Here is a 144,179-nt window from a genome sequence, read left to right on the forward strand (position 1 = left end):
CCTAGGTTTGATGTGGAGGTTTTAAAAGGGCCCCGCGGGGCAAAAAAAAATAATAAAAATAATAATCGAACGGCTGAATGGATTTGCACGAAACTTGGCAAAATATTAGGGACTGGTAGCCCGATGTGCCTTTGCTAGGTCTCAATATATGTGCTCCAGTGGATTTTGAGAAATTAACGTTCAAAAAAAGATATATATCTGTAACAGCGCTCCGCTTCGCGTAACGGAGGTTTGCGAAGCTGATTGGTCATTCTGTCACTGGGCTATAGTTGGGCTACATCTGGCTGATATTTGGGCTACATTTGTTTTTTTGTGTGTCTGGCGGCCATCTTTGGGCTTCATTGGGCTACATTCGGCTAATTAGCAAATAGCTCATCGCAAACTAGGAATGGTAAAGAATCGCTATTTATTCCTTAAAGTTCGCTATTTAGGAAATGCAAATAACTTTTATGATACATATGGCGGTTCATCTCTAACAAGATAAGAAGCATAGGGATAGATTTATGATGACTGGCGCATCACCAGGGATGTGTTAGTCATTCTGTGCCGCTGTTCCGTCACCTATGGTGTGCTGCATTTACAATGCGGCGCATCATGGGGCAAAAACAGCACAGATGCGTGATGTATCTGTGCCGTAAAGGTGGCGCATTGCTGGAGTTGTATCGCAAGTGTGATGAAGCTCCAGCAAGGGTCGGGGGTGCCCCTGTCGCAGGGTTTCTGTTCTCACACAGAACTGTGGACAGAGGATTGGAACCTCGGCGAATTAGGGTGTCCCAAAACTCACGTTAGTAATCAAAAACTATTTAGCAAGCTAGGTACAGTGTCACATTGGATATAACAAACTCTCAATGTTTAGACAATCCAGAATATGAACTTATAGTACCTCAGGATACGTGGAACTCATGAACAGTCGGTCGTTATATATTTCTTAGAAACCAGAACATGGAGTTAAGAAGAACACATGTGTATTTGAAATGTTTATTTACTAATGCCGTCTTCTCAGGCGTAGTACCTTAGATAATAAAAGTACACATATTATCAGTAGCAAAATTACCAGCATAGTTACTAGTACATAAAAAGTGAATGGTGATAGTATGTTAACATGCTGTAAATGAATAAGAGTTAGCAACACTTATAAGCAGCCGCGGGCCGTGGAGGGAGTTACGGTGAGGCAGGGAGGCGGGGAGGGGGAGAAGCAGGGTGGAGAATACAAGTACACATATTATCAGTAGCAAAATTACCAGCATAGTTACTAGTACATAAAAAGCGAATGGTGACAGTATGTTAACATGCTGTAAATGAATAAGAGTTAGCAACACTTATAAGCAGCCGCGGGCCGTGGAGGGAGTTACGGTGGGGCAGGGAGGCGGGGAGGGGGAGGGGCAAGGTAGAGAGGGCTCCACCCTGCTTCTCCCCCTCCCCGCCTCCCTGCCCCATCGTAACTCCCTCCACGGCCCGCGGCTGCTTATATCTCACCCTCCCTAATACACATATTATATTATTTGCTAAGAAGGTCTCTTTGTGTTGGTTTAGGGCGTGTCCATACTTTAGTGTCTTAGATTTGAAGGAATCACATCAGCATACACCAGCTCTCTCTTCATGTGAACCGCATCAACTGTTGTGTATGTGTGTTCGGCAAAGCAATATAAAACCCGCCTCATGCCCAGAATTGGCAGAAGTTGCACTTATGTTATGAGTATGAAGTCGTGGAGATCAGACCTCATAACAATTCTGTATCGTGTTGTTCTTGAAACTTTAGCACTCGCTGTACAGATATAGTTTAACAAGTAAAGCAGATAGTAGACCAATAACATATTATTCTCATGTAAACCACGATGAACTACTAGGTGGAAAGCTAAAGCAACAACTAAGTGTCGTGTGCAGAAGTTGCAAAAAAGGAAAAATGGCGTTTAAACCGGTAATGAGCCCATGCTAACTTAACACGGTGTAAAGATATCCAGGACCTAGATGACACCTCCTCATGATCCGGAAACGAACTGAATAAGATAATAGAAGTGCCATCTCATGAGAGCAGATTGCAAGTTTATATGTGGACGGTCCGCAAGGTAAAGCATTAAAAACTAGGAAAATTCAATGCTAAAGAAAAATAAAACAGCCAAGTACTTTATCGAGTCTTAAGCCAATAGGCAAGGTAAATAATAAAAACTTGACAAATAAGTCAATGAATTGTCAATGAAATGCTAGTACTCAGCATATCAAACATGAAAAAGGTCTATGACATAACTGTGTATGCAAAATAAGCTGCAACAGCCTCCAATAGGAAGTCACCGTCTTCATCCGAAAACAGTTCAGCCATCCAATTTAAAAGCGGAAAAGAACATACGTGCTCTCCCAGCACCGGATCCTCTATCACCATCAGAGGACAGCTCGGTGGGTTTTCAAGAAAGCTGTGTTCCAAGAAAGACTGTGCTGCCGCCAGTAAATTCCAGGGACCAAGTAGTCCATGCATCAATGCCACAGCCATAATCCTTTCGCCAGGACAAATCAACTCGTGAGTAATGATAGGAGTCATCAGCTGATTAAAGTCGACGTCAGGAGAAACCGGTCCGCAGAGACACAAATCAATGGCCCAATCGAAATCACAGGTCAGGCAGTGAAATACAGGCTGGACACAGGTGAAGTAGGAGAACCGAAAAGATAATCCATATGCCGTGCTTAATATCGCCAACGGCATTGTGCCATAATATTCTAGCATGCGATTGCGGAACAGTGTCAGCAGCTGCAGGGTCGGAGGTTGCATAGGAGGGACATCCATATTTAAAAATGTAAAAAAGCACAAGAGCGTCCGCTGGTAATGCAAGTAAAAATGCAATCCACGAACCAGAGTGGAGAAAATGGAACGAAAGGGAGCAGGGATGACTCCAAAGATTTTCTCAAATGAAGTCACGAGACCACTGGTAACAACTTTAAAAAAGTGTGCCAGGGATTTTGTGGAGGATGCGTTAAAGATAGTCGGAAACATGTTGCTGAAATTGAAAGGCAAACCTGTGTACGGGTGTTCGCTATGTGAAGTACGAAAGTTTCACGGGCCGAACTCAAGGCCACCTCTCTCTGAGACAAAAGAGCTCTTATTCTTGTCATGCCGTTGAAACGTGTCCCAAGGTTGTTATTTGTGGCCAGATTGAAAACTCCCTATGTTCATGTGTGGGAGGAAATAGAACATTTCTGCAGCAAATAACCCGTTCACTTACTGTTACGATAAAAGGAATACTTTTTAATTAACTCAGAACAATCTTCATTATTGAGCATCAAATAACTACCATTTTCCAACAACTTGAACGTGGAGATGATAGCAGGAACTGGCGTGCCTTGCAACACGCAAGCCATATTTGGTCGGTGTTTGTTGCATGAATCGTGTAACTGTATGTGCCTACACATTAGTGAATGATCTGGCGTCTCAGTGCATTCCTCTCCATTCAGATAAACTTCTTGATCATCTTTGAAACATCTGTATGTGTATGGAAGCGACCAGACCTCATGAACAAAAGCACTACCTAAAGGTTCATAAAGACCTATTGGTATATATTTCATACAATTTGAAAACTTATATAAAGCAAAAGGCAGCGTTATTAAACCGTGGATAAGGCATGTTGCCAAAAAACCCGCAATCCTCTGCTGATGATGTCACTGAGCATGTCATGAATGATGTAATATGTGACATCATCAGTAGTGGATTATGGGTAATAGTATCTCTAGTTTACTCCCCTATAGCTGTCTTTCTTTTAACATAAGTGTGTGTTTCCTTCCCTTATACTTACTGTTTTTGGTTCGCTTCCAGTTCGCGTACCAGCGAGCGAACTAGGAAGCGAACTAAGAGAAATAGAGGTTGGCACAGTTCCAAATATTGTACCAATTTTTTAATAACGGGGAGGTAGTTCTGAAAAGAACTTTTTTTTTTATTTTTCTGAACATTTTTTTACTGTTTTTGAATTTTTCGGAACAGTTTTATATTTTTTTGGGTTTTTCTTGGAGGGGGCAATGAAAACGATTCATTGTAAAGGGCTCAACAGGAGCAACAAAACAAAAAAAAGAAGTATTTATTATTTTGGGCGTTTCGGACAAACTTGCATATGATAGTCAATAGCTCTGTTGATCAGAGTGATGCTTCTTTCTCCGTAGGAAATGAATCCATCGCAAAATACGCAGGTGTGTTTTACTTCACCAAATCTCATTTGTATATTTGGCACCATCTCCCTGCCCTCTGGTCCCGTTACTTCCGGTACAACAGATCTTCTGGCCATAATAGGGAGATTATCTAGGTCGTTCCGAAACTGTGCAGCACTGTAGTTGTTAGGATGCCACCTAGTCATATGGCGATGCATTGTGTAGTTTCCGAAACTGTATTTTTTGTCGGTCCCTCTGGACAGTCTATCTTGACATATAAGGCAAGTTACGTATCTTGCATTTACTTTTTTCTGACCTTTGGGAATTTTAAAAAATTGCCAAATGAAGTTTTCTTTCCGGTGAGACGTCTTGGGCTGCTCAGGCAAAAACTGCCTCTCTTCGTGCTCGTCCTCCTGTTCCTCTTCTTCTTCTTCTTGTTGAATTACAACTTGAGCAGGTGGTCCACTCTTCCTTGGATGTGGTGGAGGTGGTGGGGAAGCACCAGCTGAAGCTACTAAAGAAGCCATTGCTCAGTGATCACAAAGGGTCTTTCTCTCACAATGATGAAAGTCAGAGTGAGGAAAGAAGGAGGGATTTTCATCATTTGGGAAAAACAAGAGTTCTCAACCAATCAAAAGTGTTCATTTTAGATTATATGACCTAGTCTTACATCATTAGGAAACCAAAAGTGAAATGAACCAATGAAAAGTGTTATTACCAAGTCACATGACTTGCTGTGTTTACGTTAAGCGCTTTGCAGGGCCTCCCGGTTTGCTTCCAGAAACCTGCGCTTTGGCACTCGCTTCGCGTACCAGTTTGCTAACGTAGCACGTCATATGACGTATCAAGCGACAACGTGGAACGTCATGCGGACGGGAGGCGTCACGATGTTGTTTTCTAACGCGGCACTTGCGGTAAAGAAACGTTTACCGGCTCGCGGTCTATTTCGCGGCATCAAGGTCAGCTAACGGGAAGCTTCCCGATTCGCGAAGCGGGAACGAAGAAAAAAAAATATTTAAAAAAAAAATTATTCATAAACATATAAAATATATTTTTGGATTTAAAGAAGAATACATTTTACAGCTACAGATATTAGCTGTTAAAAAACCAATGAAATTCACAGAAAAAACCATAGGTTATAGACCATATATAGTTAGGAATTAGCATTTACAAAACCTTGAAAATTCACTGAAAAAACCATAGGTTATAGACCATATATAGTTAGGAAATAGCATTTAGAAAACCTTATTTTACTCACACAAAACCATTGAAATTCCATATATAGTTAGTTGCACTAACTATATATCGCGCACCTGCAATCCACTGCTGATGATGTCACATATTACATCATTCATGACATGGTCAGTGACATCACTGATGACATCACTGATGACATCTCAAATGACATCACTGATGACATCACTGATGACAACATCCAGTGACTGTATGCTTCTGTAAAGTTAAAATATGTCTTACATATTGAAGAATGAGTGGATGTATAAGTGTCTGGATGAAGGATTTAGTAGGTGCATGACTGACTGTATAAGTGAGTGATTAAATGTGTCTCACTGAGTGCATGGGTTAGTGACTAAACTGTTTTAAATTGTGCATCATTGTGTCTGTTGTTTTGTAATCTGATGCATGTGTTGATCATTAGCTATATGACTAACTATATGGGTTATTGATTAGTTGCCCAAGTATTTGTATGGGAGACTGAGTGTGTGTGTGGGTGTCTGGGAGGTGTATGACTCTGTGCATAGATGTGTGAGCAGTTGATTCACTAGATGTATGGGTTCAAAAGTGCATGTGGAAACATCTGTATGGGCGGTTGACTGTGTGCATGAGTGTATTGGTGAGTGAATGGATATCTCAGTGCTACATGTCAAAGTAAGTACATATGTAAAACACAGTACATGTGATAGTTGACATATATAAATAACTGTGCATAAGAGCCAGTGAATGTGTGAGTGGCTGTATGGATTATTGTGAACTTGTATCAGGGATTGTATAACAGAGTAAATATGTGTTATTATATGTTCCAATAAGTAAGGTGTGTATAACTATATAGTTGAGGAAATCGAGGTGTGATTGATTCTTTGCAAGACTGACTAGGTGTGTGAGTAACTCCATGGATGAGTGACAGTCTGTGAGTGTCTGTTTACACTGAGTGTATCTAAGGTTATATTAGAGTCTGAAGAGGTTCATTGTATCATCACATGAATGATGTCATCAGTGATGTGATCAGTAATGTCAAATGAGATGTCATCAGTGATGTCATCAGTGATGTCATTTGAGATGTCATCAGTGATGTCATCAGTGATGTCACTGACCATGTCATGAATGATGTAATATGTGACATCATCAGCAGTGGATTGCAGGTGCGCGATATATAGTTAGTGCAACTAACTATATATGGAATTTCAATGGTTTTGTGTGAGTAAAATAAGGTTTTCTAAATGCTATTTCCTAACTATATATGGTCTATAACCTATGGTTTTTTCAGTGAATTTTCAAGGTTTTGTAAATGCTAATTCCTAACTATATATGGTCTATAACCTATGGTTTTTTCTGTGAATATATATATATATATATATATATATATATATATATACACACACACTTTATTTTTGGGGTAGCCACTCACCAAGACCCACAACCTCGACACCAAGCAGGTCCAACAGGTCCTGCTCCCGGTCCAAAATGTCGGTCCAGCGGTGGGACAGCTGATGGTGGGTACGCCGGATACCGGAGCAGCGGAAGACTGCACGGTGCACCTTCGCCCACCGCCGGAGACGCTCTTCAATGCGCTGGTAGCCGGAGCCGGGCCTGCCGCCTGCTGCCAAAGTCAAGGGGAGGTGGCGCTGGATAAAAAAGACCAGGGCAGCCACCTCCTCCTCCCCAAAAAGTTGGCGGGGCGTCACTCCTGCGGGGCGCATTCTGCCGCAAGGCAGCCGGGTTTTTTTCGGCACAGCCGCCTTGCCCTTTGAGCCGCCGATGCTGCTGGCACCCTTCACCATGGTTCTGGGTGGAGGGGAGAAGAAAAGTTGAAGACAAAAAGGTAGGGGAAGGAAGAAGCAAGGTAAAAGAAGGAAGTAATATAAAACAAGAGAAAAGTTGCAAAAAAGTTGTAAAAGTAAAAATAAAATGAAAAATATAAACCTAGGCACAGAGAGAGATAGGTAATAAGTAAAGAAAGTTTGAAAAAGTGAGTGAAAAGACCAGGATGGAAGAGATAGGAGTTAGATGCTAAAGTAGGCCCAAAACCATAGCCAGAGTGTGAAATCCAAGATGGCTCCGCCCGTCGCGACCGCCGGGGTAAGTTCGCGCGATATTTGACGCGATCACGCACTTTGGCAGTGCGAACGAGAAGATGAGTTCCCGAACATGTCTAACATAACGCGAACACGTTACTTGTGACCCGGAACAGGAAATAAGGGAACGCAAGCGGGCGGGACAAACCTCTTGAGTAACTTAGCGCGCTAGCTATCTCGAGCATGCAGGCAGCGCCCCGAACACGCGCACCGCGCTCCCGAAGACGAAAAACGGCGCGCGAACGGGTCTAGCAAGCAACTACGCATGTCCGCGGAGCTACGCGTAGCTCGCGGAGTGCAACTGCGTCTTCGCGTAGCTTCGCGGAGTGCGGCTACGCGAACTACGCCCAGGGTTAATCATTAGCTATAGCAGCATCTCGGCAGGGCCACTCTTTGGGCCCTATTGATTATATATTCACGTCCCTTTGGAATTTTGGCCTCTTTCAGAATTTGAGGTGGCAAAATATGAGGGCAGTGACCACTGGGCAACCACAGCAGTTCTTGATTTGTGTGAGCCAGTAACCCCTGAGAGAGATGTCCTATCCGCGCAGGTTCACACACGTTTAGACACTATGCATCTTCAACAATTAGCAACTCTTCAGTTAGAGGAGATGGTTCCTATCCTCCCTACTCATGCTGAGGATGTTATTGTGTGGTATAATAATATTTTACAACAAGTTTTGGGCTGTATTTTAGTGAAAATAAGTGGAAAGGGTGGACAGACAAAATCCCGCACAAAGGGTGTCCTGGGCTGGTTTGATCAGGACTGCCAAAAGCTGAAATGACTGGTGAGACAGAAAGCAAGGAGTGCTAGGTGTCGTTTCATTCCTTTAGCCACCCAAGAGCTGGTTAAACTTAAACGCCAATATAAATCCCTCGTGCAGTCGAAAAAGGTCGCTATTTATCATAGGAAGTGAGAGGAGATGCAGGAGATTATACTATTAAATGATCAGCAAAAATTCTGGACAAAGGTCAAAGAGTTTAATGGCCAAAGTAGGGGGTTTCTGACCTGTATCATACCAGAAGCACAGTGGGCCACTCATCTGACGGAGTTATACAGGGGACCTTTAGGTTTAGATGGCCCTCAGTACATCTATGGGCAAACCCTCCCACCCAACTGGTTCTCAGTGAAGGAAGTTAAGGCAGTTATTGAGAGAATAAAACTCTCTCGTGCCGCCGGTCCTGACAATGTCCCGGCGGTAAAAATTAAAACAAACAGTGTTTGTTGGGCTAAAATTTACTCTACCCTGTTCAGTTGGGTTGCAGGGTTTGGCCTTTAACCCTTTACCTGGAAGGGGTCTATTGTGAAACCCATTTTTTTAAAAAGGAGTGGTACAGACCCAATGCATTACAGGCTTATAAGCCTTTTGGACGTTTCATTAAAGATATTCTTCAAGATTATTTTAGCCAAACTTCAAGAATGGGCCATTGAAACTAAGAGAATTCCTTTAGAACAGGGGGGCTTTCGGGGGGTCATTCAACCATAGACCACTGCTTTGCTTTGTGGGCTATTACTCAAAAGGCAGTGGAGGAAATTCAAAGACTGTGCAGTACTTTTGTAGATTTCCGGACAGCCTTTGATTCTGTTGACAGGGATAATTTATGGAGAAAATTTGCCGCTTGTAAATGACCACTACAGTTCCTTGGGGCTCTTCAATCCCTGCACTCTGGCAATTGGGCTCAGGTGGAGTTAGACAAGACAGGAAGAATCTCTATCGACAATGGCCTGCGTCAGGGATGCGTTTTAGCACCCCTACTTTTTAGTCTATTTTTGGCCGACCTCCCAAAAGCTATTTCCCAATCAAAGTCTTTTTCGCCTAAAATTGGGGATCAGCATATTTCTTTTCTGCTCTATGCAGATGATTTGGTATTATTGGACTACACTCCAATTGGTCTGCAGAGGAAACTCAACGAATTGGCCTCTTATAGTAAGCAGAACAAGCTTCGTATTCCTCTGGAAAAGACGAAAATTATGATTTTGGGGAAAAAAGTGCAGAGTTTTTCCTGGTATCTGAATTCTCATGTGGTGGAACAAGTGGATCAGTATAAATACCTGGGTTTAACTTTTAGGAAAAAATTGAATTGGGGTGCACATTGGAATTCCACTAGGCAGAAGGCTCTTCTGCAGGCAAGCTGTTTATCTGGATTTAATTGTAGATTTGGGGGCATATCCCATATCCCATTATTAAAGGCCTATGAAGGGAAGATTCCACCAATAGGCCTGTATGGAGGAGAGATATTCTCTCATGATCCAAACTATGAATCGGACAGACAGGACGGGGCAGTACTTAAAAGACTTCTATCACTCTCACAAGGTACCGTGGTCCAGGCTATAAGGAGAGAGTTTAGTCTAGTATCTTGGAACATCGTGGCCGCCACCTAGGCTCTAGGATACTTTAACACCCTGCTGAAGAATGATGAGGTGGCTAAAGTATCCAGATTGTGCTGGGAAGAGAGCCAAAGCAGCAAAAGGTTGTGGGCAAAGGCCGTTAGAGCCTAAATGACTGCAATAAAAAATTACCATTTAAATAGTGGTTTAGTCACTACTTGGCCCACCTTTCCAGGCAAAAAAAAATTAGAGAATCTGCTGCTATGGTGTCACAAAAATGTGATTTATTATATCTCAAGAAGAAATCATCTATTAGGTTCTTGCTAGCTTTATTTGGCCAGGATCATGTTTTGCCTTACTTCACAGTTACCAGATCCAGGTTTGAGAAAATACATCTTAAGGGTTCGGGTGGGATGTAATCCAATTCATTAATCCCACCCATATAAGACAGGGGTGCAAAATAATAGTGGTCTTTGTCCCTGCCCTTTGAAAGTCAAATGCACTATTATGCATATTCTTATGGACTGCGCTTTTTATCTTGCAAATCGGATCAGGTTTTTAAGACCTCTGTTTTTTAAATATGATGCTCTTCATAGGAAAAAGGCGGTGGAGTTACTGTCTGAGATCCAATACTTAGATGTGGCAGTTGGGATTGCTCCGTTCCTACGATCTGTTAAACAGAATTTTCAAAAATGAAATGTAATGGGGATGGGGTGGTGAGGAGGGGGGTTCATTTAAAGGTTTTAAATAATATGTACTTTTTAGAATGTTTTATGGACAATTGTTTGAATAAACTTTTTTTTTTAACCTGAGCCTGAAATATCTGCACGTACTACTGCTGCAGGAGCCCCCAAGACCACACAGGAGCATTCTGAGAGGTGCCTAGAACATTACCCATCACTAGCTTTGAGGTGCATCAGAATCTGCAAACTGCCTAGAAGTTCCATGTGCCCATAACCAAATAAAGATAAGACACATGTCAAGAAGCAACAACCACGATGGGTGGAGCCAGCTGGGTAACTTCCATTGTGGCAGCCAAGAGAATTACTCTTAGCTACCTCCTTCCAGGCCACTTACAATCTCAGAAACCAGCGATGGAGCCTACGTTTACAATCATGTTGTAGCATGTGGCGGGCCTCAGGTGAACTTTGACAAGCAAGTCTGCACAGAAGCAACATTCTCAGTCTACAGGAGATGTGGGCACTCACCCCAACAGTGCTACATAGCTTGTACGAGCGTTTTAAGCCAGCAAAATGCACCAACTTATTGGGCCCACCATCAGGAAGTCTCTCAATCTCTGTTAAGCACACGGCCAACATTTATATCAACCAAAATTCTCTTGCCTTACAAGCTGCAATAGTCTCAGGGATATCAACATGTCACAAAAATTCCTCTGCTCCTGATAATTTGCTGTTCAACGGAAAACAACGGTTCCTGTGGACAATCAACAATTGATACTTCATATATATTAGCACAATTACAATGATTGAAGGCTGGGCCCTATGTGAGTATCCTTCTTCCTTTTCACTCCCACACAGTGCACAACCCATCATCTGAAGCCATCCCCAGGTATGATTACTGACTGAAAATATATCTTTTTTGTTTGATGCTTTTCGCTTATTTACTCAAATGTAACCTCCTTACTGACACTATGGTTATCATTTTTTAAGTTCCCCTTCATTGCTAGGTCCTGATGAGACCCCATATTGATAAGTGGGTTGAAACGTCATCAACTATTTGAAGCAAACCATTTTTCGGCCACTACTATTGCATTAGTAGGCTGCGAGCATATATTATGTATTGATTTAATGGTCGTTTTTGTACAATTTGATGAAAGCTCGTTTTTATGTCACAGAAAGTCACAATCTTGAAAGATAGGTTCCACAATCCCTCGGGACACCATGCACTGGGTTTAAAGCAATGTGATTACATCATATAAACAATGCATTTTCATAAAAAAATTGTATTATATGCCTTTTCTCTTTCAGACATCCCTTTGCCTTTGATTATTGAGATTGGGCTACTATATATTAAGTATCAATTTATGATTGTCAATCAATCAATCAATCAGGAAATTTATAGAGGGCACTACTTGAGTAGTCTCCTAAAGGTTAGTAGGGCATGGGTCCGCCGTAGGAGGATGGGGAGGGTGTTCCAGGTCTTGGTGGCAAAGTAGGAGAACGATCTGTGCCGGAGGTCGCTCTTCTGATGCGGGGGACAGTAGCTAGGGCACGGTCTGCGGAGCAGAGCTGGCGGGTCAGGGTGTAGAAGGTGAGTCGTCTGTTGAGGTATGATGGTCCGGTGTCGTGGAGTGCCTTGTGTGCGTGGGTGAGGAGCTTGAAAGTAATCCACTTGTTGACGGGCAGCCAGTGCAGGTCTCTTAGGTGGAGTGTGATGTGGCTGTGTTGAGAGATGTCGAGGATCATGCAGGCCAAGTGTTCTGTATGCATTGCAGTTGTTTCAGCAGTGGGGCTGGGGCTCTCGCATAGAGGGCGTTTCCGTAGTCCAGCCTGCTGCTGACGAGGGCCTGGGTGACCGTTCTTCTTGTATCGGTGGGGATCCACTTGTAGATCTTGTGGAGGGTTTTGAAGCAGGCGGATGAGATGGCGTTGACTTGCTTGGTCATGGAGAGTGTTGAGTCAAGGATGAACCCCAGGTTGCGTGCGTGGTCAGTGGGTGTTGGTGCTGCTCCCAGGGAGGTATGCCACCAAGAGTCGTCCCAGGCTGAGGGGGTGGAGCCGAGGATGAGGACCTCCGTCTTGTCCGAGTTCAACTTCAGACGGCTGTTCTTCATCCATTCGGTGACGGTTTTCATTCCTTTGTGGAGGTTGGTTTTGGCGGTGAGTGGGTCCTTGGTGAGGGAAAGGATTAGTTGTGTGTCGTCGGAGTAGGAGATGATGTTGAGGCCGTGTAGTCTGGCGACGTGGGAGAGAGGGGTCATGTAGATGTTGAACAATGTCGGGCTGAGGGATGATCCTTCGGGTACGCCGCAGATGATCTTGGAGGCTTTGGATTCGTTGTTTTCCGTTAGACTGTAAAGTACTCTGGTTCCATGAGAGTAGGGTATACTCACCTGATAAATTGCTATCATAATGCACCCATCAATCAATCAATCAAAGACATTTATAGAGCGCACTACTCACCCGTAGGGTCTCAAGGCGCTAGGGGGGGGGGTGCCGTTACTGCTCGAACAGCCAGGTCCTGAGCTTCTTCCTGAAGGAGAGGTGGTCTTGGGTCAGTCGCAGGTCGGTCGGGAGGGAGTTCCAGGTCTTGGCGGCCAGGTAGGAGAAGGACCTTCCTCCTGTTGTCGCTCTTCGGATGCGGGGGACGGCGGCGAGGGCGTGGCTGGTTGATCGGAGGTGGCGCTTGGGAGCGTAGAAGTTGATTCGGTTGTTGAGGTAGCTCGGGCCTTGATCGTGTAGGGCTTTGTGTGCGTGGGTGAGGAGACGGAAGGTGATTCTTTTGTTGACGGGGAGCCAGTGCAGGTCTCTCAGATGTCCGGAGATGTGGCTGTTTCGTGGGATGTCGAGGATGAGTCTGGCTGAGGCGTTCTGGATCCGCTGGAGTCTCTTCTGGAGCTTGGCGGTGGTTCCGGCGTAGAGGGCGTTGCCGTAGTCCAGTCGGCTGGTGACGAGGGCCTGGGTGACAGTCTTCCTGGTCTCGGTGGGGATCCACCAGAAGATCTTCCGTAGCATGCGCAGGATGTTGAAGCATGACGAGGAGACGGCGTTGACTTGTCTGGTCATGGAGAGGGAGGAGTCCAGGATGAAGCCCAGGTTGCGTGCGTGGTCCGTCGGTTTGGGTGCGGTGCCCAGGGCGGGGGGCCACCAGGAGTCGTCCCAGGCGGAGGGCGAGGAGCCCAGGATGAGGACCTCCGTCTTGTCTGAGTTCAGTTTCAGGCGGCTGGTCGTCATCCACTCGGCTACATCTTTCATCGCTTCGTGCAGGTTGGCTCTGGCGGCGGCGGGGTCGTTGGTCAGGGAGAGGATCAGCTGGGTGTCGTCGGCGTAAGAGATTATGGTGAGGTTGTGTTGGCGTGCGATGGCCGCGAGGGGGCTCATGTAGACGTTGAAGAGGGTGGGACTCAGCGAGGATCCTTGAGGGACGCCGCAGATGACTTCGGTGGCCTCTGACTTGTACGGTGGTAGGCGGACTCTCTGTGTTCTTCCGTCGAGGAAGGAGGTGATCCATTCCAGTGCCTTCTCCTGGATTCCGACGTTGCCGAGGCGCTGCACTAGGGTGCGGTGGCAGACAGTGTCGAATGCCGCGGAGAGGTCCAGGAGGATGAGGGCCGCTGTTTCTCCATTGTCCATCAGGGCTCGGATGTCAGAGCACTAAAATTGTCCTGAACTGATGGCTTTTATGACTGCTTAGGGCCCTGCTTCAGGACTTCCCCTCACACAAAGTTGAGCTTGCAGGGGACTTCAATATCAGGAATGTAGGGAGTTCTAGCAAGTATGCCTATAACACCAAAGAACAGGCAAAATGGAATGACCTCCTGAGTACCTACAAACTAATCTCTGCTGAACAAGCTTACGAGGCTCAAGCCCCCAACCACCAGTTTCCTTTCACCTTTAAAAGAATTTCAACAATTGACTACATCTTCCTGTCAGAATCCTTAGCTAGTTCTCTTATCAACTTAAAGATCACCAAGGGCCGAAAGTGATCACAGCCCCCTGACCCTAACTGTCAATTTAAGAGCTTTGATGGTGGCCAATTGGCAGGCTGAGCGGTCTTCTACATATGCCAAATCAACAAAGCTAGCCAGGAGACTCAAATGGAGGGTGACAGACACCTCAATGGTGGTTAAGTGGCTCGACAAGGTGGCTCTGTATACCACCCCAAGGAACATGCACCACAAGTGAAACAGACTGACCAAGGAGTTAATGAACTCCATACTAGCAACTAGACTTGGGCAAAGCCTTGGTGCCTTGAAGAGGAGCTGTCTGGCACCGCCATGGCTAGGCCATTGGAACCCCCACATCCTGCAATATGCAGATGACATCGAAGTAATAGACCACACCAAAGTTGGCATACAATGAGCACTGGCATACAGTTAGCATTGAGCAGGCTCTACACATACAGTGAAGAAAACTATTTTACAGTCAATCAAGGCAAGACTAAAGTCCTCATTTACGGCTGCCAAAAGATCAAGACATTTCTAAAATGGAGCATGAGGGTCATAACTTCTAAAATAACAATGAAATACAACTACTTGGTGGTTTGGTTTACAGAGACCTCCAAACCCACAGCCCACATAGACTCCTTGAAAAAGAAAGCTGCAGCCCTCATATACAGTCTTACCCGCTGTAACAAGAAATTAAAAAGTGCTTTTTCCACACCAATTCTCAAGGTCACGAAGGCTGCTCTCCTCCCAGCACTACACTATGGGACACAGGCTTTTCACAGGGCCTGTGCCCTCAGTTCAGAGTATGCACAGGGTTCAAGCTGCAAGGTAAAAGTATTCCATTTGCCCAGACATCTTTGCGGGTCCAGACTCCACCAGGAATTTGGCCTATCAAGTCAAATGCTAATCTGCGAGTCTGACACTTTGAAGTATTACATATATACACTGAAAACGCCTGACACCTCACTCAAGGCCTGCCTGAGTGATACGATCCAGAGCCCATGGAACTCATGGCACCAGGAAATACAAAAAAGCAAGTATATCCTTCTAAATAGAAGCACCAGCCTTAAAACGTGATACCATTTCCTATTTGACTTAGACAGCTACAACTAACTTCATTTTATCAAGATTCCCATCCCTTAAAGGTTCTGCTTCCTCAAGCATTCTGCTCTTGCTGAACACTACTTATTGGGCAGGGAATCCTCAACCATACCTTTCAGAGGCCTCCTCATTATGCTTCTCCTGATCAAATGTAGAGACCTATCCAGGTATGGTAAATACATTAAAGAGCTCCAAGCTCAATTTTGGCACTGAACCTCTGATCCTCTACCTGCTACCTTTGCTCAAAAGCCTATAATGGACTACTGCACCCAATAACACTAAAATGAGAAATCAGCATGGCAAGTTGCTCACAGTTCACCAATTGGATGTGGCAATTTTTGACTGTCATTCTCAACCAAAATCTATTAAAGGTCAACTCCCTGCAGAAATCAGAATAGGACCTAGGCTTCCTTACTGCATGAGGCCCTTTTCGACTACCAGGCAGAGAGAAACATGAAGCAGGATTTCCGAATGGCAAGTTGTGAACTGTATAAAGCACATTGGGGGACACGGTTAAGACTCATGGGTATTATAAGTCTGCTATCCTTAATTGCTGCTCTCATAAGTTAGCCCTAGTTGAAGTCACTTAGATCCATTCTGGTAATCTTCTCTGTAAACTATCTTATTATCCTGTACTACGCACTTCAACCACTCAGCATCTGAATTTTACCCTCTTACCCTTTACCCCATCACAGTTTTTAGCAACTCAAAAGGTTTTGAAAGGTTTTACTAAACCCAATATCACCCATTGCTTGTCATGGCAGGAACTCTGAGTTTTAGAAACAGTTTTAATGGCAGAGTAAATATGCATAGTAAATATGCATAGTTGTTTTTGGATGGGCATTGTTACTTAGACTGTTCTGCAAACAAACTGCTATAGTTTTTATTAACTAAACAATACAATTTACATTGGCATTGATGTCTCCCGTAGAATAACATTGGAGTTACATTATTACATTTATTAAGCTGTAATTTCCAAATGAGGACAGGGAACCAGTTCATGTTTGATATCTTTAGAAGTTTCAGAAAAATATTAACTTATGATGAAGTCGGATCTTAAATTACAATTGCTAAAATGCCACTTTTAGAAAGCTGATTCAGAAAAGGGGGTGGTTCAGAAAAGGGGGGTGGTGATGAACAGAGTGCCTGAATTAAGCAGACCACTCTTACCCAGTCCAAAGATCAGGGCTTGATCCATCACCGTTTTTTAGCTCACTGCACCATCCCAGCTCAGTACTTGACTATATGCAAATTAGTCTGTTCCTGTCCCAGTGCATGATGGGAACAGGGCAAACCAAACTACCAAGCCAATTCTTATACTGGGAAGGAAACAAGCTACCGGGGACCGGTTTCTGGCATTTCAGCCTCGTCGGCCCGGCTTGCTTGAATCCTGATGGTGCAATGAGCAAGGGACTCACATCTGAGTATACCCTTCCACGCTTATGGTGGACAAAATGATTCAGAAAAGGGGGTGGTGATGAACAGAGTGCCTGAATTAAGCAGACCACTCTTACCCAGTCCAAAGATCAGGGCTTGATCCATCACCGTTTTTTAGCTCACTGCACCATCCCAGCTCAGAACTTGGCTATATGCAAATTAGTCTGTTCCTGTCCCAGTGCATGATGGGAACAGGGCAAACCAAACTACCAAGCCAATTCTTATACTGGGAAGGAAACAAGCTACCGGGGACCGGTTTCTGGCATTTCAGCCTCGTCGGCCCGGCTTGCTTGAATCCTGATGGTGCAATAAGCAAGGGACTCACATCTGAGTATACCCTTCCACGCTTATGGTGGACAAAATGATTCAGAAAAGGGGGTGGTGATGAACAGAGTGCCTGAATTAAGCAGACCACTCTTACCCAGTCCAAAGATCAGGGCTTGATCCATCACCGTTTTTTAGCTCACTGCACCATCCCAGCTCAGAACTTGGCTATATGCAAATTAGTCTGTTCCTGTCCCAGTGCATGATGGGAACAGGGCAAACCAAACTACCAAGCCAATTCTTATACTGGGAAGGAAACAAGCTACCGGGGACCGGTTTCTGGCATTTCAGCCTCGTCGGCCCGGCTTGCTTGAATCCTGATGGTGCAATGAGCAAGGGACTCACATCTGAGTATACCCTTCCACGCTTATGGTGGACAAAATGATTCAGAAAAGGGGGTGGTGAGGGGGGGTGGTGATGAACAGAGTGCCAGAGTTCCTTTCCAGTGAAGAATTGGCTTGGTAGTTTGGTCTGCCCTGTTCCCATGATGCACTGGGCCAGGGACAGACTAATTTGCATATAGCCAGGTTCTGAACTGGGATGGTGCAGTGAGCTAAAAAACGGTGAAGGATCAAGCCCTGATCTGTTGACTGGGTAGGAGTGTTCTGATTAACTCAGATACTCTGTCCATCACCACCCCCTTTTTGTAAATATTTTGGCCACCATGAGTGTGGAAGGGTATGCTCAGACATGAGTCCCTTGCTCATTGCACCATCAGGATTCAAGCAAGCCGGGCCGAAGACGGCTGTAATGCCAGAAACCGGTCCCCGGAAGCTTGTTTCCTTTCCAGTGAAGAATTGGCTTGGTAGTTTGGTCTGCCCTGTTCCCATGATGCACTGGGCCAGGGACAGACTAATTTGCATATAGCCAGGTTCTGAACTGGGATGGTGCAGTGAGCTAAAAAACGGTGATGGATCAAGCCCTGATCTGTTGACTGGGTAGGAGTGTTCTCATTAACTCAGATACTCTGTCCATCACCACCCCCTTTTTGTAAATATTTTGGCCACCATGAGTGTGGAAGGGTATGCTCAGACATGAGTCCCTTGCTCATTGCACCATCAGGATTCAAGCAAGCCGGGCCGAAGACGGCTGTAATGCCAGAAACCGGTCCCCGGAAGCTTGTTTCCTTTCCAGTGAAGAATTGGCTTGGTAGTTTGGTCTGCCCTGTTCCCATGATGCACTGGGCCAGGGACAGACTAATTTGCATATAGCCAGGTTCTGAACTGGGATGGTGCAGTGAGCTAAAAAACGGTGATGGATCAAGCCCTGATCTGTTGACTGGGTAGGAGTGTTCTGATTAACTCAGATACTCTGCCCATCACCAACCCCTTTTTGTAAATATTTTGGCCACCATGAGTGTGGAAGGGTATGCTCAGACATGAGTCCCTTGCTCATTGCACCATCAGGATTCAAGCAAGCCGGGCCGAAGACGGCTGTAATGCCAGAAACCGGTCCCCGGAAGCTTGTTTCCTTTCCAGTGAAGAATTGGCTTGGTAGTTTGGTCTGCCCTGTTCCCATGATGCACTGGGCCAGCGACAGACTAATTTGCATATAGCCAGGTTCTGAACTGGGATGGTGCAGTGAGCTAAAAAACGGTGATGGATCAAGCCCTGATCTGTTGACTGGGTAGGAGTGTTCTGATTAACTCAGATACTCTGTCCATCACCACCCCCTTTTTGTAAATATTTTGGCCACCATGAGTGTGGAAGGGTATGCTCAGACATGAGTCCCTTGCTCATTGCACCATCAGGATTCAAGCAAGCCGGTCCGAAGACGGCTGTAATGCCAGAAACCGGGCCCCGGAAGCTTGTTTCCTTTCCAGTGAAGAATTGGCTTGGTAGTTTGGTCTGCCCTGTTCCCATGATGCACTGGGCCAGGGACTGACTAATTTGCATATAGCCAGGTTCTGAACTGGGATGGTGCAGTGAGCTAAAAAACGGTGATGGATCAAGCCCTGATCTGTTGACTGGGTAGGAGTGTTCTGATTAACTCAGATACTCTGTCCATCACCACCCCCTTTTTGTAAATATTTTGGCCACCATGAGTGTGGAAGGGTATGCTCAGACATGAGTCCCTTGCTCATTGCACCATCAGGATTCAAGCAAGCCGGGCCGAAGACGGCTGTAATGCCAGAAACCGGTCCCCGGAAGCTTGTTTCCTTTCCAGTGAAGAATTGGCTTGGTAGTTTGGTCTGCCCTGTTCCCATGATGCACTGGGCCAGGGACAGACTAATTTGCATATAGCCAGGTTCTGAACTGGGATGGTGCAGTGAGCTAAAAAACGGTGATGGATCAAGCCCTGATCTGTTGACTGGGTAGGAGTGTTCTGATTAACTCAGATACTCTGTCCATCACCACCCCCTTTTTGTAAATATTTTGGCCACCATGAGTGTGGAAGGGTATGCTCAGACATGAGTCCCTTGCTCATTGCACCATCAGGATTCAAGCAAGCCGGGCCGAAGACGGCTGTAATGCCAGAAACCGGTCCCCGGAAGCTTGTTTCCTTTCCAGTGAAGAATTGGCTTGGTAGTTCGGTCTGCCCTGTTCCCATGATGCACTGGGCCAGGGACAGACTAATTTGCATATAGCCAGGTTCTGAACTGGGATGGTGCAGTGAGCTAAAAAACGGTGATGGATCAAGCCCTGATCTATTGACTGGGTAGGAGTGTTCTGATTAACTCAGATACTCTGTCCATCACCACCCCCTTTTTGTAAATATTTTGGCCACCATGAGTGTGGAAGGGTATGCTCAGACATGAGTCCCTTGCTCATTGCACCATCAGGATTCAAGCAAGCCGGGCCGAAGACGGCTGTAATGCCAGAAACCGGTCCCCGGAAGCTTGTTTCCTTTCCAGTGAAGAATTGGCTTGGTAGTTTGGTCTGCCCTGTTCCCATGATGCACTGGGCCAGGGACAGACTAATTTGCATATAGCCAGGTTCTGAACTGGGATGGTGCAGTGAGCTAAAAAACGGTGATGGATCAAGCCCTGATCTGTTGACTGGGTAGGAGTGTTCTGATTAACTCAGATACTCTGTCCATCACCACCCCCTTTTTGTAAATATTTTGGCCACCATGAGTGTGGAAGGGTATGCTCAGACATGAGTCCCTTGCTCATTGCACCATCAGGATTCAAGCAAGCCGGGCCGAAGACGGCTGTACTGCCAGAAACCGGTCCCCGGAAGCTTGTTTCCTTTCCAGTGAAGAATTGGCTTGGTAGTTTGGTCTGCCCTGTTCCCATGATGCACTGGGCCAGGGACAGACTAATTTGCATATAGCCAGGTTCTGAACTGGGATGGTGCAGTGAGCTAAAAAACGGTGATGGATCAAGCCCTGATCTGTTGACTGGGTAGGAGTGTTCTGATTAACTCAGATACTCTGTCCATCACCACCCCCTTTTTGTAAATATTTTGGCCACCATGAGTGTGGAAGGGTATGCTCAGACATGAGTCCCTTGCTCATTGCACCATCAGGATTCAAGCAAGCCGTGCCGAAGACGGCTGTAATGCCAGAAACCGGTCCCCGGAAGCTTGTTTCCTTTCCAGTGAAGAATTGGCTTGGTAGTTTGGTCTGCCCTGTTCCCATGATGCACTGGGCCAGGGACAGACTAATTTGCATATAGCCAGGTTCTGAACTGGGATGGTGCAGTGAGCTAAGAGCTAAAAAACGTTGATGGATCAAGCCCTGATCTGTTGACTGGGTAGGAGTGTTCTGATTAACTCAGATACTCTGTCCATCACCACCCCCTTTTTGTAAATATTTTGGCCACCATGAGTGTGGAAGGGTATGCTCAGACATGAGTCCCTTGCTCATTGCACCATCAGGATTCAAGCAAGCCGGGCCGAAGACGGCTGTAATGCCAGAAACCGGTCCCCGGAAGCTTGTTTCCTTTCCAGTGAAGAATTGGCTAGGTAGTTTGGTCTGCCCTGTTCCCATGATGCACTGGGCCAGGGACAGACTAATTTGCATATAGCCAGGTTCTCAACTGGGATGGTGCAGTGAGCTAAAAAGCGGTGATGGATCAAGCCCTGATCTGTTGACTGGGTAGGAGTGTTCTGATTAACTCAGATACTCTGTCCATCACCACCCCCTTTTTGTAAATACTTTTAGAAAGCTGGCATTTTCCTGCCTTAGTCATCTAGTGCGTGCAGACTGCCTCTGAGCCACATGACTGGGTTTGGGTGTCAGTTGGACACATATAACAGAGAGATTAGGTTTGCCAGGTAGGCCATCACTGATAAAAGGGGAAGGAGGAGCTGAGCACAGTGATAGTTACACTTGAATAGGCTGTGTCCAGCTGCCAAGCAAAGGACTGAAAACCCTGTAGTTAGTCGAAAGCCGGAGCAGGGGAGGCAAGGAACCTTTGCCTCTAAGTGCTTCTCTCCCATTTCAAAGTCAGTACTGGGTATACATATTGTACCTCAGACACCATCTCTCTGTACACTTCTGGACTTGTGGATGCTCTGCCAGGAAGAAGGATTGCTGTGCTGCTGAAAGGACTTCAACTCTCTGCAGGACTGCTGCTCTTAAGGACTGCTGCTCTACTTTGCTGGCCTGCTGGCCTCTTGACTGGTTGAAAAGGACTCGACCAGCATCTCTTGAACCCAGAACCCCAGAGTAACTCCAAGGGCTAGTTGGATGGTCTCCTGATCTGAAACCTCAGGGACACAACAGGCTTCCAACAACTTTGCACCTGCACCTGGACTCTGCCATCTGTGACTCTACCTTGTCAGTGGTTCCATCTTAGTCCTGGATTCTTGGAAGTGAGCTTGTTGCACTCTGCCAGCCTCTGTGGATACAGTGGATCTGCTGCATCTCCTCTGCTGTGCGGCAAATCCTTGAATAGAACTGATGCATTGCTGCTACTATGTGGATCGGAACCGTTGCATCACAGCTCACCGCCTCTAGGGAAATGCTGATGTGCAACGCATCCTCGGTGCAGCCCTTTGCACCCCTCATTGACGGCAGCTTCGACGATGGTACCAGACTCTGCATCACAGCCTCTCAGTTCCTCAGCTGCATTCCGCATGCCAGACATCTCATCATAAGCCCATGTCGGTAGGATACTCGATGGCGAAACAGGACCTCCCAATGCAGCCTCACACTACCTCAGAACCGAAGCATAATTTCAGCGGCAGGACACATCTTCAACACAAATCTTTGTAATGCTATGCAAACCAGAATTTAAGGTACTTTGTTCAGCTGGCCTAATTAGGTCCATTTAGCCGGCCCGTGCTTCATCGCAGTCAGCTTGAACTTGTGTCTTTGTCCTTGTAGTAAACTGGACTTTTTGCAGATGTCCCCCCATTTTTTGCTTCAAGATGCTGTTGTAATTGATCTGAAAGTGTGCTGGCTCCTGCTAACTAGGCCCCAGCACCAGTGCTCTTTCCCTTAAACTGTAAATGTGAATTGGTGCATCCAATTGTCAAACACATTTACACTCCTTGAAGCCAACAATCCCAAACAACCGTGAGGTTGGCGTTAGGTATGCACTGGTGAAACATTCATAAAGTAATTCAATGCAATCCTTATCAATTTGGGCGCTCCTCTTCCTATGGCCCACCATTAATACCAAATTGTTCCAAAAATTACAATATTGCACTGGGGTGCAGGGCTAACTTACCTCAGTGAATTATAGCAGCTCCAGTACTTCATCCACTGACGAAAAGCCCACATTGGGAGCGGAGGGAGGTAACCCTTCGAAAAGCTCTTGCTTTTTCAAAGAAATTTCAAGAATCAAAAGGGGAAGGAAAAAAGGATCTACAGCATCAGAAGGGGGCAGAAACACAGGAAGTATAAAAATTGAAACAAGAAGCCAGGACAAGGTCAGAAAATAGCTTGAGTAGTGATACACCTGTGAGTAATGACGAGGGTGATACACAGGAGGTTATAAATCTTTCGGACAGAGTATTAAAGATTAACAAATTAATTGTTTTGACAAAGGGATTGTCATTTTGTCCAAAGAATTGGTGTAACTTCATGGATTTGGAGATACATTTGTTTAAATTCTCAAGAAAAATGAAATTGAAAAGTTTCTTTGCTACAAAGGAAAAACCTATGTAAGATCCATCATTAAACGTTCTGAGATGATAATTTCTGAATTACAAGATGTTCATTTACTTATGTCATTGACTGAGTGTGAGGGATTTAAAGTGGATGATGCTTAATATTTCAACTGATTATAGCTGCTCAATTGGACTTAGGCCAAAATCCAAATTTACACCTCAAGGTATACAGTTTGCTGCAATTGATTTGTACGTGAAAAGGACCATGGAAGAATTTCATAGGTTAGAGGATCTGGGTCGGAAAAGGTGGGACATTTATAATGACAATTTGACACAGGAACAGCGAGTGGAATTAACGGATTTGAGATGTGACAATAGTATATTGATTTGAGAAGCCGACAAAGGCGGCAATATTGTTGATATGAACAGAACAGATTACTGCAGAGAGATCACCAGGCAGTTACAAGATACTACATGATATGTGAGGGTTCAGGGGAATCCTATAAGTGAGGCGTTTAAAATGATTATTGAAAAATTGTATACATGGAAAGAGGAAGGTTTACTTGACGAAGCAGAATACAAATATTTAAATACCACTAATCCAACTTATCCTTTCATCTACATCTTGCCCAAAGTTCATAAATCTAGAACTAACCCTCTAGAGAGAGACCAATAGTCTCCGGTATTAGAAGTATGACTGAACATCTGTCAGAATTTGTGGATTCCTTTTTAAAACCCTTAGTAGTCAATTTACCATCCTACATAAGGGATACCACGGACGTTTTAAATAAATTGCAGGATGTCAAATGGGATGAAGGACTGATTCTAGTTTCACTTGATGTAGTAGGGTTATATACATGTGTTGATAATGAGAAAGGAATTCAAGCTTTGAATCATTTATTTGTAAGCCATAGTGCAAGTGCCAGGGACCATTCCAAAATGTTAGTGGAAATGAGTATGTTAATTCTCAATAATATTTTTTTCTATATGAAGATGAATGGTTCCATCAGATCAGGGGAACTGCAATGAGCTCCAGGTTTGCTCCCTCTTACGCCAACCTATTCATGGGTTGATTTAAGAGGGAACATGCATGGAGTCGAGGAGCATCTAAATGGACAGACCATATTTTATTTTGGGTTTGTTTCATTAATGACATTTTAATGATATGGAGGGGCACTCAAATTGAATTGTTGGAATATTTTGAATATTTAAATATCAATGAATTTAATGTTGCTCTTACCATGAACCAGAATACTAAAAGAATTGATTTTTGAACGTAGAATTGTTCATAGATGGGGATGCGATCATGAGCAAATTATACAGAAAGAGTACTGCTACTATCTCCACGCTCAGAGCAGAAAGTGCCCATCCAGCATTGGTAATTAAAGGAATACCTTACGGAGAAATGATCAGAATACGCAGGAACTGCAGTAAGGATGAGGATTTTAGCACTGAATTGGACCAATTGCAATTCAGGCTGCAACAGAGGGGTTACAGGCACCAAGATCTATCTAAAGCCAGGGGGAGAATAATGAAAGTGAAGAGAGAGTCTTCTCTGGAACAAAAACATAACGACCATTCTAGGGAACGACTAGCATTTGTAAAAACATGTTGTGTTCAGAAGGATAAAATCTTTAGAGCTTTGGATAAGAATTGGAATTTGCTGAATGGTGTACCAGGTTTGACAAACTTGATAAGTGACAAACCAGGGGTAATTTTTAGGAGAAGCCTGACAATTAAACAGATGGTGACCAGGAATTATATAGAGCCCATTAAACCAAGTGACTCTAATTGGCTCCCCAAACCTCCAAATTGATTTTATGTAATATTTGTGGTTTAGGATTAAACAGGACAAAAGACTTTACATACAATACTAAGCAAAGATATGTCATTAATGAGTTCATCAATTGTAATAGTATTGGGGTAATTTATGCCATTATATGTGAATGTAAAAAAGTGTATATTGGCAGCACCAAACGTATGCTTAAATTGAGAATTCAAGATCATAAACGTGCTATCAGCAATCAAGATGTTAGATCACTGCTTTATTTTTTATTTTTTTTTATTTTAGGAGATTTCTATAGCGCTAGCCAGACCCGAGGGTATCGAAGCGCTTTACAGCAGTTATATTACAGGACTTACAAGACATCAAGTACAAGAATCTCAAATAGACATAGTCAGTTCGGAAATCTGGCCTGTAGTGCAAAATAGAGGCAAGGCAGTCCTGTGAGCCTCGCAGAGTGCACAATTCAGGGAGAGAGGAGGGGCTAAAGGAAGCTGGGAGGAGGTAGATTATGTTGAAAAGTGTCATGGTGCTGCAGAGTGCAGGCGTGAGTCCTTTAGCACTGGTTATCAGTCCGGGAAGGCACAGTTGAGGTAGAGGTCTTTTAGGAGTTTTCGAATTTCACAAAGGACGGGGTAATCCTAATGTCTGCTGGGATGGACTTCCAGATTCTGGGAGCATTTCCGGTGAAAAATCGTGTGGCAATTTTTTGTTTACATGTTTTCATAGGAATGAGCAGGAGGGAGTTGGAACTCCTGAGGTTCCTAGTCTGGCCTGCCTTTTTCAGCTTAGAGGACAGGTATTAAGGTTTCCTTGTGTGAAAGGCTTTATGTGTGAGGCATGCAGTTCTGAAACTGGCAAGCAACTCTATTGGGAGCCATGTTACATCTTTGAGTGCGGGTGCTATGTGCTTGTATTTTCTGACTCCTGTGACCATTCTTGCTGCTGCATTTAGGGTTGTTTTGAGGGGGGCTAGGTGGGATTTCGCTGTACCGGTGAGGATAGCATTTCCGTAGTCGAGTCTGGATAACACCAGGGATTGGGTGGCTTGCTTGAAGTCGTTGGGCGGGATGAATGGTTTTATTTTGTTGAGAAGCTTCAGATTGAGCTAATCACTTTTCGCTGAGTACTTGATGTGACTGACCATGTCAAGTTTGGGGTCTAGAGTAAATCCTAATGATTTGGTGGAGTTAGCCAGAGTGATATTACAGTTGAGAGCATCGATTTCTTTAAGCCATTCCATGATTTTGGGGTTTTCTTGTTTGTTTGAGAAGAGGAGAATTTCAGTTTTGTCTTAATTGAGTTTGAGGTGGTTCATGGATAGCTAATGCTGGACTTCTTTAAGAGTTTTGTTTAGTCTCTGAATATCTTCAATGGAGGTCGTTTCCAGATAGATCTGGGTGTCATCTGCATAGAGGTGGAAGGTGATGTTGGCTTTTTTGAGTATGGAGGTGAGGGGTTCCATATAAATGTTTAATAGTTGGGGGGAGAGCACTGATCCTTGGAGGACCCCTCTGTTGACAGGATGAGAGTCAGACATGAAGGTTTTAATTTTTATCCTTTGGAGCGGTTGTGTAGGAAGGAAGAGAACCACCGTGTCAGCTCCTACCCTGTCTTGGAGAGCCTTGATGAGGAAGTTGTGATTCACTGTGTCAAAGGCTGCCGACAAGTCCAGGAGGATGAGTAGGCAGCAATTGTCGGTATCTAGAGATTTGTGATTGTCATCTACAAGGTTAAGTATCGCGTTCTCAGTGCTACATCCTTTTCTGAAACCCGATTTGTGGGGATCTAGAAGGTTGATGCTGTCCATGTGCTGCGTCAATTGAGAAAGAACGCACTTTTGACGAAGTTTGGCAAGGAGGGGTACATTAGAAACAGGTCTGAAGTTGTTGAGAGTGTCAGAGTCAAGGCAAGGTTTTTTCGGAAATAGGGTAACTTGGCCGGCTTTAAGGCAGTCAGGAATGACGCTGGTTCTCAGGGAGATGTTTATGATCCTGCACCAGTATGGAGCTATGGAGAGTTTCAGTTTTTTTGTCAATTGAGTGGGAAGAGGATCTAATGCGTGAGCTGTGGGTTTGGAGGTGGCGATCAGACTGAGAATCTCTGTTTCTGGAATCGGGTTGAAAGATTTCCAGACTTTCTTGGGGTGTTTAAGTGCATTGGCTTCGGTTTCAGGGGGTGAGATTGTGCAGGAGGTGTTAGGGTTAATGTCTAGAGAGAGCTCAATCTTGGTGATTTTGTCTATGAAGAAGTTGGTCTTGGATGCCTGGCCTGTGGCAGAAGATCGTTTAAATGTTTGTTTTCTGATGATATTAAAAAGCTCTTTTGGTCTGTTTTTCGCCCTGTCTAGGGTGGTGCAGAAAAAGGTGCTTTTTTGTTGATGATGTGTTTTTTGTATGTCCTTCGCGTTGCTTTGATTTGCTTGTGTAGGCTTGTAGAGGGGATGTTCTTCCATCTTTGTTCTATAGCTCTTAGTTGTCTTCTTTCAGCATTGATGTCTGAGTTGAACCAGGTTCTAGATGGAGTGTTCCTGTTTTTTTTATTTCAGGGGGGCTAATTGATCTAGGATGGAAGTCATAGTAGAGTTATACTGAGTGGTGAGTTCCGTTGTAGAGAGATCATCTGAGTAGGTAAGCAGGATTGAGTTTACCCTTTTTTCAAAGTCAGTCGTGGAGATCTGTCTAAGATTTCTCGTCCATTTGGGGATCTTGGGTGGGGGGTTGATGAGACATAGGTTGGGTGATGTGAAATAGGATAAGGTGATGGTCAGACCAGTCCACCTGTAGGATCTGGTCTATCATGATGGTGTCTTGTTGGGAGATGATGGCATCCAGGGTCGCTTCTTTGTTGTGGGTGCCCTCTGAACAATGCTGGGTGAGGTTGTTGTTGTGCAGCAGTTCATTCAGGTTCTGGATTGCAGAGTTGATGTTTTCATTCCAGTGTAGGTTCAGGTCTCCCAAATTTAGGCTGTTGGCATCTCGGAGTGAGCAATGAACAATGAGGTCAGACAGGTGATTGGTGAATGCGGTGGTGTTTCCTGGGGGATGATATAGGAGATGGCACTGGAATGACTTATTGTCACTTGTGTTGATTTTAGCTGAGAGGCATTCACACGTGTTGTAGTTAAAGGTGTCAATTGCTGTCAGAGATATATTGTTGTTGTGAATGATTGCTATACCTCCGCCTTTCTGCTCTTTTTAGTCTTTGTTGATGATTGTACAGCCTGGTGGCACGAGAGTGTCCAAGATTGGTGTCGAGCATTCGTTTAGCCATGTCTCGGTGATGAAGGCTATGTCTAAGTCATGGGTGAGGATGGCTTCTGCTAGCTCAGTTGCATGCTTAGATGCTGATCTGCAGTTTATGAGCAAGCAGTTGGTGGCGATTGACTTTTTAGTGGGGTTCATCTTCAAGGGGGCCCTGGTGATGTTGGAAAGGGAGGCTGGGGGTTTGGGGTGTTTGGGAGGGGAAAAGTCCCTTCCTAAACTGGTGATCACCTGGATTTGGGATAGAGGGATAGCAGTAGCTGAGGTGTCATATGAGGAGGTAAGATCTACTGGGGTGTCGGATGAGGAGGCAAGATCTGCTGGGGTGTCATATGCAGAGGCAAGATCTGCAGCAGTTCTGGGTTGTCGTATGAGGAGTCAAGATCAGCTGCTTCACTCAGGGACATCGCTGCTCTAGTTCTTCTGATACATTCTGGGTTCCAGATATGATGCGAGGGAGGGGTAGGGAACCCCCCGTGGCGGAGAGATGTGGTGAGCTCTTGGTGGGTGGGGTTATTGATGGTGGGGGTGCTGTGAGGATCATGGTAAGGTTTATTGAGTGAGGCCAGGTTGGTTAGGATTTCATCGAAGCCCTGGATTATGATGGATAGCTGGCTTTCGAGCAAGGTGAGACGAAGATCGGTCTCTTCGAAGGTGGGGTAGGGAGGTTCAGAATGGGGGCCTCCCGGGAGGGGGGTACCCTAGCGCTGCTGTCTTGTCGTCTAAAATAAAGTGAGTTGTCCGTGTTGTCGTTGGGCGGGGCCAAAGGCGCAGTGAGTGGAGGGCCAGGTTGTGGCAGCTGCGTTCTTAATATTGTGTAGACCTGGTGGTCATTGCATGGGGCCGAGGGCATATCAAGAGGCAGGTCACGTTGTGGCTGCTGTGCTCCTATGAGAAGATGGGGGTCGAGGACTGTGAGTTGTGTTCAGTCGTAGTAGAGTGGGTGGGAGAAGGAGGGGGAATGGTCGAGGAGATGGTCGGATATGGGAAGAGAGCCCCTGTTTAAGGTGGGAGCTGTGAGGGCGGTGTTGCATGCTGGGAGGCTAATGTTGATAACAAGGGGCATGTGAGAGGCTTGGGTTCTCTCCTTCATGGACCAGTTTTCCGGGGAGAGGAAGTGGGCAAGGTGGGGAAGAGGGGCATGGGAGTGGGAGGACCGCAGAGAGGGGAAGAGAGCGTCAAAAGCTTCCAGGTTGTGGTTGTTGGCTTGAATTAAAACTGTGCCGTTATGGTAGATAGTCATAGAGGTATATCCGCTTCAAGCGGTTGGGGATAATGATTGTTAGTTTGCAGCTGAAAGGAGTAGTCTTCGTTTTGGAGATGTGAAGTTGAGATCTGATGATCGATCGAGTACCACTCATTAGGTCTTTCAGTGTGAAAAATAAAATCCATTTTAATCAAGCCTTTGGAGGAGCAATGGTATACATCTGCGAATAGTAGTTCTGGGTGCTGTCTGATCAGTTTGTGTTTAAGTTTTTTTTGCGCTTTGGATGTGAGGTTGGGGGGGAAGCTGATCACGTAGGAGTTCAGGCCATGTGGGTTTAGGTAATTCGAAGTAGTCAGGATGAGGTGGTTTGGCGTGATCGAAGGCATGTTGCCTAAATTAGACCGGGTGTTGTTTTCTAGTTAGAGATCAGCAGGTCTGGGAGGCTGGTGAAGTAGATCAGGAGATTCATCCAGGGAGGCCTTAGGTGAATTGCACTGCATGGCTTGTCGGTGGTAAAGTGTAATTAATTTTAATTAATTGTTTTTGGTTCACATGGAGTCTGGTAGATTCAGGTAGTGTCTTGGGATTTGCTTTGGTTGAGCTTCTAAAGCTGTTGGGTTCGGGCTTGGGTCTTGGGTCCCAGTAAATTAGTCTATTGGTTAGCACTAGCAGGTCATCATGGGGTCAGGTCCTGAGTGGTGGCGCTCATGATAATCTGTAGTCTTCGGGACAGTTGATTTTTAAGTTCAATTGGGAGTCCTTGAATAGTAGCGTTTCTCATGCGCTCAGAGGGGCTCCCTGGGGCTGTGTATCGAGGTTTAGTATGAGGCGGCAAACTTGAAGCCAAACCCTATGGCAGAGTGGTCAGTGGTCACATTGTTAGCAAGCCCTCATCACTCCTTGACTGTGGCCGGAGGTTTGGGATGTTGATGTTCCTGCGGTGGAGGCACTTCTGTTCCGGTGCCGATGAGATGCTTTGAGCAGTTGGCTCATTTAGTTAGTGGCGGCCATCATGAGGACAGGTCCAGTGGGCGCAGAGTAAAAGTAGATGGTAGCCAGGTGAGGCTGAGCCCTTATTGTTTCCTTAGCGGAGACCACCAGGGATGGGGATGTTGCAGCAGGTTAGACACTACTTTAGTAGTGCTGAAGGATCTTCTGGGAATGTGGATTGATGAGCAATGGTCATCCCGAGGGCTCATCTGAGAAGTTGGATTGATGAGCAGTGGTTGAGTACTGAAGCGACCATTTTGGGGTCAGGCACTGGTATCACGTGCCTTGCTTACTGTGCTATTAAGCCTTTGATTGTTATTAGGCAGTAACCGGAGGGTCATGGGTGGTGGGCTATACAGTGAGGCAGCATTGCAGGTTACACGCGGGGGGCGGCCATCTTGTGATCAGACAATTAACTGCTCCGGTGCGGAGCTCGTCCCCAGCCTGCGCTTCACTCCATCTTTAATTCCGGTACCAGCTCTTGATCCAATGGGACTCTCCTGGTACTCATGCATGCTCAGCATGGTTTGTCCTCGAACCCGGCGGGGTCCACAGATCATTGATCACCTCCCAGGCATCTGTTGCCATCCTGGAGGTGTTGGGTCGCAGTCCTCACACCTTCGCTACCTGCAGTAGGCGCGAGATTCAGGCTTTCCCGTCACTGGAGCGAATCCGGTAAGTCTTTGTTCTTTGGGAGGGAGATGGGGGGCGACAGGGATTTACACTGCATCGGTGATCCCATTGCCCAGGAGCTTCGGTTTTAGTGCTCCTGTCCCGCGGCCATCTTTTCCATATTAAAGAAAATCACAACATTCAGAATAAAATCAAGTTCCATTGCATCCAAAAGGTTATTCCTAGAAAGAGAGGAGGTGATTGGGAACTGACTATCAGACAGCTGGAAGCCAGGTGGATTAGTAGGTGTAGGACTGTGACTGAAGGATTGAACAGTGACACTGAGCTTCATTATTTTCTATAATTTGATGTATACTTTAATTGATGTTGGTTTTTACTGTAGTTGATGTGGAAACTTTTTTTAATAATACAAGTATATCAGTAAGGCACTCAGCATTGTAACGGTTTCAAATAGGATACATAGTATTGAAATTGGTTTATAAGACATAATCTATTTAAGTTGGAACAGGGTGGGATCAGGAACCCCCGAAGCTAAAATGTGGATATTGTTACTGATTGCCTAATGGGAGTGGGATATATATTCACCCAGCTAAGCTAAATACTTTGTAATATAACATATGCATCTAATGCGCATATGTCCAGCCTTACTGGGCTAATTTTTAAGAGGCTTTTAAAATTGAAGTGGAACTTTAGGGTTATTAAACCTTTTTGTTTGGTTAAATTTTTTTGTGAAGGGAAGTCCGGTGTTCCCCTCACAAACTTAGAGGGGTTTTTATATTGATTGGTAAAGGTAGTATTTCTGGAGGAATTTGTTGCAATGCGTTTCTCATGTAAGGAAACGAGTAAAAGTGGGTAGGTTTTACCTTATACTTTATTTACCTGGAGCGCCGGGAATCCGTGTGTCTCACGGAGCCGTCCGGGGCTAAACAACATGGCCGCCTTCCGGTTCCGGCCTCAGCACATCCTGTTCCGTCGCCGGTCAAAACAACTAGACCGATGCCACATATCTCCCTCCTTTATTCATTTGCAAACAACAATTAAAACAACCTTACTTATAGTCCATTACATAGTCCTGGAACCGCTTGGGCGTTCTCACAATTCTTCCTGTTCTCGTCCTCACCCTTCCTTCATCCTGCTCACTCTCCGGTGCTTCAGGCCCATTGCTTGTTTCTTCCAAAATCTCCTCTTCGCCTCCATTCTTGCTTACGAACCACCCAGTGCCTTTCACGCTAGTACTTCCTTCCCGTTCGCCCTCTTGCTCTTTCTCTCTTAGTGTCCTTTCTTCAACTTGCTCTTGTCTCTCTTCACGACGTCCCACTTCCATCATTTTCACATTCCTTCCTTCGCTCTCTTCCTCTTCCTTCCTTCACTGCAGGATCTTGCTGCACCTCGCCATTCTATCCTGCGACCATACCTTTCCATCACTAAGTAATGCTGATCTGGTGTATGGCTCAATGACCTTCAACTGCGGTGTGAACTTGCTCTCCCCTTTCCTTCTCAGGGTGGCTACCTTCACCCTCACCCAGTCACCTTTCTCTAATAACACTCCTTGGACGTTCCGCTTCTTGTTGAAGTGTTCAGTGTATGTCTCTTGCGCTCTTTCCAGATTCCTCCTTACCACTGCTGGTGACCACTTGCTCTGCACCACCATCTGTCTCCACGCAATATTGTCTTTGGTGAACGGCTCTCTGCCTCTCAGTATCTTAAAGGGGCTGTAGCCCGTGCTTCCTGGAGTGATACGGTAGGCCCACAGCATCTTGGGTAACTCCTTCTCCCAATTTTGCCCATCGTTTATGGCGGCTTGGATAGTGCCCACGATCACTCTATTAAAAGGTTCCACCTGACCGTTGCCCGCCGGATGTATGACGTTACAACGCATACTTTTACCACGCATACCTTTACAACACGGTTTTTACCACGCATACCTTTACAACGTATAGCGCTTAGAGGTGCTGGATAGTGGTAAGTATAATTTTCTATTCCAACTCCAGTCCCCGTGGACACTAGGGAAGGTGTTGGATAGAAAATTAAACGTATTCCCTATCCTAGAGCGCCCCCCAGCGCAATGCGTTGTAATGGTTTGCGTTGTAATGCCAGCGTTGTAATGGTATTGTGTGGTAAAAAATGTGTGGTAAAGGTTGTATACCTTGCCCGCCAGGTGGTATATGGGAGTGTGCTTGACCTCTATCCCATTCCTGGCTGTGTATGCCTCCCATTTGGTGGAGACAAATTGTGGGCCATTGTCGCATGTTATGATATTGGGGATGCCCTCCTTTGTGAATACCGTGTTCAAGAACAATATCACTGCCTCCGTGTCCACAGTGTCCGTTATCTCCACCTCTGGCCACTTGGAGTATCTGTCAATCAACACTATTGCATATTTCTGTATTCCTTCCGTGTTGAGGATGGGCCCTAAGATGTCGATGGACACCATCTCCCATGGTCCTCCCGGCATAGGAAACTTCCCCAACTGTGGCCGTAGTATCACTTGGGATTTGTCCGCTTTGGCGCATGAGTCGCACTGCCTCACATACCTCTCCACCTGGGCATCGATGGCTGGCCACCAGTACGCCTGTCTGGCTAGGGCTTTGGTTTTCGTGATCCCCTGGTGCCCTTCATGTAGCAGGGTGATGAGGTGTTCAATGAGCCCTCGTGGAGGTATGATTTTGTCTCCTCTGAGCAGGTACATGGGGTCTTCTCCTAGTGACAGTTCGTCTCTCACCTCCCAATATCTTCTCAATGTCTCTTTAAGGTGCCTCTTCTCAGGCCAGCCGTGCATGACGTACCCCTTGACCACTTCTAACTCTTCATCCTGCGTGTAGGCCTCCGCCCACTCTTGCGCACTGATCACCCCTTCCATGTCTTGTATCGTCGCTACTACATAGCCTTCCCATCCGGGTGCCTTCTGCTCCTGCGGCCCTTCCATGGCTGCCGCTCTACTGAGAAAATCAGCTACTTTGTTCTGGGGACCTGGTATATATTCCACCTCGTACACAAAGTCCAAGAGTCTTAGCGTCATTTTGGCTATCCTTGGTGTTGCATGCGCATGGCCATTGGACGTTAAGACTTTCATCAGGGGTTTATGGTCGGTACGGACCAGGAATTTGGCACCCCTCAGGTACTGCCTGAAACGCTCCATTGCCCACACCACAGATAACATCTCTTTCTCGATGACGCTGAAACGTTCTTCGGTGGGAGCCAGGGCCCTGGACGCGAAGCAGACCGTGGATAGTTCCCCACTGTCGGCTCGCTGCATTAACACTGCACCCAGTCCCTTGTCAATTGCATCGGTGGTGAGTACGGATTCTGCCTCTGTGTCAAAACCCTTGAGTGGAATAGCTTTACTCATCTCCTGCTTCAAAGCTTCGGACTCCTCTTGTTCGTCCTTACTCCATTTGAATCCATTCTTCTCCTTCAGCAGTTGGCGAAGACAGTGCGTCTTGGTGGCGAAATTGGGGATGAACTTGCTATAAAATTCGGCCATGCCCAGGAATGACCGTACGTGTTCCTTTTTTTCTGGGCAAGGGGCGTTTTGTATGGCCTCCATGTTGGATCTCTTCGGTTCTATGCCCCTCTCGCTGACTTCATGGCCCAAGTAGGTAACTGAGGAAACACCGAATTTGCACTTGGACCACTCTGCCGTGAGCCCACTTTCTTGTAGCATGCGTAACACCGCATGTCGTTTCTCGTTGTGTTCTCGCTTGGTCTTCCCCATCACCAGGATATCGTCCTGAAAAAATTGGACTCCTTCCATCTTGCGAAACAGTTTATGCATCAGGTTTTGAAATACGGCAGCCGCCGAGGCGAGGCCGAAGGGCATTCTGACAAACTTGTAGCACCCGAACGGTGTTATGAAGGAGGTAAGGTGGCTGCTCGAGGGGTGGAGTTTTACCTGATGATAGGCCGATGACAGGTCCACAGTCGAGAACCACTTAGCCCCCTTGGTTTTGGCGAGCATTTCACTTATACGTGGAAGTGGAAATTTGTTGATGAGAATGTTTTTATTCAGTTCCCTGAGGTCTACACACAACCTCACTTTTCCGTTTGGCTTTTGGGCGGCCACTAAGGGTGATAGCCATTCCGCACTCTCTATGGCCTGGATTACACCACTCCTTTCTAATCGGTCGAGTTCCTCCTGTACCGCTTCTCTGCAGCAAAATGGGATATTTCGGACCTTGTGAATGACGGGCCGTGCTCCTTCCTTCAACCTGATGACATGTTTAAACTTGGCCAATTCTCGGATTTGTCCGCAGAACACCTCGGGTAGTTTATTCGCCACATTTCCTCCTCCTGTTTCTCTTTCATCTCCATTAGCAACACTTTCTCAACGCCTCCTGGGTTCAGCATGATCCCCAATGCTCCTTGGTCTTTCCAGCTGAGTACCGAGGGACCTTTCTCGGCCACATAGAGTTTGCAGGTGGCTTGGTGCCCCTTGAATTCAAAGAGTAATGGGCAGTATCCTACCATGGGTATCTTCTGTTTGGTGTATGTGACAGGCCTCACATCCATTGGGCGTAGCTCCTCCTTCACCTTTGGCTTGAAGTTGGTCTCCCATATCTGTCGTTGGACAATCGTTATGGGGGCTCCTGAGTCCGCTATCATCTCGATCGGAACTCCTCCTATATGCATGTCGAGCCTCGGCTTGTCTGATTCCTTGCCATCAACTTCCAGGACTTGGGCGTCGATGTAGAGAAGTTCTTCCACATCCTCCTCCTCCGTCCGTGTCTCATCCTCTTCTCTCTGCTCTTGGTCAATGTATTTGACCGTGGTCCTTTTTGGCTTCCATCGGCTTACCTTCTCGTAGTGCCCAAACACTCCACAGAAAGCGTGGACATAGGACACCGTTTACCGTGAGACATCCAGTTAGGCAGGGGACCATCCCAAGGGCCGTTCTAGTCTTTTTTGGGAATGTTCTTTTAAGGGAGGAGGTGTTTGAAAAAGCTAGACCTGAGGCACGGAGGAATGTTGGTGATGGGTAATTTTTTGTGAGATTGGACTTTTGTCATGCCATTGTCGAGAGAAGGTGGTGACTTTGCCAGCTAATTAAGCTGTTGCAAGATAAGGGCATCAATGCTTTCCTCAACAATCCAGCATCCCTAAATGTGGTTTGGCATGGCACAATGAGGTTTTTTACCTCAGAGATCAAAGCAAATGAGTATTTGACAGAGTTAAAATCAGAACATTCTAATAGCTTAGGGCTAAAAAATTCTAAGGGGAAGTTAAGGGAGGTTTAGGATGGGATCTAAGTATCTCAGTAAATCCTAAGTTTTTTTTCTTTTTCGTTTTGTTCTCGTCTCTTTCTCTCTTTCAGTACAATGGGGTGAGCTCCTTCTCTAGGGCTATTAAAGTGTATTGAAAATTCACGGTGTTGGCAATTTGCTCCTCATCGCTCAACAGAAAGCCTTATTGTTTCAAAAGGACGTGGCACTTACATCTGGCCGAGAAACATTTGAAGTGCAGGTTACAAGGAAGTCCAGTGAAATACAGTCACTTTTAAGCACTAACCTCCCTCAGCATTTTGGTAAGCTTGTGCATTGCATGTTTTATGTTTCCATCACTGCCGGCATAGTGCACTTTTTTAAAGCAGTCTGGACTGGTTTAGTCAGTATCTTCCAGAAACTCTTGAGTGATACAGGCTTTTATAGATTCTCTGAGTTAAATGAAAGCACAGGTGCACCATAAACTGAACAGAGAGAAAAAGGACAGCCGACGCGTTTCGTCCCAGCCGGGACTTCTTCAGGGCTGTGTTTGCAAAAGACAAAAAATATAAACATACAATTAAAAGATGGACCATTGCCAAACCCAATCGAGTATACAATGGTCACATACATTAAAAAAGCGAATCAACACTTACGAGAATGTCATATAAAGACAAAATCTTGAATTGCTACATTTCTGGAATTAACCAGTAATCAGTACCCCAAGTTAACATCATGTGAAATAATGACTTTTTTTTATTTTTAAAAAGAATGAGATTCCTAAATGAAGAAAGAATATATACAGTTCCAACAAATAATGCATTTCTAGATGCAATTTAATCCGAATGAGGATAGGTTTTCAAGCATTTCTTAACAAGTAATAAGAAGGTAAGGAATAAAATATTCTAAAAAAACTCTTGGCACCTAATAAGAAAACCCAAGAAAAGAGAATTGCACCTACCAAAAATTAAATAAATATCCAGGGTGAAGTGTAAAGACCAGTTGGGTTGCAGTCCGCTCTGTCAATCTCTACTACAAAACTGAGAACAAAAAAGTAAAGAAAAGGAATTAAAAACATAAGGAGGGAAGAGGAAAAAGTTATACAAATAAACTATTGACTCGTCCAAAGATATCCATATCCAGAAGATCAACATGGATAGTCAGAACAGAGGGGAAAAACAAAACTTACTGGATAGTAAGTATAAGCGTGGATAGTCATAACGCTATTCAATCATGAGGTATCGTATATAAAAGGGGTCTTGGTCAAAGTACTATAAAGAGAAAAAATATAAAAACAAGATATTAGAAACAATCAGGAGCTGGTGTATAAAGTCCTTGCAAAACATACTCAAAGAAATCAATAAGGTCCTCTCACAAATGCAATGTTTCAACAAAGTGAGAAATTACTGTTAAGTAGAGAAATAATAATTCAAGGGTATAATAAGGAGATTGTAAACCCGGCTTACCTACAATAGGCTATCAATGCTTTGAAGGAGAATTATTTTGAACTCCAAATAGCAAATAGAAATTAGTATGTGGTGCACCATCAATGCGATGTGCACTGCAATCTGAATAATAAAGGAAAAAAGGTAACAAATATTATTGAAAGTTGGGTTGCGTAATTTAAATAAGGCCAAGAAAAATAAAATGATGGAATATACCTAAAGATATCCAAGTACCCCTTATAACGGAGATCCTGACATCAAATATAGTCACTCATGATTCCTCCTCCTGGATAATAAGAACAGTAGTGTACGGGGGCAAAAAATAAATGTCCAGCGTGTAGTTTATATAAGAAGCTAAAAATAAGAAAATTGTAAAGTGTTAGGATGCTATCCAAAGAAAAAATAAACAATGGAGATAGAAAATGAAAAGAATAATAAGGGGAAACAGAGAAAGCCGAATCTCACTCACCTAGGAGAAGCTGGAAAAAGCGGGAAATATCCGCCCAGACGTGGAGTCCCCTCAGTCCTTATAGCGCCTGATGGTAAAAGGCAATGGCTGCGCTAGTATATATACCTGCCTTAATTATGTAATTGAAATCACCTGTGTGAGAATGAAGACGGACAAGACCCGAAATCTCGGCGTTTTGCGGCAGCCATCTTACCGGAGTAAAGAAAAGTAAAGTTACAGAAAAAACCTTTGAAAAAGTAAATAAAGGATCAGTATTAGTCAATTGCTATTGAGAAATTGCTGGCTTAATAATAATATGTACAGAAGTAAAAGCCATTATAAACCGATGTGCCATATATGTAAGATAGCTTATTGTAAATATACGACGTGGCGGCCATGTTGGAACAGTCTAAGGGCGTCTAATAGGAGTCGGCCATGTTAGAGCAGTCTAAGGACGTCTAATAGGGGAAAGTACTATTCGTGGTAAATATTCAGCCGATATAAAAAATCAAAATAAACGAAACAAATACAAAAAAATTATATAAAGAAAAATATGATGTAAAACATGACTGATGACCTAAAGTGTAACTGTCGTATAATAGTTGCAAGAGGCGCATTGAAGCTATGGAGCATGGCGGCCATGATGGAACAGTTCCCGTACCTGAATTAAACATAAAATAAGTGACTATTAATATAACTGTGGCGGCCATGTTAACGCAGTATCCGAGCATGTGATTGGTAACCGAATCCTACCCATACCAGACAACCAATACCTATTAAGACGAATGATAAATAACAGAGTGGAAATAATTATTATGTAGGCCCAAGGCGCGCAATGCCGGCTGATACCCAAAAGTGCTCGTGATTTTATGATGTATTCAAGATAGTAATAAATCAGAGCATCAACATCAGAAGTTATAATAATATGCTGGTAAGGTAAAGGCTGTACTATATCAGAAAATTATAACTTGTTACCACGTCTGACAAGAGTCTGATTATGTATATGGGATAGTTAGAAACATATAATAAAAAAGGAAAAAATAAATAAATAAAAAAGGAAGGAGGAAAAAATAAAAAAAGGAAATAATTGTTTATAATGAATAGGTTAATAGCAATTTAAGTAAGGGAAAAGAGAGGGGAAGCCCTGATAATCTAACTAGGCGAAAGAAAAGGACAGAGCGGACAAAGCAAACCAAATGGAAGTGGCATATCACTTGGTAAATTTTCTTAGAGGTGCAAGGGGAAAAGGGGAAAGTTACATCAAAAAATAGTACACTGAGAATATACATGATCCATAATCTCGTCTATCCATTGCATGTAATACATCTGTATTATAAAAACGAGAAATTGGCATTGTACCCCATTGCCGGTGATAGTTCGAAAAACAGAAAGTTCAACAATGGAGCATATTGCATGAAAGTGAAAAGAAGCATATATGGCAGAGAAAATATAGCAGGAAAAAAGTTCATCATACCAGAAACACAAATTTAAAGCATCTATATTGAGGGCCTCTATAATTCGGACATCTGGTCAATTTATGCCAAAAAGTGGTGTAACTCATCATCAAAATTATGACCATATTCCAGTGTCCTCAATCTGCAAATCCACATCGCTTCCTTCTTACGTAGGGCTAATAATCTATCCCCTCCCCTAGGGTTAATTGGGATATGATCTATACCCATAAACCAGATAGTATCACTGGGTAGATGTTTTTCTAGCATGTGGTGTGTCATTGCATATTTAAAGTCCCCATTCCTCTATGCCCTGACATGTTCCTGTATTCTGATTTTGAGTGCCCTCTTTGTACTGCCCACGTAAATTTGATCACATGGGCATCCCAGAACATACACTACATATGGGGTATTACAATTTATGTAATGATTGATTTTGTACCTATGTGTGGTATTGAAACAAAAGTCATGTGTTTCAGCTGGCATACACTTGGTGTTATTCCTAATTTGGTTCTATTTGGTTGTATTTTTGCTGCACCACAATGGATGTTCCATTTTCAAGTCCACTGATAATGGAATTAGCACACAATACAAATAATTGGAACCCCTTTGCTCCAGAAACTGAACACTGACTGCTCTTTGTCTTTCAGACCTGCCTGGTTTACCTGCGGGCAACCCGTGTTCCATTGCTTTTGATGTCCCTTTCTGTGGGCACTCGATGTTCATCTTTCAATGGAATTGACTGTTCTTATGGCCATGGACCTGTTGATGAGTTTGATAAGGACTCATTTCTGGAGATGTCCCATGAACTTAGAGTTGCTTCAAGAGGATGTTATAAGCTACAGCTTGTTGGGAAATGTGGTTTTCGGCTCCTGAACTTTTAAACTTTGGTTCTAATGATACAGATGTAGGAAAAGATAATACTTCCTCAGCATGAGCTGATAACGAGGGTCATATCTGTTCTTTGGAACTTTTGAAAGGGGCAATTGGAAGTCATCCTCTGCCAAATGCATTCTTCATTTGAAAACATTAACTATGTGGATGACATCTTGGGTGCCTCTAGTTCATGTTAATTTGCGATCTTTCTACATTGTTACAATTCCGTTTTTCTTTTTTTATTATGAGTATATTCTTTAGTTTTACAAATAATAGCATTGCATTGAATTTGCTTTGCTTGCGATTTTTAATATTCTTTTGGTAGCTAAGTTTGTTTCACTGTCATGGAGAGGGTGTAGTGCTTTCCCTTTTGGGCCCACTGTGGTTCTCCCTTAGTTTTGAATCTTGCACCTAATAGGCTGACTCTGCTCTGCATAGTTGGATATAATACATTTGATTTTGCTACATTATTCTAGGAACACACTGCACATGTTGTTTGTTATTCAGTGTCTCTGCACATCTTCTACAAGGTTGCTCCGAATACATAACAACAAAGTTTGTTGTTTTTCCCTGCTCGTTCAGCAACAGCTTCTAATGTTGCATCACACAGCTGTATATTCCTAAACAGTAGTTTTAATCATATAAACTGTACCTTCGGGGCTAGAGAGAAGTATTCTGGCAGAGAGCACTGTTCTGGAATGACAGCAGTGCCCAACATGCAGCCCTGCACAAACTGAGTTTACTCTTATCTTGAGCGGACTACCTAACTACATACCCCAGGGATGGGGTCTTAGGCCAATCCCAGAGATCTCATTTACGTCCCTGTTCTCATCAATGAGGGTAGACTTAGCCAGATACATAATATGCCATGGTTGGGATGTACACCCTGCTAGTAATTGTTAGTAATTCTAATTACTTTGTTTAGTTGCATCTGCCTAATGATTGCAGCACATTTGCTTCATAGTAGACTACAATATTTTCAATAAATGTATTGTAAACATTCTTTGTGTCTTTCTTGTATTTACCACAGGCACTCATGAGTAAGTGAGAAATGAAAGGGGGTGTCCTGTTTCAATGGTTCGATTGGCGACTAGAGTGTCATGTTCAAGGTTGCCAAAATCTTGTTCTACTTTGGGAAGGTTAGGAGTTCAGGTGAGGCCCTGTGAGCTGGCAAGAATTTGAGCCGACAGGTATTGACATTGTAGAGAGATCATTCTATTGGCCTGTCATCTTAATACACAGTTTGTCTTTACCAACAGATTCCAAGCAACAACCCTTTATAGCGCTCCAAATTGAAGTTATATGTTTGACTGACAAAATGTTGTTTTTATAATACCAATATGCTCAACTCCTTTGATGAAAGGTTACATACCAAATTAAAAAAAAAAGAAAAATATAGTTGCACAGCTTTGAGCTGAGTAAAGATTTTGTGTAACACATTAGGAGATCCACAAATGCACAGCAGTCACAGGTGCGCATTTGAGCAAATAAGGGACTTCTTTTACTCTTGATGTTATCCTAGCTCTGATTCTCAAAAGGATGCACTGCCCTTGCACAGCCAACTTCCTGCTTTCATTTGTGCAAATTCTGGTTGATCTAAATGTAGGGTTATAGCACACTGGGGTTGTTTCATATCGCTCTTTGCTCTACCGGCAAGTGAAGTGCATGTTTTCACCTTCACTTGGAAGGTGGAGGTCTGATGTGCACATGGCAACACATGACCAGTAAGTACTTAGAACAGGGTATTACATTGGATTCCTTCATTTTAGTGTGCAAGGATGTACTTTACCAAAAAGCACCTCACCTCTGCATTCTGTAAAGACGGCAGAATTTCATTCTCCTGAGATGATAGTGCTCCTCATATGATCTACGTTGGGATACTATTAGTGACCAAAACGGTTCCTTATATTACTTGCTAAGTGTAATGCCAATACTTGGGAATCGCAACTGGTGCTTCCCATTATCATACTACGCCGGCCCCTTGAACTGTGGTGCAAGAGTGCCTGTGTTGCATGCAAGATTGTTTTAGTGCAGGAAGTAGCACTTTCCTGCACAAAGACAATCCTGATAGGCATAGTCTTCTTTCTATTTGTGCTACAGAATGCAGCACCCATAGAAAGAGGAAGTAACAGGAGAAATCAGTAAATTTCTCATTGTAATGCCTACCTTGAGAAGGCGTATCTTTTTTGCATATTCCCAGGTGTACCACTTGTGGTAAATCTTAGAATGTGTCAAAAACCATGGGATTGCGTGGGAACACCCATGCAACACACATGGAACACCTTCCCAGTGCGGAGTAACGCAACACAGTGATTTGCACTGCATTGCGTTACTCTGGATTTATGAAGCCACTCAGGGCCACACACGGTGGCCTCGGGTGGCTTTATATTTTGCATTTTAGACATACGCCACTCTTCCATCATGGTGCATGGGGCAAGAGTGACGCAACTCCTCTCATAAATATGCCCCTCATAAATAAATGCCATAGCTAGCTGATGCTCCTCTCTTGTTTCATTCTCTGTTCACTCTTTCTGCTTTTTATTTTAAGACTATAAAGATTCCGAATAAAATGTTCGAGTTTTAGTTACTGTTCTGTGTATCTCCTGATCTCTGTCAGGGGCACCCTAGTTGCACAGAAGAAAATCCAATGTACATGCTGGGCGACCACCCTGCCCTTTTTCTTTAAAAATATCATTGCTTTAATACAAATAATCATTACATTTTCATATTCTGATGTTCTGGCTTCAGAGTCACAGTGAACCAAAAATGAATTGCACTGACAGATTACTCAGTTATCAGAACATGATTTCAGCTGGGTAGTGTCTAATGCGGCGGGTCACAGCATCCAGTAGAAAAAGTATTCATCCAGGGTAATATCAGTGCATGTTCAAAACTCAGGAATGTGTATATTGTGTGTGTATTTAGGATTGATACAGTGCAAACCTGTACTTACAGTACATGAGAGGGGGTTGTGATAAGCGGCATGGAAGGTCACTAATTAAAAGGAAGGAGGTTAGACCTGGGGGGTCGCTAGTTGGCTGATGTAGGTACCTTAGGCCGAATAGGGACCCTTACTTCCACATCAAGGAAAGGAAGGACACCTTCTCAGATAGGCCCCGCTCACCCCCTCAGTAGCTTGGCACGAGCAGCCAGTCTTATCTTCAAGGCAAGTGTGTAAAGTATTTGCCACCACCCCCTCAGCAACCCAATGATGACACCACAAATAGACTCCACACGAGTTTCATAAAAACAAGTACACATTTTATAAAAAGATATACAATGAGAACACACAATATAAATCCAAAATATGCGTATTTGTAAAATTCCTCCTGGCCGGTTATTATTATCCCAGCCAGCCCTTGTAATTGCTGACAATAATAATGAGCAATTCTAAATGATCCACTGCAGTCCTATTGCAATCCTATGCAGTTCATAATGCAAGAATCAGGCACTTTGCAATGTAAAAATAATGCAGTTTGTTATGCAACAATCAAGCAGTTCGTAATGCCAAAATAATGCAATGCAAAATGCAAAAATTAGGTAATGTGTTATGCAAACTAATGCAATGCGTAATGCAACGATCAGGTAGTTCATTATGCAAAAATAGTGCAATGCATAATGCAACAATCAGGCAGTTTGTAATGCAGAAATAATGCAATGTGTAATGCAGCAATCAGGTAGTTCGTCATGCAGAAATAATGCAATGTGTAATACACTAATCAGCTAGTTCGTAATGCAGAAATAATGCAATGCATAATACACTTCAGGTAGTTCGTAATGCAGAAATAATGCAATGAGTATTACAACAACCAGGCAGTTTGTTATGCAAACTAATGCAATGCGTAATGCAACGATCAGGTCGTTTGTTATACAAAAATAGTGCAATGCGTAATGCAACAATCAGGTAGTTCATCATGCAGAAATAATGCAATGCGTAATACACTTCGGGTAGTTCGCAATGCAGATATAATGCAATGAGTATTTTTTACAATCAGGTAGTTCCTAATGCAGAAATAATGCAGAGCGTAATACACGATCAAGGTGCCTTAGGAGGTCTCTCCGCCACTCGTACTGACTTGCAGTCCACTTCCGTCAAAAGATGCCCCCACACGGGTATGATGTAAACCAAAAGTGCAGCTCTGCACTCCTGCCCCGGTGCTGCCACTTCTTGGCAAGTAAGGGCCGCAATACGAGCCAAAGCAGAGGCACGCACTACAGGAATGGGAGAGGAGGAGAGCATCTTCCTCCAAGCCTGCACCACGCCACAGGTGGCAACACATGTTACCTGGGAGGTGCGACCTCACTCTCCTCTCCTCTTCCTGCGACTTGGGCCTCCGATGCAAATTTGTGGATTCTGGGCAGTGGAACTCTGGCCCTCCCTCGATGGGGTTGGTTCGAGATCCTGCTCTGGCAACGGCAGGCTCGAGCCAGCGGCCCAGCTCCTGTGGGGCTTCCGGTCCGGTCTGCTGGTGCTACGAAGATCTAAGTCTGCAATAAGGCAACAGGGCACACGCACACAGCATTGCTGAGACTCACTTGAGTTTCTGTTGTGCACAATAACAGGGCACTCCTCACAATGGTCTCAGGCTGCATGAAGCACAGGCCCACAGCGTCGTTGAGACTCACTTGAACTCCGGGTGCACGATAACAGGACAATCCTCATGAAGGTCTCAGGCTTCACAAAGCACTCGCACACAGAGCGGCTGAGACTCACTTGGATTCAGGGTGTGCACAATAAAAGGGCAATCCTCACGAAGGTATCAGGCTGCACAAAGCACATGCACACAGCGTCGCTGAGACTCACTTTGACTCTGGGTGTGCACAATAACAGGGCAATCCTCATGAAGGTCTCAGGCTGCACAAAGCACACACACATAGCATCGCTGAGACTCACTTGGACTCTGGGTGTGCACGATAACAGGACAATCCTCACAAAGGGCTCAGGCTGCAAAAATTACACACACAGAGTGTTGCTAAGACTCTCTTGGATGCCAGGTGCCCACAGTCACAGGGAAATTCTTACGAGGGTCTCAGGCTGCAAAAAGCACATGCACACAGCGTTGCGGAGACTCTCCTAGAAACGTTTGTGTTCCTGAGTTTGCATGACAGGGAGCCAGATCACCTCAGGCCCTTGGGGATAAGTTACTTCCGGACACAGCACACAGCAAAGTCCTTTCAAGCAGGGGGAAACAGCACACAGCAAAGTTCCTTTAGCCTCTCCTTGGTTAAAGCCGCAAACTGCAAGCCAGTCCCAGAACACACAGCAAGGGTCAGTCATTTCCATCAGTCTCTTCAGCTGTTTCTTCCTTGGCAGAGGTTCCTCTTGACCATGAAGTAGGTTCAATCATTTTCAGTCTTGATAAATCAATTTGTACAAAGTTCAGGGGCTTCAACTCTCATAGTTATACCCCTAAATGTATTTGAGGTATTTGTGCTTAGGGGACACTGGCCCCTGTTCAAACCATCTAGGTGCCTCCCAGCCAGTGACACCTTCTTTCTTTGATTAGTGGGGGTTGGGATTCTCAATCACTCAGCATGAGATGGGACCATTGTTTTATGGCAGCAACCCAGGCCTTTTCACCTCTAGGGGCTACTCCCCCCCCTACACTCTAGATACAGGTCAGCCTGATGCTGTCTCATCTCCTCCCCTGGGTCAAGACATCCCCCAGATCCTATCACTTTCAAATCCAGACAGTCAATCCACAACCAGGCAGAGACACACAGAAATGTCAGAGCACAAAAACCCTGCCACTTCTAAAAGAGTGGTGTCTAAACACACAATGCAAAAACCACCTTCATAAAAAGATGTGTTATTACATTGTGAGTTCAGGCACCCTAAACTTCACCTCTCCATCTTAAGCCTATGTGAAGATAGGCTGGAAAACATATTACACAGCCTCCCCATTCTGTCCTATGGGCAAGATGGCCTTTCAACAGTGAAAAACAAAATGGAGAGTATTTCACGTTCGGGACTTGATACACACATCACTACATGTCATACCTTTCACATGCACTGCACCCTGCCCTGGTGGTACCTTGGACCTACCATAGGGGTGTCTGATGTGCATAGAAAGGGAAAAGTAAGGCCTGGTGGCAAGTGGGTGCACTCGTCAGGACAACATTGCAGTTTAACACACTGCATGCAGGCACTGCAGTGGCAGACCTGAGTTCTCTTTTTAAGGCTACTTGTGTGGCTGGCACAATAAGTGCTGCAGGCCCACTTGTAGCATTTACATAACCAGCCCTGGCACGCATAGTGCACTTTACTAGTAAGGCAAACATACCAAACATGGACAACCAATTACCATTACAATTTACACAGGGAGCACTTGCACTTTCACACTGATCAGTAGTGTCAAAGTGCCCAAAGCATCTAAGTTATGTTATGTTATGTTAAGGAGAGATTTATATAGCGCTCAGCTACTCTGTGGAGTGTCCCGGCACTTAAAACCCTCGGCGGTACAGGAGACGGGGAGCAAAAGAGCACCTACTGAACAAAGAGCAGAGTTTTAAGATCCTTCCTAAAAGCTAAAAGATTACCATTGGTCCTAAGAGACAGAGGCAGAGCGTTCCATAACTGAGGAGACAGGCGTTTGAAAGAGCGTCCGCCGCACCGGGTACGCCGAATCGCTGGTACAGCGGCCAAGGCCAGAGTGGAAGACCTAAGTGCTCTAGATGGCTGGTAAAACATCACCCGTTTCTGGATGTACACGGCACCTGTGCCATGAAGTGCCTTAAAAGTCATCGTCAGTGCCTTGAAAACAATGCGCTTTCTGATTGGAAGCCAGTGGAGGGTGTTAAGAAGAGGGCTGGCACTGGCTCTCCGATTTAGGCCAAAAATAGCAAGTGCAGCAGAGTTCTGGACAATTTGCAAGCGCGTAAGGAGGAATTCTGGGAGGCCCAGATACCGAACATTGGCATAATCCAGGCGAGAGCCTATCAGCGCCTGCACAATGACTCTTTTGTGGTCCAGCGAAAGTAGGGGCAGAAATTTCCTGATCATCTTTAGGAGGCCAAAACATTTGCCCACAAGACCCAGAACCTGAGGTTTAAGAGAGAGGCCGTTGTCAACATGCACTCCGAGATTTTTTTCGACCGCTGAGTCGCTGGAGGAGGGAAACATAGCCGCCGGCCACCATGACTTCCACCTAGAATCCGGAGGGCAGCCAAAGAACAACACCTCTGATGTATCGGAGTTGCACTTGAGGCTGTTCCACTGAAACCAGTCGAAAACAGCCTCCAGGCAGCCCCTAATGATCTCACCATCAAAGTCGGAGCCTCTGTTACACGAAAAGAGGAGCTGGGTGTCGTCTGCATATGACACGATCTGAGCTCCATGGGCCTCTGCCAGTGCCGCCAAAGGGGGCAAATAGATGTTAAAGAGAGTTGGGCTCAAAATTGAGCCCTGAGGAACTCCCACCTGCAGTGGCGGCATTGTGGCGGAGAACGGGGGGCCCAGACCGTTTGTTGGCAGTCAGCTAGAAAAGACTCAAACCAACTGTACGCCGACCCCCTCAGGCCAATCTCCCGGAGTCTGAAAAGGAGACGGCCATGGGGGACAGTGTCAAAGGCCGCCGAGAGATCCAGCATCATCATCATCGCTTTGCCCCTGGAGTCCAAGGTTTCTTTGATGGCCTCGGTGACTTCTAGCAGAGCTGTCTCAGTGCTCATGTTGGATCGGAAACCTGACTGCGACTGGTGAAGAATATTATGCGTCTCCAGAAAATTGGCAAGCATTAGATGGACATGCTTCTCCACAATTTTCGCAAATGCTGGCAAAAGGGAGATGGGTCTGTAGTTTGCGTGAACCGTGGGATCTAGATTCGATTTTTTTTAAAAGTGGCAGAATGAGTGCCTGTTTCCAGAGCTGTGGCACCATTCCTGTGCTAAGGGAAAGATTAAGCACCGGATTCACTAAGGGGTTAATCACATGAGCAACTTTGGTGAGACATTTAGCAGGGCAGGGGTCTAGAGGGGAGCCTGATTTTAATTTCATCAGAAGGTCCAAGGAGGCCTGAGAAGTAAGAGGCGGAAAGTCCAAAAGGAGATGGCCGTCGGCGTCTAAAGCTGGTAGGGATGAAGGCGCTTCCTGTGCAGTGGCCACCCTGGCAGCAGAGAAAAAGGCCTGGATGGATTTGATTTTATTGGCAAAAAAATTTGCTAGCTCAGTAATCCAAAGCTCGGAGTGCACGCTTTTGGGGGCACACCAAGAGGGAGAGGTAAAATCATTCACTATCCTAAATATTTCTTTGCAAGAGTTGGCGGCTGCCTCGATTCTTTTAGCAAAGTATGATTTTTTTCTCTGCAGTGATGTCATGATGGTATTCTCTGATCCAGTCTCTGTATGCCTCCTTGGATATAGAGTCATACTGTCTGCGCCATGCTCTTTCTGCTTTTTTACATTGCCTCCGTTTTTCTGCCAGAGCAGAGGAAAACCAAGGGGCAGATGTTCGAGAAGAGTGTATACGATCTGCATAAGGAGGGGCCAGTTCATCAGATTGCTGGAGAAGCCAGGTCTGCAGGTGCTCTAGATCAGTGTCCAGAATGCCTGCCCACTGGCACGGGTGGGTGAGTAAGGCCTGCGCCAGCATGTCAGGAGAGACACGATGGAAGGGTCTGACATTTTGAGCTTGGCGGGCCTGCCCATTGGAAGAGACTTTTCCAGAAAGAGTGATCTGAAAGTCCACTAAATAGTGGTCCGACCAGAGAACTGGTACGGGAGTGGAGATAGCAATCGGGATGGTAGAAAACACTTGGTCAAGTATGTGACCTTTGCTATGTGTGGGGGCCGAAAGATAAGGAAAGAGCCCCAATGAGGAGGTAGTATCACTCAACTTGATGTTATCTGTATCGTCCACAGTGTCCATGTGGATATTAAAGTCACCTAGGAGCAAGCAGTGTTTTGATCTTAGGCATAGCGCTGAGATTGCGGTGTAGAGCTCCTCGTGAAAGGAGCCCATCGGGCCTGGAGGTCTATAAACCAGGAGCCCTGAGCACGATTGGTGTGGAGACAGGGAAAGTGAGAATCCCAGAGTCTCGCATCCCTGAATATCATTCGTGTTTATGATTGAACAAGCAAAGCGCTTGTCCACCACCATGGCTACTCCGCCACCCTGGCCACTGGCTCTGTCTTTCCTGAGGATGACGTAGCTGGGGGGGATTGCTGTAGCTATATCCGGACCCGAACCGTCTCCCAGCCACGTTTCAGTCAGAAAAAGACAGGTGGGATTTATATCTGTCAACAGAATAAAAACGTCCAGTGCATGCTTCCCTAAGGATCTGGTGTTTAGTAATAGACAGTTACTCTTAGTAGGTATGGGCTTAGAAGTAGAAATGGCACCATTGCCTGGTAGCCAGCTGCACCCAGGGCAGCGTCTATTACCTTTGGGTGGTTTAGGAAAGACAGTGCAGCAGTTGTTCCTGTAGTCCCTAAGAGCTAGCAGCTCATCCTGGGTGTATTTTATCATTCTAGCCTGCTCACCCAACCCTGCTTGCACCCGTCTGCCTCCGTGACGCTGATGGGACGCTGACGGAGGCAGACAGGCTTTCCTTTGGTGCTCTGTAGGCGCGTTGGAGGCGCGTCCGCTGCGCGGAGGCAGGGCACTTAGTTTTAAGGCATCACCGGCGAGATGCAGCACCACAAGTCTGTTGCCCCACGAGCCTCCCTACCCCCAAGATGGCCGCTGAAAAGTGCAGGTCCCAGAGCACCCTTCAGCACCTCATCGGCTGAATGGGTGAGGGACACTGTAAGCAGAGCAGCGCGAAGAAGGGTGAGTGATAAATGAGAAATAAAAATAGTGGAGGGAAGACCTAGAAGTCACCCGGCTTTCCGCCTCAGGTAACTCTGAAGAGCAGAAAAGTGCAATGTGAAACGATTGAACACACAGTAAAAATGCTAGTAATCAGCAGATAAAATACAACGCTAGTAGTCAGCAAGTAAAATACAGCAAATTAAATACATGAGTTTTTTAAATCTACTCGTGTTCCGCGCAATTACATCCACTCGCCCGCACCCAGCTTCCGCCTCAGGTGTCGTGGGAGGAATGAGGATCTAACTGGGGCAACCCTCAGGAGGAGTTTTAAGGCATCGCCGGCGAGATGCAGCACCACTAGTCTGCCGCCCCACGAGCCTGCCTACCCCCAAGATGGCCGCTGAAATGTGCGAGGCCTACAGGTCCCAGAGCACCCTTTAGCACCTCATGGGCTGAATGGATGAGGGACACTGTAAGCAGAGCAACGCGAAGAAGGGTGAGTGATAAATGAGAAATAAAAATAGTGGAGGGAAGACCTAGAAGTCACCCGACTTTCCGCCTCAGATAACTCTGAAGAGCAGAAAAGTGCAATGGGCAACGATTGAACACACAGTAAAAACGCTAGTAATCAGAAGATAAAATACAACGCTAGTAGTCAGCAAGTAAAATACAGCAAGTAAAATACATGAGTTTTTAAAATCTACTCGTGTTCAGCGCAATTACATCCACCTGGCCGCACCCGGCTTCCGCCTCAGGTGTCGTGGGAGGAATGAGGATCTAACCGGGGCAACCCTCAGGAGGAGTTTTAAGGCGTCGCCGGCGAGATGCAGCACCACTAGTCTGCCGCCCCACGAGCCTGCCTACCCCCAAGATGGCCGCTGAAAAGTGCACTGCCTACAGGTCCCAGAGCACCCTTCATCACCTCATCGGCTGAATGGGTGAGGGACACTGTAAGCAGAGCAGCGCGACGAAGGATGAGTGTAAATGAGAAATAAAAATAGTGGAGGGAAGACCTAGAAGTCACCTGGCTTTCCACCTCAGGTAACTCTGAAGAGCAGAAAAGTGCAATGTGCAACGATTGAACACACAGTAAAAACGCTAGTAATCAGAAGATAAAATACAACGCTAGTAGTCAGCAAGTAAAATACAGCAAGTAAAATACATCAGTTTTTAAAATCTACTCGTGTTCAGCGCAATTACATCCACTCGCCCGCACCCAGCTTCCGCCTCAGGTGTCGTGGGAGGAATGAGGATCTAACTGGGGCAACCCTCAGGAGGAGTTTTAAGGCGTCGCTGGCGAGATGCAGCACCACTAGTCTGCCGCCCCACGAGCCTGCCTACCCCCAAGATGGCCGCAGAAATGTGCGCGGCCTACAGGTCCTAGAGCACCCTTTAGCACCTCATTGGCTGAATGGATGAGGGACACTGTAAGCAGAGCAACGCGAAGAAGGGTGAGTGATAAATGAGAAATAAAAATAGTGGAGGGAAGACCTAGAAGTCACCCGACTTTCCGCCTCAGATAACTCTGAAGAGCAGAAAAGTGCAATGGGCAACGATTGAACACACAGTAAAAACGCTAGTAATCAGAAGATAAAATACAACGCTAGTAGTCAGCAAGTAAAATACAGCAAGTAAAATACATGAGTTTTTAAAATCTACTCGTGTTCAGCGCAATTACATCCACCTGGCCGCACCCGGCTTCCGCCTCAGGTGTCGTGGGAGGAATGAGGATCTAACCGGGGCAACCCTCAGGAGGAGTTTTAAGGCGTCGCCGGCGAGATGCAGCACCACTAGTCTACCGCCCCACGAGCCTGCCTACCCCCAAGATGGCCGCTGAAAAGTGCACTGCCTACAGGTCCCAGAGCACCCTTCATCACCTCATCGGCTGAATGGGTGAGGGACACTGTAAGCAGAGCAGCGCGACGAAGGGTGAGTGTAAATGAGAAATAAAAATAGTGGAGGGAAGACCTAGAAGTCACCCGGCTTTCCGCCTCAGGTAACTCTGAAGAGCAGAAAAGTGCAATGTGCAACGATTGAACACACAGTAAAAACGCTAGTAATCAGAAGATAAAATACAACGCTAGTAGTCAGCAAGTAAAATACAGCAAGTAAAATGCATCAGTTTTTAAAATCTACTCGTGTTCAGCGCAATTACATCCACCTGCCCGCACCCGGCTTCCGCCTCAGGTGTCGTGGGAGGAATGATGATCTAACCGGGGCAACCCTCAGGAGGAGTTTTAAGGCGTCGCCGGCGAGATGCAGCACCACTAGTCTGCCGCCCCACGAGCCTGCCTACCCCCAAGATGGCCGCTGAAAAGTGCACTGCCTTCAGGTCCCAGAGCACCCTTCAGCACCTCATCGGCTGAACGGGTGAGGGACACTGTAAGCAGAGCAGCGCGACGAAGGGTGAGTGATAAATGAGAAATAAAAATAGTGGAGGGAAGACCTAGAAGTCACCTGGCTTTCTGCCTCAGGTAACTCTGAAGAGCAGAAAAGTGCAATGTGCAACGATTGAACACACAGTAAAAACGCTGGCAAAAAAAGTTGACAACACTATGTCAGAAAAAAAGGTCTAGGGGGAAAGCAAAAAGTTTAGGGAACTTTAGCCAAAAAGGGCCAAGTCCAACAAAGGATAACAGGTGAAAGGTGGTGTTACTCCTGGCATCCTTGGTGTGGTCTCCCCTGACACTTTGTCTGACCTCCTGTTGTTGACTATTTTTGTTGACTTCGTTTTTGCTGGCCATAGAAATCTAGTAACTTTACCAGTGCTAACCTGTGCAATGGTTTGTGTGCTCTTTACGTAAATCTTGGTAACTATGTTTTATCCACAACTGGCATAATTGGTTTACCTATAAGTCCCTAGTAAACTGAGAAACATGTGCCCAGGGCCATTTAAATGCTACAAGTGGGCCTGCAGCACTGATTGTGCCACCCACTTGGGTAAACCTTTAAACATGTCTCAGGCCTGCCACTGCAGTCTTTGTGTGAAGTTTAAAGTTAACCTATTTGCCAGGCCCACACCTTCCTTTTTATTACATCTAGGACACCCCTAGGTTAAGCCCTGTACAGCCCACTGACACGGTGCAGTGTATTTAAAAAGTAAGACCTGTACGTTTAAGATATACATGTCCTGGTAATTAAATATTCTAAAATTTGTGTTTCACTACTGCATGGCCTATCTCTCCCATAAGATAACATTGTGAACGCATCATTACATCTTACATGTGTAAATTCCAATTGGGAAGAGATGGTACCCCAACATTTGGTGTCTCTAGAATCTCAATTAAAAAACACAACTATGGTGAAGTTGAATTTCTAGATTGCACTTCTTAAAAGGCCACTCTTAGAAAGTTGGCATTTTCTCAATGTAACCATTTGGTACATTCTGCCTGTCTCTGGAATACACTTCTGTGGTTGGTGACAGCTGGCTTCCGGTATTCCCCCTAGACAGTCACACACAAAGGAGGGGTAGGACTGACCGAGAGGCAATTTGCATGCTGATGGGTCATCCTATGCAGGATGGGGTGGGAGGGAGGAGATGACACTTACACTTGAAAGGGCTGTGTCCTTTCCCCACAGAAATGGCTGCATAACCCCTGTAATGAGTCTGGATCCAGGGCAGGGAGGAAAGTGACTTTGTGCACTTCAAAGCATCTCTTGGAAGTCTCTCCCACTTCAAAGTACCAACTGGGTATAAGTACTGAACCTCTGACCTCATGAACTCAGAACACTTCTGGAACTGGGGACATTTTACCAGGACGAAGGGATGCTGTGCTGCTGGAGGAACTGGCACTTAGCTGAACTGCTTTGCTCTGTTGGCCTGCTTCCTGCTGTTTCTTGCCTGAGAGTGAGAAGGACTGGAACTACATCGTTCTATTCTAGAACCAAAGCATCTCCAAGGGCTTGTTGGCTTGCCTCCTGATTTTGAAGTGTCCAGTATATCAAAGACTTCTCTCTTCAACCTGCATACAGCACCTGGACTCTGTCTGTTTTGAGTCCTGCTCTATCAAGTGGTACCAATCTAGTCCTGGGCTCTTGGAAGTGATCTCAACGTGTTTTATCTACCAGAACACATGCATTGACGCTTCTGTGACGATTGGAACCTACACATCGCTGCAATTGGGACAGCTGAATCATAGTCACTGCGTGGAAAAGATAGACACATCGTCTCTACAATGTGGAGAACCTGGGCACATCGCATTTAAAACCGATGAACCTCAGACCTGGCGCATCACTCACAGACTCGTCGCATTACCACCATTGCATGGAAGAATCCAGTCCATCACCCCAACTGCATGGGGATCACCAACACATCTCGTTGCTTGGGACCAGAATCAAGATACTTTTGCTCAGCTGGCCCTGTGTGGGTCCTGTATCCAGCATGAGCTCCATCGTGTGTCAGCTTTAACTCTTGATTTTGTCCCGGTCCAGTGCGACCATTTAACTCTTTAGCAGCTTACTGCTTCTAAGTGCTATTTTTGCATTTAATTTAAAAAAATAATATCTCGACTTCTACTGATTGGATTGTTGTTGTTCTGGTTTTATTTTATTCATAAAATTATTCTCTAGTTTTACAAATTGGTGTCGAGTTTTTTGTGGTGTTTTCACTGTGTTACTGTTTAATGTGTTGCATAAATACTTTACACATTGCCATTTAAGTTAAGCCTGACTGCTCTATGCCAAGCTACCAGGGGGTGAGCACAGGTTAATTTAAAGTGTGTTACTGACTTACAGTGGCTAGGATTGTAGTTCTTGCTCGGACAGGGTGCATGCCTCTGCCAAACAGTAACCCAATTTCTAACAGGTGGGGTTTCCGCTTCTTTCTTTCCGCATCACTATGGTCCTGCTTTTGAGTACCATAGGGCACCAAACAAAGATGTTAATGCTTATTCCACAGGAGTTCCCAGTTGAGCAGGAAGAGTTGTGAAATTGGGGATTGACATGGAAAAGAAGGGGTTAATTTTTTAATATAGGAAGGCAGTGTAGTGGGGAAGGACAACAGTTATTTTTTCGAATCGCCCTGATTTTCATAATATCAGGCCCTAGCTGCAGGATGCACGGTACTGGGGCAAGTTTCTGAGTGATAAAATCGGTTCAGCACTGTGCAATTATAAGTGAAATCCAATGGAATGTAGTACAATATGGGGCTGATATTAAAATCAAACCAAGTCCCCTATTTAAGCTGGGAGCTGATGCAAGCATGTGTTAATTTCATTCCGTCTGATTTATAACGAGGTTATTAGCTGCAGCCGATAATAAGGAGTTGATACTTGTGTAAGCAGATATTCTGCCCTGATATTGTGACCTATCACTGGAGCTGGCCGGCTGAGGAATGTAAGAGGGTTGAGAGGTAGAAGGGGGAAGTAGGGGATTTATATTTAGCTTCTTTGGGGCATCTTCCATAGATTTGGCAGGGTTTTTGAGGCCTGAGACCTTGTGACAAATTTGTTTGCAGACACAGTAATGCCCACCTCAAAACAATCAGAATCAGACATACCCAGTGTCTCGATGAAGTAAGGGACACTGCCCAGCGCAATGGTGCAAAACAATCATCAACCTGCAACATCATCCTCTGGTCTGGTCTGGTGCATAACAGGTAAACCAATGGTAGGCTCTGCCCATTCAGAGAGACGTATTTCAAACAGACATAAAGCATCCTTTTTTAAGCCCTATGATAACAACTGTTCATTTTAAAGCGGCAAACGCAGACCCTGTAATGCTTCTTTATTATGCATGGGTAGAGCTCTAAATTTTAAGCCACCAGTCATGTTAGAAATTTGCGATTAAATTGATAAAATATGACTGATTAACATTGAAAGCTGCGATACGTTTGCCATGAAGCAGCTCAGCAACTCAGCGCGCGGCTTCCATCGGACCACTGAGACTACGGAACGGCTGTGGAAATCCCAGTCCAGCTGCGTGGTGGCTGGCGCCCTTCTCTTCTGGAGAGACGCTGTGGTTTGTGCAACGTAAAACTGTGGGGCCTACGCAGATGGAGAGAGGCTTCATTTGGTCTGGATCCAGGACACAGGAGAGAGGCAAAGGATGGTAAACATTCTGTGGACTGAGGCCAGGATTACAGGAGCATATGGCAATTACGAAGAAAATCACTCCATTTTTACAACATGCAGAAACTCCAACGGAGCCCTTCAGTACAGGGACACTGCAACCTTGCAAGACATCTCGTCAGCCTATCGAAGGCATTTCACACTTTCATCTAATGTAATGAATGCATCCCAGCAGCCTCGCGCATTGTTGTGATATCGAATGTAATCTCACCAGTAACCAAGAGCAGGATGTGCAAGCAGCTGCACAACAAAAATGTTCATCAGACTGGGCTGGGTTCAATAGGTGACAGATGCTCAGCACACAGAAAAGAACACCGAACATGGTGTCTCTTCAGCCATATTCTCCCTCCCTGGATGTCATACTGCGACACACTTTCTATAAATGTCCTGTTCAAGCCCATATGCACAGGTGGAATGATCGATATAGGGCAAGAACTACCAACATTTAGCGAGTTGCAAATCAGTCGCAAATTGGTTTGCAACTGCTAAATGAGTACATTGCTATGAACCATGAACTCTCTTTTTGTTTAACTCTTACTTTCCAAATTTTAACTCGGAACAAAGACAAATAACAGTTGTGCCTGGTTAACCATCAACTACACCATAACATTCATTGTGCAGGTAAGTCAATGTGCCAAACCCTAGACCTCTTGGCCCCCATGCCCCTTCCACAGTCCATTGTGTCCTCAATAGGGGGGGAGGGGGGATCAGCGACTCCGCCTCCCCGGGGTAATATGAGCCGGTGTCACACCTACCCGGAAACTTCAGGCCAGTAGCGACCTCCCTCCAACCATGAACTTCCTCATATCCTTTTCTTCTTTGTGCCCACCTACTGGACAAGTTTAGAAATCGATATTTTAGTGATTCTCAATAGTGACATCATATAAATAAGGAATTATGAAATATTCGCATGTGGCAAGTTGCTGCAATTTAGTTATTTTGCAACTTCAAATTTACACCGAGAGATAAGGTGTAAACTATGAGCAAGCTATAAAAGGTGGACCTTTTTTTTCTCACAATGGCTGCATTATATGTGATGTGAAAACAATGAAACTCCTTGCAATGCAGCAGAGAAGACAGGGCGCAAGATAAATGTTTTTAGAAATAAAATCACTATATTGAACTAGACTGAGCAGGAAATATATGATGAGAATAGGCTCACCAACGGTTCCAGCGTTTCACCGAGGCCGGGCTTGGCTCCGCTGCAGCACCAGCAGCTAAGGGCCGGTCCTTGCTCCGCCTGCTCCCCGGTCGGGCTTGGCTCCGCCGGGTCCCTCCCACCACCAGTGACGCCCTCAGCAGCGCCAGGAGGCGCATAAAGGCAGCGCCAGTCCCTCGTCCTGCGGGACACGCGCGGGAGAAGCCCGGGACAAGGGCGGGGCCGTATGTGGCCGTCAGAGGCCAGAGGAGGCCGGGCCGGGCAACGGACTTTGGTCCTTCTTCCTTTGGACCCTGCCCAAACTGTGAGATATATGACCTACATATTGTATTCTTAGTTTTTTGGACCTTGTGTGTTGTGTATGAAATAGAAGTTACTGTTGGGTGACCCCATTTTTTGCTGTAACAGCATTTGTGTTACTAATTTTTGAGGAGCCTGCAATAGTGATCTAACCCGCTCACAATGTCTAAACTCAGATCGGCAAAAATACCGACTGAAACCAGGACATTGGACAACTATCTAGTAAAGGTGGTTAGCAAAATAAACAAAGAAAGGCGCCTCTCATTAAACCGGGATAGCCCATTGGTCCGACCAATAAGAATGCAATCCCCTTTAGCCTCCCCGATAGCCTCTCCTGTCCCAGGGGGTGGATCTAATGCAGACGTGAATGATAGTCCTAGTATTAATGATAGGACTTTAGAACAAAGGCAGGAGGAGCGGGAAGAACTCCCTGAAATCATCTCATGTTTATCTCCGATACCCTCTTCGAGGCCTTCCCCCGCACCGTCACCGTCCCCTACACCGGTGCGAAGAGTAGTGAGGGCATGCAGGAAGGCCCCGATTAAAAGGGGGGGGAATCAAAAAAGATTGGGCCAACACCTACTAGTTCTGGTAGTGTAATTGAGACTACAAATGACGTTGACCTGATTAACCTGCCTCCTGCCCATATTGAGTTCTTGGTTAGTTCTATTGAAGCAAAACTTGAACTCATGATTAAACCCCTCGTTGTTAAATTAGACCAGGTTACTCAAGAGGTATCTAGATTAGGAGCCCTCCTGAACTCACATCTAAACCTGACTAAAACAGATACATGCCTCAAGGCTGGTAAAAATGTTACAGGGGTTGTAGGTATCTCCAGTAATGCGGCGAATAGGGCTACCCATACCTTACAACTGGCCCAACCCCTTAAACCATCCTTGGTGCCATCCTTCAAGTCTCCCCAACCGGCAGTCCCAGCAATTCAACCTGCTCTAACGAACCCTGGTAACCAGAATAACATAGCTGGGGGGAATAATGGGGGGAGAAACATGCCCAAGAGAAGAGTTCCAGCCAATCTTCCACCAGAATGTGTCCCATATACTGTTTTACTAACTAATGTCCCTGAGGTGGATTCCCATCTTACTGACCCTAGGCTAGATACACACGAGGCCTTAAGAAATAAAGCATTGGCATGGTTAAGTAGGAACTGCGGTTTCCCTCTCGCATTTTCCAATGATATAATTTCTACACGTAGAGTCAGTTGGATTGGAAATTCCAGGAAGAACACTAGGGGGGACTGTATCATTGTAAACTTTAACCCCTTCGACGCTCATGACGAGCTGGGCTCGTCATGGCGTAGCCTCCTCGCACGCTCATGACGAGCCCAGCTCGTCACGTAAAGTGCGATTCCGCAAAACCCAGCGTACGGGCGGAATTCCGCCCGCACGCATGCGGTTAAGCATCCACAACATGTTGCTACAGTCTTACTGCGAGCAGCCTCCTTACCTATTTTATTTTTTATTTATTATTTATTTTAAAAGCTTATAAAGCGCACGGCTACCCCCGAAGGGGTGTCCCGGCGCTGTAGACCACAAGCTAAAGAAAACAGGAGCGCAACCTATGCAGCCAGGTCTTCAAACAGTTGCGGAAGAGTGATTCAGAAGGAGAGAACCTCAGGTCCAGAGGGAGATTGTTCCAGAGCTTAGCCGTCATAACTGTGAAACCTCTTCCTCCCATTCTGGAAAGGCGAAACCTGGGTACGATGAGGCGACGTAGGTTATTAGACCGTAAAGACCAGGCAGATTGGGAGAGCACAAGTCTCTTTTGTAGGTAGCTTGGACCAGACCCACCGAGGGCCCGAAAGGCAAGGGTCAGCATTTTGAACTGAATGCGACTAGAGATAGGTAACCAGTGTAACTTTTTGCGGTAGGCTGCAACCGACTGACGATAAGGGATATTGCCAATCAACCTAGCTGCCGCGTTCTGGACGATCTGAAGTCGCTCAATTTGATATAAGGGGGCCCCAGCATACAGACTGTTGCCATAATCTAGATGGGAGGTAACTAGGGCCTGAGTGACTGTTCGGCGTGCCTCGATGGGCAAAAAGGGAAAGATTTTTTTCATCATGCGCAGTTTCCAAAAACAGGTCGCGGTAACCTTGTTTATTTGGGCTTTGCATGAAAGTGCGTCATCAAATTGGAAGCCCAGATTGCGCACCGTTTGGACAGGGGTGGGAGGGGGGTTAAGCACCGACGGCCACCACAATTTGGGGGGTAATGGGCCTTTCTGATTAAAAAACAAGACCTCCGTCTTATCGGTATTGAGTCTAAGATGATTCACCGTCATCCAAGAACAGATTTCGCCAAGACAGTGTCTAAAGTTGACGAAGCTGGAGTCAGAGTGATCTCTAAAAGAGAACATCAGCTGGGTATCATCAGCATATGAGATCACTCTGACCCCCCACGACTCAACCACCTTAGCCAGTGGGGCCAGATAGAGATTAAAAAAGAGGGGACTTAACGCAGAGCCCTGCGGGACTCCACAGACAAGAGGTTTACACTCGGATTGGAGTGGACTAAGAAGAACCCTCTGCGTTCTTCCCTTAAGAAAGGACTTAAACCTATAGCGGATAACACTGTATGTGCACGGCCTCTTGGCTTTTTCTATAACCATCTTAGTAATACCCAGCCCTCACAATCTGTTCAGTCTAATTTTACTGCCTCATCACACCGACGGGTCTTTGCTACTTGTTCACAAAACGTATATCAACCCCCAGTTAGACCCCCAGTTAGACCTGATCCATATAGTAACCGGTTGACAAGGCAGTACAATCATTTTGATCAAGCTTTACCTCTAACTAATCGTTATACACCTCTATCTTCGTTGGAGGAAAATGATTGACTGTCAAGTGAACCTAGGAATAAAGTGGAGTCTGAATTACAAAGTTTTAAAATTGCAACATGGAATATTGCGTGGATTAAGGCTAAAGCAGGAAATGACCTATGGATTAAGTCATTAAAATCCTTTGACATTATAGCTCTGCAAGAGACATGGGATCAGGGGAACAGTTTCTCTCTGGATGGATTTAGCCATTTGTGCATTCCAGCCACTTGTAGTGTGGCAGGTAGAGCAAAGGGTGGTTTATTGTGTCTATTTAAACTTGACATAAAGGGCACACTTTCTCAGTGTAGTTGAGGAAGTGAGAACTGTTTATTTATTGAACTGTCTACCCCGGATAAGACTAAGATTTTATTTATACATTTTTATAATTCCAACGCAAATGAGTGCACCGGTTATAATTTCGATGAATTGGAAAACATTTTGTCAGAGTACATTGTAAATGTAAATACTTTTGAAATAATACTCCTTGGGGACTTTAATATCCACCCGTGCAACCTATCATGTGCTAGTATGGAGGGAGATGGCCCTCCCTACTCTGCAGCTATTCACCTGGAACATACTAGACGGGGGGAGTATCTAGAAAATTTCCTGGCGAGATGGAACTTATATGAGCCGGGTTGCGGGGATGGTGGGCGTAGGCTCCCTACATTCAAGGGAAAAGTCGATGGTACTATTATTGATTATATTTTCATGTCTTGTTTTTTGTTATCTAAGGTTTTAATGTATAAAACGGAGGTTTCGGTCTTTAGTGACCATAATCCGGTGTTCATGGAAATAATATCAAAAGATCTATTTTCCATGAAAACGGTGTCACATAGAGATGGCGTAAACCTGATAGTTAAAGATCAAGGACGCAGGATAAAATGGACAAAGATAGTCCCTGAAACATTTCTGCCTGAGGTTTTGGAAAAAGTTGAGGAGGAGGTGGCCACATGCTTAGCAAACGGGGAGCAAGATAAAACAGTAGTGGTCCTTGCCTTTGATACCATCTGTAGAGAAATTAAGCAAAGTCTACTAGCTGGCCCTACAAAGATGACGGGCAATGGCAAGAGATGGTTCAATAAAACATGCTCCAAGGCACATGGAGACCTACTTAGTGCCTTGAAGGCCACTCCAAAAGATCAAGCCCTAATAGCTAGCCTAAGATCTGCATACAAAAAGGCTATTTTTGCAAGAAAAAAGAGCTGAAAGATGACGCTTGGGCCCAATTACTTGACCCAGATATCCTAAAAAATAGTGGATCATTCTGGAAAATTGTAAATCAACCATTGTTCTCAGGTGAGGAGAATTCCCCACTTGAGGCCAATATTCCAGACGAGGGCTGGTTAAACATTTTAGCAAAATATATTCTGACCCTAGTAAAGTTCCCCAAATGGAGGACCCCACTTTCTTCACCGAGGGCTCGATTGTAACCTTCGAGTTCGCAGAAGTGGAAAGAGCGATAGATCTGATACAAAAAATAAGGCTCCTGGACCTGATGGGGTTCCTGCAGATGTTTTTAAATGTGCCCCAAAATTTTGGTCAAAGGTCCTGTGTAATGTTTTCAATGTTTTAACCCATGATAACATACCACCCTCATGGAAAAAATCGATCATCATCCCGGTCTATAAGAAGGGAAACAGGCAGGACCCCTCTTGATATAGACCCATCTCTCTAATTGACTCCTCAGTCAAAATACTGGGGCGAGTCATTTTGTTTAAATTGAATGAATGGGTGAATGATAGAGGGGTTTTATCTAATGTACAATATGGGTTTAGACCAAAGAGGAGCACACTAGATCAATGTCTCAACTTGCACCTACTTGTGGAAAAATATACCAAGGCCAAGGAGGGTTCCATGTACCTGGGGTTCATGGACCTCTCGTCAGCTTTTGACCTTGTAAACCGGACAAAGCTGTGGAAAATTTTACTCAACATGGGTCTTGATAGGGCTTTAGTTAACCTCTTGGCGGACCTACACTCCGGGTTATCGGCCGCCGTTAGGGTTACTTCGCAGGGCCGTTGTTCTAGTCATTTTAATTCAGAAAGTGGGGTCAGGCACTGGTGCATCCTGGCTCCGCTCCTATTTCCGATCTATATAAATGCTTTGGAACCCGCATTAATGGAGGCTACACCTGACATCCCGCGTGTAGGAGATCTTGGTATTCCAGTCCTCCTATATGCGGACGATGCTGTCCTCCTCTCACGGACTGGGGTTGGATTACAACGTCTTTTGGGATGCTTTTGAGAACTTTATGGGTTCCTTGGACCTAAAAATAAATGTGAAAAAGTCCCAGATTATGATATTGGGAAGGTGTTCAAGGAAGAAGTACGTTAAAACCTTCACCTGTGGAAAAGAGGAACTCTGCAGAGTCCCTATATTCCCCTATTTGGGGCTTACCTTCGACGACCGAGGAAATTGGGGACCGGAATTAAAAAATAGAAATATTTCCCTGGCAAGATCTTCCTCTGCTCTTCAGGGTTTTTCAAAGAAACTGGGGGCCAGGCCAATAGCAGCACTAAAAAAAATTTACAAAGCAAAATGCCTTGCAGTGGCCACTTACGGTTGCTCAATTTGGGGCTATAGTCCCCCTGATTGTTCACAGATCACGGAAAACAAATTCTTGAGATCTGTCCTCTCTGTCCCACAGTCCACCCCCTCATATACAATCCATACTGAATTGGGGAAAGGCTTTATTGCAGATATGATAAAAATGGCCCCGCTTTTAGCATGCATGAAGACCTGGTTAAATCAGGAGATTCCCTTAAATCACTCAATCTTGAAGGATTGTTTAAAGCTAGATAAAACTAATAAAATCAAGTGGCTGACATATATTAAAAACAGTTTTGTCAAGCTAGGGAGACCAGAGTTATTTACCTCACCAGAGTCAATAACATCGAAGGATATTGCTCAAATAAAGGGTGCAATGGGAGAAATGTTAAGCCTGGAGAGAGAACAATCGGAAATAAATAAACCTACCGTGAGGATTAACCTCATTATATCTTCCCATGAAGGACCTGAAAAGTATTTATATATTGTGAATCGGCCTTTTCATAGGTTTCTCCTAACTAGATTCCGCTTTAACATGATCCATTTGAATCTAGGATATTTCCCCAAATGGAGTACCCCTGAAAATGCAATGCCGTGTACCTGTGATAATTTTTTTACCCAGAACACAATGCACTTTTTGATGTTCTGTGGTCATTACACGACATTAAGGAAGAAATTCCTGGTACCTATTTTAAGGGAGGCTGGTTTTATTCAGGTTAAGCCAGCCCTTTTGTACTTGCAATTACTGCAAACACCTAGGATCATGATTCATGTTGCCAGTTTTCTAGTAGGGGCTGTTAGGACTAGGAACAAGAATAGGGATGATAACTCTTAAATGCTGAACTGAAAAAGGAAGAAATGGAGCATAATGTTTGCATTATGAAATTATAATCAGGTTGACCATATTGTATGATGTCTGCTTCCTTTTTATCATGACCTAATTATATGAACGAGTTTTTTAAAAGGACAATGTTTTTAAGATTTTGATACATAACATTTTTTACTGTGTATAATTAACTCTGATTTTAATATGTATTTAATGTTGTAGTATATTTATATTTTGTTTAGTACCATTGTCTTTTTATGATATTGAATAATCGAAATAAAGTATTTTGACTGACTGACTGACAGGGCGCAAGATAAATGTTTTTAGAAATAAAATCACTATATTGAACTAGACTGAGCAGGAAATATATGATGAGAATAGGCTCTGTATCCAGGTTGTACTGGACCTCATTGATCAGCACCATTCATTATTGGGCTTTAAGCCCTCAAAGAAGTGGGATTAGTCTCTCTAAGGTGCAGGTATTATGTTCACTGCATCTCATCGCCTCTGCCAGCTATCAATGGGTTGGAGCAGCAGCAGGAGAAGTGCATTAAAGTGAGCTTTCAAGATTTGCCCAAAATATTCTGGATGCTATGGTATTACACACATTGAATCATTTTCTAAATAAGGATCAAGAAATAGATAAAGCCAATCTAAAGTGTTATTGAACAGCACATTTTCCTCATGTGATTGGATGCATAGATCGGACGCATGTTCTCATATTCCTCCCTTCACAGCAGAACACCTCTATCACAATAGCAAGAATCAGCACTCTCTAAACATGCAGGTTGCATGTAATGATGAAAATGTAATCGCTAACCTAGTGGCCAAATACCCTGGGAGTACACAATTCCTATATATTTCCCCTATGTGGATTATATAGCAGTTTTTCCGGTGGTGATTTTGGATACAGATGTTGGTTAAGTAGGTTAATAATTATTAACGTCTTTAATACCTTATATATATTTTAATTCAAAATTACATCATGTGTTATTTTACCATTTCAAATGACAATGAATATGCTTTAAGATCGTAGATAGTGACCCCATACCTTTATGCACTCATTCACATCAAAAAATATACACATAGTACACAGACACTTGTTAAGTCATTGAACGTATATTTTGTATTCTTAAAAGAAAATACTGTTGTATTCACAAGGGGGTGGGGCTCTCAATATGCACTGCAGACCACATGCAAGATTGTAACCTGTTGTGCTACTTTGCGCAACACCGCTACCAGGACAGCTCTGATGAAAGAGTACTGACCCCATCCCAACCACAACAGGATGCAGCAATGCTGCAATAGGTGTTGCAATACAACACCGGTCTGAAATCCCACAAAAAAAATTCTGAGGTAAGAAACCTACATTTTATTTAGGAAAATACTTTCTTCTTATACTTGCATAACACCTTAAACAAAATATAAACCTTCTTTAGTTTCAAGTGTGAAAGCAGAACAGAGAAAACTATTGCGACATCCTTGCGCTGGGAAAGGACTACCTTTTTTTAATGAAAAAACTTTCAATGCAAAAAAAGTCACTTGTAAGGAATATTGACTTATTGTTTCGTGCATCATCTATAACTTTTTTGATCACCTGAAAACCACAGATTTTTGCAACCCTGGCACTGCCAGTGCTACCCCAGCAACACAAAAAGATGATGGCTAGAATGCTGAAGATTGTCAAACATTCGATTCCAGTCACAGATCCATCGTTTTCTTTTGCTCAACATGCCACCCCAATTAGGACCCACTCATATGCAAATAAGGCTTGACCCTGCTCTCCATGGGAACAGTTCTGTCTGAACTGCCGGGCCAGGTCCTCCTGGGACCTGCCTTTGCGACCCCTGGCCTCATGGGTGGCAAAGGAAATGCCAAGATCAAAAGGTAAGGAGTGCTTGCAAGTGTGCTGTTTACCTTCTGCAGTTCCTGCTGTGACATGAGGCAATAACTCTTAGCTCTCTAAAAACAGCAGTGGAATGTGTACCCTTGTAAATATAATAAGAAACAAAAATACAAAACAATACACACCTTTAAACAAGAATCTGCAGATTTTCACTTTTGTCAACACATGGAGAAAAAAACAGTTTGAATATAAACACCTCTGTGCTTTAAATGAGTGATGAAGCCATACATGAGTTGCTAACCAAAGAGTGTTAACAAAGCTAAGAAATCATTTTTATCAATGCTATAGTTCACATTCAATATAAGGTCTAGATGAAAAAATATGGTTGGACAAAAACTCTACTGTCTTTTAAAATACTTTTGTTCGTATTTCTGTAATTTATTAATACATTTTATGCTTGGGTTGCACACTAGGAAATTAATTTCATCTTGAAAGTTTGAGGCATAAGTAATTTACTTTCCCAATGTTCTTTTGTGCTTTTATGGCACTATATTTACTCTTCCAAAAAACACATATTTTTTCATAACCTTGCACTACTTCGCGTCAAAGGGGTGTTCCATGGGTAGTACATGGGCATTCCTATGAAACCACTCATGGGTTTTGATGCAAATCCTTATCTACTAAGATTCATAGACAGAGAGCTACTCCCAAAAAACTTTCACCACTTTCAGGTAGGTGTAAAAAGTGAAAATGTTTTTATTTCCCCTTATTTTTCCAACTTTGCATTGTACAGCACACATACAACGTGTGAAAAGTGTTAAAGGATAGTTTTTGTGCTGGAGGTGTCCACTTCTAGTAAAAAAGCAATGCTTTAAAAAATCACACATACTCTACCACGACAGCACAAGTGTCTATAGATTGGCACATACTAAAAGATTGCCGGTGCTGGGGAAGGGAAACATGTGCCATATCTTACTGGATAGGAAACTTCTTTTCCCTCTGAATTTAATGCAAGGAAGCGCCAAAGATTTGGCAATATTAGTAAACCTGGGCCTGAATTTATGGGTTGTTCTTGGCAGAGCTGTGTTTTTGAACATGAGCTAGTCATTGCTTTCCCTGGTAATATTCATTGTTGTATTTGTAGGTTTGCCTCTGCTTACAGTTCAGCACCTTACACCACAGATACAGTTGTTTCATTTACTGAATGACTAGTACGGGCTGAATGGCCAGTAGACAGACTAAGCCACATGGTAAAACAAATGAATAGTACAAATTTAACAAACATGGGGAAATTGTACTGAAGATTGTAACCTTTTTCCCTTACAAAAGATAACAAATGAAGTGAAAAAAAATACTAGGATCCTACTGCAGCGCCAGGCTACCCACCACAACCACAACCACATTTAAATACTGGTGCATGCCCTCTAGCAAACACAACTTACTTGTGATGTCACAAAAACGTAGTCTTTACAATCCAATGGTATATATACAGCTGGAATCACAGACAAAAAGAGTAATCCTTTCTCCTTGAAAGCCAAACAAAAAGTGACCAGGAGATGGATAATGCCCTAGAAGGAGCCTGCTGCACAGGAAGAGGAAGTTGTAGTCTCTGGTACACTTCCTTGTTGAAAAAAAAGTAAAATAAAAAAATGTGTTTCACTCTAAAGAAAACCAGAATCGGCCCTGCATGCAGTGTCAGAAGAATTAAAAATGACCCTGGAGCAAGGCAGCTCAGCCGCTATACTACTAATAGATCTTAGTGTAGCCTTTGACAATGGTGACCATTCCATTCTACAAAATAGACTGATGAAAGTTGGTATCCAGGATAAAGCCTTGGAGTTGCTTACATCCTTCTTAAAGGGCTGATCTTTCCAAGTCATGGAAGCCTACCTTTTTTCTAAAACAATGCCACTGACTTACGGGGTGCTAGAGGGTTCCTCTCTTAGCCCTACACTGTTTAACATCTATATGGGTCATTGCCTGATATTGTCCAGGAGTTCTGATTCTCTACAATATTGTATGCAGATGACACACAGTTGATGGTCTCTCTTTACTCCAGAACTAATGGTGAAACAGATCTTCTAGCACCATGTCTGGAAAGTGTTGTTAAGTGGATGACAAGCAAGTGTCTGCAGTTGAACGGAGACAAAATTGAGATGATGGTCCTCAGAACAATGTGTTCCCCAAGCGTTTGTTTAGCTGGCCTAACTGTCTAGGTATGTCACCAGTCCCGAGCTCTACTATTAAAAATCTTGGCTTCCGGCTTGACAGGGAACTAACAATGGAGACCCAAGCAAAGAAACGTATAGGTACTTGCTTTGGGTTACGCAGAATGCTCCGTAAGATTCTGGAGCGTATCCCTATGCAGCTAAGAAAGACAGTAATTCATGCACTGGTTACATCACCCCTCAACTATGGAAACTCTCTTTATCTAGGGGCATCAAAATACGTCATCAAGAAACTCCAGGTCATCCAGCATGCTGCATGAGACTTCTGTGTAAGGTCCCAATACAGAAACTAATGGGAAAGCATCTAAGAGCACTACACTGGCCTCCGATTGAGGCTAAAGTCAAATTCAAGGCACTTTGCCTGACACACAAAGCCATACACAACAAGGGCCCCAAAAACTTAGAGACTTGGTAAGATTATATGTCCCCAACATAAGCCTCAGATCTTGCAATGAACAGTTACTAAAAATGACAAGAATCAAAAAAGCCACATGGGGCGGTAGTTCCTTTGTACATCTGCCACCCAAGCTGGTGAATTCCACGAGAACTAAAAACATTTGAAAACAAAAAAAGCTTAAGACCTGGCTTTTCCATCAGTGCCATTTAACTATCCTCAGCTTTTGCACCGGATCGGACTTCTAGCACTGGGTAGCCCTTGGGCAGTTACGCACTTCATAAATCCTATAATATAACCTGAAATGACCTTTGGAGTAGAATATTCACTTGAAAAGGTATTTTTTTTGTTGATTTAGCTGCTTCTCGAGTAGGGAACCTGCTGGAGAAACAGTTGCTCATGTTCGCCAGCATCACAAAATTGGCACCAGAAGGCACCATGGTGACTGTAAGCCATGTTAGCGGCCAACAAATCTTGATTACGTTCTCTTGCAGCCAACAAATCTAGTCATGCTCACCAGCTGGTGAACACAAGCCATGCGTGCGCCAACAGGATTATAATTCCGCCACTTGCCAGATTGCGGAATTTAACAGGAAAACCACATTACACGGAATTTAACAGGAAAACCACATTACACGAATAGTGCAGAGCTATTGAACACCAACATGGCACGCAGAATCATATTTCTGCTTGGGCCTAATTAGAACACTCCCAACAGAAAAGAGGCAAAACAGTGTGAAACATCTAAAAAGAACATACATGTATGTAAGAAATTGGTGCTGCTCTCAGGTCACAGACAACAGATCCACTTTTCTTTTGTTCTTTCTACAAGTCCAGAAAGTTTTCTTAGGAGGGTACTCTGGGTGTCACATTTATGCCAGGCGCTAGTATGTGGGTGGGGGAAACTCCTGGCCACTCCCTAAACAATGTGGTAAAAGTTTCCGTAAATGGCCCTATCCACTTTTGCAGCAGGTCCTGTGCACCCTACTGCAAATAATCCTACAGCACCCCACCTCTCCAGTGCCCATCCTCGAGGTGTGGCCAGGGTAATGAGGAAAAGTGTTTTTCTGATTAGCATCATCTGTACTGGGACTCCATTGTTTTTTCATTGCCATCTCGGGTCAAACACTTCCACACAACCCACGTGGTCATTTCTGCTGATGCCTGAAGAAAATATAAACTGACACGACAAAAAACATCTTGCAGCCTGCATTTCTGCCCAGGAACTGTCGCACACCCAACCCCCTGTTCTTTGCAGTTCAACAGAAAGCCATGAGATACCCACGCCCTGTGTAAACAAGCTTGATTTCCATCTCCTGCTCCCAGCCTGGTAAACATCCTTGACACCATGATCAGGTTATCTAGACAATGGTCTGACTGTTGGGCCCTGATCAGGGTGATTAAACAATGACTTGAAGGACCGGGCTTTGATCAAGGCAATTGAACAAAGACCTGAAAAACTGAGCCTTGATCAAAGCCGAGTGAACAATGATCTGTGTACCAAGCCTTGACCAGGTCACTAACTACAAACATCGTCTGGATCTGGGTATAAACTTTAAACACTGCCCTGATTAAACAATGGTCTGACAGCCAAAAGACCGGGATGAAAAATGTATAAAAGGCTTGTAAGCTACAGAGTGAAGTAGCAGCCTCCTGGGTTTTGTCTCTGACTAGCTTGGGACTCTGTTCCATAGCCCGGGCTATTAAAATAAATATGGGTTCCTCCTGCTGACGAAGGCTCCTGAGTCTCCTTTTACTAAGTATGGAAGGTATGGAAGATTTGGGCGGTTCCCCCGCCACTGAGACCGAGTAAGTGGGTTATCCCAGTTCTTCAAATGGCCCCTGAACAGGGACTCAACGAGCACGAAGGTCAGGCCCGGTGGATGTGAGGAGGTGCACAGAGAGACTCCGACGGAGGCGCCCTACCCGAGGGATTCTTGTATTCCGGTAGACCGCACAACTCACTCGCTGTCCCTCCACACCCAGTCTGGGCCACATGACCGCATTCTCGCTGGAGTCCCATAGCAAATAATTTATGGAGCAGACACAGCCCTACGTCTGCAGAAGAGAACTACCCCAGTAAGGTAAGGGTGGACTGATCATCCACCAAGTCTGTATGATTCTGTTATTGACTTTCGCAAAAGCCAAGTTGTTATTGACTTTTGCCAAAGCCAAGCAAGCGAGGTGAAGTTTCAAAAACCAGCTGGTGTCTGTCCTGTATGATTCTGCTGTTATTGACTTTTGCAAAAGCCAAGCAAGCAAGGTGAGTTTTAAAAAACCCGCTGTTGTCTGTTATCTGTTTTTAGGCATGCCAGTCAGTAGTAAGTTCAAGAGATTATGTTGTTGTATGTATATGCAGGACTCCCAGCTGGAAGGGACCCCATGCCATACAATTTATGTTAAACATGGCCCTTCTGACATAATTTTTTCCTCATTCTGGGTAAAATATACAAAAAAAAGTAACGCGGAATTACAGTGGCCACTTTATGGCTCCTTTAATTCCCAAGTTCTCACCAACAAGAGGAACAATTAATGAAAAGAAAAACGCGCCCGTCTATGTTTGAATCTGTCCGATTTTGGAGGAAAGAGATAGAGCAGAGAGCTAGAAAACAGAAGGCTCAAGAAAGAAAACAGGAAATTATGTTAATGGCAGACCACGCCAGAGAAAATTGACACAATCAAATGACAAAATCAGTAGAAATAGCCGATAGGGAGCATGGGGCACGGGTACAAAAATGTTATCCAGCTCGTGAGGAGAAAGGAAAGGGCCATATGGAAGGGGGAGAATAAGGTGATTCCTTGCTTGATGCCATGTTAGAAAGCTCTCCTGCACATGCCCCAATGTACCCTGCCTTGACGCCTCACACCCCGCATGTCCCCCCGCCACCACCCACTCCTGCCCCCACTGCCCTTCCTTCTGTTCTCCTTGTCACACCGACCCTCCCGACTTTGCCTATGACACCAACCATGCCCGTTAACCTTGTCCTCACGGCGGGAATGACAACAAGTCTCCATCCGCCCAACCCCTGCGGCCTTACCCCTACCCGCCCTTTTCCTACTTCCCCGTGGTCTACAGTTAAGCAGAATTTATATAAATTGTTGAATTCCCCCCGACTGGCCTCCCTGCGCTCTGCAGTCAGCTTTTTGTCCCTTCGAGAAAAGGACCTACAGAGGCAACAGTGTGAATGTTGGATAAATAACGGGAATATTTATACCTTTAAAGAAATATGGTCCACCTTTTCTCAGTGGACGATTATGGAACAGACCACCTGGGCTGAATATATGTGTACTTTGGTCCTGCAAAGATTTGAGAATGCGCTTACAGGTACCCACCGGATTAATGGATCTTAGGTCACAAATAAAAACAGGCGATGTTCAGGGGGAGGGGATGTTTGGCGCTATGTCTGCTGTAATGGCTTACCGTGATATGACAGCTTTTCTCAACAACCCTCTGGAAACAAGTATGCCAATGAGAGAGGCGGCCCCTGTCTTTGTTAACGCACTTACCGATGCCCAAAATAATGGCCGAGGGGCTGTTGAAGCACACTGGTGCAGGCTTTGGGTTGATGTTCCTTGGAAAAGGTCAGAAGTAATGCAGTTAAAAGGACAATTACCAGATCCCTGGAAGAATCCCGTTGCTTTTTACAGAGAATTAGGTCAGAATATATCCGCAGGTACTCTCGTTCTTGAGGATATAGATATACTTTTTGGTACGGTTGTCCCCACTGAAAATTGGGACAAGATTCAACATACTCACCATGAAGTGGCATTGGGAGGTAAATGGGCTGACATAGAGGCTATGGAAGAAGCAAGGGTAGGAGGGACTAAACCAGAAGCTGCCATCCTGGCTTTGCCCGGTAAAATAATGACGTTTATGAAAACACTTTTGCCGGAAACTGTCATTACCTGGGATAAAATAAACGTCTGTAGGCAGCGAAAAGATGAGAATGTGGCTGACTTCTTCACCCGTTTTGAGACAGAATACAAGGGACACAGTGGTTTGAATTCCCGGACCCCAGGTTCTGGCCCAGTATTTGTTGATAAGTTTGTCAGCAACTTGCTTCCTGAGATATCCGCCAGGCTTAAGAAAGTTGAAAGTATGTAGTCTGCCCAAACTATGACTGGTATCTTGGCTATGGCACAATATCACGAGTATAGGGAGAATGAAGATAGAGACAGGGAAAGTAGGAAGGTTAGGGATCTTAAGACTAAGGCACTCCTGCAGCAGGCTTACCCTCCCCGAGGTCCCGATGCCCGCGGGAATTTTAGACCTCAACTCCAACCCCTTCCAAGGGCTCGCCAGTCTACCCCCTCCAGCCCTCAACGCACGGGAGCCCTCCAAACAGATCAGTGAGCTCATTGTAAGGGGTACGGCCACTGGATAGATGAGTGTCCCGTGTAAGCTGAAAACATCAGAACAGGGAAGACTCTGCCTCGTGGTCCTAGGGAAGCGAGGCCGACTAGGGACCATGGCCCGCTCCATCCACAGGATAAAGAACGTAGGCCCAGGGATGACGCTCCCGTCCGGCCGCGCCCGGTCAACAGGTTTGATGGGTATGAAGCAACACGCACTTATTACAATGATGATTATGACGAAGTTGATGAGACAGGATCCTACCAAGCATAGGACAGCCAGGAAAAGGGTATTACCAGAGTGCAAATTCAAGTGGATCAAAGGGGCCCGTATGTTCAAATGTCAGTTGTGGGGAATGATAAGAATTTTCTTTTGGATACAGGGGCCACCAGGTCTTCTATTGACTGTCTGTCAGTCCCGGAGGCACCCCTTTCTGGCAATATGAATGTCTCCGTGGGTTTTGAAGGAACACCTGTGACCAGCCCTGTCTCTGAACCCCTCCCTCTCGATACTGGCCCTGCAATTGTTGACGCTCCCTTGGTCCTTACTACAGGTTGCAGTAAAAACTTGTTAGGCATGGATTTACGGAAAGCTCTGTATGTGACCATATCATGTAATCCCCAAGATGTATCCCTAATAATTTCTCCCACCGCAGCTTCCTACATGTGTCTGTCCAGTCCCCTCCCACCAGAGTTGCAGTCTTTACCTTCCTCCCTCTGGGCATCATCAGACACTGATGTAGGGTGTCTCAACATTCCCCTTCATGTGGTACACATCCAGCCAGGTGCACTTCTCCCCCGCTTCGGACAGTATCCACTACCCACGGAAGGAGAAATGGTCCTTTTGACAATAATATCTGAATTTATGGACAAGGACGTAGTGGAGGAGACACGTGGCAATATCTGTAACAGTCCCATTATTCCTGTTCTTAAAAAGGCCAATGGAGATGCTCTCTCCCCTAAAATATACCGATTTGTGATTGACCTGAGAGCACTTAACAAAATAACAATCTCCCAATATCCTGTTGTCCCCGACATTACAGCCCTCTTAACGATGGTCCCTTCTGACACCACGCACTTCTCTGTCATAGACCTGAAGAATGCTTTTTTTCAGCATTCCTATACATCCTGACAGCAGACATTTTATTGTTTTCTCCCTTGGTGGGTGGAGCTTTAGATTCTGCCGCGCCCCTCAAGGTTTCACCGAGAGCCCCAGTATCTATAGTCAAGCCCTAAAAAGTCAACTAGATTCCTTGGAACTCCCTGATAATTCCACACTATTACAATATGTAGATGACCTCCTCATTGCTGCACATTCTGCCCCAGCATATAAAGAAGCTACTCTCTGTTTGTTACGCTACCTTGCCCTCCATAATCACAAAGTCTCTTTGAAAAAGCTTCAATTTTGTCAAGAGAAGGTGACCTATTTAGGTCATCTCCTCTCGAAGGAGGGAAGGCAGCTCATCACTGATCGTGTAGTCATTATTAATGCTATGACGGCCCCACGAACACAAAAGCAGGTGTGAGCCTTCATAGGCCTAACCTCATACTGTAGACCGTGGATTTCCAATTTTTCGGCCATGGTCAAACCTCTTCTTGCCCTCACCACTAAGGACATATCAGACAGTTCCTTTCCATGGACTACAGAGCATGCGCAGGCCTTCCAAGATTTGAAGAGTACTATTTGTGTACTGCTCCAGTCCTCGGTACTCCTGACTATAGCAAACAGTTTTTTTTTGTACATGAGACAGACGGCGTGCGCTGTCTTGACCCAGATGTTTGGAGGTCACCAACGGACATGTGCCTATTTTTCAGCCACCTTAGATCCTGTAGCAAGGGCTCTCCCAGGATGCCTACGGGCGACGGCTGCGACCGCCCTCGTGGTCCAAGTGCGGGAATCATCAAGAACTCCCCCCTGACTCTGAAGGTCCCCCATTCTGTAGATACCCTCCTTAGTAACACCAAGACACAGTACCTCACTAGCGCACGACTCACAGGATATGAACTGACACTCTTTTCCAGCCACATCAACATCAAAAGATGCACTGTACTGAACCCCACCACATTACTCCCACTGGATACTCAGGATGCCCGCTTATACCCACATGACTGCATATTAAAGACAGAGGAGGAGACAAAGGTATGGGTTGACTTACAGGATACCCCAATAGCAGAACCAGAAGGTACACTGTATGTGCACGGATCATGTCTCAGAGGGCCAGATGGTAACACCTCAGCTGCCTACGCCCTCACGACATTGGGGCAAGTAGTAGAAACAGCTCAGATTCCGCAGTGCTCTGCTCAGGCAGCAGAATTAGTGGCCCTCACTAGAGCCTGTGAGATAAGCAAGGGAATAACAGTAAATATCTATACTGACAGTCAGTATGCCTTTGGGGTGGCCCACAACTTTGGTAGATTGTGGAAAGAAAGGAATGTCCTTACTTCCGATGGGACCAAGATCCAACATGGCCCCCTAATTCACAGACTGTTAGACTCCCTGACACTCCCCAGAAAGGTGGCCATTATAAAATGTAAGGCTTATAAGAAAGTGACAGATGATGTTGGGAAAGGCAATGCCCTGGCTGACCAGAGGGCCAGACAAACAGCTCTTAGGAAAAGAGAAGGAATGTATGTAGGAGGTCCCGCTATGTGGGTGACAGATGAGGGCATGGTTGAAAACACAGTACAAAGCGTGTTTGATATTCAGTCCCATGCTACTCCTGAGGAACTAAGGGTGTGGAAGGAGCAATTAGCAAAGGAGGGAATTGATGGTTGCTGGGTCCGTACAACTATGGAAAGACAATGTATGTTACCTGACAGTCACGTGCCACCAGTAGTTACGATGGCCCATGGTCCTGCTCAAATTAATGCAAAAGGGATATGCAAGCTGTTGGAACCTACGTGGTCCAACTCTAAGATACCAGCATATGCTGAAAAGCTGGTTAAAACATGCATGATGAGCCTAATGTATAACCCAGGAAAAGGCACAGTTACTCCTAAAGGAGTATTCCCTCCTCCTACCTTCCCTTTTGAAGACCTCCAAATGGATTACATCCAGATGGACAGATGTAACAATCTAAAATAAGTCCTGGTGGTGGTCTGTACCTTCAGCCGATGGGTGGAGGCCTACCCCGTCAAGGACTGCACCGCTATCACTGTCGCCAAAGTGCTATTAAACGAATACCTCCCACGATTCGGTTTGCCCCGCTTGGTCTGGAGTGACAACGGAACCCACTTTACAGCCCAAATTATGGAATATGTCTTTACAGCATTGGGTATAAAACAAAAGTTTCATGCAGCTAACCACCCCCAGTCAGCAGGTCTAGTAGAGGTGTATAATGGCATCCTAAAAACTAAAATGGCCAAAATAGTAGCCGAGACAGGTGTTACTTGGGTTGATGCTCTGCCACTAGCCCTACTGTCTACAAGAACAACGGCACACACCCGGATAGGGCGCATCCCCCCACGAGATCGTGTTCGGGAGGCCTGCCAATATCTGGGGTGTCCCGCGGCCTAAGAAACTGTCTGATGTTGAATACCCTGTATTAACTGATTATCTGTACAGTCTAACTAATACCTTTCGTACTCTTTATCACCAGGTGCACGAGGCCATACCTGACAAAAGCGAGGGCCCAGGACACGTTATCCAACCTGGAGAATATGTCCTGATCCGGAACTTTCAACAGACTAAGAGCCTCAAGCCCCGCTTGACACAGCCCCGTCAGGTGTTACTGGCCACCCGCACCGCTGTGAAAGTAAAAGGTCGGAAGAATTGGGTTCATTCATCTCACTGCCGGTGTGTGCCTCTGCCTCTCCCCTATGATCAGTGGGTGAGGGAAGGACAAGGAGACTCAGAAACAGAAACAGTTCCGACGTTTGTCCCATTCAGCGATGCCAGACTGCATTCTACATCTACGGAAGCAGAGAGTGACAACATACTGAAAGGAAGCGTGGAACCTTCCCCTAACTCTGCTCAACACCAAGAACAATTGTTTCCCGACCATACTGTTCATACTTCAGATCGATATAACTTGCGTCCCCGAGGGAAGGCTTGCCCTTGACTTCGCCAAGTGCTGATAGGCTGTAAGGCTGTGATCTTCCCAGATGAGAGTAGTGCTGGTGTGTCAGACTAAGGTATGCCATAGGGCTCCTTGGCACCTGCGCCCAGTGAAGCAACCACCAATCACAGACAGCCGCTAAAGGGCCCTGGCTTAGCACAATGGCAGCCATCCAAAACACCCGAATCCAGAAACAAGATGTCAGTCTCCAACATAGTAAATGCTTCATAGCCACCGTGGTGACTCTGTTTGTCTTCCTCATCCTGTCTATCCTTGGTTGGCTGTTACTAATCTACCATCCTGTTACCTCACCAACTCCTACCCCGACTCCTGCAGAACATCAGTATTACACGCTACCAGCCCACGAATTACCCCGCCATGCAGAACTCTTCAACAACACCTTCATCCAAATGTTGCATCATCATCAGCTGATCATGAACACTTCCTACTGCGGGGTTTGTGGACTGATGCCACATTCCATGATACACCCTGTTCCATTCTTTCCTTACCCCTTTTCCATCACTGGGTCTTGTCTTGCATGATGGATGCTGATGCAGGAGGCCTACACTCTCAATGGTACTGCCAATTCTATCATTGGGACATTTCGGGATGACTTCTGGCGGAACAATGCCAATGCTCCTTTTTTGACCGACCAGCTCGTCCACATTGCTACTACCACCAGATGAACTCAGTGAAATGGTAGTATTCAACTCAACCACTCGACGAACATTTTCCAGATTCCGCACAAGAAGGATACAGCCTGATGAACGAGACACTGTGAATGTCATAAATGTGCAAGGCCGTGTCTGCATCCATGGCCTAGGGGTTAAGAAAGTTGGTACCAGTATGTGTGATATCACAAAAGCTTTGAACTCTACAGCTCCTCCGAAGCTGGTGGCATCCCCCAAAACCTATTTCATCTGTGGCACTTCCGCCTACACTTGGCTCCCCTGTAACTGGTCTGGTACCTGCTATATGGCCTTCCTCCTTCTACCAACATACTCTACCCATGGAGGTTACCACCAGTCAATGAAGGGCGCCCTGCGCCGCTCACGTAGGGGCATCATATCAGCAGAGGATACTGCGGGCCAGAAAGCCGGGGACTTCTTTAAGGGTTTCCTTCCATTCTGGGGTCCCATGGCAAACAGTACGAGGACTGACCAGGGTCCTTGAGGCCACCATCACAGTAACAGCTGTTACCCTCTCCAATATCACTGGAGAGCTAAAGGCGGACCACTCATAAAGCTCCAAAACCGCATGGTCCTCGACATCATCCTTGCTGATCGTGGTGGTGTATGTAAATTGATCGGCTCCAGCTGCTGCGTGTACATCCCAGACAACACACCTACAGTGTACGATGCCATCCGACATCTGCATCGCCTTTCTTCCAAAATTCATTTGGATGAAGGCAGCTCGTCCATCATCGGCTGGATCTGGGCCCTCCTTTCCCAGTGGGGTTGGAGGGTCCTCATCTTCCTTGCCTTGGGAGTATCTGTCCTGGTCTCCTGCTGTTTGTGCTTTCAGTGCCTGCCAGTGATCTGTACAATGTGTGTCCAGAGCATCAAGCCTCCACCCTCTAACATTCACAACACCAATATGATGATGATGATGCTCCAACAAGAAACAGATGGTCTTATGAACATTGACATTTCTTAAAAGTATTTGCCACTCAATGGCAAAGGGAGGGTCTGAGGAAAAGTGTTTTTCTTATTAGCATCATATGTACCGGGACTCCATTGTTTTTTGATTGCCATCTCGTAGTCATTTCTGCTGATGCCTGAGGAAAATTTAAACTGACATGACAAAGTTTATATATCTCACTATAGACAATTCGAATACCTGGTTATGCCCTTAGTTTATATATTGACCTGACATCTTTCCAACCCTTTGCAAACAACATATTTCAAGATATTCTGGGCATTTTTGTTGTCATCTATATCACAACATCGTATCTTGAATCACTATCACGAACATAATAAAAAAGTGCTGACTTTTGTACATCTTTACTTTTTGTATTCTAAATTTCAAAATTCTAAATTTTAATAACTTTGTTTTCCTTTTTGGGTTTCCAGGTCACAGTCCAGGGAATGTGCGAACAATAAGATCAATCAGTATAAACTTAGCAAATGCCAAAAGACAGTTAAAGAGATCCAGGGATTCCTTAACGTCTCAATTGTTCATAGGCAGCCCCTACATTCGTTTCCAGTATCAGGGCACCCACTACCAAATGTATGACATTACAACGCATGCTTTTACCACGCATGCCTTTACAACGCGGTATTTACAATGAATACCTTTACAACGCATAGTGCTTTGGGGTGCAGGATAGTGAATAGTTTAATTTACTATTCCAACTCCAGTCCCTGTGGATAGTAGGGAAGTTGTTAGATAGTAAATTAAATCTATTCCCTATCCTAGAGCGCCCCCCAGCGCAATGCATTTTAATGGTTTGCGTTGTAAAAGCTGCGTCGTAAAGGCACTGCGTGGTAAAAAGTTGCGTTGTAAAGGATGTTTCCCCCCATTACCAGGTTGATGAAGCTGGTGCCTTTTCATTGGTGCCTAGGACAGTAAAACCAATTTCAAAAGTTGAATGTCACTTTTTTCACTAGTCTGATTTGTAATGTACTATCTGAAATCTCCCCTTCATAGTGGAAAGTGATGCTCTTTCTTCTCTTTTTTTAAGTTTATTAAGAAAAAAGTGAATGAATATAAGAAAACTCCATTAATACATCGCATAGTAATAGGGTTATGATTTTCAGCAGAAATTGGAAAGGGAGGGAAAAGAAGGGAAGGTATAGACACTATGACATTTTGAAATTACTAATTGAAATTACCTGAATTCAATCTCTATAAGTATAAACAGGGCATTTGTAATCTACAGAATAATGTTAATAAGCAATACAACAATACAACAAAAGTAGTTATCCTTAAAAGCATTTACAATGGGAATATAAAGACTACGAGATCCTCAAGGGTGTTTCCTAGCCTCATCAGACAAGTTAACCGATAAAGCGTTAGCTGAGGCAATACATGTTAAATATGTGGATAAAGGAAGCCTTAAAATCTCCCTTTTAATGGACAAAGATATGGGAGCAACAAATCTAGTGTCCAATCTGTGATGAAAATAAACAGCATTCCACCACGCTTTGAAAGTAACTTTATCTGCCTGTTTCCAGTTGGAAGTTATTAAGTGGAGGGCTATTGCTATTAATAAATCTACTTGTTTGGGGGTGGGAGATGTATGTTGCCAGAAGGAAGATAAAGAGCCTAGAAAAATGTTAATGGGGAAAAAGGGATTTGGGTTTTTAAGATTTTGTAACTTGGGACCAAACTAACTGCCAAAAAAGAAAATTAGGAGGACATTAAAAAAGCATGTGTTTTAAATCAGCCTGTGCACAAGGACATGACTAACAAGCTGAAGAGGAGTTTGGAGAAAATGAAGCCAACTTTTCAGGAGTGAATAAGATACAATTGTAAATGAAATAAGGGTTTGGGAGGTGTTAGCAGCTTTAGAAGTTTTATGAATTTTGAGCCTCAATTTGTCCCAAAAAGGGGTAGGCCAACATTCTGCCGAGTCTTTTTCCCTATCCAATTCAGCCTTCCTTTTGTTTCTATGAGAGGAAAGAAATACGCATTTACATAAAGAGGAAGCTGAAGAGTGGACAGATATTAATGGGAAAGGGTTGAGCACCTAGAGGAGGGAATTGAAGTAGGTGGTAAGGACGTGAGATATTGAGATAGAAAGGAACTAAGTAAATCATATTGAGCTCTACATGAGGATTGTAGAGATCATTTTGATTGAAGGTTGAAAAAAGATATAGGACTATTATTGTGTACTAGCAGAGAAATCCAGAGAAATCCTTTTAGTCTCCAAGTTCTCCAATAAATGGTACGATTTTTAATGCGTAGTAAATTATTATGTCAAATGGGTTGTTGATCTAATCAGGAGGAAGACGGATAAGAAGAAGGAAGACGCGGGAAAAGAATCTTACGTGTATGAGGAATGACAGGATGGCGAAAAAGAGAAAGATTATTAGAAAAGGCAAGAGTTTCTCTAAAATTAAAAGGGGATACAAAGTATTTTTCAATGTTCAACCAAACAGGGGGATAAATACATTGATCAAAAGAAAGCCTGCGGGAGGATTGCTTCAAAGAAAAGGCAAGATGATAAGATTTGAAATCTGGAAATTTAAGCCCTCCAGTTGTCTTATCTGCCTTTAGAGTCAATAGGGCTATTCGGGGGGATTTGTTTTTCCAAAGAAATTTAGTTAACAGAGAGTCAATCTTCTTCAAGTATGTTGGGGAATATGAACTGGAATCATAGAGAGTAGATAAAGAATCAAAAGAGAAAGCACCATCTTGATGGAATCTAGTCGCCCCCACCAGGAGAGAAAGAGAGGATGCCAGCTATCAATAGAGTCAGTTAGAGTCTTAGTAATTTGATCACAATGTATCTTTAATGTTTCCGCAATATTTGAGGAGAACCAAACACCTAAATATTGTATCCTAGAGGTTTGCCAGGAGAAATCTGTTTGTATGCAGTCTTGTTTCAAGCAAAGTATATTTAGGGGTAGGATTTCAAATTTGTCTGAATTGAGATGATAACCGGATGAATGAAAGAATATGTCAACTTGAGAGAGAAAAGCTGGGATGGATGCAGATGGATTAGAACAGTATAAAAGAATATCATCTGCATATACAGATAATTTAACATGGAAGGTATCAAGCTGGAATCCAGTAATCTAAGTATCTAATCTAATTTTTGTTAAAAAGGGTTCTAACGCTATTATAAATAAAAGAGGAGAGCGAGGGCATCCTTGATGTACTCCCCTAAATAATGGAAAATAATCGGAAGTTTTGCCATTAACAAAAGTGGAAGCTCGGGGAACTGAATATAGTAGAGAAATAAGAGATATTAGTTTAGAAGGAAGTCCTATCCATTTTAATGCCTGAAACATGAAGTCCCAAACAATCCTATCAAAAGCTTTTTCTGCATCAAGACCTATAGCAACGATTGGATAATTTAGGGAAGAAGCTTTACCGAGAATATTAAACAAGACTCTGGAGTTATCAGATGAAAGACGACCTTTTACAAAACTGGATTGTTCCAGAACAATAAGATTAGGTAAAATGGGATCAAGTCGGAGAACCAGACTTTTTACAAAGATCTTATAATCCAGATTAACTGAGGAAATTGGCCATAGTTCTTGCAGAGAGACGGGTCTTTATTCTCTTTAGGTATTAATCAATTCATGGTCTCTTGAAAAGTTCCGGATGAAGAGCCTGTCTTGGAGAAGGTATAGTAAAGGGCCAAAAGGTGAGGGAGTAAGACATTTGCAAAGTGAGCGTACAATTCGATGGTGAATCCATCTGGACCTGGAGCTTTCCCTCTTTCCAGCACCCAGACTGCATGAGTGATCTCAGATAGGGAGATATCATTTTCTAAAGAAGAGAAGTCAATGTTGTGTGAAGAGGGTGGTACTATGGATTGAAAGTAAGCAGAAATTTTGATTGGATTTGGTTGTTGTTCAGGGGTATATACATTTTAACAAAAAGAAATAAATTCATTCAAAATATCCTTATCCTTAAAAATAGATTCACCTGCGTTATTCCGTAAACATTCTATTTTAGTCCGTTCACGTCTTATTTTCAAATAATTCGCTAATAATTTCCCCATCTTATTTTGACCCCCATAATATCGAGCACTACTCTTTAAAAGATAAGATGCAGCTTCAGTAGATATTTTGTTAAAAGTGAATTTTGCTTCAATAAGATTCTTTAATGCAGATTCAGAATTCGAGTGATAGTAAGAGTATTTAAGTTGTTTGATCTTGGCAAGCAACTGGGAATTCTTAACCTCAAAAGTTTTTTTCTTTTGAGAGACAAATTTGATAATAAAGCCCCTAGCAGCGGCTTTAAAAAATCCCAAACCATTACAGGAGAAGAATTTGGGGTACAGTTAAAAGAGAAAAATTCAGAGGCAAAGGAGGTGAATTGGCTTGTAAAATTTGGGTCAGATAATAATATATTGTTAAAATGCCATCTACCTGCGTGACGGGAGAAGGGAATCAATTCAAAATCAACAGAAACTGGAGTGCGATCTGATATTAAAATGGAGCCAATTTACTACAACAGATATAGTCTGTACGGGATTGTGAGTGATGAGGGGGGAATAAAAGCTATATTCTCGAACATCTGGATTACAAAGTCTTTATATATATATACTAAGGACTTACGGCGTATAGAGGAAGTAAATTGTGCATGCATCTTGGTGTTAGAGAACTTAACAGTGGAATTTCTATTTAGGATTGGATCTAAAACCTGGTTGCAGTCCCCACCAATAATAATATAATCATCATCAAACAAAAGAAGTTTATCAGAAATATGATTCCAAAATGTATCATCAACATTAACCAGTACATACACGTTAAAAAGCACTAGCGGTATCTGGTTTATAAGGAGTTTAACAATTACCCAACAACCTTTAAAATCAATTTCCTGGTGAACTGATGCTTGTTATGATATAAAATAGATACTCCATTTTTCTTACCAAGAGCAGGTGAGGAAAAAACATAACCCACCCAACATCATTTTAATTTAGACGCCTCTATGTCAGATAGATGAGTTTCTTGAATAAACGTTATATCAGCATTTAATCTAGCTAAATGTGTTATCACCGTTTGTCTTTTCATGGGATTATTAACTCCTTTAACATTCTATGTTACAACACTAAACATAACTAATTAAAAGTGAACATGAACCATTGTTATGAAGACAATATAAGAAGCAACTGTTCTGCTTAAAAAGAGAGAAAAATCAGATAAGAAAGAAATTCAGGATGAAGGTAAGATAGGAGAGTAAAACAAAAGAATCATTGTACGGAAGAGAAGAGAAGAGAGGGAAGAGTAAAAGAAGGAAAAAGAAAACATGAATAGTAAGAAATAGGAAAGAGCAGGACACAAAATAAACTGACAATATAAATCCGACAATTGATAAAAAATAAGGATGCCAAAAAGACATACCACAAACAAACAATAGGAGTGGGGATGGTGGAGCCACATGAGGTAGGACGTACACCGGAACGGGGATCCCTCGAGGATGTGTCAAACAGAAGAAACACCTCCAGGTCAACACAAAGATTACATACATCAAAGGGTCATGAAATCATATCTAAAGGAACCCAAAAGAGGAAATGGCTAACATAAGGACTTACAACTTACCAAAATACTATACAACATTGATGCGGATAAGCACAGACAGTGGCATACAACTTTTGTAAAATTTAATACAATTATGGTCGAGGGGTATCCATAGATTAATCTCTGTGGGAATTCATGAATTGTTGAAGTATCTCTGGATCCTCATAGTTTGTTGTTCTGTTGTTATAAGTCACTTTGAAGAGGCAAGGGTGAAACAGGCCATAGTGAGCATTGAGAGCACAAAGGGCAGGCCTCCTCTCCGGGAACTTCTTTCGACGATCAGCAGTTACTTTGGTGTAATCTTTCGCAAAGAATAGATGTGAACCATTCCAAGTAATTTGGCAGCTTGAATAACTTTAAGTAGATCAGTATATTCTAAAAAATACAAGATGACACCTCTAGGTTTTGTTGCAGAGGAAGAGGAAACAGAAGAACGAGAAGCTGGACCCAAACGATGAGCTCTTTGAATATTTAGAGGGGAATCTCGAAGTCCAAGAAGCGAAGGAAGAAATGATTGAAAAAATATATGGGGTTAGATCCTTCAAGACCTTCTGCAAGGAAACAGAAGAACAAGAAGTTGGACCCAAAAGATGAGCTCTTTGAATATTCAGAGGAGAGGAAGCTGGAAGTCCAAGAAGCATATAAAGAAATGGTTGGAAAAAAGATATGGGGTTAGATTCTTGAAGACCTTCCGCAATGCCCTTTCTTTTCTATTGGGACTAATGTATTATAAACAAGCCAAGAAACTTAAGAATTGCATTAGTTTCTTCCTACTCCTATGCTTTGACGTTCTCAGAGATAAAGTACCCCATCTATGACGAAGGGCTATTGGCAACCAAAGAAGACTTTGCACGCTGTAGACATCTTCTGTATGCAGCTTTAATCCCAAAACAGTAAGGATTAACTACATATATGTAGGCTTTCAAGAGTCCATGAAGTGCACCAACTCAGGTAATACCATATACTTGGTATTTCTTTACTACTTTTAATAAATTAATATTCCTTCCTAACATGGTCAAAACGGCTGAGGCTTCATTGCTTAAGAGAAGACACAAAGCATGTTAAACCATATTTCCCTTCATATTCCTGCAGGGCTCCTAGACATTTGCTTTATATCATAATAATCAAGTCATAAGAGCAGTTATAGCCAACTCCAGATCAATTACACAAATAGGTTTTATCATGGCGTCTTGATGTTCTGAGGGAAAAAAGACCCTTGATGCAGTCACCTCATTCTTCTTTCTTTCGGTGGTCTAGCTGTAGACGAGATGTGTAAAACTGTATCAGGCATGTGCAGTTTGTTCTCAAATGAAGACAAAATGAAAGATACTCCAAGGTCGTCTGACTTACCTACTCGTAAAGGACAAGGCGAACTAATATTAACGGAGTTAATATGACATTTCCAATGCCTTAGAAGACACCACATTATTAATCAATGTTGGCTATTTCATAAAATTGGCATATTTTGTACTCACAACCATTGGACGTATCTGATATTTTCTTCTTGAGCTTTGTAAGACATCATGAGCTTCAAGAAGTAATTATCACAAAATACCTCATTGGTTTTAAAGTTATTGTCCATTCTGCTATTGGTTCACGTTTCCTTAGCAAGCTTCCACAAGGCCATGATTGGCTAGAGACATTTTGATGACATACTCCCCGTTCTTGATTTGTGATGTCCTAAGGAAGATATGCTGTTGTTTTCAATTAATTTTTAGCACTTCTAGGTTGGCTCCCAAAATTCACTCATATTTTCTGGGTTCATTTTCTAGTGATGGAGAGGGTTGGAGCTTCAGCTATTTATCTGGCTCTGGCAAGGTGACCTTTTTCATCAGCAGATCTTTGTGATGTATCTCTTGAGTTGAAGGTAAAAGCAATTGTGGACTCCCTGATTTATTTAAGGGCAACTCAACTACGAAGTGGCATGGAAAGATTACAATTCTTCGGTACAGTCATGTTGGCAGGAGTCTTTTGTGAATGTATTTCAGCTGCTGGTGTTGGACCATTAGTGGTTGCTTCAATTGCCTGTAGTTAGGGGCATCTCATGCTGGGTCCTCTCTTTGGGGATCGCCACTGTCAGACAAGTAAGTAAGTAAGTTTATGTGCATGGTTGATAAAACAACAGCATATAACTAATATCAATACCAAATATTACAATCATAGCAAGCAAAACACATAAAGTATACTGTTTACATCTATTAATAGAATGTCCGAAATAAAAAAGCTGTACAATTGAGCGACTTATGCGTGAGTCAGTTTATGGGCTTATGTGGCTCGTTTCTGGTTGTACTTGTTTTGGCCCATTCTCGTGCTTGTGTAAAGGAGCGTAACTATCATGGTTTCTGGGAGAGAAAATTTCGTTTTTTTTGTATGTGCACATAGGAAACCTGCTCCTGTATGCCTTTAACTTGAAAAGAGGGGTGCTGTGGGGTACCTATTTTTGTCCCCTTATTTATTATAAAGTGCATGTGCAAAGAGCTCTTAAAGTGCATGCTAACCGTGATTGTGCTCTGTCCAGATGCCACTGATCATTTCCCTATGCCTTGTTTTTGCTAATAAAGTGCATGTGGCTTTGAACAGGGAGGTCTTAAAGTGTATGCTAACCGTGTTCATTCTCTATCCCAATGGCTTTTTTAAAAATAATTTTCCCTGGCTAGTTAAGGGGATGGCTTGCCTGCAGGTGCGAATGTGCAGTTTCAGAAATGTTGGCTTCAGAAACTTTTTCCTGTTAGCCATAGCCACTGGGCATATGCAAAGGATGTGTATTATTGTCTCTTGTTTGTATCCGCATAGGCGACAACAGAGTTTGACGGTGGGCCCTTCCAGACTGGAATACGATCTTTGATGTCTATGTGCCTGAAGTAGTAAAGCGTGAACTGATGGTTTATAGCCGGTAGAAAATGGGCTGACTTACTCCTGGGGTATCAAGATTGTATAAGAATTTATTTCTGTCCAAACATGTCATCTCTTTGTGAAGTGATTCTTATCAATTAAATGAGACAGAAATCTGGTTGAAGAGTTGGTTACTTGACAAAAAGCTGATTCTTTCATGTTGCTGGCCCATGCATCCCTGATACCTAGTTCATCTATTGCCTGTCCTAAGTAATCTCCCCAGGGGTGTTTTTTTGTTTGATCCTCTGATGTGCCTTGATTTTCATCCAACATAATTTTCTCAAGGAATCTCTATCGGTGAAACACAATCTCCACCATAATTTGACAACGGCATTCATTCTTTTCAGTTTTTGGGTTTTTAAGCCACATTCAAGGCAAACCTGGACTGGGGATGATGGTGTTGGTATAGAGAATACTTCATTGTGAGTTTTTCTTTGGAGCTTTTTGAGCGCTTCCGTTTCCCAACCAACATAGTTTCCATACCATATGCCACTGTTGGCATAAACTGGGCTGCCATTATAGTTAGTAGGAGATCAACTGAGGGACAACCAAGTTTCTCTTTCAGCAGCTTGAATCCAAAAAATGAATGAATGTGTTTTTGCCTGAACGGGAGCTAGATGATTTTTAAATGACATTTGATATTGCTAACAGATGCCCAAATACTTGTAGGTCACTGCTACCTCAACCTTTTTTAACTCGTTGAACCAAGTAAATGACCTGACCTCAGTGTCAAGACCAGGCAGAGTAATTTGTTTTTAGGTCTCGCGTACGCAGAGCGCATGCGCTGTTTAGGAAAAGACTTTTAGCCATCATTTCAGCTTTGCTGCCAAAAACGTGCACGCATTGCATTGCTTTGAATGCAACGCGTGCACATCTGGCGATTCCCTTGCGGGAGCGAGCTTTCAAACCATGTGTTAATTCCAAACATATGGTTCCTGCTCGCTCTGTGGAAAAGTAAATTTTGCCATGTTCTGTGTCCCTACGTGTCATCCATCATATGTTATGTGTGCATGATTAAATATGCATATGTATTCCCCATGTTCGATTCAAGACGCAATTACAGTTGTGTCCACCTCTAGTATGTCAGTTCCAGTCCTCGTGAATACTACAAATATCAGGCCTATGTAAAGCTACGTTGCCACGTTTCTCAGTGTGCACGTTATTTCATTGTAAAGTCCCCGTTTCTAGGCCTCAAAAGGGCCCGGACACCAGATTCAGCTCCTGTCTCCTGTCTCCTGAAGCCTCGCTGAGGAGCGATACAACCCCCACCTGTATCCTCGACCCTTCACTTACTTCCTGCCTCGCAATGCCCGGTTCAGCTTGGCCCTGCCTCTGAGTCTGCCAAGAGTATGTTATGATTCGAGTTATCAGTACAGCCCTCCTTCTCTGCATTCCTAAGCTACTGAATCGCATCAATAGTTACCGTCATTGTCTAGCCTTTACGGCCCCACGTTAGAGAAATACTGTATTAATGGTCATTTAATATTCTTCATCACGCACTACATGTAGAATAATGCATGGTCCAGTCTTAGTGTCTGTTAGCCTTTCCCCTCCTGACTTCTAGTTTATATCAACATGTTCTCTAAACATCAGATACTAGATACTGTTTAGGTACATGTCGCCCTGACTCTCCAGACTTCAGTCTCTGCTCCTAGCACAGAGTTCGAAGCCCCCAGCTTCTCCTAGTGATACGTCATTGCCAGTTTGCGCGCACCATCAGGTTAGAGGTCCCGGCTCCTTAGGTAGCCCCCTCCATGGTTTCCGCCCCATTCATGACATATTCTGTTACGTTTGCATCACATGTCTATGTATACGCCCTGTTACACCTACTTTCACCCTTATCTTTCGCGACTGCTACGCGTCACGCCTATTGCTCCACCCACTGCTACGCCTATTGCAATGTAATGTTATGTGTTTGCGTTATGTATATATGCTCATGTACTGTTATTAAAAGTTACGCCGTCATTCCCGATCCTGTCCCCGGCAGCTGCCATCCTATTCCTGTGCAGGTGGTCCTGTTCCTGTCCTTATGCTGTATTAAACCTGCCAAACTCCTACTACCTCGAATCTTGACTCTTATTTATTGAGCTATCTGTTATTCATTTATTCATTCAAAAATAGGGTATTATTTATTTATTTACCACATAATGGCGCCCGAACAGGGACTTGCCCTTTCCCCACGCGTCGGTGAAGCCACGCCGACCCCCTGACCCTCTGCAGTCGTGACGGAATTCTTCTGCGCACCGGCAGATATTTCTGCTTCAAGTATCCCTCAGGCCCACGGAGGAGACGGAGGAGGCGGTCCAGCATCCAAACGAGACGGTGGAGGAACGCGGCGAGTCCCGACCAGAGCCCAAGCCGAGAGTCCAAGGTCCGAGGTATCCGGAGGTCCACCCGTAACTGAAGTCCGAAGTTCGTCGTCAGTCGTCGAAGCAGTCCAGTCCAGTCTGAGGCCTTCCGTTCTTGCTGCCCGGTGAGTACCATTACTGGGGTAGTATCTAGACAGGGTCAATTTAATTGACTCTGGTCCATGGGTTGGTGGTACACAGACCCACAAACGAAGTGTCCACTTCGGTGGATGCGGGTCCTGACGTGTCTCTTTATGAGACCGGTAAGTTTCGTACTGTTTCAGCAGTGCATCTGGTTTCTGTTCTAGTCAGTTCTGTTCTCGAGAAAATTCATGTATTCTGTGTTCCGTATTCCAGGTAGTATTCTGTTCGAACTGTTATTTTAAATGTTCTTCATGTATTTTAATGTCGTGGTATGAATGGGGAATAAGTATCGTGTTCATTGTGTATTGTATTGTGTCTAGATTACAGTCCAGTCATGCCCTTGTTTTCTAAGTTACGTCAGTTAAAAACCAGAAAGGTTCTGCTGGAAGCAGCAGTCCCGGTTCCGCCTAGGGACAGTCCAGGTCATTTTATGTATCAGAAGCATGGCATAAGTGCCATACTATATCTAGATTTATGGGTAGAGTATACCAAGCAGTTGGAAGAAAAGTATAGATGGCCCGTATCGGGTACATGGGATGCCGAGTGCATCATGCGAGTAGAAGAGGCATTATGGAAAAAGAAAGCCAGACAGTCACAGAAAGATGCCATCGAGTTATGGCGCAAAGAAGCTCATAAAAGAACCGAAAAAGAAATCAGAAAGTCGGAATTAAGTAGAGAATCCTCAGAACGAGCACAAGAAAAAGAATTAATCGAGATAGGTGAACAAGTTAAAACCGAACAGTCAGACAGACAGAGGCATGCCCTCATTAAGGGTATGTATCCTCTTCTTGCCGAGGGCCTGCCAAAAGCGACCCCGGAGGCATCCAGTAACTTTCCGCCACCATTAGTTCCGACCAAGCTACGTCACAAACAGACCGCAGCTGATATTTTCATTTCGTCCTATTTGGACGACACAGTCCCAGAATATGCAAATCCTGTTCGCGCTCCGCCAGCCCCTGTAAATCAGGCACTTCCCGCTCCTCCAGACACCGGAGTACCTGTTACGGTCCCCCCGGTCCAGCCCGCCATACAAGTCCAGCCCGCATCTCAACTTCCTGCGGTGCAAAGACGAAAAGCATCAGTTGATGATTCTAGTTTAGGGGCCGCAGGAGGAGGTCCTCCTCAAACCCTGCCGCCACATAAGCGTTTGACGACAGCCGAATTACATATGCAAGCGTCACAACGTACGCCCAGACATCAGTCTGTTGCAGAAATAAGAAAATCCCTTGCCGAATGCTGCTATGACCCAGTCCCAGGCGAGGATGATATGGTTTTATATTCATTACGCGTAAGGAATGTGGCCGAGTATCTAGTCACCCTACCGGATATGAAGGAAGATCTAGACAGAATATATCGTTTCATCCGTACAGGGGAAGATCCAGAAAGTATTAGTGATGTCATGTCCCAAAGGAAAGCTGAGACCCAGCTCATGATATTAAAGTTTCTGATTAATTGTCTAATAAGAGAACAAGATTACCCGTCCAAAAATCAGGCCGAAATGAGAGCCCTGATGAAGTGGAGTAATAGTATAGCCGAGGGTAAGCACAAGACTATCAGTGCTATGGACAGTATGTACAAGAAAATTCGTAAAGAAATAATAAGGTTACACGATCAACGTAAAGCGGCACAAGTAAGCGAGAAAGAAAGTAACTCTGATACTGAAGAGGTAGAGGACGAGAATCCCAACAGAATAGCGTATGTAGGAAAATCTAGATTTCCAGATCGCCATTTACGCCTAGAACACAAGTCTACTTTCCATCATCCAGCACCAGAACAAGGTTCTCTAGAACAAGTATTTCAAGCTACCGATCACATTCTGAAATCACGAATCGGTTACAGTGAGTTGAGTACCATGCATGAACAAGAACTAGTCCGATCAGCAGTCCGATGGATTACTGATTCTACCACTTTTCCAGACGAAATAGTGGCACAAATGTTTCTGAAAATGCCCCCAGCCGAGCAACGACTGGCGGGTATGTATATGATCCAGCACCTCATTACATTGTATGAGGGTCAGCACTCTGATCCAGGCCCGTTACATGATATCCTGAACGAGTTACTCCAGTATAGATGGAAAGGTTTAGGTACCGATTTAATTAGTGTCGTTCTAGAACAGCGTCACAAATATAGAACGTTTTTGAACCCGCATTTTGTTCATGTCTCACCCCCAGAAAGTAAACCATTTTACATGGAGAGACAGAATCCGTTACGAGAAGTCCACCCAGTTAGAGGAACGGGTGGCGAACTAGAACGAGTGTTTGTTTACACTCCGATTACAAAGATGGAACTCCTAGAGATGAAGAAATTAATTCCCTGTCATGATAAAGATCCAGCAGGGTTCCATCGAGAATTAAAAGACATGCTCCGTATGGGAGAATACACGTATCCAGATATAATTAAAATGTTAAAAGTTCTGCTGCCCGCAGGGGTGTATGAAAAGCTCAAGGAAAAAGAATGGGAGGTGGGAGAGAAAAAGATCGATTGGGCAGTTCTAGAAGCTGAAGATAAGGCACGAGTACCAGGTACCGGTCTTGGAGCGAAATGTAAAGAATTACCGGAATTATTAATACAAGTTTTGCCTAGGTTATTGACAACTAGAAAAGAAGACTGGGATGCAATCTCAGCCTGTAAACAGAAACAAGATGAAGACATTAGTGATTTTTATTCTAGATTTGAGAAATGTTTTAGCATCAACAGTGGTCTCAAGACAAGTAGTGAGTCATACCCTCACCTTTTTGTTACTAAATTAGTCGAGAATTCAAGCCCACAAATTAAAAATCGAGTTTTGAAAGTCGAAAGTACCTGGCAAGCTAATACCCCGTCCCAGATGTTGCAGATGCTCCAATACCACCAGAATAGAATCAGGGAAGAGCAAGAACACGAGAGAAAACGTATGAAAGACACGAAAATGAAAGTACTAGTTGCACAATCTGTTCCTCAAGACAGTCAGAAGAGGGGTCCAAATCAAGCCAGTCATCCTGCAGCTCCCGTTAAAGGGAACTGCAATTATTGTAAACAGCCAGGTCATTTTATAAATGAGTGTGCAGTTCTGAAACATAACATAGCTACCGGTAAGACTAAAGAAAGATCACGTCCGCCTAGACAAGAACAAGTTTCACAGATTCCTCAGCCACAGAATGCACCACAGACAGTTACCGCACCGCAGCCCATCGCTGCAACACAGCATGTTACACAGCAGATGTACCAGTATGCACAGTCTGAGTATCCAGAGTACCAGCAGTATTCATGAAACAGCCTAGAGAGGGAGGTAGGCTTGCCTCTCATCGAGATACCTGTAGATCAAGAAGGTCCCTATGTTCACAGTCAAGTATTAGGGAAAGACAGAAAGTTTTTGATTGATACAGGGGCAAGTAGGACCACAATTAGTCACGCCGAAGTTCCAGGGGCTCCGCTCTCAGGCTCAAGAAATGTTTCCCTTGGATTTTCAGGAAAACCTATCGTAAATGAAATATCAAAGCCAGTTACTCTAGAAGTAGGTCCATTGTCCCGTACTACTGATCTGTTACTTACTAAGTAATGTCCAGAAAATCTGTTAGGCATTAAAACACTGAAAGAATTAGGTGCAGTTATATGCTGTTCCCCAGAGGGAATACGATTGTTCCTACGTGACTTTAAGGGTCACTATGTATTACGAGATTTTGATCCCAGATTGTCCAATGTTCCGCAGCATTTATGGGCGCAAGGTCCAACTGATGTAGGTTACATGCAAATCACACCCCATCGTGTGACTCTCAAGCCAGGTGTAGTGTTACCACGAATCAGACAGTACAGATTGCCACCTGAGGCTGTAGCAGCCTTATCCAAAATTATTGACGAGCTCATCGCTCAAGGAGTAGTTGTAGAAACTGACTCCAATGTATGCAATTCTCCGATCATTCCAGTCATGAAACGTACTGATCCAAATGCACCCCCAGTATATCGATTAGTGATTGACCTACGAGAACTTAATAAATGTATTATTCCCCAGTATCCAGTAGTCCCAGATATTTCTTCCCTATTAACAGCCATTGATTCCGAAGCCACATTTTTCACTGTCATAGACCTCAAGAACGCGTTTTTCAGCGTTCCCATTCATCCAGACAGCCAGTTTCTTTTCGGATTCTGTTTAAATGGAAGGAGCTATATGTTCACACGAGCTCCTCAAGGTTTCACAGAAAGTCCTAGTATTTACAGTCAAGCACTCAAGAGACAACTAGACAACATTCACATGCCAACTGACACTGCCCTGCTCCAGTATGTCGATGATCTACTGATCACAGCCCGTTCTGAACGTGCTTGCGAGCGAGCATCCCTTACAGTCTTGTATTTCCTAGCCGAGATGGGGCACAAGGTGTCCCCTTCTAAGCTTCAATTCTGTGTCCAGCAAGTGGTCTACTTAGGACACTTACTGTCCAAGAGGGGTAGGCAGTTGACACCAGACCGTATCCAGTTAATAGCGAGTCTTCCTCAGCCCAAGACCCAGAAGGAGGTACGTGCTTTTATCGGCCTCACTTCTTATTGCCGACAATGGATTCCTCAGTATGCATTCCTAGCCAAGCCACTGATACAATTAACGACACAGGAGGCAGCCGTATCGACTGTCCTCCCTTGGACATCTGAACATACACTCAGTTTCAATGAGTTAAAGAAAGCCCTATGTCAAGCTCCAGTTCTAGCTACACCAAACTACAGTAAGCCTTTTACACTTTTCGTCACAGAACGCGAAGGTACAGCATTATCTGTTCTCACACAAGATCAATTAGTTAGATAGTTAACATTACGACAAAGCCAAGACAAGATCTGACAGATATTCCGTTACCAGACCCCGACCTGACACTTTATGTGGATGGTTCATGTATGAGAACAAGTACAGGAGAACTAGTCGCCGCGTATGCAGTGACTACCGACACCGAAGTTATTGAAACACACCGTATTGACACCCTGTCCGCTCAAGCAGCAGAGCTAGTTGCTCTGACACAAGTCTGCATACACGCTAAGAACTTGAAAGTTAATGTTTACACAGATTCGCGCTACGCATTTGGAGTCGTACACGACTTTGGAGTGCTCTGGCAGGAGAGAGGTTTCATGACTTCTCATGGAACCAAGATTCAGCATGGTCTCCTTATTCAAGCTCTGTTAGATGCCATACATTTACCGACATCCATTGCTATCATGAAGTGCAAAGCACATACGAAAGTTACTGACATTATTTCCCAGGGTAACGATCTAGCAGATCGCACAGCCAAGCTTACAGCACAGACTCCAGACATTCCAGTTAACATGACACACACTCCAGATCCGACTACATGCATGACAGTTAAGGACCCTACACAAGATGTCATAGATATCCAGTTACATGCTACTCCTGAAGAAATCAAGAAATGGTCCGAACAAGGAGGGGTCCAGACAGATCAAGGATGGTTAACGAAGGGTAGAGCCACATGGTTTCTCCCCGACTCTATGGTTCAAGTCATTATCAATACCGCACATAGTCCAGCACATTTAGGAGAAAAAGCTATGTTAGACAGTATCCAGAACATTTGGTTCAACAAGCATTTACGAGCTGCAGCCAAGCAAAAAGTCCGTACCTGTATGATATGTTGTCAGTTTAATCCAGGTAAAAGTGTCCCGGTGGAACAAGGTGGATTCCAGCCTCCTGACCACCCTTTTGAAGTCCTCCAGATGGATTATATTCAGATGGAGCGATGTCGAGGTTTCAAGTATGTCCTTGTAGTTGTATGCGCTTTGTCCAGGTGGACAGAAGCATATCCAGTCCCAGATTACACAGCTGCGACCACTGCCAAGCAGTTGGTTCGTGAGTTCTTCCCCCGTTATGGACTCCCTAGAGTCGTATATTCTGACAACGGCCAGCCATTCTCATCTGAGTTGATGAAGCATGTTTCCCTATTGTTAGGGTACCAGTGGAAGTTCCATTGTGTACGCCATCCTGAAGCAGCCGGTCTCGTAGAGAGACATAACCAGACCCTGAAAATTCGCATCGCAAAAATTTGTAAAGAGAAAGGTGTGGACTGGCTAGTAGCTCTGCCAGTTGCCTTGTTCTATATGCGCATGGTCGCACATTCCAGATCAGGTCTGTCCCCGTATGAGGTCGTTTTCGGCCGCCCCCCTAACATGTGGGGTACTCCTAGACCCCGAAGTATTACCGATGTTTCAAGTAATATGCTGACAGATTACCTAGCTTCCTTGATGTCTGCCCTCAACTCTTGTCGTTCACAGGTTGCCGCCGCATTTCCAGACAATACCGAGGTGGCACCGCATGAAATCGTTCCAGGATCCATGGTCCTTGTCCGGAATTTTGACCGCTCAAGTCCGCTGGAGCCACGCTGGAAGGAGCCCCGACAGGTCCTCCTCGCCACCCGTACAGCCGTGAAGTTGGAGGGTCGCAAAGGCTGGGTGCACCTTTCGCACGTGAAGAAGTTTTATGGACTGAAACCCGTCTCAAAGAACATTTCCCAGGATTTGAAGGATTGCCAAAATATTGTTCTCAAGGACTGTCCCGCAAAAGACATTGCTACAAACCCTCCCCCGTTAGAGAATACTCCGCAGCAGGAGTACAAGCTGAAACTCCGGTCTAGTAAAATAAGTCAGCCAGTTTGATTGTCTAAGTCCTCCCCTAGGTGAAACGGTTAGACTGTTTCTGACATGTATAAAATAGACCCCCATAGTGAGAGAGTTAGTCAAAACTCTATTCGATGTATCGTTTTTCTATGTTTCATATTATTTCTCAGCATTATGATTTCCTGCACCAGTTACGCATTTTACCTGTGTTTCCCAGTTTCTCATGTAAATAAGTCTGCTAATGCTACAGTAGAGCATATGTTTAGTGATCTGCCTCCTCATGAACTCTCTTACCGCCTCGCTATGCGAAATAATTCTTTTATCCGTATGTTACATTATTCACACCAGACCAGCAATGCCACTAATTGTTGGGTATGTGGTCGACTCCCCCCTTTCCAGACACCGAAGGGAGTTCTGCCACTTTTTCCTTATCTGTTTTCACATAATGGTTCGTGTGGAGCATGGTCCACGTTAACGTCATCCTCAACAGATATGTCTTTTCTTAACAGTACATGTTTTCCAGACAAGCAAGGTCTCCCCCACAGAACCGGGTTAGATCTAGAAAATGAAGTGTATAATTTAGGTAATTATTCTTCGAATTTCATGGTCCTGAATGTTCAGTCCGATTCCACTCCAGATTTACCTGCAATTTCAGTACTACCAGTCAAAGGCGAATTATGTGTCCGAAATAATGGTTCCGTACACGTAGGACATAGTGATTGTACTACTATTGTCAAGTATAGTGACAGTGGGAAATCTATCTTCAAAGCTTCACGTCATTCTTATTTTATTTGTGGTCAAACTGCATATGTTCGTCTGCCCCTCGATTGGGAGGGAACCTGTTACATTGCCTTCCTACTGCCACCAGTTTTCCTAGCCCCATCTGATTATCATAGAAACACACATCTAGTACACATTAGACATAGAAGGGAGTCCCCAATTGTCGATTATACTGAAACTGCTCTAGAACAATATACAGATTTCAATAGAGGTTTCTTTTTCTTTATAGGACCTATCCAGAATAGTAAACTAATCCGTAGGTTAACCAGAACCCTTGAAGCTGTAGTCAATGAGACTGCCTCTGCTCTGGGTAACTTAACTGAAGAGCAATCTGCTATGAGATTTGTCGTTTTACAGAATCGTCTCGTCCTTGACGTCATACTGGCCGATAGGGGCGGGGCCTGTAGAGTCATCGGATCTAGTTGCTGCATTTTCATTCCAAATAACGCGCCGTCTGTTTATTCAGCTATAACCAGACTCCATAAAATTGCCCATCTGTTACACCAAGATCCAGGCACCTGGACATGGTCCGGTTGGTTCTGGAATATAATTTCCGCCTGGGGATGGAAAGTCTTGTCCTTTCTAGGTATTGCAGTAGCGATCATATTCAGCTGCTGCCTCTGTATACAATGTGGCCCTGCGATTTGCGGCATTTGTGCTACATCATGTATTCCTAGTCCCAAGCCCCGTTCTAAATCCCGTTCCAGGATAATTCGAGACGAGCAAATGATACTGTGTGAAATGATAGATGGTATCATGAATATTGATGTTTCCTGATGGAAACGTAGTGACAAGGAGGGAATGTGGAAAAGTAAATTTTGCCATGTTCTGTGTCCCTACGTGTCATCCATCATATGTTATGTGTGCATGATTAAATATGCATATGTATTCCCCATGTTCGATTCAAGACGCAATTACAGTTGTGTCCACCTCTAGTATGTCAGTTCCAGTCCTCGTGAATACTACAAATATCAGGCCTATGTAAAGCTACGTTGCCACGTTTCTCAGTGTGCACGTTATTTCATTGTAAAGTCCCCGTTTCTAGGCCTCAAAAGGGCCCGGACACCAGATTCAGCTCCTGTCTCCTGTCTCCTGAAGCCTCGCTGAGGAGCGATACAACCCCCACCTGTATCCTCGACCCTTCACTTACTTCCTGCCTCGCAGTGCCCGGTTCAGCTTGGCCCTGCCTCTGAGTCTGCCAAGAGTATGTTATGATTCGAGTTATCAGTACAGCCCTCCTTCTCTGCATTCCTAAGCTACTGAATCGCATCAATAGTTACCGTCATTGTCTAGCCTTTACGGCCCCACGTTAGAGAAATACTGTATTAATGGTCATTTAATATTCTTCATCACGCACTACATGTAGAATAATGCATGGTCCAGTCTTAGTGTCTGTTAGCCTTTCCCCTCCTGACTTCTAGTTTATATCAACATGTTCTCTAAACATCAGATACTAGATACTGTTTAGGTACATGTCGCCCTGACTCTCCAGACTTCAGTCTCTGCTCCTAGCACAGAGTTCGAAGCCCCCAGCTTCTCCTAGTGATACGTCATTGCCAGTTTGCGCGCACCATCAGGTTAGAGGTCCCGGCTCCTTAGGTAGCCCCCTCCATGGTTTCCGCCCCATTCATGACATATTCTGTTACGTTTGCATCACATGTCTATGTATACGCCCTGTTACACCTACTTTCACCCTTATCTTTCGCGACTGCTACGCGTCACACCTATTGCTCCACCCACTGCTACGCCTATTGCAATGTAATGTTATGTGTTTGCGTTATGTATATATGCTCATGTACTGTTATTAAAAGTTACGCCGTCATTCCCGATCCTGTCCCCGGCAGCTGCCATCCTATTCCTGTGCAGGTGGTCCTGTTCCTGTCCTTATGCTGTATTAAACCTGCCAAACTCCTACTACCTCGAATCTTGACTCTTATTTATTGAGCTATCTGTTATTCATTTATTCATTCAAAAATAGGGTATTATTTATTTATTTACCACAGCTCCCGCAAAGGAAACAGGTGCAGGCCCGCTCCTCTCTCCCTCCCCCTGCTGCCTCTTCCTCTCCTTATCTTTTTTTTCCACACTTGTTTTGACTTTGGAGTTTAGTACTGTTGGCTGTGAAAATGTAAGGAATCTACAACTAATAAAATGTAAAGAATAAACACATAATTATCAACATTCAAAATAGGTTTTCCACGGTTAAAACGTCACTCCTATATCTGGTAGCTGCCTCTCTCGCTGTGACAAGATCGGGTCCCCAAACTGCAGAACCTTGACCAAGGAGGTAAGATTAGAAATACAACACACGGTCTTGCGGGGAACTCTCTGTGACTCATTGAGCTTCAACGTCCAAACAGGTCATGAATGCGCGCAAGGACTCACCCAGTGCCTACAGCTGTGGCTTAGGGGAAACCTGGTAGGGCTCCAGAAACATCTACTTACTCCCCTCAATAGCAAGGGCTATTACCGCCAATGCCTCCAAATGCTGAGTCCTAAAACGAGAGCCAAAGACTGTGAAAAGAAACCCCATCTAAACCAACTCACATAACGATAGAAGTTGACCACACTAATGGACACTCACAAAACAAAGTGTCACAAAGAAGATTAGGGACACGTAAGGTGATATTAGTAAGAGCAAAGAGTCGAATAAGCTTACATTAGTCCCATCTCGTCAGTCAGACTTGCTAAATTAAAAGTTAGAAAAGGCAGTTGAACGTGTCTCTACTCCGCCATTGCAGACTATAAAAGTGGTGTTTTAAGATATAATGTGATTACACTCAAACTTCTTAAAGCATGTTACCCCCGTATGGCATCAGTTAGAGAAAACATAGTACCTCCTCTCCTCTACCATGGAAACTAACCAAATTAGTCAATTTGGAGGGCATTACAGAAAATAAGTGATCACGTAGGGGTGGGTATTGGGTGTTGGTGAGTGTTGGCGCACTTTAGACTGGTTGTAGTTTCTGTAAAAAAAAATACATGTTCAAACAATCCTTATGCAGTGATGTGTGAAAAGCCATCATAGTACTGGGGGTCTCTTCATGACAAAGACATCCGACTCACTGCACTACAAAGGAGTGAGCCATGTTGTAAGGCGAGTACCCTGATCTCCCGTACATTGTTTCTACTCCACGCAAATTCAGGCGAAGCTGCTGCTCCAGCAGTGTGAATGCCCAAATAACTCACATTCCACCTGTTTTCTCATATTGTATGAATTGTAGCTTTTATCATAAATGGAGCGTGTTTAGCCCCCCCAGTCATATAAGGAAGGGTTTGTTCTGCAAGCTGTGAAAGCTTCTGCTGCTGCCTACGCAAAGTAATATGTCAGTGCATGACCTCTAGATTTAAAAAATATATATATTTAATTGCTTATCGACAGCACAGCAGTCTGGATGACACATTTTAACATATTTTGTTTAGATATAGGCATAGGGACATTTTTCTCCACCCAGAAGAATATTACTCTTTCACACAATGCTATCAGCTGGTGATCAATCCTTCCAGGAAGTGCTTCAATTAGAATTCATGAGTAATTCTTTTAAATCTGAGGTATAAAATTGGCTAGGCGGTTTGTCACATTCAGGTCTTTTCCTCATATAAATATACTTTTGAAACACAGCCATACTTTTTGCAACTTTTTTACTCCGCATTGTAAAGTCAGTAGGGAACAAGTTAATGTGATGAACAACATTTGTGACTACAGTGCATGTAAACAACATTTATGAATGCCTTTTTTTATTTTGATGGTACTTTAAAGCCTTGTCTGTTGGCTTTGCCAATGCTTGTTAGGCCTGCTGTTAGTCTACACCTTTTTATTTTACTAAAATTACATATGATATACTTTTAGGGGCTTTCTTCAGTCCTCTTAATCAATTGGTCTTTTATTGTCATTCACATATTTATTCTTCTCACTGCAATGTGGGCTAATAGGCCAGCCACTTCAGAAGTTCACTAACTTCACTGTGACTGACAACGTTCTTCCCTTTCACACAAAGCCCACCATCACACAAAATAGTACTTGCTTGCCAAGGACTACAATGGCAACATGTCGTTTGAGACCGATACAAATGTCTGCTTTTCGTCATAAACTTTTTTGCTTGATGATCCAAAAGTGCCCCCACCAAAGTTATGAACAAACTATGACAAAACAAGCATTGACAAAAACTAGCAGGCAATGCCAGATCTGTTGGAGTTGGCAATGCATATGTATTACCTTAGGGCCACAGGGAAGTAGGTATATGGGCAGTGTAAAGTGTTGCAAGGATAACTGATTGTTGAGCAGTCCTACTTCTACTTTTTCTCGCCACTACTCATGGGTCCAACAAAGTATGCTGTCATAAACTGGGGTACGGAGACTGCCAGCCCCTTTCGTAGCACGCATTTGGGTAGATGTGGAGAGACTTTGTGCTGAAGCTGCTCATAGGTGTTGTTACAAGGAACAGTAGAACTAAGACCTAATTGGCACAGCCTGTGCATGTCTCCCATAAAGGGGGTGTTTTGTTGACAGGCTGGTTCAGGGTGCTATGGCAAATGCTTTTTAACATTGGGACAGGGTAGGAAATGCAGTAATTCCGTGCCACCTAACGTGGCACAACCTGAGGTGTGCCCTACCACCTGAGATCTGAAGATCACAAACTTTTTTAAAACTATCCATAAACTCTTATTCTCTTTCTTGGATCAATGAGTCTGTATGGAACCTCGGACCCTTCCACTCAGCGTTGTATTGGAATCATTTCAAACTAACATTACCTGTATGTAGGTGGATGGAGATAGTGGCCAACATCTGTGATTCTTGATCAGTGAAGTGAGTTAGCATTGCAATTCGAAAAGAGTATTTGGTGTGTTTTTGTGTCAAATGATTTCCACTGAGTACACAAACTAATACAATAATGAAGTGACACTCATATCTGTTGCATGGGTCTGTAGCGGAGACTGTTGTCCGAAGAAAAGGGTGGGGAGCACTCGCGTTAATTCCTTCTGTGGGACTAAGATTTCCTTTCCTTCTGTGAGAGAGAGAAAAGACAAATACCATGTTTAAACAAGCATTGGCATAGCCAATAGTTCTTGCTTATGGGACCTTATACATTTTTAGTTATGCAGCACTATATCCTTGGTGCAACACTATTAACTGTTGCATGGTTAAACACTTATAAGGTCCCAAAGGCGAGACCTATTGGCTATGCCAATGCTTGTTTTTTAGGTTAAGCACTAAGATTTGCTGCTTCATGAAACATTTTAGTGTGTTCTTGATGCGATGCAGACCAATTGGTGTTTGGGTCAAAAGAACAATATCATAGGCATACTGTAAGCATCCTATTTATTCTGTTGCCAAGGTAGGGGATGGCATTCTTTTCGTGGGAGGTGACTTTTGAGGTCTGAAAGGTATCAATTAAACAGGCTTGGTGCTAGCACACATCCGTGTTTCAGGCCATTTAATATGTCAATTTCTTTTGAGACTCTACTGCCATCTCCTGTTTTGACATGGACATAGGTTTCTTTATACAATGCTCTGATTGCCCCTAGCAGATTCCTTGGGATGCCCCATGCTGCTCAAAGGTGGCCATGTGGGACCCGGGCAAAAGCTGATTTGAGGTCAACGAAACATGCCAATAGACAGGTTTTGCACTCTTTTACTTTTTCAGCTAAGGTGGTGAGTTCTGTTGAGTTTGTGAGCATCCCCATGACTGGTCTTAACCCAGTTCGTTTTTTATATATGTTTGTTTTCATTGACCCATGCTTGCAGATCTTGGAGTAAGCATGATGCATTTAGCTTGGCTTCGACATCGATGAGCGCAATCAACCTATAATTAGGATCAGCAAGGATTGGCTTCCATTCTTATAGCTGGGATAGAAGATGTTTCCTTTCCATGAGTCTGGTGAAAAAGATTTGATTGAAGAGGGAGGCCAAGTAGCGGGCCCAGACAGCACTGCCCTGCTTTAAGTGTGCGTTGCTGAGGTTGTTTGGGCCCGCAACCCCTTCTGCCTTCAGTTTCTTTAGGATTTTTTCTAATTGTTCGACATCAATTATGGCACCAAATTTTCCAAATGACTGCTCATTGTAATCTGGTTTTCTGTACAGGACATTTGATCGCTGTAGCCAGCAGGTTCAGGTCCTTGCTATGCCTTGCTTGTCTCCCTACTGACTTCTAACCATGGCAAGATCTGAGTTTGTTTGCTTTGCTCCCCCTCATCCTGCCGATGGTTATCTGGCAGGGCATATATTTCACGAATATGGGCTTGCCAGACTTCATCTACAATCCCTGCGTTTTTGGCGATGGGTTTTCCCATTGCCAGCCCATTTATCTCTTGCCAGCATTCTTTGCGGTTCAGAAATTGGGTGGTCCATAAAAGCTTGCTCCAAATTCCTTCTTTGAACTTTCTTTTTGCTAACCAGAATTCCTTGTGGTATACTATTCTCATGTTTCTCAGTGGGGTTTTTTCACATGTCTTGCTTTTCTTTGCATCTGGTGTTCTTCTCAAATGTAAATTGTGCTTTTAGCTTGCGCAGGCTGCTGATATACCAGCTTTGCTTTTCTGTTCCCCTCATTGCGTTATTTCCTTCTGCATTTATGTGGAAATATTTTGACTGGAAATTTTGACAGCAGTGTCGCAATAACAATTTCCCAGGCCTTTTCATATTGCTGTGCTCCTGTTTTTACTTCTGTTTTTCCTGAGCAGCGATAGACCTCTGCCATTATCTTCTCTTTCCCTGGGCTGTGCTATTTTTCTCCTTTTAGGTTGTAGATGACTGGTGTGGAGACTTATCCATTTGCTGGACTTAACTTATGGAACATGCTTTCTAAACCAAGGGGAAGATGTATCAAGATTCCATTTTGCGAGTCTTTAATTGCGATTTTTTGCGCATCGCAATTTCGGAATCGCAAAATGGGATGTATGATGGAATCTGCGATAAATGTGCGATTTCTTAATTAGCGATTTTCGCAAATTAAGAAATCGCTAAAACTGGATCATGCAATGCAGGAACAGGCTGATGACATCACAACCAGGAAGTTTCAGTGATTGCTTGCACCTGCTTCCAAGAGCCACACCCAGTGGCAGTTGGAAGAGTGGTCTGAGGCAGAGCAGACCTGTTTGGTGAGCAATGGAGTCACAGAAGGTACAGGAGGAAATGGCATTGGAAAAGAGAAAAAGGAACAAAAGTTTTCTGAAAAGGAGCAAGAAATCCTCATAGAGGAAATGGTGTGTAACCATGAGGACCTTTTTGGAAAAAAAGCACTCAAAGTTCCTGACTCCAGGAAAAGGAAAATCTGGCTGGAGATCCAGGAAAATGTTAATTCTGTAGGAGTCACCACTCACTCCATTGATGAAATCAAAAAAAGGTGGTACGATATGAGACTCAGATCAAAAGAGAGACTTGCTGATAGAATTAAAGAGGCAAACAAAACAGGTGGTGGGACTTCTACTGTGGACCAACCAAAACCCCATGAGGAACTGATAGAATCCACCCTGCTACCAGAGAGTGTGAGTGGAGTGCCCACCATTGATAGCTCTGAACCTACAGCAACTACACAAGGTAAGATGAATGCAAATGTAATCAATGTATGTGTGTAAAGAATGTGTGTGTGTCCTGTGCAGAAACTCATTGTCAGATAAATAGTAGTTCACTTACACTGTAAAACCAGAAGTGAGCAATGCATCATGGGAGTTGTAGACCAAATAATATTGTCACATTCATCATCACAGTAACACATGTTATTTGACCAAGTAGTAAATTGGCATGCTGAAGCAGTGTAGTCCAAACTGTTTTCTGCAATGAAATCATTTTATTTTAAAGAAACACAAATTTATATTTCATCATTCTACAGCCACAGAACATACAAGAGACTCCAGGCCAGAAAATGAATTAGAAAGTTCTACTCCTCATGTGACGTCTGACACAGAAGAAGTAGTCACTGATGCCCCTGTACAAAATAGGAACACACACAGGAAGCTCAGACGTGTTGCACCTCTGGAACCAATGGGAGTTGAAGAAAATTCAGATGTAGATGCAGTTCCCAATGAGACATCACAGTGTCCCCTCAGGACTCACACCAGCAGCCACAAACTCCAAGGAGGGCACGCTCATTCCGTCTGGAGGCATGTGGGAGCAACGGAGGACCAAGTGAAGGAGGCACTGTTTTTCCTGGCCTTGAGCAGGACATGCTTCACGTACATCGCCTGCAACACAAGGCACTAAGATCAATAAATAGGCAGCTACTAAAATCTAATAAAAATCAGGAAAGCATGGCTGCATCAATCGACAAACACTGCCTGACCCTTTTACAATCTGAAAATGCACGTAACAGGGCTGCACAGGCTGCACAAGTCAGGATGCATACCTACACCAAAGCAATCAACAGGCTTTGTGCAGTCACAAGCAATTTCACAAGGCGCAGCATCAACATGCAGCGAGAATTAAGTGACTGCACACGTGAAATGGCGAAGAGTGTGGACAAAATGACCTTGGTCCTGGAAAGTATGCAAACCACAAACTCAGGTGCAAGCGTGCTCCTATGCTCTGGAGAAAGTGAGGACAACTCCAGTAGGAGTAGTAGAAACCCTACCACAACTAACCAAATGGGCCAACGCAGAAGTGGAAGGCGTTCTACTCCCGGACCTGAGCAAGAAGCCATGCCTTCACAGGAGCAACATGCTTCCAGCCGCCAGCGCAAAAAATAACTTTGTGATTAGTAACTTATGCAGCAGAAATGCATTGTGAAAGGTTTATTTTTATTCCAAGTATGGATATTTTAATTTACATCTTTTGAAAGAAATGTATAAAAAATAAAGCAGAAGAGTTTGTATGTTGTGAATAAAAACAACATTTACAAACTTAAGTTAGTATTTAGTTTTTTCTTACCTAAAAATAATTTCGTGAAATCTCTGTCCTTCTTTGACGGCCAGCCTTGGCTCCTACTCCTGCCACTGCCATTCTTGGTGGAGGGATATCATCATCATCATATGAGTCAGAGTCACTCACTTCAATGTCTGTGCCTTTGCGAATTGCCATGTTATGCAGCATTGCACATGTTGTAACAATTTTGCAGCATGTTTCTGGATTGTATTGCAATGCACCTCCACTTTTGTGTATGCATCTGAAACGGCTTTTTAATTACAAAACATTCCAAAAGTACGTTCAATGACCCCACGTGTGGACCGGTGTGCCCTTTTGTACCGTCTTTCACTTGCATTTGCAGGATTTAAGTATGGTGTAAGGATGAAATCACGCACTGCATAGGCACTACCACCTGCAAGTAAGAGAGAAAATAGTAACTGTATGTTCCATTTCTTTTTGATGGATGAATGGATGGATGTTTGCATGAGTGTTACTCACCTAGCAGGTATCCATCTCCAAACTGACCAGCACTGAGACGTCTATGAATTGCGCTATGTCTGAATATGAAAGAGTCATGTGTACTCCCTGGAAACTTTGCTACAATGCCATTTATTATGTTTTTGGCATTGCATATGATCTGGATGTTGAGCGAGTGGTAGCTTTTTCTATTCCGGAATACATATTATATGGCTGCAGGTGGAGTGATAGCAATATGGGTTCCGTCAATGCATCCAATCACATGTGGAAATTGTGCTAATTGATAGAAATCCAACTTTGTTTCCTGTATGGCTTGTTGTGTATTAGAGAAATATATATGATGTTGGAGTCTCTTTAGCATTGCATCCAGGAACACATGAAAAAAACGTGATAGGGCACTCTGTGACACTCCACCAACCTCTGCAATTACACTTTGAAATGAGCCAGATGCCAAAAGATGCAGTGAGCACAATACCTGCACATGTGTTGGTATTGATTGTGTTCTGCCTGTTGGATGTGCCAAAAAAGGTTCCAATTCATCAATCAGGTCCAAAATGGTGTGGGGATGTAGTCTGTATTTTTCAAGAGCTTGAATACGCAGCCTCCTGGCAATCAGGTACAATCCCGCCATTTTGAAATGTAGGAAAATGCATTCTGGCAGCCTTTTTATATATATTTTTTTTTTACCACCTGCTTCTATTTGGTGTTAAATGCGATTTCTTATTTTGCGAAATCTGTGAAATGGCTATTTGCGATTTTTTCTTACATATTGAATGCAATTTCTTAACTTGCGATTTGTTATTTGCAATTTTCGCTAATTTAGGAACATGCACAATTAGTAATCGCTATTTATTCTGCGAAAAATACTTCTCACACACTAAGAATTCGCAAAAAATTTGAATTCTTATTATGCGATGCGATTTCTTTGATACATGCCAGTTGCACTTTTTGTTGTCGCAAACGCTTCGAATTTGCGATTCGCAGCATTTGCGATATGCAAAACACTTGATACATCTGCACCCAAATGTTTATGGGCAGTGGCTACTCTCTGAAGGGGGATAATTTGAAATAGGCTCACCAGTGAGAACGATTCTTTGCTTATTAGTGTGTAGTCGATTGTTCATCTTGTCCTGCGGCTGAGGGAGATTATTGATGCCGGGGTATCCTCCTTTATGATGCCAGTCAGCATATTTAAACCTTGATTTTCTTTCTAGCTGTTTTCCAAGGTTAGTGTTTGCCCCATTTTTGTTACTCTGGATGGGGTTCATGTTGACATCCCCGAAATTATAACAAGTGTTTGTTGATATAGGTTCTGTAATGTCTTTATTAGTTTGATCAGGTTTGCCATCATTTCCATCTTTTTTGCTCTGCATGGGTGAGTGTAACCGTTTCTGATGAGGAGTGGCTTTCAGAGAAAGCTGTTGCTTTTACTTTCTGGTTTGGTTATCTCAATCCAGTTTACTCCTGAGTCAATGTTTTCTGATGCTCAGTTGAACTTTTGCAGAGGAGTATGTGGAAAGATTCCCCCCCCCCCTCGGTTCTCCGCACTTTGGGATCTTTTCAGCTGGTGTGTGATGTTCCACATAACCTACTGTGGGTATTGACTTTAAACTCCTGGTTTCATATGCTAAGATGATGTCAAGCCTTTGGAGAAACGTCATTATATTTCCATCTTGCAGCAATTTATGGAACACATGAGTGTCCCAGGAGCCGATGTTAATGTGGTCCTTCTCTTGCAAGGAGATGATATCATCAGGACCAGTTGTTGTCTTGGTCGTTAAGGATACATGACCATTCCTGGTTTGATTCCGCAGTGGGATCATGCTGGCACTCCTGGGCCTGTCCAGTATAGCCAGATACTGGGAATTTCACTATTGTTAATTTTTGGCAATAGTTGGATTATCATTTGTGTCGCTTGAGGCTTTGGGTAGCAATGGATCCGGATAACATGGTGGGCCAATCTTTTATAGTTCGATTTCCCATTGTTGGAAGGTTTCCTGCTATGTAAGAACTTGGTGCACAATTTCTGCTGCATCCATGTTGTTACCGTTGCCTCTCTATTTATTAAGTAAGGATGTGGTTTGAATTCTATTGCTAGCAAATTTGTTGAAATAATGTGCACCAGCTCTCGCATTTCCTTTGTTAGCTTCATGATTGACCCTTTGTTTATTATGCCAAACGAGCCTCTTGACATGTAGGTGGGGATCAGCCACAGTTTAGTGCTTCATTACTCCCGTATCGGTGCTTGGAATCTTGCCACCCTGTGGCTCAGAGGGTGTCTGTCTTCGTACCTGCTGTGGCGGGTCATACTGTGTTTATTGCCTCTGAACCTTGACCTGCTGTGACACCTCAGCATTACATGTGTCTTGGAGTATCTGAGCATACCTTCTCGTTGTTACACCGTTATTATTCTCTGTACACGTGCGCAGAATTTGCTGCTCTCTGCTTTTGTTGGCTCTGGGAAATGCGTTATATGATTCATTATACATGTTAATTGTTTTTTTTTGGTTTATTCATTGTTCTCATGTTCTATTATTGCGCAGGTCATAGGGTTCTTGTTAGTGTTGTTGTCATGCTATGCTGATAGCAGACAGGGCTTAAAGCAGTGGCTGGCCCTTGGATGTTCCCCGGGGCCTTATTGGTTGCATCTGTTTCGTTTTGCTTTGGTTTCTCTGTGGTGGCCTCAGCTTCTACTTGGTTATGGGCAAATAACTTCAGTTCTCTTTATTGCTGAACCCCTTTGAATTTCGTGTGGATTTTCCTTTGCCGTTTACCTTCCTTTTCGGTAAGAGTCAGTCTTTCTCTTTCAGATTCCTCAAGTGCGATTTCAGAGCCTTCTTCCTCCGGTTTTCCATGTACTGGGATACCCCTCCTGGTCCTAGCCATTTCCTGCTGTTGCAAGTTGCCTTCGCTTCTGTTGTTGTCTGTGGGAATCGTATGATAATTCTTGGGTGAGTTTAAGAGTGGGATGTCCACGATTGCTAGTGTATCAATGGTGGGTACTGCTTCCCTTAAATCGTATTCTAAGACTCAAAGCCTCTCTTGTGGTCTGGTTGATTGTGTTCTCACTTCAAGAGCCTGGAGGTTGTCCCCTAGTCCTACACATTGATAGGGAGGTTATGGTATGTAGTAGTTGTGATTTTGGGCTCTGTGAAACTGCTCATTTAACTCTTGCAGTTTCTTGTCTATACCAACTATGTGCACTGTCAGGATAATAAGGAGGTTAACCTGTATTTCATGTTAGTCTGCTTGGTGGTGAATTGGCATAGACATTGCCTCCATTGTGCTTAGAAGAGCCCCTATGTGTCTGCTGGGACCCTGGTGTTTGCAGCTTCGGCTACTGCTTCCAAGCCTGGAGTCCTTGTCTCTTTCCCTTGTTCCTTTGGAGCAGTTATTGGGGTCACCTCAGACTGAGGCATCTTGATTGAGCTCATGGAAGGGTTCACCTCATAAGGACAAGTTGTCATTTACTGGCAAGCTAGTGCTGTGGATCAGTATTGTGCTCCTCAGACTAACTGTAGGTTTTTCTCTTGTAGTAAAGGTACAGGGGTTTGATTAAACTTTCCTCTTCACCTTGCATGGTTGATGCTAATTCTCTGAATCCGATCAAAGAATGATCTCGTGTTCCAGGGCTCTTAAATTGACCTTTGTTGTTGGCTCGGTCCGGGCTTGGGCTGAGAAAATCTCACTTGCTAAGAATGGAGAGGTTCAAGGTTATGAATGAAAATGAATTGTTTTGTGCACTTCCACGTGTGCTATAAGTGTACGTATCCCTGGTATAGGGGTATCATGTCAAAATACCAAAAAATGGACAGTGGACCAAAAGAGCAACCAATTAGGCACCAATCCAATAAAATCACCAATTGAAATCTGAGACGCTCGCAGAAAATTTTGGAAGTTTGGCAGCGGGGCACACGAGAAGGGAGAACCACGCTCCCCAGGAGACAGCGGGGCTGAGAGCTGCCCTACCGCCAGGCCCCTGACCTCCACAGGTGCGTAATACCTGCCTCTCATTCCCGCCCCGCGTGGCACGCGCCGGGCCAAGCCCGGGCCAAGGGCGGGCCCATCTGGGCCCGTCCGAGTACGATCGAGGACGGGACGGGCCCCCCTCCTTAATTTTATCTGTAGAACTACATAGCAAGGTTAGTACACTTTAAACTGAAATCTTTGTACTGCCTTGTAGTCGACAAGTCCCATCTTTGTTCAAGATTAACTGGAAACATTGTGTGGTAACTAATTAAGGAAATGGCTGCAACCGGCATGGGGAAGGGGATAAAGTCACTCACTTGAGGAAGTGTTATAGGGAGCCTAGATCAATTTCTAATACGGGCAACATCTGTGTTACAACAAGAAATTGAATTAACTGAAAAAAGGTTATCCTTGGAGCCGATTTTTGATAAGCGGTCATCGTTGGGTAGACTGGCCAAGGCAAAATCACCAGTGTCCCAAACTACAGCCCAGGTACAAGCACTTGTAGTCAAAACTGTAGTGTAGTTCCTATCTTCCCAATAGGCTCTGCGCATTGGAATAATACCTACAGCAGTAAAGGCCTAGGCCAGACGTTAACTAGGTCTACTACTGTCGATACTAGACTTAAGTTTTGGGTTTGCCAGCGTAGCTCAGAGTTCGCTAGAAACTTTCTCGAATGTTCAGGAAAGAATTAACTCCCCTGATTAGACAAGAAGGGATTTAGTTTCTGACAACCATAGAACATGACAACTTTGCTCTCCCCTAATCAACAGTGTATCTCCAGAGTCGTGTGAGCACAAGGCAATTATTTTACTCAGTCAGTACGTGCATTCTTAGTCTCATCAGATTGTAGAGAAAAGGAAGAGACGGGCGTGTTCAATAAAAAGGTGTTACTTATTGATCAGTCTCTTTTCTCGTACAAGAGAAATGGATCGATATTATTGCAATACTTATAGTTAAGTAAAGTGCATACATTAAAAGCAATAGTATAAAATAATACTGTAAAAACATTGATATGGTTTCTGAGCCATATGATGTTTAAAATGATTAAAATATATTTACATACACATATACATTTGACTAAACATACTCAACTGGTGTTTCTAAATACGCCTACCCCGTGTACCTGACCTAAGTCTAATGCGTGGGCGGGAATAGAAAGTTACAGTTTAAGTTAAGTTTGTTTTTGCCAAGTGAATAACTAAAGAATTCTCTGTGAGGGGTTATTCAGTTCTGTACCTGGAAGTTAGGATGAATGAGGAATGGTATCTCTTTCTCTGCTCTCGATATTCCAGGCTGCCTGCGAGGGCTGCCCGAAAGCGCCGGTGCTGGGTCTCTCGGTAGGAGATAGCAGCGCGTCTCTCAGCGCGTCAGGAAGGCGGGGCTGCTGCCAGCGGGGTCTGCTCTGCTTCTGGGCTTCGGCAAGTATGGCTGCTCCGTCTCGTCACCACGCGTGTGTCTGCATAGGGCAAGATCGGCAATATTTATACCTTAAAGGTGCCGAGATTGACGTAAGGATGGACATAGATACGTCAATAAAGATGTCATACGACTTGCTCGTTAGCACATTCTTTTACTGAAGTTCTCTGTGAAATCAAAACAATGGCCGCACGGATTTTCCAGGTTGTCATAGGTTTGATTTGTTATGAGAACGTCGTATGCCTTATCAGGGGCTGGAGGAATGTCGCTTGTATAATTAGATCTCAAGTGTTATGACCTAATCAGATAACACGTTCCTGTGCCGTAGTGTGACTGCGTCAGATAACGGTATCTGCATCATGGGGGCTTTTCTTGCCTCATGGGCTGACTGTTAGTTAACTTGATAGTTAGTTTAACCAGAATAGGGTCAGGAATAGGGGGATCGATTCAGAACCTATAGGAATACATGACACCCACTCCACGCTAACTATGGTCATATTTACTAATCTATGCATAGTATAACATAGTACAACATACTATAGAGTATAGTGTATACCTCACCACCCCAAAATACATTAATGCAATTTGAAATTTTCAAATATACTGAAAAATTGCAGTCATATATATTGTATGCACTTAAGCTATGAATTAAACGCTAAAGTAAACATGCATTTGTAGACATTATTGCTTAATTGGTATATGAGAAATAAACATGAAATGGTTCTTAATATGGCTATACAGAAAGAAAGTTCGAGACCATTTCATCACATAATAAAATATTTGTGAACATACCAGCGGGCAACTAAAGTTTATAAAGTATCTAAAAATAGAAATCTTAGTTCTCTAGGAATAGTTTCTTACTTTAAGCAGAAGATAAGTGTCCCGAAAATTTTGTAAAAAATAATTTGGGGCTGCTAAAAAATTGTTGTCCGTGAACTGGTGGGAAAAATTGTTCATGTGACTTTATTTTTAAAGTTGAAGGCCGAATTCAGGGAACGCCGTGTGCGAGCTTGCTCAAAAGTCTCTATTTCTGTTCTGGAGAGAACATCATATCATTAAGGCTTTCGAAAAAACTGTCAACAGCTTCATGGGAAAGTTCCACTAAGTCGGAAATAGGTGTAACCATGCATTCGTGCGCATGATTGCCTCCATTGACATTCTGATTCGCATTGCTGACAGAAGGTCGTACCTGATCGATGCTGCTTTCATCTTGAACTTCACTACTCTTCAATCGTAGTGGAGAAGATTCCACGAATGCCGTCATCAGGATTGGCAGCCTTTGAGGGCAGCACAAAGCGTGAACCTTGGTAGGAACCAACAATGTATCTGCATCCACTGGCGCATCTGATTGTAGCGTCAGACAGGTGTCTAACACGCATTCTTCTCCGCATAGCAGACACCTCAATACAGGTAAAACACATCTTTGCCACATTGGTCGAAATGATAGAAACCAAGTCATGTTCAGGTCTCTAAGCCGGGAGAGTCCCAGGATTTTTGATATCCGGTCCCGGTATCCAATGGCTAGGATTGTTTCTTCCATTGTCGCGAGAGTTTGATCTGTGACATGGGTTGCCATAACGAAAAATAAGGACTAAGAATAGGATTCCTGCAATTAGTCCCAGGATCAGGGGAAGTCCGCCAAAAATCGAATGGACGAAATCTGGAAAAATACCCAGTATGGCTTTGAATGGTGTTAATGCCATCGAAAATACTGTCTTAAATACCTTTGAGACCCCAGTGGTATCAGAAATATTTAAGATTTCGCTCAGGATTTCCGCGAAATGTACGGGGGAGTTAGTCGATAATAATGTATGTATCTCTGCAGTCGTCTTGCGACTTGTAGATCATACGTTTCTTTTGATGACGTGAGCCTTGTAGGCGTCTGAAGAAGCACTGTTTTCATTCTGCTTAAAGTATCTATTCGAATAGAAGTAATTTTCAGACTGGGCCATGCCCTTGCCTCCCTGTCTGGAAAGGAGCTGGGGAACAAAGAACGTCCACAGCACTTGACCTTCGCAGTCGTAGTGACTAGATAAGGAGTCCCGGGCATAAGACTACAACATTTGCGGTCTACAATAAGAATGTAACTCCCATTATAGAGTCTTTGAAAGAATGGTTCTATTTCAGTTGCAGGTGCGCCTTGCTGGTGACATGAAAGGTTGTATGAATTCCCTTCACAGGCTCCATGCAAACTAATTCCGTTACACAGAAGCGTGCCGCTTAGTGACATGGCACAATTGTTGCCACTAAGAAACACTTTCTGTCCTTTATTACTGACACATGCATGTGAATAGGGCAGGTTCCAAGTTGTTTTAAGGTACCCCTTCCCCAATTTCTCGTACATGCCAGCCTGTATATATTTTATACATGTTGTAATAACAGTAAGTCTTGCGATAATATATCGATTGCTGAAGACACAATGCTGTCCAATGAAAAAATTCTGGAGGACAGAGTCATTAACCCATTGTCCACTACAGAAAGTGATTTTTCCAAATTAATACGGTCAATTTCCCGTATTCTCTCTGCTGTTTCAATTTGATTAACCTTCCAGGCCTCATTGTATGCTGCATATACAGAGGCTGCTATGAAACGCTTCTGACGCTGTTTGCGTGGTCCCATTATGAAATCATGCAAGTCAGCACCATCAGTAAGTAAAGTTAGGTGTTGCTTAATTTCAGGCAGTGTGGAAGTTTGTAGCCACTGAAGGCATAATTTGCCCACACCGTAGGTTGTTATTATCCCTGGGTGATGTCTTTGGGGATATCTAGGGTCTGGCCTGGTCATTTTGAACCCCTGTGTTTTATTCAGGAATCTGTCTTGACAGTTATTTGTATCTGTGGGCCAGATTAACCATTGTTTCCAATCAGGATGTGTTCTGTTTTGGTTTAATATATGGTTTACGTCTATCTCTTCATCCGTATCAGAGCTATTGCTAAACATTGTTGGCTTTGGAATAGACGGTTTATTTAAATCTTTGATTTTGGCTAGGCCAAGACAGGTGGTTTGTTGAACAGTGTCATTTAAAAATATCATTTGTTCTGGGATCATGCAAGCTCTAAACAAAGCTTCTAAACCCTGTACTTGCCATTCTTTTGTACCCCAAACACTTTTCAAATCAACATTTTTGTCCCAATAATCAAATCCAAAAGTATTCATTTCTTCGAATAATGAATCTGAATATATCAACTTTGTGTTGGTTATCATGGTTTTCATCCCTGTCTTGTTTGACAATTTAAAATAAAATGTTTCAGCATTACTTGTGTTAAAACCTGAAAAATATGAATATTTGTCGTAAACGGTTCTTGAGCTCCCTTTTGGAGGTGTTGCACAATGTTCCCATTGATTATAATTTAAAACATTTCTAGGTTGTGCAGATTTATGTAAAAAATGGTTACCTTAGTGGTTATAGCAATACATACTATCATAATTTGTAGAACCTTGCAAATAATCATGTTTTGTAAATTTAGCAGACATTACTAAGTCAGACATCATGTTATTAATGCTTTCGAAGTCCCAATCATCAGCAAATGAGTTTGGTTTTGCAAAGTCACTCAAGGAGATCTTGATTTGGTGTGGATATTTCAGGATCTCGACCGGACCATAAATTTCATAGTCAGTGTTGTCCCAGGCTACCCCACCAGGTATAGGATTGGCTGTGAAGTTGGCTGAAGAAAGTTCTCTTTTCTCGACGTGTGAAGATGTGTGTGGTTTGAGGACCAAGTTGATGTTCTGACTTGCTGTGTCCATTTTAGCATATTTTCCCTCAATGAAGCGTCCCAAAGTTAATATCATGATGAGCCAAAGTATGAGGATAAATGCACCAAAACCCACCCAAAATTCAATCCATGGAGAAATCAGATATGTTTCTTTCAGTTGGTTCGAAAAAGTTCCTTAGCTTTGTCTTTAAAGGATTTTGATGATGGCTGTGTCTTTGATTCACTGAGGCTTTCAGAGGAATCATCGAAGTTGATGAAGTAGCCGGATGCAGTTCTGTCAATTGTTCCAATTGCTTCAGGATTTTTGTTGCTTGCATTTTCACTTGGTACTTTATTATAGATTGGTGTGTCTCTGCTAAATGTTTTTATTTGGGTTTTCAGAGGTCTGAGTTCTATTGCATTGTTGCATAGTCCTTGTTGTTCTTCTGTAGGCGTTTCGAATGTGATGAGCCTCTTTGTTAGGACCTCTGTACTGGTAGCAAACCTTGGTGTTCTGCTACTTATTGGGAGTCCACTTGGCCTACTGTTTGTTATTGGCCACATGTTGTGGTTTTACCAGGTCGATGGATACAACTCGGTTCTCCTTTTTACCAGCAAGTGGCGGTAGTACAACTGATCTTGTCCCGTTGACAGACAAGACAGGAACTGCTTTTCTGTAAGAAGGCCCAAATTCCTTCTTTACCGCGATCTTCTCCCTGACTAGATCCCCGACTTTTGGAATCCAGCCAGGTCTTGCTGGGACAGGTGGTGATTCTTCAGTGGTTGTTGGCTGTTGTTTCAACTGTATGTTGCTCAGGTCTTTTCTTGTTTTGTTTAAGTCCTGCAAAATAGCCAAACGGTCTTTGACATCAAAGCTTTTTTCTTTAACCACTGAAGTCTGACTGTCGAGGTCAGAGATAATCATTCTAGTTCCAAATAATAATTCGTACGGACTGAATCCCTTCAGAGAATTTCTTGGCAAGTTATTTAGACTACGTTGGACACTTATTAGATGTTTGACCCACCCAGCTCCCGAACCTAATACCTTTGCCGTTATAGATTGCTTTATGTCACGGTTTTTTCTTTCAACAATTCCGTTCCCCTCAGGGTGAAATGGACAAGAGTACCGCAATTGCACGCCCATGCTGACCATGGCCTCCTTATAAGCCCGAGAGCTAAAAGCAGGACCATTGTCCGAATGCAGCATGCCAATTGCGTATGTGCCGATAAAGACTCGCAAATCTTTTATAACAGTTCTGGCGTCAGCCGTTCGCTGGGGCCACATCCATATGAATCTCGTGCATGAGTCCACTGCAACCAAGATATATTTATAGTTACCATCCCTTTGTAAGGGACCGCAGTGGTCTAGATAAACACAGGCTAATGGTTTATCCGAGATTAGAAGGGGCGTCTGCGCTGGACGTCTCACCGTTGATACTTTCATTTTTTGACATATTTCACATGCTAGAACATAGTTCCTCGTTTGTCTTCTCATTTGTGGCCACCAGTATCTCTGTTTTAATAAGGATACTGTGGCTGAGACGCCAGCATGAATAGAAGCAAGCCCTTCGTGTGCCGCTATTATTAGTCCTAACCTATGTTCCATGTTTGGAATTGCCCTATCCCCCACTCCAGGGATTCGAGCAAAAGGAACATTGTTTGCATCAGTTATGTATGAATATTTTACTGGAAAGCCTTTAGGGAGTGGTTCTATCGAATCCTTTTCTGAAGCGCTGACAGCTTGTAATATTTCGCTGTCTATTTTTGTTTTTGACCGGGTGATGGCAGCTACGGAAGCCGTTTGCACAGCTGCCTTCGCGGCCTCATCAGCCAATGAATTCCCTGCAACGTGAACGCCATCACGTTGATGACTCAGTGTATGTATCACGTGAGTCTTTGGTAGTTCTTTTTGTAAAAGAGCTACTTGTTCCCAGAGCATTTTATGCTTGATTGTGCCACCTTTCGCATCCTTGAAACCGTTCTGAAGCCAGATCTGCAAGTATTCATTGTAAGACTGAACGCAATAATACGAATCACACACTATGAGTGTGGGGAATTCTCGATCGGTATTTTCAAGCGCCATCTTGAATGCTAGTAGTTCAGCTCGCTGAGCTGTACAATCTCCTAGGGATTGTGTTTTAGTGAGGGTTGGTTTAAATTTCCCTTCGTGCCAATGACCTTTAACAATCGCGCACGCAGCACTGTAAGCTTGTTTACCCCCTACTGCGGGTTGTGCTGATCCGTCTGTATATATTATACAGCCGTAGTGATCTAGAGGCAGAATTTCGGTTGGCGGAGGACATTCAAATTCATATTGGAGAAATTCTTGTGTTTTTAAGTAAGGATCAAATTCGTACACCACGTCTGTTGCAGCAAGAGAGTTAGCCCATTGTATCCATCTTGGATGGAGTGCTTTAGCATTTGGAATGCTTGCCTTTGTTACCGCCTCTAAGGCTGGTATTGGTGTTACGATTACTATTCGTTTACCTTTTGCCAGGGCTCGTTCTTTTGCTATAGCTGTCTGTGTTGCTGTAAGAATTTTTTCCGTTGGGCTAAATTTCATTTCAGCCTTAGTGTACAAGTGTGATTTGAATGCAATTGGTACCTTTTCTCCCTCATTAGAGGTCAGGTATGTGAATCCGCATCTCCCTGGGATGACTCAAATCACAAGATTGCGTGTGTTATCACGTGTTTCTAATTTTGTTTTAATTAGCATGTCTGTTTGTAAGGATCTCAAAATCTCTGTGTGTGTTTGAGTCCAATTGGATCTTTTAAAGTCTGGTTTAATTAGATCATAAAGGGGTTTGACCCTTTCTGCGTAATTTGCAATGTATGTTCTTCCGAAATTTAGGAAGCCTAGAATTGACTGTAGGTTTTTTAGTGTTTTAGGAGCTTGGATTACGGCAAATTTCTCTAGGAAATTGTCTGCCAGGCTTTTACCTTCACTTGATAACTCATATCCTAAGAATAGGACTGTCAGATGGGCAATTCTGGATTTTTTAAAGTTGAATTTGTAACCCTCTGCTGCGAACCCAAGTATTATGGTGTTCACTCTTTTCAAGTGAGTATCCAAGTCATCGTCTGTTAAGTAAATGTCATCGACATAAAATAATGCTTCATCATCATATAGATGTAGTAATTCTGTTACTCTCGCTGAGAATACCCCCGGGCTGTTCTTGTACCCCTGGGCTAACCGACAGAATTGCTTTTGAGTGCCATTTACTGAGAATGCAGTTAAATATCTGCTTTCTGGTGCTATGTTTTGACAAAAGAATCCATTGGAGATGTCCAAGGTTGTTTTGTATTTTTTGCGCACTATGTTATTCATTAGTGCAGCACTGTGTGAGTTTTGCACTGCAAAGGTTTTGCAACATGTGTTAAGGTGTCGGTAATCCAAAACTAGACGATATGAGTTGTCTGGTTTGGAGACCGGAAACAAAGGGTTGTTCATTTGTGAGGTGCAAGTTTCAACCACCCCCTGGTATTCTAGCTGATCTAGTATTTCATTTACCTGTTTTTTAGCTTCTTGCTTAATTGGGTACTGCCTTTGTGCAGTAGGTTGTGATTTTAACTGGATTTTGTGAGGAGGAGAGTCCTCATCCCATCCTACATGATTTTTATATAAAGCAGGTGCTGAGGCCACTGCCCACTTTCTAGCAAGTGTGTATTTTTTATGAATCGGGATTTGATTCGAGAAGGCAGGCATAATTACTTCTTCGCCATGAGGGCACTCCCTGACAAACTCTGGTGGCCAGTCTTTTTCAGCTAGAAGGATGTCATAACCCTTGGAGAGGTTATCCCAAAATAGTCCCCTTATTTTCCTAGTCTTATCTCCCTCTATACGTAATGTTATCTCGTATATCTTGTGGGGTTTGCTAACTCTGGTGTCTGCAGTTTCCACTTGAAGATATTCATTCGTGTCCACTGTCTCCAGATGATTCATAAGGACTTTGCGAGCTATGCTCACTTCTGCTGCGCTGTCTAGCATTGTCTGAGCCCACTCTCCGTTTTTCAGTTGTGTCCTCAGTATTCTCGGCATTGTTAACTACCTTGATACTGGCTACCTTCTTTTTTGGAAATTGTAATATCTTTTTTTGTTGAGCAGGTTCCTTGTCTTTGGACTTGGCGTGCTCTTCTCTTTGTTCTGATGGTCCTCTTCTTTCCGATTTCTGCGAGGAAGTCTGAAAAGATTGAGAGGGACGTGTATCAATGTCTTGATATCTATCAGGTTTTTTAATATTATCCCTATTTCTAAGGTTATATCTTTTCCCATAGGGGTCACTCTGGGGTGACCTGTGTCTCTGGTTCGGAGATTTCTCCCTTCGCCTAGGAGACCTTCCTCGGGACTGGAATTTCTTTTCTTTTGGATTGGATTGTTTGTTTCCATCCCAGTTCTTTTTTGGTGAATTATTATTAAAAAATATTTTTTCTGGACTTTCAGTCAGTTGCGGTTTTACTGGTATTCCACCTAAACTATCTCTACCTAGTTCTTCATAGGATTTTTCTATGATTCTGGCAATTTCAGCTGGTTGGTCTGCTATATCTGTCTCTTTTAACCTCTGGCGGATCGCCACGTTTGCTGCTTCACCTTTTATATTGGCTAATAATATAGCCGAGACCTGCTTGAAGTCTTTCAGTAATTTCATACCAAGAGTTAAAGCTGGTTCTGGACCGTATTCATCTTGAATTTGTTTTAGCACATCTGGTATTACCGAAATGGATGGAACACCGTGCGTTTTTGTGTAGATTGAAGCAAAGACTGTACCCCAAGTGTCACAGTCCTCTATGTGTGGTGCGATTCCCATTGGGAGACATATAGTCAGAATCCTGTGTTTTTCTAGCGGGGTGGTGTCAGGAAACACCGCCTCTATTTGGGTGATTTTCTGTGCCAACCAGAATGGTATTTGTTCTCATTTAGCCGGAACTTTACCTAGGCAGGATTGGATGTTCTGTGGTGTGATTTTATTTGTGTTCCCCTGGTGAGGGGTCAGCTGTGGAAGTTTAATCGCTGGCTGAATTGTTGAAGTCCGCATTACATACTGGACTAATTGTCTATGAAATTTTAGTAATTGTTTTAGCTGTATTAACAGCTCTCCAGTAGACATTCCTTCGATGTCTGGGTGTGGTGTGTATCCGGCTATGACCGGCCACGTTGCTCCTGGTCTACCTAAAGGACCGAGCCTTGTAATGTGATTGTTATGTATTAGGGCGCCATCAAATAAGAGCAAATGCTCTTGGAATTTGAGTGGTACTTCCACCTCCTCGAAAGGAGTGTAAATGTCGGGTGGAACCTCTATTTTGTAATAGAGGAAGTACTTTGTTACAGCATTTGCTGCTGGAAAATGTATCCATGTATAGTATACCTCTGTCTGCCGATATTCGTGTGCCTCAATTATGAATATGACTGTGCCACCTCTAGGTGTCAGTCCATTTTCTATAAGTTTTAAGGTTATAGATTTCCTTTTGGCGACCGGGATGAGTATTATATCCCCATCCGCATCTAGTGCTGCAGTATCAGCTGCTACTATTTCAGCTGCTAATCTAACTGCCTCTCTTTCTTCATCACTGTCTCCCATTTTACCGACAGGATGGTATTATGTTTGTTTGCAGATCAGGTTTCTTATGGAACAAAGATTAGATGCACAATATTTTGGAACAGTGTATCCTTCAACGTTGACTATACCAAGAACCTTACATAGGAGTCCCCTCCTGCGAGGTTTTGGAGGATATCACCTTTCACCCACTCCAGACGTCTTTGGAGTATTTGGGAAAAGGGGTCTGAGTGAGAAAGCATGACTGAGTTACTCTAAATGTCTTACGTTAGTTTTATCGCCCTTTCCAAACGCGTTGGGCGCCATGTAGTGTAGTTCCTATCTTCCCAATAGGCTCTGCGCATTGGAATAATACCTACAGCAGTAAAGGCCTAGGCCAGACGTTAACTAGGTCTACTACTGTCGATACTAGACTTAAGTTTTGGGTTTGCCAGCGTAGCTCAGAGTTCGCTAGAAACTTTCTCGAATGTTCAGGAAAGAATTAACTCCCCTGATTAGACAAGAAGGGATTTAGTTTCTGACAACCATAGAACATGACAACTTTGCTCTCCCCTAATCAAGAGTGTATCTCCAGAGTCGTGTGAGCACAAGGCAATTATTTTACTCAGTCAGTACGTGCATTCTTAGTCTCATCAGATTGTAGAGAAAAGGAAGAGACGGGCGTGTTCAATAAAAAGGTGTTATTTATTGATCAGTCTCTTTTCTCGTACAAGAGAAATGGATCGATATTATTGCAATACTTATAGTTAAGTAAAGTGCATACATTAAAAGCAATAGTATAAAATAATACTGTAAAAACATTGATATGGTTTCTGAGCCATATGATGTTTAAAATGATTAAAATATATTTACATACACATATACATTTGACTAAACGTACTCAACTGGTGTTTCTAAATACGCCTACCCCGTGTACCTGACCTAAGTCTAATGCGTGGGCGGGAATAGAAAGTTACAGTTTAAGTTAAGTTTGTTTTTGCCAAGTGAATAACTAAAGAATTCTCTGTGAGTGGTTATTCAGTTCTGTACCTGGAAGTTAGGATGAATGAGGAATGGTATCTCTTTCTCTGCTCTCGATATTCCAGGCTGCCTGCGAGGGCTGCCCGAAAGCGCCGGTGCTGGGTCTCTCGGTAGGAGATAGCAGCGCGTCTCTCAGCGCGTCAGGAAGGCGGGGCTGCTGCCAGCGGGGTCTGCTCTGCTTCTGGGCTTCGGCAAGTATGGCTGCTCAGTCTCGTCACCACGCGTGTGTCTGCATAGGGCAAGATCGGCAATATTTATACCTTAAAGGTGCCGAGATTGACGTAAGGATGGACATAGATACGTCAATAAAGATGTCATACGACTTGCTCGTTAGCACATTCTTTTACTGAAGTTCTCTGTGAAATCAAAACAATGGCCGCACGGATTTTCCAGGTTGTCATAGGTTTGATTTGTTATGAGAACGTCGTATGCCTTATCAGGGGCTGGAGGAATGTCGCTTGTCTAATTAGATCTCAAGCGTTATGACCTAATCAGATAACACGTTCCTGTGCCGTAGTGTGACTGCGTCAGATAACGGTATCTGCATCATGGGGGCTTTTCTTGCCTCATGGGCTGACTGTTAGTTAACTTGATAGTTAGTTTAACCAGAATAGGGTCAGGAATAGGGGGATCGATTCAGAACCTATAGGAATACATGACAAAACAACAGTCGACATTATTCCTGACATTACTCCTGTTGGACCCTCAGGGGAGGGTAACTCTTCACCAGATATAGCTGGTAGCTCGCATAGCTCTACAGCAATCGTGGCCACAGTAGCAAAAGACCTATCTACACCGCGCAATGCCCAGGAACAACTAGATCTGGATTGTCAATTCGATCGGCATCTGGTATTAATTCAGGGGCTATTAACCAGGTGCTTACCCTAGTAGTTAAAAGAAAGCATGGAGGAACTGCATTAATGAATAGAAAAACAAAAATGCAGAAACGTGGCAACACAGAGAGCAATGTAATTGTAGTTGATCCGGATGGGCTACAGTCAGCAGTAAATGGGCCCCTGACTACTCAAGTCACAGATGACATGATCCCCTTTGAGACCAGGGGAGACTTCTGGGCCAAATTGGAACAAATATTCAAAGAGACCTGCCTCCCCATCTTTGAAAGACTGAACTCTATTGAGCAAAGACTTTCTCACCTGAAATCACTGTGTATAACTGCACAGGGAGGGGAGGGGAGGGCATGCGGGTCGTGGATTGTGCTAGCGAGGGTCAGGGTCCTCCTGGCCCAAAACATGTAGGCCACCAGTCCATAAACCCGCTGGCAACAAACGCTGCAATGGATTTGCCAGCCCAATCTGCTCCAATGGGTGACCACCTCAATACGTTACCAGTTCCTGTTGAACTTAATGCATCAGTAATAGATATGATCAGGGAGGGAGGGGGGTATGGGGGAACGAAGCGTTAATTTACTAGCAAACAATGTAATTAGGGCAAAGACCTCGGATGTATGTAGGACTCTGCTACCTCGTTTGGACCTCCTCCCAGAGTCTACACCCTACGTGGTGGTCCTAGCTCGGGTCCCCGCCTTGTGCCAGGGAAAAACGGAGACCTACAGTGAACTTAAAAATAAATGTATTCACAGATTAAATTATAACAAGCCCCTTCCCAATCAGGGTTCAAGTGAAATTCTCCTTGCCAGACGTGTAGACTGGGTGGGGTCTCGGGCGAAAAATATACACAGTGATTGCGTTGTGATTAACTTTAGGAATAGTTGGACTGTCAAACATATATGTAAAACAGAGACAGGCAGCCCAGAAACACTAATAAAATCCCTTCCTTTAACTTACTTTTACCTGGGAGCCTCCAGTAATGTATATCCTGTATCTAACAGGGGAGGGCTGGCCTGTGCGGACAGGGAAATTCAAGGTGGTAATCCTTTTCCGGGAAACTTAACTGGAAGGGGCCCCAAAATTGTTTCTCGTCACTTGATATGTTCCACCACAATAATAGATTCAGTGTCCTGGAATCAGTAGACTGACTGCTGAAGTCCAGCAAGCCCCCATCCTTTGTAGTGGAGGATAAGAGCCTACTGGAGACTAAAGCCGGCTTTGTAGAGATGAAGCGTAATATTCTCCAGCATGGGTCCTTAGGGGGAGAGGGCTCACCCATGGTTTCAACACTGCCAAAGGGGATGGGAGGGAATTTTGGGACGAGAGGGGCTAGAGATAGAGCACCTAGTAACAGTGGGGCTAGTTGCGAGAATGGGGGGGGAAACACATACAAATGGTTGACCCATTACCAGGGTCAACTAACGGGGGTATTAATGAAAGGATTACTACGGTAGGGGAGGCAAACGGGAATATTAACATACTCTCCTGGAATGTGGCAGGGATAAAAAACAGACTAATATTCCCAGACTGCGGTTTGTTTATGGATAAACACAACATATGTCTTATGCAGGAGACGTGGGCTCTGGATAACAACCAGCAAAGTGGTTTTGCTACTTTTAATACTCTAGCCACTACGAGGAGCAGGGGAAGACCATCAGGTGGGCTAAGTATTTGGGTGGCTACGCACTTGGGAGCCAAAGCAAAACAGATGACAAATAACTCACCTGACCAGTTCGAACCTCTTGGTAATATGGGTTCAGACGATCAAGATGCTGAGAACCAGCTTTGGAACATTCCTGAACCCTTGATTCCACCGGTGAAAGCATGGACCCCGTTGGTTTTACAAATAACCTCTCTTACTCTCACCCTATCCCTGAGGGCCTGCAACGGGAGATTGAAATCGGACAAACCTGGCCTTGTGACATTTAACAGAGAAGGGCAAACATCAATCATAGATTATATTATGATTGAATCTAGATCCTGGAATAGGGTTCTGGATTTTCGGATCCAACAACGGAAAGAGTGACCATAACGCCCTGGTAATGACACTAAAGCCAGGGAGCTGGGGTGTATTAAACTATCAAATAGAGCCCAATTCTGTTCAACAACCTCTCCTTCTACATAATAATAGAAGGAGAGTAAAATGGCCACACATATTGGGTTCTCCAAATAAGCTTGCACACATATACCAACAGGTGGTGCCTCACCTTAGCGAAATGGCTGGGGCGGGGTCACTGGGTTGCCTAGTTGAGCGGGACGCATGTCCCATAGAAATCCATAATCAGCTACCTTTTAAAATGCTAGAGGTGTTTTACCCGAAAGGGAGTATCACGGAAAAACCGGTCCAGACCCACCCATGGTATAATGGTAATTGCCGCAAAAAGAAAAGTGATCTAATTGATGCTATCAAGGCCAAGGATAAATCAAGGATTAAGGAACTCCGGGTGGAGTATAAGCAGGTGATTGAAAGGGAAAGAAAGTCTTGACAGGTTGACAAGTGGGAAGACCTGAGAACAGTCCTACAGTGTAAGGACTTGAAATCCTTCTGGGCGATTGTTAGTAACGGTGGGAGGCAAGGCAAAATTGCAGTAACCCCTAACATAGCTTCTGCAGTATGGGAAGACCACTTTGGAAGTCTTTATGCATGCCTGAGCAATGATGACTCAGCTCCCACTTCTCAGTGCCACCTCCACGAGTATCGACTGGGGGGGGTACAGGAGATTTCAATCACCGAAATGGAATCTGCAATTGCCAAGCTACTACCAAATAAAGCGCCCGGGCTTGATAAACTCCCCGGTCAGAACCCCTATCTCTGTGTCCTGTTTGATTCAATCCTAATGAGGATGGGCCCACCAGAGACCTGGCATGGTGCAGAGATAGTCCCCATCCACAAAAAAGGCTGTCCCCTGCAACCCTCAAAATTATAGGCCTATTAGCCTGATAGACACACCTCAGAAGTTCTTGGGACAAATAATCCTGGAAAGAATCCAGACCTGGGAGGAGGAAAATGAGATCTTGAGCACCCTTCAGGATGGTTTTAGAACGTGTACGTCAACCATTGACCAGATATTCCGACTTCAGGTCCTTTATTGGAAATCAGTGAGTGTGGAGGGTGGCAGCCTCTACCTCATTTGTGTGGACCTGAGGTCGGCATTTGATCTGGTCCCTAGGGACGAATTGTGGAGAGTTCCACAGGATCTCAGCATCCCACCTTATCTCCTGGATGTGTTAAGAAGGTCCACACAGAAAACCTTGCCCAGGTGAGATGTGGGAAACATGGAGAATTGTCAGCTTGATTCCCGGTACAAAGGGGGGTGCGCCAGGGATGTGTGCTGGCTCCCACCCTTTTTTGTTTATATATTAATGAGCTCATAAACCATCTATCAGGTATAAAGGACATCGATGCCCCGAGATTAGCCTCAGGCAGGGAACCCGCATTAATGTCCGCGGATGACACTTTATTGTTGTCCCGAACATCAACGGGTATTCAACGTATCCTGGATGGCTTTGCAGACTTTTGGCAAAACAAAATTTATGATTTTTAATCCTCCGAGGCAGACGCGCCTTAATCCAGTTTTGAATGGCATACCCCTAGAGAGAGTAAAGACCTTTGAATATCTAGGTATTATTCTCGAGGAACATCTGGGGTGGGATGCCCAAGTAGCTAAGTCTGCTTTAAAATTGACGCAAACCGCGGGCGGACTATCAAAAATGCACAGAGCATTGGTCTACAAGCCTGCTGCTCCAGTTATAGAAATCTACAAGGTACAAGCGAGAACAGCATCTATATATGGGGCAGAATTATGGGGCCACTATAGGCCCACAAGTCTAACTAGGGTTGAACACCTATTCATGAGGAATTTGCTGGGTTTGCCAGCTAGTACCCAGTTGGTAGCTCTTAGGTTGGACTTGGGGTGACTTGGGGTTACTCCCTCTGGAGCAGGAGGTGGCACTAAGGCCACTCACTTATTGGAAAAGACTATGATCTGTCCCAGAGTTGGTTTCCTATCGTAATGAGTTTAAGGAGGTGTGGGCTGTAATTAAATCTAAGAAAATCCCATGGTTAACACACATTAAGGATCTTTGTGATAGGATTGGTTTACCAGAACTCTGGGGATCACCTGATGTATCTTGTCCGGCCCCCTCTAGGGCAGACTTGGTACACCGGTATAGGTATCATAACCTAATGTTCCTCCATGCCAGTTCATCAGTGGGCAGACAGACATCACAGTTCCTCCAAATAAAAGTGGAGTACAAGAAGGAGGAATTTCTTGATCTGATCTATCCAGCATCAGCAAGGAAGTTGTATATGCAACTTAGAATAGGAAGTCTGCCGCTTAGGTCATTTACTAGCAAATGGGATTTGAACAAATATACTGAATGCCCCACATGTAGACACCCCATGGAAAATGAAATTCATGTCTTTTATTTCTGTCCCGTATACCTGTTGGCGCGCAATCGCTGGGTGAAACCAATTTGTAGGAATCTGGGCTATAGAGATTGTGAAAATGCCTTTAGAGAATTAAAATATGACACCCACCCCCCAATTTTTTTTGCCGTCTCCCGATTCTTAAACGGAATGTGGCTAAAACGCAGAACTTTTGTAATGAAATAAATTATGATTTATGGATTTTATGTATTTAAATGTACTCTTCCGATAACATAACAGAATGATTTAATAAGATTTTTAGTAGTGTTGGTTTTATATGTGTAAAAAGGTGTGTATATAAATGAATATGTTTGTTAGTGATAATTTCTGTGTTATTTAATAATGACATGTAATGTATTGTTGTATGTATTTTAACATGTACTTTTATGGCCCTTTGCGGTAGAAATAAAGTTATCGAAGAAGAAGAAATTGTATAAATGCGAATTTGAATTCCTGTGTGCAAATCTCCAAAAATGCCCCCTAATATTACCAGGTGCCACACAATGAAACACTAAATCAGAGATGCATCACTTTGCAACAATATTCAGAGTCCTTTAAATAGTAATTCTCTATGAAGCCACCAAGTCGTTGTACACTGGTCAGATTTTTTCCTTTTTTTCTTTATTAGTTCTTTATTTACAAGACAGACAACCAACCCGTTTTGTCCTAAAAAACAGGACTTCTTCCGGGCTTTGGGTGCGGACAAAGTCAGCCCGCCATCATAATAGACCCCTAAATGTGCATAGCTTACATATGGATATACCTCCTCTATTTGCGTCAATGCGTAATCCAATCAGAGCGAAAGGTGAGGAAAGGTTGAATATCCTTTCGAGTTACTATAACTGCTTGATAATATGCAGCATAATTTGCAGCAGGATGTGTATTGGATTACGCATTGACGCAAATAGAGGATCATGTCAATTTACTCACTCTCTTAGGATCCTAATTGACAATGCCTCTTTAATTTCTTTTGGTTGTTTGTCTAATGGAATGCACAGGTCTAAATACCACCCCTGTCGCAACATACAACTTGGCCAGGCTTTACTACTTTTGATTCTCTGCATAGTTTCTACATTGGTAGGTACTACCATTATTAATATTAATATTATTATTATTATTTCTGGTTTTGGTTACTATAGCTGTGACTGTCTTTTTGATTTAGGTTTGGTGCGGGTTGTACAGTGTAGGTGGTCTATATATATTTTTCACATGTTTTATGTTTCATCATGCACATTTTTTTGATCTTGGAGGTCTCTTTTGCCCCTTAGGAATATTAGAACAAATCAAGGAATACTGGCGGTGCACCAATATGTATAGACTAATCATGAACTGTAGTCAAAAATTTGGTGAAAACGTTTGGTAAATATTTTTTTGTATTAAGTTCTGTCTTTGCAGTAGTCAGATGCTGTCCTCACGGGGTTGTCCCCTTATATTGTGAACGTCATTAATAATCTTTTTATATGTTGTTATATGAATCAATGTATCTTATCTCAAATTCGATGTTCATGTGCGTTTGCAGCTTTTTTTTTTTAAACTATGTAAATAGACAAACTGCTGTATGTCTAACAAAATGTTTAGACCTACTGATGTTACAGAATTTGTTGTCTTTTTCTCCTGGATAAGTTAGATATGAGTCTCTTTGTTTAATGTGGTATCTCATTGTATGTGTTTCTATGTGGTTTTAAATGTTTACATATTTGGACAAATGTCTGTGTTGTATTTTTATATGTTTTAACCCACAGCCCTGAAGAAGTCCTGTTTATAGGACGAAACACGTTGGCTGCCTGTCTTGCAAATAAAGATATATTAAAGAAAAAAAGGAAAAAATCCGACCAGTGCACAATGACTTGGTGGCTTCATAGGGGTATCATGTGTATTTTCCTTGTAGGAGAAGTGTCTGTCTGTCCCTGGTGTGATTCCCACTTGGGGAAGAGCTAGGCACTTTTTTCTTCCAAAAGTTTTTACTTTCTCTGTATGTTTCTGGATTAGGTAGTATGTTATTTTATGGCATTCTCCTTTTGGTGCCTTTTAGTTCCTGCCCTTTTTGGGCATTAGCTTTACTGCAGTGGCATAGCTAGAGCTTGTGGCACCCGGGGCTATCCCTCAGATTACCGCCCCTGGGGGGTGGTGAGGGGTTCTGGGGAAAACGGACTGAGCGACACGTAGTATCACCGCTTATAGTTACCTCGATCATACAAGTTACATGCACATACATTACACGGTCCAAGGCTTCGCAGTTTAATACACCGGTGAGCGGCAGTACAAAGGAGAACACACAGACCGCCACCCTGCAGGATTTCAGAAAGGGCCTAAAAACATGGTTATTCGATTAATGCCCCTCATCAGCAGCACCGCTTCACCCCCAGCACCTAGCTACCCTCACAGGTGATAAGTAGCGCTATGCAAATTGATTGACTGACACCCTATTTCCACACATTGTTAGTGTGCAATATTAGTTTTATCTGTAAAACTGTATGGCTTTGCAAGTTAAGTGACCCCTTCAATGGAGATTGTGCTGTCTATAAATGACAGTGCGTGAACACACCATGCTTTAATGATATATGTGCAACATGGTGAGTTCAGTGATGAAGCATTGATGGCAGCGACGCCACTCTGAAAATTGTTCGAGCACCACTGGGTGTTCCCAATCCTGTTTCTCTTAGTTATTACCTTCTCTGACTCAAGGTAATTCTAGTCCCCCTCCCATATGATTGTGTCGCAAGCCCTCTTGACTTTATTAAGGCAGGTATTGTCCTGATAATGTGGTAACCAGATATTTTACCCATTTGCATTTTTAAAGAAAGGGCACATGTTGTGTATGTTTTTAGTGTCTCACCAGAGTGGCCAAAAAAAGAAGCCTGCTGTGGTAGGCCCTTTATAGTTTTCAGAACTCAATAAAGTCTCTGACAATTCTATGTTTATTCATAAATTGCTGGCCTTTGTGCTAAGTCTGGGTGTTAAGCTGTCTGGATTGCTCCTTGCACAATTGTTGGCGTTCGCAGGCCTCTTTTGCGTTTCCTTTTTAAACTGTTTCTTATCCTCCTGTCATTTATAAGACTTGCTACGCTGGCACAACATTAATGAGCACCATTTAGCCTTATCTCCTTGATATAATCTTTTACCAGAGTTTAGTAAAGTTATTGTGACACATCGGCCCCTGTGGTTCCAGTAAATTTCACGGATAGCTGCGTGTGATACCTAGTTTGTCTGTCAGATTCACCAAATTAGTGCCACACTGACACACTCTAGTCTAGCCAGTCGAAAAATTACTGAATAAAGAGACAAGAAAAGATTTGCTCCAATGCAGGCACTAGGGTCATAAAACAGCACAGTCCACAGGCACGCATAGGCTCTGATTGGCAGCATGTCCTGTGTTACTAGTGTTCGAGGTTGTGTTTTTTTTTTAAACACATAAGCGCGTCCCATGATGCATTGCAGTGGCGCAGAGAAAGAGTGATGTGCCCTGTTAGCCCTTGTGCTGCTTTTGCTCACACCCATCCCCAGCGTCTCGAGCTGGAATGCGGCTGCTTTTAATACTGCAATGTAAAAACAAATTTAATCTGGGGTTGCTGAGCAATCTGCAACAATCTTTTCATGTCTCAGTACCTCTCACAGTAACTCTAACTCTAAACCTAGAACACAAACCTTAACCACAAACCTCAGCTAAGACCCAATCAAAACACTTGTGTTCATCCAAACTTAAAACTAACCCGCAATCTAAGCATAATCATACATTTATCTCTAAACCTATTGTTAATCCAAGCAACGCTAATAATTTCAGTCCTCGTTCCACCCCTATTCCATTGATCTAACCATCACCCTCCTCCTAGTTGTAACCTAATTCTTTCTAACACTAATATTAACTGTCACTCCAACTCAAACACTAATACGAGCTTTAAGGCAACCCATATCTCGTGACCTAACTCAAGAATGGCAGATCTTGTTTCAGTGCAAGATTTGTGCATTCTGTGGTGCCTTATGTTAAAAACAAGGTCTGCAAACCTTAGTCCACTCTCTAGATGTCAACAGGTAGGTATGTAAAATTACCCTACTCATTGGCCTGTTGAGTCTGGATCCCCAACATTATTATTAATCTCAGCAGCAAGGATTACTGCAAACATGAAAAGGGCAGACCACAGCTGATCAGTTGGAGAATTTCTGAGCTCGCTCCCAGTAGAGAAAGACTGCATACTCAGGACCGTGTGCATAACTTTCAAGTCCCTTCACCAAGCTACCTAGCATCAGCAATTGCAGGTCATTGGGCAAAACAGAAACCCCAGAAACAAAGAAGCACTGATGCTTGTAACTCTGAAATTCAACATCCAAAAATCGTATGGCCTTATTTAGAGATTGGTGAATGGAATAATGTGCCACGCAGTGGCACATATCCTGTGCTCTGAATACAAAGGCTATAGGCTACAATGCACCTATAATACATTTGTGTCTGAGTATCCGATCGGCCAAACTCTAAAGTAGGCCCTTACTACATCTCAATAACGGCACCCAGAATATGGATTTATTATTTATCCAATAAAACTCCATATTCATGCATCATAACACTTAATACTAACACTTACATTTGTGACATTTAATTGCAGCTCTCTACAGCACCTGCACTGCCACATATGTAGTGTCGTTCTTAAATCAAATATTGTAACATGAAGGACAAACTGACGACTTAACGTTCACTATAAGACAACACGTCTTTGCTAACATGGAGTTATATGACTTGGATGCATTTCTCAAAATATGTATCTTCAAATTGCAAAATGCTCTGACGTCATCCTGAACATTTCTTTGTAAATATGGATGTTTATTATTTGGAGTCATTTCGCCCTTTTTTTGTAAAAAAAACTGTAGAATACGCTAACGTCGTTTGCGTGTGGTATCAAATTTCAAATAAAGAAATAAAAACTTAGAAATTACCAGCATTCGCAGGGTTCTATACTTTATGGAATGTTCACCGACACCCCACTGCACAACCGACGGCCATGTCTACATTTCTGCAGTTGCAGGGCAATGCCTACAATGTTCAGCTCGTGGTTTGTACATGGCTTGTGAGTCTCTGCTGAACTTGTTAAACTTAAACTAGAAGTTCACCAAAGAGAGAATGTACATACAGATAAACATATGCACTGGACTCCATGCTAATTTACTGTGCTAGTAAATTTACTATTCCAAATGTATTCGCAGTGCTCCCAACCTTTCTAACTAACTTTGGGTCTCATGTAAATGTTTTATGGTTGCAAAGCCTGCCTGTAATTTGAAAAAGACAAGGGTGACTGTAAAACAGTGGCGACAGGCAGCACAGAATCAATGGTCACAGCACTCTGGCCGGAAGCCTCAAGCCTGCAACCATGCCCTGGGGAACTTTATGACTGGCACTGGCTGCTGGTAAGTGATCGCACGCTGACATACAAGGATGGCACAGTCTCACTCACTTGGAGGCAGCCCCAATCACTAACTGTACCCAGAGGGAAGCCTGGCATGCTGCACATGCGGGACCCTGCACCACAACAGGTGAAACAAACGCGACTCTAGACTATTATTAAAAGAGAAATGTTTCCTAGCTTAGTTAGAACTCGAACCAACTGAAAACTTTGGGAAAAGGAGGCCCCTGCACTTCAAGGAAAGCCTTAGCCAAGCCGTTAGTGTGTGTGTGTGTCAACTCTGTGCTACACCATCCTGCTGCCATGGCTACCCTGAAGGTGTTGAGGTCAGGAAGGGAGGACAATCAAACTCCCGCAGGCGGCACGGGTAGCTCATGGGGGCCAGGTCCATTGGCAGGAAATTGGAAAAAAAACACATAACGGTTGTGCCTGCCTCACGCTGAGTCAGAACGGTGCAACATTGTTGGAGTCTGTTCACGTGACCTGATAGATTGGTGCCAGCGTTTGGGTCCCACTCTAGCAGAGGGTGCCGATATGATACTAAATGCCCAGGTGTGATCCTCGGCGCATAGTGTCCCAGGCGGCCGCCAAAAGGTGTCAGTGACATAATAGGGAGTGGGTGGGGTGGCAGGCCCACTGAGGGAAGCAAGAATACAGAGATTTTTGTTTAGAAATCTGATATTATACACACACGCACTATGAGCAACACACCCGGTTTCCCTCATGTGTCAGAGGGGCTGGTGCTGTAAGAGTTGTGTTTCTATTTCCCACCCTCCTGTCCGAACCCCCGCACGAGCATTGCTAATTAATTATGATGTGGCTACTCTGAAAAGAGCCTTGCGGCATGGGAATCTGTACAACCGATACATCATGACAGCACAGGCCCCGTCACTCATTGTCTCGATCTGGTGTCGTCAGGCCTGGGCTGTAGTCTGATCGACTGGTGGCCCATTGCGGCAGCCTTTATAATTTAAATGCCGCCGCAACGGGCTACCAGTGTCGTGTGGCCACCGCCACCCAAATTGTGCCGCCTGGGGTGGTCCACCTCCCGCCCCCTAGCTATGCCTCTGCTTTACTGATGGCATTTCTGGGTCTTTTTATTCTGCTTTATTTTTGATGTGATGTGGCTCCTTTCATTTTTTACATTGTGTCTTTTTTGCTGTTTACTACAAACGACACAGGCAATCAGGGATTTATTTAACTGTCCCTAGGTTGAGTCTTTTTTGTGCTTCAAACTTTACTCCCTATGCGGAATTCTTCCCCAACATCTGCTTCAGCCATCTGAGGGGCCTGTGGTTTGTCTGAACCCGGAAGTGAGTCCCAAACAGGTATGGTCTCAGCTTCTTCAGTGCCCAGATCACAGCAAATGCCGCATGTTCAATAGCACTCCCCCTCTGTTCCTGTGGAAGTAACCTCCTACTGATGAAGGCTACGGGTTGATCTAGGCCCTCCTCATTCATCTGCGACAAAATAGCCCCCACACCATGCTCTGAAGTGTCTGTCTGAATGATAAACTCTCTGGAGAAGTTGGGTGCGAGGAGCATGGACACAGTGCACATGGCATCTTTCATGGCCTCAAAAGCTTTCTGACAGGTGTCAGTACAAATCACTTTCTTGGGCTGCTTTCTGGAAGTCAGCTCTGTCAAGGGTGCAACAATGTTGCCATACCCTTTGACAAACCTCCTGTAATACCCAGTGAGTCCTAAAAAGGCTCTCAACTCTGTCTGGGTTTTGGGGTCTCCCAAGCCAGGATGGTTTCAATCTTGGGCTGCAGGGGCGCCAACTGGCCGCTCCCAACCTGGTGTCCCAAGTACACCATGGAACCCTGCCCGATCTGGCACTTACTCACCTTGATCGTGAGGCCTGCCTTCCGCAGAGCCATCAACACTTCCCAGAGGTGGCGCAGATGTTCTTCCTAACCGGTGCTGCATACTGCAATGTCATCCAGGTAGGTGGCACTGAACTCGTCCAGTCCAACCAATACCTGGTTGACCAACCCCTGGAAGGTGGCAGGGGGCATTCTTCATCCCAAAGGGCATCACCTGGAACTGGAAGTGCCCACCTGATGTGGAGAATGCTGACCTCTCCTTTGCCCCATCGGTCAAGGTGATCTGCCAGTACCCAGACGTTAGGTCAAATGTGTTGAGGTACCATGTAGCCCCTAGCCGATCAATGAGCTTATCAGCTCTGGGGATGGGGTGCGCGTCAGTCCTCGTGACTGAATTGAGCCCTCAGTAGTCAACACGGTACCAGAGTTCTGGTGTGTTACCCAGTGCAGCGGCCTTTGGGACCAAGACCACTGGGCAGGCCCAAGCACTGTTAGAGGACTCACTCACCCCTAATGCAAGCATCTTTGAGACCTCCTCTTTGATTCAAGCTCTCACCCTGTCAGTCACCCTGTAAGTTTTGTGCTTCACAGGTAAACTGTCTCCTGTGTCCACATCATGGACGCACCAATCTGTGAAATCAGGAACCAGGGAGAACAGATCAGAAAACTTTCCCAGCAACTGACGGCAGTCATTCTGTTGCTCAGGGGTCAGGGAGGAAGAGAGGTTTACACCATCCACTGACCCATCTTGCTCTGTTGCAGACAGGAGGTCAGGAAGAGGCTCAGTCTCCTCCTCCATTCCAGCATCTGTTACTAAGATCATGCCCACTTCAGACCTCTCCAAGTGGGGCTTCAGGCGGTTGACTTGCAGGACCCGCAAGGGGTTCCTGGGAGACCGCAAGTCCACCAAGTAGGTAACAGGACTTTTGCGCTCCACAACCTCAAATGGTCTGGTCCACTTATCCAGGAGCGTGCAGGGCTCCACTGGGGCCATGACTCACACTTTCAGACCAGGCTTAAGCTCTACCGGAGTGGCATTCTGGTTTTACCAGCGCTTCATCTCCTCTTGGCTGGCTTCCAGATTCACCTCAGCGAGTTGCCTGAAACTGCTAGTCTGGTTCCTGAAGACCAGCATGTAGCTATATACATCCTGGGGAGGTTTCCTGGGAGATTGCTCCCAGCCTTCCTTGACCAGACTCAGAGGTCCTTTCTCACTGGGTGGCCATAGAGAAGCTCAAAGGGACTGACCCCTAGAGATTTCTGTGGCACCTCACAGTACGCAAACAACAGGCATCGTAAGAGGACATCCCACGTACGCCTCATAGGTTCCTCAAGACCCATAATCATGCCTTTCAGGGCTTGGTTGAATCACTCAACCAACCCATTTCCTTTGGGGTGGTAAGGAGTGGTAAACTTGTAAGTTACCCCACACTACTGCCACAGGGATTTCATATACTTGGAATTGAAGTTGGTTCCCCGGTCAGACACTACCTCTCTAGAGAATCCCACTCTGGAGAAAAATCCCATCAGTGCTCGTCCCAACACGGGCCGTCACTGTCCTCAGAGGTCAGGCTTCCGGGTACCGGGTGGCATGGTCCACCAAGACCAGGGTGAACCTGTTGCCCATGGCTGTCTTGGGGTCCAGTGGCCCCACAATGTCAATACTCACCCGCTCAAAGGGGGGGCTGACCACAGGGAATGGCTAGAGAGCAGCCTTCTGCTTCCTCCCATACTTTCCACTTGCCTGGCAAGTCTGACATGTCCTGCAATGATTGTCTGAACTCTTGCGCTTTTGGGACCAATGAACGTGGGTGACAAGCCTCTCAAAGGTCTTGTCCTGCCCCAAATGTCCTGCCAATGGCACATCATGAGCCAGCCCCAGTAGGAAGGCTCTGAAGCGCTGGGGTTACACCAGCACAAGGGTTGACCCAGGCTCAGCAACCTTAGGCTTAATATATAGGAGACCGTTCTCCCAGTAGATCCAATGTGATCCAGACTGATCACCTGCTGCCTGGCTTGTAGCCTGTTGCCGCAAACCCACAAGAGAGGGGCATTCTCTCTGCTCCTTGCAGAATTCTTCCCTGGAGGGGCCTCCTTCCTGTTGCCAATAGGTCAGCTCAGGCAGGTCTCCCAGTTCATCTACCTGTTCCCCTGTAGGCTCCAGGGCATCCCCCTCAGGGTCTACCTCCTCTTGGACCATGGGAACTTCGGGGGCTGGTTTCCCATGCCCCCTGCCTCCTCTCTCTAAGGCAGGTTCCTAGGCCTCCCTCTCAGGCTCCAGGTCCTTTTGAGCACTCCTATGGGCTGCCATTGACCGGGTGGTCACTCACGCCCAGTCAGGCAGGCCCAACATCTCCAAGTGAGTACTCCGCTCCATCATTCCCCAAGGTGAGCTCTCCAAATCGTTCCCCAACAAACAGTCAACAGGCATGGTGAGCCTCACATCTACCTGAAGAGTACCAGAGACCCCCCACTCAAAGGTAACCTGAGCCATTGGACAATGGCTCTCTGTGTTGTCTGCGTCAATAACTCGGCAAAATGCATGAGGGGCATCCTGCTCTTGAGACACCACGTGGTACAAAAGGGGTGGTGATGGACGGAGCATCTGAACCAATCAAACACTCACACCCAGTCAAAAGATCTGGGTTTGATCCATCACCGTTCTTTAGCCCACTCTCTCCGTCCATCACCACCCCCTTTTGTACCGCTTTTGGCCACCATGAGTGTGGCAGGGTATGCTCAGACGTGAGTCTCTTACTCACTTTGCCACTGGATTCAAGCAAGCCGGGCTGAAGACGGCTGGAAAGCCAGAAACCGGTCCTCGGAAGCTTGTTTCCGGTCAAGGGAAGACATGGCTTGGCAGTTCGGGCTGGACTGTTCCCATGAGGCACAGGGTCAGACTGATTTGCATATAGCCATGTCTGAACTGGGGTGGCAGAGTGGGCTAAAGAACGGTGATGGATTAAACCCAGATCTTTTGACTGGGTGTGAGTGTTTGATTGATTCAGATGCTCCGTCCATCACCACCCCCTTTTGTACCGCTTGAGACACCACGTGACACTTGACAGCTGTCTCTCTAAGAGCCTCCGCATCATGGCCATTGAGGGTCACCCACTGCCCACATTTCTTAGTGTTGTTGGGCACTTGGGTCCCAAGGACCAGCTCACAGTCCCCTAAAGAGACAAGGGACATCTCTGCGGGACCCCACCCACCTTGGACACCAATCTCCTCCCCCAAGGTTACACTCGCCATTTGCCGAGGTGGAGCACCAGGGGATGCTGCTTTTCCAAATAGAAGGCACCTGGGGTCCTTTGCCTTATGACCCAGGTCCCCACATTTATAACATTTCAGGGGTCCCCCTTGAACAGGATTACCTGTTGAAGTCCCCTGCTTTCTCTCAGGGGGAGGCTGGGAACCTTTCCCTAGGTTCCCTTGGGAATTACTTTGGGGCCCTTTATGGAACTCCTTCTGTTTACCCTTGTCCCCCCCACTCTTCTGCTGGGAACCCTGCCCACCTTTGGCTGAGTCATTCATGCGACCCTTGTGGCCCTGTGTGCTCACCCAGTGGTCCGCCTTCTCAGCAAGCTTCCTTAGGGTTAGTCAGCCTGCTATCAATCAGGTGCTGGCACAGCTCTGGAAAACAATGACTGGAAAAGTGCTCCCATGCAATTAAATCAAAGAGACCTTGAAAATCATTAACTTTGCTGCCCTTCACCCAACCATCCAATGCTCTGTGAAGGAAAGTGACATATTCCACCCAGGTACTGCTCTCCATCTTCTTGCAATTTCTGAACCACTACCTATACAGTTCAGGGGTTAAACAATACCTGGACATTAAGGTACTCTACATATGTCTATAAGAATTATGGACTTCAGAAGGCAAGTCTAACAGTGTGTCCCACCCCTCACTAAGGAACCGCCCCCACAACCCCGCTCCCCAGTCTCTCTCAGGGACCCGGTAGGAAGGCACGGCTACCTCATAGGCTCTGAACCACTGCCCAATATCATCATTCTTATAAAATTCCTTTACCAAGCTTCTACAACAAAAGTGTTGCAGCGATGGAGATGCTGCAAAGATCCGGTGCAAAGAAATAAAGATGTTGCTTTCTTCGTGATGCAACACACTCCTTCGATCTTTTGAGAGGTCTCGGCGTGACAGCTGCAGCGGCAACACCCTTGTTCCGTGATGCGAAAACAGCGACTTGGTGGCGACACTTCTCTCCTGACGATGCGAGACGCTTCAGCTCGTTGCAACAACTGCAGTGGCGACACCCTTGTTCCATGAAGCGACAAGAGCGGTTGTGACGGCGCCACGCTGCTCCGTGGATGCACGGCGCTTCTTGTGATGTGGTGCAATGCAATAGCTACAGAGGCGCCATCTCTGCGATGCGACAGCAGCGGCTGCGATGGCAAAATGCTTCTTCGTGGTTGCGAGACGTTTCTTATGATGCAATGCAATATAACAGCTACAGCGGCGTCTTCTTCTTGATGTGACTGCAGCGACTGCGACTGTGACACTCTTCTTCGGGGTTGCGGGACGCTTTGTGAGATGCAGTGCAATGTGACAGCTACAGCGGCATCATCTCCGTGATGCGACAGCAGCGGCTGCGACGGCGACACGCCTCTCCCTCTTGAGTCACGCTTCCAGCTCCTTGCGACAAGCAGTCCCTCAGAAGGCCCAAAACAGCAGCAGGCACTTCCAAAGAACTCTTGGGGAGCTGGGGGTTGAAGTCTGTTGTCCCTGAGACTTCTGCAGGAGGCAAGCTCTTTTCTGAAGCTCATGGAGATCTTACAAGTTGAATAATGCACACAAAGTCCTTTTTCCTCTCTTTGGCAGTCAGGCAACCACTGCAGGCCAATCCCACAAGCAGCACATAAGTTTAGGGATAATCTCTCCTCAGTTTCTTCAGGTTCCACTCCTCAGGAAAGGTTTCTTATTGTTGTCCAAACGTGATCTAAAGTTCCTGGGGTTGGAATCCAATATTTATACTACTTTTCTCTTTGTTCTCTGAAGGCAGAGAGGCCTTTGCCTAGTCCATACCAGTTCTGGTCAGTCCTAGAGCACTCTGTTGACATGACTCCTTCTTTCCTTTCACAGTGCAGGGCAGAGACATCAGGTGCACCACAGGATCTAGAGCCAGCATTGTGGAGGGAAGGCACAGTCCTATTCAGGTCCCAGGTGCAACTCATCCCTCCCATCTAGATGCAGATCCCTCTATTCTTCACTGGGCTGACTCACCCTGTCTCCTGGAATCCCTCAGCCCTGTCACTCAAACTCCATACAAGGAATACACAAACTAGCAGAGGCAGTCTTGGATAGTTAGATAAGAAAATACCTACTTTCTAAAAGTGGTATTTTCAAACACAGAATGTTAAAACCAACTTCACTAAAAGATGTATTTTATCATTCTGAGTTCAGGCATACTAAACTCAAATTTTACCATGTTCCCTGAGTCGGTTAGGATTATAAGATATAGTAATCTAACTGCCCATTCTGGCCTATGGAGAACAGGTAGCCTTGCAAAAGTGAAAAACGAAAATGGGTGGAATTCACTATTAGGACATGCCACACACACTAGGACATGTCCTACCTTATACTTACAATGCAACCTGCCCTTGGGCCTACCATAGGGGTGTCTGATAAGAAGAAAGGGAAGGTTTAGGGACTGGCAAGTGGGTGTACATGCCCAGTCAGCATGGCAGTACCAGACTGCAACCAGGTTCTGCAATGGCAGGCCTTATACACACTTTTACAGGCTGCTTCTGTGGGTGGTACACCCAGTGCTGCAAGCCCACTAGCAGCATTTGGATTACCAGCCGTGGGCACTCCTGGTGCATGGTACTAGGGTCTGACAGGTAAACCAAACCAGCCAATCATGGAATCACTAATCCATACTTCAATTTACAATAGGGAGCACTTGCACTGTGGCACTGGTCAGCAGTTACACAGTGCCAAAAGCATCTAACACCAGCAGAAACACATTAGGCAACAGCAATAATTGAAGGGAGACCCTCGCCAAGGTGCCAGGTCTAACAGTAGCCATTAATGTTTTTTCAGTAATATTCTGAATTCGATATTCGAATTTGAGTACTGTCCTTAGGAGTACCGCATACCAGTCCTGACATTCTTTACCCCTTCTTTGCAGTTTGACCTTCACATAAAAACTGTATCTGTTTTTCTCTCTCCAGTCCCCCTTTCCTTAGTTATTTCCTGACGCCTCACATATAATGGACAGGGTAATCGATGCAAAGTTCTAATAGGGTGTGTGTTGCGGATTTTTGACACTATCTCTTGAGTGTAAATGTTCTTTTTCAGAAAAGTGGATATATGCACCGTCAGCCATTGTGTAATGATTTCCACAGTACATTTATATGACAACAGAGCTTGTTGCAGCTCTCTCTAATATATACAGCATATATTGAATGTCTCCAACATTACTGTAATTAGAATAAATCCATTCTTTATGTCGAGGAATAGGACTTTTTGAAAGTGTGTGTGTGAAGTTACAGGAGATTTTGGGATATTCTGTTATAAACGCTGCCTTCCTTCTGCAACGCGCTGCTTCATTTTTTTGGCTCCTTCTTTTTTGTTTATAAGGTGGAAATTTTGGAAATGACAGAGCATTTTCATGGGTTGGAGCTAGTCCACTGTTATCAGAATCTCCAACCTCCTCTATTCTCAGTGACTTTGTTTCCCAAAGTACAGTGTGAGGGGAGAGTTAAGAAAAAAACAAGGCATTTTTGTAGATTCCCCTCAGTCTATTGAGCATAAGTCAAGAAGAATCCCTTGAAGGGCACAAGAAGTCAGCAACCACAGTACCCGATTCCATTCCTTATTAGATGATAAGCTAGCTCTAACAGATTTTTAAGCCTGCTGCAGTTTTCTTTCAACAAACTATGAGAGATATTCACAGGGAAGTGGCGGAGAGAGGCGTTAGCCTTCTTGGCTTAATGTCTCTCTGTGCCACTTCGGTAAAGCAAGGCTGCACCATATTCACAAGGACATGGTGAAGCCTTGCTTTCCCCCTGCGATGGCGCCAAGTTTCACAACTTAGCGTCAACGCAGGCACCCTTGCACCAGAGTGCAAGGCTATCTGCAAGCAGGGAGGTTTGTTTATGTACAGGAAGGTGTCCCTTCCTGCACATAAACAAACCTAATGCCAGTTTGTAACTTACATGTAAGTTACAAAACAGCATTTTTTGAAAAAAAGATTTGTTTATGTACAGGAAGGGACACCTCCCTGTACATAAACAAACCATGCCATTTTGCATTTTCCATGTGTGCTGCACAAGGCAGCACACATGGAAAATGCAAAAACGAGGAGAAAACAAGCATTTCTCCTCGTTTATCCAACTTAAGACCAGGGTTTTCTGGTCTTAGGTTTGGCGTTAGCTCCTATTTGCACTGCCCTTGTGAATAGGAGGCAGCGTAAATATCAATGGGTGTTGTGGTGGAATGTCCACCACAACACCCACTGCACGCCCCTTTCAGGCTAAACAGATCGTGAAATGGGGGCCTGTTCACACAGCAGCGTTAAGCCATGTTAAGAGGCTTAACGCTGCCTTGTGAATAAGGCGAGGCCCCTATCGATTGTGGATATGCCCCTTTGTCTGTACAAGAGCTAGACCACCCTTTTTAGGACTACTAAAGTCTTTAGAGCCTCTTCAAGAAGAAATAGGATCTTCTCTACAAAACACTTTTGGACTCCCTATTATCTTCCAGTAACTCTTCTGGATCCAGATATCAACCATCCTGTTTCGTGGAGACCCATTAGAAGAGTGCTTTTCTTGCCAGAGCTGTTGGCGACATAGATTGTGCTATTGGTGCAGTTTTAAAGATCATCTGTGGGTAAGTCTAAACATGATACCAATTACTTTTGTTTTTATGTTAGAATTTACCATATACATGTGTCTTAAAGCATTGACAAATTACGTAGTAACATGAAGGCGAGCCCCTTCTACATTATTATTTGCTTGAGGCCCCCATTTCTGGATAGGCTTGCAATCTCACATAGTTTTCATGTGCTAAATGTAATCCTCAAGAGTCAGTGCAGGTTTATGTGCAGCAACATTATTACTTTATCCCTTCATATGTCACCTCAGCAGAAATGTTGATAATAATGGTCCAGAAAATATATGTGATATGGTTTACAACATTATTCAAGCAGTAAAGTAAAGTAACACTGGTGGTAACCTCTTGGCAAAAACATGTTAAAGCGCATAGTTAACATTGTCACTCTGCATGTAGCCCAGTTTCGATCTCCACAATCCATTATCACTGGAATCGATATTTCTGCTGTGGGGTTTTACTTCTCGATTTAGCGTGCTGTTGTAGATGTGCATGTTAGTTTAACCAGTGGCATTGTAAAAGCACCATAGCCTTTCATGTCATGCAAGCAAGGAAAATGATCGCCATCGCACACTGGAGAGCAAACAAAACAATATTTTCTCGTGAAGACAGCTTTTGCGCAGTGTTTCTTTCTGGATGTCCAACCAGTCAATTTTCTGATATCTGAGACATTAAAAGGGGATTTTCATATCTTCAGGGAAGAGAAAATATCAGATTTTAATAAAGACAATGAGGCGTGTATAATATGCAATATCCTTTAATGGTGCTCCTGACAGCAGCAGTAAGATGATTTGAGGTTTAATCTGAAAGAAAGCTGTAAAGCGGGGGAAACCTCAAATGCATCTCTCGGTACCAAACACTGTGCGAATGGATCAACAGGACAGTTTTGACATATTTTCTGTGGATCAGCTCAGGATCTATTTGTAACACAGCTAAGTTACAAAAAGGCAGCCTCTTTTTCGTCGGGTCTAACCAAAAGTATACTTTCTTGCCAAAATGCAACATTAGCAGAAAGTGTGAGCTCACCATTTAAGTTTTCATTTACAGTAGAGTTCATTTACATTTTCTATTCTAGCGAAAGCAAAAAAATTATGTGATTTAAGCCTTGCGCTAAAATTGCATTCTGTATCTGAGCTAGCTATTCCACCGCACATGATTTTAGTAGATAACCTAAAACAGTACTGTTCATAAAGTGCAGGGATTTACCAGCACAATCTGTAAAGAAGTTCACTACAACCTAATGGCAACCCACCAATGACTACTATACGCTGGCCAGCAATTCATTCTATTCCCTCACAGATGACTGACTTTCCAACACCTGAACCAGATAGGAGTGTGTAAAAGAACACCTTTGGTAATTCCAAGCCACCTTCTGTCAAGAATGATTACGTGGCCCTATCACACAACGTGGTGCAAGACTTTTTGAAAGTTCTGTCATGAAGTTCTGCTATGACTCTGACAAGAATCCCTAGCAAGGTAAATGGTGTTGACACCTACCCCAGGAATCGCAAATGTGACGTTAGTCTACCTTCACTAGTTACTCTTTTTTCAGATTGCCTTATACTGTCCCATGACAGCCTCCCAAGCTTCATTGTGCAGTCTGCCTTCTCTCGCTACTCACAAGAATCCTCACCTATACCCAGCAAACGGTCTGTCAGCATGTTGGGCCTCTTCAGTACCCTGCTACATTTCACACATTATATGTAATACATATAATTTATCATGTCAATAATGTGAATTAATAAGGCTAACTCATGCTGTGGAGGGCATCTCATGTTTTACAGAGGGACCATCGATCCCCTAAGGAGTTTTATTGTCACTTCAAATGCATCTTCTCTTCTTAGTCCATGGATCCTTTGGCTGCTCCATCTCAGGCGAGCCCATTTAAGAGGAGTCACCAAGCTGATTACAATTTTCTATTCCCTTCTTTACAGTAGTCTTGAGGTATGAGGTTGTTTCTTTAGTGACACTCTGGCTTTGACTTTCAAATTCATCGTTAT

The sequence above is a fragment of the Lissotriton helveticus genome, chromosome 4_1 (assembly GCF_964261635.1).
Source record: "Lissotriton helveticus chromosome 4_1, aLisHel1.1, whole genome shotgun sequence".
In the NCBI taxonomy this organism is placed as follows: domain Eukaryota; kingdom Metazoa; phylum Chordata; class Amphibia; order Caudata; family Salamandridae; genus Lissotriton; species Lissotriton helveticus.